This window comes from Calidris pugnax, unplaced genomic scaffold, assembly GCF_001431845.1.
Source record: "Calidris pugnax isolate Ruff unplaced genomic scaffold, ASM143184v1 scaffold103, whole genome shotgun sequence".
Classification (NCBI taxonomy): Eukaryota; Metazoa; Chordata; class Aves; order Charadriiformes; family Scolopacidae; genus Calidris; species Calidris pugnax.
This window is the reverse complement of record NW_015090990.1, coordinates 7,654,216-7,798,394: the sequence shown is the minus strand read 5'-3', so window position 1 is coordinate 7,798,394 and position 144,179 is coordinate 7,654,216. Positions and strand designations below refer to the sequence as shown.

The following is a 144,179-nucleotide window of genomic DNA, read 5'->3' as shown; positions in this document are numbered from 1 at the left end:
ACCTGTTTTTACACAAGCGTATTTTTTTTGTGTAAACTAAATGTAAATACATGAACCTTTGATTCATTCTTTTTTCTACAGTCATCAGATGGGACCAAGGAGAAAGAAATGTCACAAAACCTCAAAGGTGATATCAGTAAAAACAAAGACATTCTTATACATACATACACCAGAAACAATTAAAGAGAGACAAAACAAAACCCATGAAATAAGATAATGTTACTAAATATTTGCTAATGAAAGAATTCTGTGATGCTTAGGAAATGCCCTGTAATATCAGCACATAGGCCACAACTCAGAACAGTACATAAGCACTGAATCTTTCCTTGTTTCTGCTCAGACTGTGACTATTAGAAAATTTAAGCTCTTACATGCATTTTCCTTTTTTTTCGCATTTTGATAAAAAGGACATTATCTTATTTATGACCTTCTTCAAATTTATACAAAAGAACACCAAGATGAATTTCAGTAGTGGTAGATGACGGAAACATACTTTTTTCGTAGATATTTTAGCCCAACTGCCATGATCAAACTCCAGCTTGATTCAACCTGAGCCGCTGCCAATTAAATCTTCCATTGAAAACTAGGGCCTTGGTTCTCAAGGGAAGGCAGGCATTTAATACCACTAAAACTGGAGCTGGCACAGAACTACCTCTGAGAATTTGGGCTGTGCTCTTCTGCCGTTTTTATCTTAACTATTGCCTTGCAGTAATCCACTTTGGTAAGTACCCACTTATAAATGATAACTACAAAATATCCTAAAGTTCACAGTACTTCTGTGATGGGAAAAGTAACTCTTTTGGGGAGTACACAGAATAAATTAAGAACATTAACAGCATTCTGTATTTTCTCTGATATAGCAGGCCCCTATGAGGAATGCCTCTGTGCCTTCTTTTCATTTGCATGATCCAAGCACAGATATCTAAATTTGTACCAGAAGAATTATATAAACCTAAAAAAGAAACTAGGCAAATGCTGTCTTAAAATAACATACAAGATGATGAAATTATAAATTGCAGCTTTCAGGTTCTGGTACCAAACTCCTTCTGTAAAATTGTTCCCTTCAGCAGGACACTTTCAGTATCTCACACATTTGATTTACATTTCGACTCTGAGAATTCTTTTAAATGAACAATGAAGATACAGTTTAATATTTTTTACTTACACTGATAGGATCCAGAATCTTTACTGCCGCCAGGCTCCCATCTTTCTTATTGGCAACCTTATAGACTTTACCATAAGTGCCTTTCCCAATAGTCTCTATAATTTCCCAGGTATCTGAGGGATCAGCTAATGATTCTAGTCCAATCATACTGGAATTATATTGAAACAATCCATACAATGGCTTCCTGGAAAACAAAGCAGACACACGTGCAGTGAGAAGCCCTAAGTAACTCTGGACTAAAGAAAGTGTCTTATGATAAGGAAATCAAATATTGTCCTAATTGGAGAAGAAATACAGATAGAATCACAAGTGAAAACCAAACAGAAAGATAAGATCATGAAATGAAGGAATGGAAAGAAAACACTGGGGAAGGCTTCTCTTTACTTTGCTGTATGTATTATTTGCTTCAAACATTGCCCCCCACACACTCCATCATTCTGAACACGTTAAAAAGTTCTGACAATGTCTGATCTGTCCTTCTACTGCACGCTTCTTTAATGGACATTTTACACAATCAGTTTTACACGGGTCATGAAATGAGGCCCTACTTTTTGTGCATTAAAAAGCCATAGCATGCTTTTAACATATTTTTATTTAATGCTCCCTGGATAATTGCCAGGCAGGCATTTATAGGTATAACACCTCATCATGATATATCTACAACAGGGACATGTATAACTAGTTTAATAAATGTTAAGACTGGGCTGTTTGGTATAATAAGATACAAACCAACTTAGTAACAGGCAACGGGGGTGACATTATTCATTACTGGAGATGTTTCTCAGCAATTGCACTTGTTTCTATCTCTGTACTTCAGTCAGAGTGGGTTATGGTGAGCTACACTGGCTCACTGTACCTCCACCTTCAGATCTCCTGTCAGGGGAGTCACTTCCCCAGACACTCCTGAGTGATGTACGGATCACTGCAGGCCATGCAAAGGGCTCCTTCCCACCCTTGGAATTACACAGATGGCAAGTTCTGGTGATGAGAAAAATTACAATACTGTTTTAGGATTTCCTTTCAAGTAGTGAGAACCCAGATCTTGCCCCTGAACTGGACTTAGAGAAAGATGAAGTTTAAGATGAGATTAACTTAACCTTCTTACATAACTCTGATTGGTTTGTTGTTTCTCTAAGAAAGAGTATTATTTGCCCATGTGGTGGCTGTCAGTAGGTAGACCACTTCAGCTGTCTGTACACTTAACTGGGAGATGTAAAGACTGAAATCCATGAACGAACAGAAGGAGAAAAATAAGACAGTGGCCTTGACAAAAGGAATTGAAGCCAACACTATAGCTGACTGCAAAAGCTCTCAATTTTTGGAAATGGATCAACTAGAACCTCAAACATATACTCAAATTTTAAGGTTTGAGCCATTTCTCTCTAAGGATGTCTGATATCTGCAAACCTGCTTCAAATACTTTTAAAAACCTGCTGTCTTATTTACCTCTTCGCTATTTCCAGCATCAATGACAACTATCTGGCGTGCGAAATCTAGTCAGAAAGAAATGTGAGCCTGGCTGGGGAAACTGGTAAGTTAATATGGAATGAAGCAGCAGCTCTTCAATCTAATTAAAGAAATAATTGTGCTTTCATGATAGAGAGGAAAATAACCTGTGTGCAAATTCACATGCAGCACAGATCTGTATAGCAATATTCAAAATGGAAGCACGTGTAGAAACTCAATTACATGCTTTGTTTTTCTCCAGAAGAATTTTTTAAATTCCTTTAGACCCTAAGACAAAATGTTTACATGTTGTTTAAGTAATTTACCATATAGCAGGCACAAAATGTCACTGTTATCAAAGTCAGGTTAGAAGAAGTATGATCTTTTTTAAACAATGTCAGGCACGTTTAGAGAAAACGTCTATTTCCCTCCTTGGTTAAAACTGTATTTGCACCAAAGATAGTGCCAATTAATATATCAAATTGCTTTGGTCTCTTGATCAAAAAGGGAAAGAAAATAAGGGAAAAGAAAAAGAGAAGGAAAAGAAAAGCTAGAGTCGACGTCATGTATCTGTTGTGGGTCAATAATGTAAGTTATTAGGACAGTTTCTCACTACATGGATCCAATATAGCATGCCACAAATAACAGTATTCTGAACACATACGGTTAGCAGCTCAACAGAGAAGCAGGTCAGGTGAAAGACTTCTCTGAAATCAGTGAACAGACTGTACTACATGAACTGAAGACAGCAGCCACAGACATGTAGCTCCTGATAAGCCAACCTTAAGAGCAAGGTTTGCTTGCAGGGTGGGAGGTGGTGATGAATACAAACATAAATTGGAACAGTTGCACCTCAGGTTAAAAAAAAAAACAAACATATTGAACATGTTTATTTTAATGCTTTAGGAGAAATGCTACAGACATCTATGTGCAAAGAAACAGAGAAGTACAGACAGCAAACAGATTTAATGCACCCTTACAAACACAAAAAAAAGAAAAAGGAAAAGAGTAATTTTTATTTCTCTGTCACTATAACAACTACCCTATCACACGGATTGTCCAGAAAAGGATGCATGGCACTCTCTGTACCAATGTAATATTTATTATGATGCCTCCCTGCAAGCAGAAGTTGTGGATAAATATGTTCTTCCTTAAAACATAACAAAACAATCTAGTGTCATTGCCTGCTTTTGTTCTGATTAATAACCATTGAAATGTTATCTTCGAATTTCAAAACACATGAACATCTCTTTATATCAGAAACCCATGTTCACAAAATAAAGTCTAATGCAAAATTACAGGTGGAATCCTGGTGGAGTACTGAGGAAAAATTTTAGTGAGTAAGCACTTATCTTCTATGTGCATTGTGATAACAAGGCAGAATTTACAGGTAGTATGTTTATGCATTATGGAATTAGATTTGCCAAATATGTACCATAAACATCTTCTACTTAAACTGTGACTGCTTCCCCATGAACTCAAGCAATATGTATCTAAAAGAGTCTCCCATCAGTGGAAGCACCCATTGCACGCAACAGAGTAACACTTATGACATTCCTACGATAGATGTGAATGTTTTCCAGTATAAAAAAGCAGAAGTACCTGCTATTATCTTCAATATTGTAAAATCTGATTTTTTTTTATTAAATACCCAATGTAAAGGAAAAAGCTGTATAGTGAATTTGTGCTTTTCTTTTTCTGTTTACTGATTTACCAAGCCTCAGAAAATAAAATTAGCTTGTTTTAGCAAGATCTGCCATTTACTCTTTATTTCTATAGTGAGAAGTTAACGTATGAACAACTCCATATCCAGAAGACCTTAACACTAAAAAGATGAAATTTCTTTAGGAAGAACTTTCTCCTTTCACTCCCCCACCATTAGGCTTCACACTGCTCTGGACTTTGAAATGATGTAGAGAGAGTGGCTTCTAGCTGTGCAAAACTTAGCAATGCCCTCCCCAGAGGGAGCCTCAAACTATTAGAGACCTACGGATTACAAGTATTGCATGATTTCTGCTACCAGCTGGAGAAAACTTCTCAGTGGTTAAATCTGTTCCATGCAGGCAAGCAAAATAGCCCACACCAGATGCCGAAAAATTACATTTTGGCAATTAACTCTACTGGATGGGGAACATCTTACACAAAGCTATTTGGGACTGCACACACTTGGGTTATTTGAGGAATGACTACAAGCTATCAATGAGCCCACAGCACTCTACCAAGCCCTATTTTGCATACTTGGGAAAAGACAGAATGCAAAGCAAAAGTAAGGACAACTTGATGGAGTTTAGTCAAACTGCTCTCAGGCTGAAATGGGGGCAAATAGCATGATTTTTTTTAAAAGCAGAGATAATATACTAACTTAAATCTTGTAAAAGCTGACCAACCAAGACAAATACTAGGGTAAGACAAAAAAATTATTAATAGGCTTCAGCCATTTACAGGTTTTCTTTCATTTATCCATGAAAAGATATATTCTCCATCAATAAAGTAAATTTCATGGGTTTCTTCATAACACCTGGATTTTTCTATTTTGAAAACCTCTAGCAGTCAGAATGAATTAAGTCAAAACAGGCATGACAGACTAACTTAGATGGCAGTCAGGCAAATGTGCAAATAACATTTATCTAAATTTAAAAAAAATATTGCTCTGTAAGATCGACATTAGAATCAATGATTGCATATTATCACCCCTTAGCTGTATCCCTAAGACAAACAGACTACAAGTACTGTTTGATATAAAACATAATGTAAAAGAAACATGGGTTCCAAACAGTGCACAAGTTAATTTTTTCCCCTGTGAGCTAGTCTTCCAATTGTATTCAATGGCTCTAAACATCCCAAAATAGCCATCTGGAAAATTATGGGGTGTCCTAGAACTTCCACCGTGATCTTCATCTATGTTGTGAAAACAAAACAAACCCCCTAAACCCTACATGAAGGTTTGTGGGGTGTTTTTTTAATGCTATAACTACTTCTGTAATAAAATCAACAACTTTTTTCTTATAGATCTTTTACCACAGCTATCTTTCTCAGAAATTATAGGGACAAGAGGGACTTATAAGCAAGGAAAACAGCGCCAGAAATAAATAGTTTTACGATTACTGTTCTATTTTCAGTACTGCCTTACTCAACTTCTACGCAACACTGATTTGCCTGCTGCCTTCCAATATGTATCCTTTTCTGGCTCACAGTAACATGGGACATGCGTAGAGGTGTCCCAGCCTGGTGCTTTCTAACAGCCATGGCATACAGTACTAGTCAGTTTTGAATAATAGCAATACCAGTCAATACTACTGAAACAAAATTGAACATACTGATTCTGTATGAACAATACATACACAGGGCTAATTTTTGCAATTCTGTTTGTCTAACCCCTCTTTTCTCTCTTGCAAAATAGCTCATACTCTTCTGGCATCTACACATAATACGGAAGAATAAGAATGTCATATTCAAAATGAGGACATTCAACTATTTGCAGGGAGCTCAATGTTGCTTCTATTCTAAATGAATAACCTGTAGATACAAGAATTCAGAAGGCAAAGTTCACATTATCAGCTATGGCTTCATCCAGCCATGACAGCCCCTGTTCTGCTGGCTAGTGATGGTCACACCCAGCCAGCTAAATAAGAAGCAATTGTTAGAGGAATTAATGAACCTCTGAAAGGCACAAGAAAATCAATAGTCAGAATAGCTTCCTCTGCTAGTCTTCTCCTGCTGTTTCTCACTGGCTAGGTTAAAACAAAGAGGATGTCAATATCTTGAAATGAAGCATACAAAAGAATCCATCAACACACCATCCCATAACTGTTCTCAATTGGTTTCAGAAAAAGAGACCGCAGAATGTGATGTGCATAGTTCTTTCTGGGATAAAGGTCACTGATGGAAGGAGATGAAGGAGAAGGACAGAAGTATATTCAAAAGCTGTTACTGATGCTATACAACTCACAAACAAAAAGAACCAACTGTACTTTAACTGATCACATTGTTTCACTAGGCCAACATAAGAGAAAAATAGGACAATCGAGAATAGAATTGCTATTACCCACAGATGAAAACATGAAAACTGCTAAATTCAGTTCACAGAACAAGTCTTTGTTGAATACACAAAATATGAAACTGACTCTGTGGATGTTCAAAATGGAGATGGAGATGATGTAACTGGGAAACATGTTCTTCCTTTCCACATATTCCAACTTAAACTTCTAAAATTTTTTACTAATTGTGCTCCCATACACTCTCTTTCTCCGCATAAAGTCCTTTAAACTCAGGAATATCTTTGTTACTGTCTTTCCTTCTGCTTCCTTTATATGGATGGACTAGATAATCTAAGCTTTTAGACTTGTATCAGCCACAGGACCAGAACAGAGTGATAACCAGCAGGAATGGACTGTGTTTGGACACTAGTTCTGAGGAAGGCACTGTGAATATTTGCTCTCTTGTCTTGTCTGTGCTTCCAGCTCATCGCTGCATGAAACAACCCCATTTCTAGGATCAACTATAATAAATTGGTCACAAATCAGCTACAGACATCTTGACAGAGAAATCTAAATGTCACCTCCTTCTCTAGAAATAAAGAGAAAAAACAACTTGATTTTTGAATACTTTAGTCAAATGGTGAAATCTCATACCACCACTCCTAAACGAGTTCTGAACCACAAGCATTCTGTAAGATTATAATCTTAATACCAAATCTTGGATGAAATGTTTGAGCATAAAGCAGAAAACTTTTCATTAATATCCTGGAAAATGCATGGTAGGAAAGATGTGCCTAGTCCAGCCAATCCAGTTGCATGTTTTCATTTAGATTCATTGCATCATAATCCGTTGCATTACAAATTTTTATAAGTAAACTCTTATTGCACCCTTATATTTATAAGTAAAGCATTAACCTTTGTCCAATAATGACTGATGATTTCTGTGTTGTTCACATAAATCAAACAGAAAAGAAGACTATGCTGGGTGGGCAAATACATTCTTGCAATCAGCCAGTTTCATAAACAAAGAGACCTAGGATGCACGTAGGCAAAGGTAAAGTACAGCTTGGCCTGTGAGCAGATCCCCTGCAAATCCAATGCTCTTCTTACTGGGCTGCATTTTCAGTCTTTCCTGAAGGCCTGTGTCAGATCAGGAGGCACTGATTACTCTTGTTGATGAGTCACAAAGAAGTTATTTTACTCCAAAACTATTTAGCACCTCATCCTAGGACTCCCAAGCAAGTGCCACAACACTTTTGATAGACTTCCATCTTCCATGGGGTCCAGGTAACGCTACTGGCATCTCAGGTCCTTCATAATTGCATCTCCCTCAAAAATCAGGTTTCTTCTGCTTCCCAGAATTCATTCTGAAGTTGCTTCTCTCTTACCACAGACCCATGGCTTCGTGTCATTTGCTGTCTACAACAGTCATACAAGTTTGCTTCACCTCAAGCCATTTTCTAGTTGCATGGGACTTATAAAGAGTGTCCATTCACTCTTTATAAGTGAATGGACATATTAAGATAGCCTTAAAGAGATGTGCTTAGTATGCACAAAATGGGGTCATGCACTTTAAGTTTAATTAAACACTGCCTCAACCTACTGCATAATCAAGAACAGAACAAGCAACCACTGGGGTTTTCTACAGTAGGAAGGTCTTAAGGGTGAGGGTGAACTCAAGTGTCTCTATCATTTTTAATAAAAATGAACACTAGTACTTCCAAAAGTTTCTTGGTGCTTTGATCCTTCTATCTAATCTTCATTGATGTCAATGGTATTATACTAATAATCAAATTTCCTTCTGTCAGAATCATTCAATCTCACTCATTTCCATAGGATTTCATAGATATAACATACTTTATTCCAGTCTACCATAGCTGAACTTCTCTAATTGAATATGCACAAAAGCTGAAATGCAGCTAGAGTGAAAAGATTTGTAAACAGTAATTCACAAAATTTAGAAAGCCACAAAGCAAGTTGTTTCATGAGCAGTGAAACTACTGAATTTCATAAAACTGCATCTTTTTAATTTCCTATCATCATCATCATCATTATTTCTTTCCTCTGACACCCCCAAAAGACAATATCTGCTATAGCTAAACTGGAATTGTTAGCACATGGGTGGATCAACCAAAGCAGAATGTATCAAGGACAAAATTCAACCTGTATCCCCCTCAGAGGGGACACTGCTTATGGTTCTTTCCTCTAGCCTGACACAGATTTTTATGAAAACTGTAGGAACTTACTTATTTGGGGGATTTCTACTTCTCTGTCAAATCTGGATGCAACTTCTCACAAAAGATTTTCTCACAAAACATCAAAAGACTGTTTCCCTAAGGTTCAACATAAATATCCTAAGAACAGTGTTGACATTGGAAGTTAAGCAAAAAAATGGGCAAGCCAAGGCATATAAAGATTGCATAATTCTCAGAGACAACCAGTAAAGCAAACCTGCACTTCTCACTAGCATGCAAGAAATATATTTTTCTTTTCACAAAATTAGCAAAATGTATTATTAATGAAAAAATGACACTTCCAAGGTTTCTGGGAGATGGTGTGTATTTAACAAAACCTGTAATGTAAGCTGGGACCAACAGAGAAAATTGTATTCAGTGATGAAAAGACTAAATGCTTTGCTGAGATTCAAATTATTGCAAAAAATCACTTCCTTCACAAGGTAAATCTTATATTTTTGCTGAGCTGTCTTATCCTGTGAGGTAAAGGGTACCTTGCTACTTACATAGAAATCAATAGAAACTGCTAGTGAAATTTCGAGTACCACTGAAAAATAAAGCCCCTGATCATTCATGAGGAACTACAAGATCTTTCATTTGTTTGACTGCTAATTAATCAGGTCCACATCTACAACTCTGAGTACCAGGACCAAATGCTGAATAAAATTATGTGCCTAGTCAGTTACCATGATATAGTTCATAATTATTACATTATAAACGTAACAATGAAAACCAGAAAGACCTAAAAAATGTTAAGCAGAAATTATTATCCAAAATAAGACCTAAATACTTGAAAGCCAGTTAAGATCAACAACTGAAACAGGAAGTTCTGGTCCGTGGCACTTCTATTGCTAAAGTGCTGTTTATATTAGCCATATAAATAGAATTCCAATGAGCAAAATACATTAAAGCAGTTACAAATGACTAACAGCTACCACATCAATTTCACCTCAGGCTGGGAACTCAGCGCTAAAATGAAGTTTATAATCCCATGAGCCCATTCAGTTATAAACTGCAGGTGGCAAATCAAGTGACTACAAGCTACAGTCCCCATGTGTGAAAAATCAATACCTGAGAAGGTTTTCTCGGCCTCCTTTGGCAGCAATTTAACAGGGCAAACAAAATGCATGTGTTAGTGTTAAAATGAAAGGATAAAGGGCTATAACTGAATTATGACCCTTAGACCAAAACCAGGCTCTTCACTGCAGTCAAATAAAAAAAAAACCTCGATATGCTTTGTGTACAGATCAGGAAAAAGAAATCTAAGACAGACATAGGATAAACCCGGGAAGAAAATAACTGCAAACTTACATTAGCGACCTATTTTCTGAAACCAGCTTATCTTATATTGGATTTTTGTCCCGCTAAGGATATCGGAATTCTTCAGGACTAAGAGAGCTGCCTCACAGGGAGCGCCTGTATGGGCCAGTGCTGCACAGAGCTGTGTGTTCTGTGTACTTATTCCCATGCTCGGTACTAGACAGACAACGCAGTGCGTGTTAGCTTAAGATGCTGTAACGAAGGGTACAGATAAACTGGTTCAATCCTAGCAGCTTCGCTTCATTAATACCAGAGATCATTGTGACACTAATTGATCCTGAGCCTGATCTATTTATCAAGTCTTTTACATGCAGGAGCTGAAGAATTAAAGCCACTTAGTCATTCTCAGAGAGTGAGCAACAACTGCTTAATTTTTTTGAAGGGATTTTCCTATTGTTTCTCAATATACCTTAATAGCATAATGCAATCAATCATAATTCATCACTATAGTTCTCCAGTATTACTTTTACAGCAGTTTTATTCTAATGAGGATTTTTAATAAGAACAGACACTCTCCTTTATCCATCAGAAAAATAATAATAAACTGTTAACCATGCCACAAAGAACATCTCTTAGTGCTGACAATGACTCTTGCTTAAGATGAAGTATTTTCATCAGTGAGCTAGTTGTTATGCATTACCAGCATGTGTGCAGTAGCCTAGCGTGACACCAATTTGCATAATTTCTCTTCTCTAACAGGCTTCAAAAATAATAATAGGCATACAAGATAGAATCCATTAATTTGAAAGTTCCTTCAGCAGCTATCTTCATGGAGCAGTTATCAAAAGAACCTTTAAAGAATTAAGTTTAATAAATTATAAATGCATTATTCGGGTTATGCTATCTGAGCCTATAACCATCTAAGTTGAGTTCAGTAACAAAGACCAAGGCAAATCCACAAGCAATTGCCTTGACATCTTCCCAGCCAAAAAGACTGATAAAAAGCAGCAGGACAACGCCAATGTCTACTGCTGCTCACAGTTAATTATTGAACTTGAAAATCAGTTAGGGATTTCAGGGTACAGATAGGTGAAAGAAATGGAGAGACAGTGATACACATAGAAGGTACTCAGAGCTGTTAATACTTGTATATGTTATTTAATAATGCCTTAATCTACAGAGAGGAACAAAACCAACTTTGTTTTTTGATGATCTGAACCCAAAAAAGACCTTACCATTTGTTAATATTTAAGCCAAGCAGAAAGATTAATATGTTAGCAAACTCTGATGGGAAGCTAGTTCCAGGAAAAAAAAAAAAAAAAAAAAAAAAAAAGGGTTAGGAAAGAGTCTGTGATTCTCTGAGAGCCTGCCTGTGGAAGGTCTCTTTCAGGGAGAAAAGCAGGAAATTAATTAGTGGCTCTGTATTGTCATTATAGCTACATCTTGCTTAAGAACAACTATGCCTGAGAATGGTGAATTCAGTACCACGAGCTTTAACTTTGGCATTGCCTTTTATGCGAGGATCTATTCATCACACACTGTTCCACAATTCAGTATCATTGAATTTAAAAAAGAAAAACAAAACTAGACTCTCTTGGCATAATTTTGCAGAGAGGAGGCATTTAATCTGCTTTTGTTCTTTCTAATGTTTGCCTTTAGCCTGCTGTTCTCAGAGCTAACATACTACGACCTTTTTGATAGCATCATTTAATTTTCATCGGGTTTAGTTACTTTATTACTTTGGAAGGTACAGACTGAAACTTGTTGATTTTTAATTTTTTTTTTTTTCTCTCTTACTGGCTTTTGACTGCCACTGACTGTGGATACTTGTTTTTTCAAAACACAGAAAAGTTTTAGCAGCTTCCTTTTTAGTGTCTGAAGGGAAAATAATTCCAAGAAAAAAAAAAAAAAAAAAAAGAAAATAGCTTTCCACAGTACAATATAATAACTGATGGACCTTATCTTCATGACTTATGCATTTGTATATTCTGACTTGCATAGCAAACAACATTGCTGCAGTACTCTGATTCTCTCAGATATTTATCCGCTAAAAAGTCCGGCTTTGCAACTTCAAAGAGTAATTTAGACCTTGGTACACTTAACTATACATTCTGATACATGGTCATCAATAAGAAAGACTTGATTTGTCTTTATTGTACAGGGGAAGATGCCTGAAAGTCTACATAATTTACATACATCCCTAATATCCACTAATAAAAAAAACACATTACCAAAGTGCTCAGCTCTTCCATTGAAGGAAAAGGTACAAGCACCCCAGGAGAAACAACAGATGCCAATATGGACACAAGCAAAAATTCTCAGAGCTTGCTCCTGTCAGGTATTTCACACTGAGAAACATTAATCAATTTCAATTCCTACTGATCAGGGGATTTGAGGGAGATTAATGCCTCCAAGAGCTGTGATCTCGAAGAGAAAACAATTTAATAATAACAACAACAAAAAATTGTCCACAAACTTTCAGAGTAGAATTTAAACACAGAATAAAGCAACAAATTGATCTCTTTAACAAGATTAACTCTTTGGCTGCTGTAGATGCTCCTGAAGAAAGTTAAGAGAGTGCCTGAACTTAATTTACAAAGAGAAAGCAGGACAGGTAAGGATGCTGTACCACACACTGCACTGGATAGAGTAACTAGGACCAACCTCGAATAACCAGCCCTTACCAGTTCATTAGCAGCTTCCTGACATCTCAAACTCTTTCAGCTTCTAACTCACCAGAACCATGAGTCCTCAATCTCTTCTTTCAAGCTTGTGCCATTTACTCCAAAACACAGTTGCTCTTTTCTTAGTCATTCCTCCTGATCGCTGGAGCAAGCACCTTTTTTGTGGAAAGAGAGGCTGATTTTCCTTTAAAAGGACTCTAATCTTCCAGCCTTCCTTGTTAGATGCTCTTCAGACTCACTATGTGACCAAAATCTCCCACTGAAGTCTAGCCTCCCAGTTTAAGTTTAAAGCTTGGTAACTGGCTTGTCACACAGAGTATTCAATCCTTTATTTAATGCCATTCACTCATCAAAATTTAATTTTTCCTCTTTGTTAGCTTTCGGCAGGTGCAAAGTTTATTTCAAACAACCTACATAAGCAGAAGTACAACAGACAAGGCAAATACACCCTCATTCAAAATGATGTTTCCAGTCGGATAGACGTACACACAGAAACTTCCCAATGTCAAACAGAAATCATACATTGTGTATAGAATCCCTAAATTGTCCCAACTGTCAATATATTTGTATTATATGCACATTTCTGCAAATAGACTTTCTCACATCACTACTACACATGCAGTGGAAGGTTTGTTACCCAGCTTAGAAGAGCAATGGTTGCACCAGAAAGATACTAATTTCAGAGTGTTGAAGCAAAAATAATATATTGTGCTGCTATTCTGGAAATTGCCATATCTGATTTATATCCTTGTGGTATCAATTGTACAAAGGTAATTTTCTATAATGAATTATTTATTTCCTGTTGTAATCAGACATCTGAGATAGTCATAAATATTTATGTGTCCAGTTAATTCACTAATGAAAACTGAACTAATTCTAAAAATGGGATGTTATCTCAGAGGCATGCTGACCTAACAGTCTGTTCAACCTTTACATTAGTGAAGGCAACCAGCATATGGGAAGCAACCAACGGGAGCTGGAAGAAACCTGATCTTGAAAACATGGTATAGGAACAGGCTAAGGTATCAGGACAGAAGAATTTTGTGCCCTAGCATATTATCTCACTTTTTTCTATCTCTAATTTCCCAACTTGTAAAATTTCTATTAACATCCTCTACACTTAGACTCCTTTGCAGTCCTTGAGCTTCTCACTTGCATTCCAAAGAGGCATCCTCTTCAGCAATGGAAATATCTCTTCTTAGGTACTGAGTTACTGGCTTGTGCATTGGCCTGTGTAACTCCACTGTCCTTTACAGCCCCTTAGATATGTTTTAGGCTGCTGCTAATGAAAGGATTAATTTACTACATTGACAATAGACAATGCAGTTAACTAAGGTTTATAAAGTCACAAGAGAATGGAAATTAAAAGAAACAAGTCTACATCTATCTAGAGTCAGATCAGCCTTGAAGGGTTTTCCCCACAGTTCGTTTTCAGCTCATATTCCCCTCACAGAAAGGAATCCTACTTTGGCAGCAATTTTTGCTTTTCAATCCATCCCCATCTCTGGGACAATTCACTTTTGTCTGCTCCCCTAAAACACAAACTACTAATAATTCATCTAAGAAGAGAGTAACCTATTCCTCCATCAAACTATTGCTTGCTACCGTCTGGAGCAGCTGATGGCTTTAGCTTGATGTGAAGAGTCTCACTAGCCCTGTAACGCACTTTAATAATCACTGATTATTCACAATTGGCTCAACTTTTCACGATCTGTTAGTCCACTGTGAGGCATAACACTGGCTGGAAAATGCTCAAACCTCAGAGACAAAGCTTCTCTGTATGTTAATATTTAGAATTTTATGTATTTGCTATGTTGCAAATTAACAAACATACTTTAAGCAGACACATAAAGGGGATCAAGGCATGAGTCTCATTTAACTGAGTCTTTTAATTTTTAACCAAGGCTGCATGTGATAATAATGAATTTTGCTGGAATTAGAAACTGGTTTAGCATGCAATCCTATTTTTGATAGATGCTGTAACAAAGCATTTCCAGATCCCTTGTCTAGTTCAGTCCAGAACACAGGGGAAAAACTGCTCTCAGGAGTCTGGAAGCAGAGGTACCACTGCAAACACTGGGAAATAACGTTACAGACTATGAACACTGATTTCCTCTCATCACTACTGAGAAAGGTCAGCCAGCAAAAGGCCACAAAGTACAAAGACTGGTGATTTTGAAACTGCAAATTCATATACCTTGGCTTCAAGGGCAAAAAAAAAAATATCTGACAGAGATAGGTTAGAGAAAGTCATGTTCTGCTGGACTTATTCTCTGAACAATAACTCTCTCTTTCAAGGACCTCAGACCTATAGTGATTTCAGAGATGATTCACTGGCCTCCTGGGCTCCAGGAATAAAAAAGGTGGAGGAAAAATGAGGAGTTGTAAACTACAGTTCTTTCTGTATCTTCAACTACTGCACATCAGTGAAAATGGAAGAAAAACTGTCAGATGATAGACAGATTCTGAAGCAGTTGAAGTATTTGCTAATTCAGATGTCGAAAGGAAGTAATGAAATCCATTAGGGGTTTGGTTTTCTCTATGTGTGCAAAGAAAACATTTTAAAGATGTGGGTGTCAAAAGATGAACAGACAATTGTGCAAATTTACAAGTTAAATAAGTCCCTGATAAAAGATCTTATCACAATCACTCAAAAGGAAACTACCTGCAAAATCCAGAATTAGTCCTTGACAAGGCAATTAGGTTGTGTCAGGAACTGAAGTCATCCATGCCAGAATGATTTTTATCTTGAGTGGGCTGTACTCTGACATAACAAAGGTGTTCAGGAATCCAAAATATTAGAAGAAAACAGACCTGCTGCAGACAGACACGTGAGCTCTGACTGAAGCAAGATCAGCACGTAAAACTGCTTATCAACTGCAACAGCCAGCACATGCAAAGAGACACCAGCAGGACAACATTCACAATTTTGCAGAAGTTTGCAATGTCAGGGCATCTGCTTCTCAGGGCATCTAGCTGCATTTAAACTGAGGCAGAGGTTAAACAGAGAGGACCATCACCCGTGGTCCCTGCCAGAGACATCCTACAGACATGTCTCTGCCTGAGCATGTACTCCATTCATCCAGACCCAAACCTTAACCCATGGACTTGATCTCCTGGCCAGACTTAGAGTGTTGCAGATATCCAACAGTCCAACTAACAAATCAGCCAGGTACATTTTTCTCATGGTCACTATTTTCACCTGCTTAAAGGAAAACAGATGAAGGAAAACATGCTACAGTATGCCTGGTGATAACAGTAAGGGTTCACAGACTCTTAAACTAAACTTTAAATCCGTATCTTACACTAGATACTGTTTACATAGAAAACTTTCATTGAAATCAAAAGAGGTATTGTGTGGAATTTGTAAGGCAAATATTTTTGTCTGTTTTTTTTTTCTTTTTCTTTTCTTCCTTCACACAGACTAAGCAAGCATTTTGAGGCCATAAGGACATAGTGTTCTTAATTAACTGAGTAATTATTAAGAAAACCAATATTTAATTACACAACACCCCCATACTGTAAAGCAGCATTTCAAGACCTGCTTTAAAAAAATCCTCTCTTGCAAAACCTATTTTCAAACTTAATTATTTTCTTCCTTCTATTAAATAAACAGCTCTTATAAAATTCTGGCAATCTAGTATATGTTATTCAAAAAAATCAGTCTTTGTCACAGATTATAAAATTATTCTGATTCTTAAGTCTCTGGAGTTCATGAAAGCATAAGTCCAAGTTTGAACAGTAACAAAGTATTATTCTGGCTGATGAAATATTCATACCCATTTGTCATCAAGACTTTACTATGGAAGAATAAAGCCTTTTCACTTTTGTTCAGTAGAGAACTGGCAAAGATCCTTCCTTCATTTAATTTTGAATGTTAGAGTAAGAAGCCTCCTGAAACACTCCTAATCATTTCCCTTTCCTGTACAACACAGTACAGGAGATATTTAAAATTAACTTAGAAAGATGACTCCATATTTCAGGTAGACAAATAAGGTTTATATATTTGCACCATCCAAAGTTTACAGAAGTTTTCATCATTTGAAGTTCCCAAAACTACTATGTTTCCTGCATCTCTCCAGACGTACCATTGTTAAGACTCAGAAAAGTCAGATTAAATAAAGACAGAAATCTACAACATAAGTCACCTTACAACTATTGAAACCAGACTATAATAAGTGTCTCACAGTGCTAGTACAACGTTCATGACATTGCTTACAAGAAATAGTCCCAGCAGCAGCAATTCTTGCCTCTTCTTTTTACAAAGATATTGGTGTAACTTTCCGGCAGCACTCCATGCACTTTTTACTGATATATAGACAGAAGCATAACTGACTGCAGTTTTTCCATTAATTTTCTCATCTTTACTTAATTATTTGGTTTAGGAAACGCAAAGTATGTATCTGTAACTGATCACATTCAGCACAGACAAGAAAATAATGACCAAAACCAATGAGTTCTCGGAGGAAAAGACAAAACTTGTTATCCAACTCAGAAGTACACTGAGCATGTAGGTAAGGGGTGGGGGGTGCAGACAACACCACACCAATGAACATGGTCCTTTGATGAAAGGTTACTGGAGACAGTAACCAACTGGATGATGAGAAGAAAGAGAAAGGTGAAAACCCCAGGAATGGTATGTTACTGTAAGAGCTTGCTAAGGGGAAAGGAGGAGAGGAGGGTGGAGACAGATACATCTTTTTCAGAAGAAAAGTATAGCGTGACTTTTTACAGATCTAGAAATAGACTTGTGTGCAGTGAATTCTTTCTCTCTGTGCCTCTGAGGGACTACAGTAATTAAGGCAAACACCTCCTTTAGATCCCAACCAAGTAACAAAATCATTTATTGAGCCCTCACAGCACTGTGGTGCTGAGTCCTGCCTCCCTCTCCAGCTGCTTCAGCAGGTCCCGCTCTACCGCCAGCTTCCTCACTTTCAAACACCCCATTTGCAGCCCTCTGTCGCTTCACCGTGCGGTGCTGATTGCTGGTGCTCAGCAATCTGGGGGTTTCCAGTTTCACTTTGGTTTAAGATTATACTACCAGTTTCCTGCCTCATGTGCTTCTTACCAGAGCTTCTACCAACTGCTCCCTGAGGAGCTGTCTGTAGTCCTTCCTTCCCAAGTGGGTAACATTCCCTTTATTCGCTTTCAGTCAACTCACCGTGAAATGCAAAGAAAAGTTGAACAAGAACTCAGCTGCAATACCTGTGTTTATGCATGTGTTATCAGCTGTACGGACAGGTTAATCAGACATCAGAGAGAGCCAACACTGCCAACAAAAGAGAAACTCAGATCAACTTTCTACAAAGAACTCTGAAAACTGGAACCTACCAGTATTTGGCAGCTACAGTCAACCTGTGACTTCCCACTTCATGAACACCTTGCCAGAAATCAGGAGGAATGACTGCAGTGTGCAAAGGCAAATATGAGGAGACCTTAAGACAGCTGTACCAAAACCCATACCTTGAGGAAGTGGCAACATTGCAGCTTCCTTGTCCACAGCGTAGCCCTGAAGGCTGAAACACTGTTTTTCCCATTTTGATTCTCATGGAGCTAATCAGTTTGCAAAGGATGTGACTCTCGACACACAGACTTTTACATGTGGAAAGATCACCCAGATTTACGCAGGTGGGGAGTGGTGTGTACTCTTCACCACACCTGTTTACAGCTGAAAGGACATCATCTGATTTAACACGTAGTCTAAATTGCATTCTTAGCTGTTCCTCGTACATGTTGCATCCTCAGCCTTTCAGCCTGTCACAAAGATCACTCACCTCCCAGCTCAGAGAGCAGATGAATTTTCTGTTCCAAATGCCTTTTCACAGATTGTTCAAAAGAAGGTGTTCATTTCACAGCAGCCAGTTCGCTGCTATGAGGGAGTGCGAAACGAAGCACATTTCTCAGCAGTGCTGCTGAACTCTGTGAAGCTCTCAAATGAGCAACCTTATGCCATCGCAAATCACCGTGCCACTACCTTTTGTCCAGCTATTAAGCCATCTAGTTTCTCTGTGTTATGACATATACATGATTAGCCAGTTGTGACAGTCCTTTGCTCTTGAAAGTGGAAAGAGGCCAAACTACCACTAGTGAGAAGCAACTGACCCTACTTACATGAGTCACTGACACAGTCCTTTACTTTATCGTTAGCTGACTTCTGCAGAGCCTCCACACCTTCTGCCAGAATATAAATTGCTCCTACTCCCCGGACCTATGAAAGGACCACCAGCAAGGGAGCAGCACTAACATCACCTTCCCACTTATTATCAGTTGCTCAACTCGTCACTTTCTTTGACTAACACTGGTCCTTCTTCTACCTTTCATTTTCAACACAGCACTCAGTTTAGTTTCATAATTGTTTTTCACTGAGACAGTGATCTTGCCACAAAACATGAGGCATCACATCAGATACATTCTATAAGCATATTCCCTACTTTTCAGCATATTCAAAATATTTTTTAAAAACGAATGCTAAGACCCACAGCTGAAAAAATATCCTTTTAATTAAATTAATGGGAGATTTTCCCTAAGAACATAATTACAAATTATTTTTAACATTTTTCCAAAAGTACAAGTAGGAGATTTTTTAAATACGCTGTAAGCTTTTGAATATATACTCTTCTTTCTTGAACTAATTTTTAATCACAGGAAATTTTTTATCATGTACCTTATCTACCATATTTATTTCATTTCATAATCTTTCCTGGCTTGCCTCTCAGACCCATTAATTCAATGCCCCATCTGCCACAGCTGCTCATATCACAGGTGACATTTATGTTTGGTTTGTTTGCTCAGAAGAAAACGTATTAGAAAAGGTAGTCTGACAGGTCTTTATATCCATTTCACAGGCTACACACAGAGTATAAAGATCATCCATGTAACTATTGACAGAAACGACGACAGAACAAGTGAAGACAACAAGATGTGCACCAAACATGCCCTCTTCTTACAAGTGAGATGGAATTAATCACATCTATCATTCAGCCCTCCAGTAAGTTTAAAATATAGTGTGAAAAACATACAAGGAGACATGAAAGCTGCCATCCCACTCTACACTTCTTACTACTCCTCCTGCTTAATGCACTCAGTCTGAGCTTATTCCCCACACATCCAGGCAAACTGCTAGCAACAGAGATATTACATACTTTTAATATCAGAAATTGAGCTTCTGGTATTTTTTCTTCTTTTCCTTTTAGAACAGATTTTGTACATATTCTTAGACCAAATGCAACCATGTAACAAATAGCTCTGTGACAGGTTGTTTGGACATGCTATAAAAGGACAGGATTGTCCCATGGCAGAGGTGAAGTAACTGGATACTGGTTACACAGGTGATGTCTGTACTGCCTAGCTGACATATTTAGATATCAGGAACCTGAAGGACAGCTTCTGCTCTTCCTATACCTCCACATTTTGCTGGCTTTAATTTAATTTAATTAATAAATTTAATTAATTTGCTGGCTCAGTTAATGTATTAAAAAGTATGCAATAACCAGCACAGGGAACTTTCCAGTAATTTCTCCTTTTTCTAAATCAAAGGGCAACTATACTGGAGAACAACAGTTAAAAAGTTGTTTTTAAAACAAATACCTCAATAAGTTGATAGATCCTGCAAAATCTGTGGTGAGCTGCTGAGCATTTGAAAGCAATCCACTTTCTGCCAGCCAACGTCTTGGTGTGTTCAGTGGACTGACCCTCAGGCCTTCCTAACCCTGCAGGGCAACCCTTTCTCTGGCCATCATTGCACCACACTAAGCTATTTCTCCATTTCCATTTTCTCTTTGTGTATGGTAATTCATGCTTTATGTTAAAATTTACTGCCAATTAGATAATTTCGGGTACATTTACTCGGGGAAAAAAGAAAGGAGAGCTCTTGAAGAAAGAAGTGTTTCTGAAACCTCTAGCCCTGCCTGTCTTTCAGGCCCAAATTAACTACAGCTCCCTTCTACCCATCAGTTCATGCTAGGCTGGATACCAGAGAAGAGTAGAAGCGGGGAGACCATATAAGAGACAAGAACTGGCAACACTACTGGTGATCAAAGAATAGTAGAACAAAGTATTCTTACAGATGAACTATCATAAACCATTTCTCTCTTTCCCTGACATTTGTTCAATGCCTAAGCTGAGGGTAGAAGCAGCAGAGAACACTGAATCGGGAAACTCTCCACCTGACAGAGTTTAGTAAAATTCTGCTTGCACAGGGAAATATTTATGAAACAATGGATGGGATTTTTCTTTTTCCAAGTAGTAGTCAAATGTAAAGACAAGATCCCCCTTAGGATCAGCATCACTCTTCTAGTTCTATGCCTACTTAACTAAAAATTAAAAAGAGCAGAGACAGCACTCTTTCAAACAGTTTTAAGCAGCACTTTCTGTTGTTTCAGATTGCAATGCCAGGAAGAAAATTTTCCCTAGATATTCCTATCTTTTCTTTTATTATATATATATTAAAAAAAAAAAAAAGCCAGAGGTGCCTCTACCTTCTTATATCTTAATAAGAGCACAGTCTATTTTTGCATACAACACACCATTTCCATATGAATCTCAAATCTACATTTAGGGTCAGCCTTGCAGCTGGACTCAAGCAGCTCAAGTGCCCTCCCTCCCTGCAGGATATTATAAAGTCTTTACTGAAGCATTGACAGTGTGCTGCTCATTAGAGACACAGAATCCTCCTAAAGAATTGTTCTGTGGAAAACTTCTATCTCCTGAAAGCCCTATGTAGAAAATGGCAGACATGGAAGAAGGAGATGCAGGACTGCAGTTAGCAAGCTCTATTTGAGACTCACACACCTGGGTCCAAGTGCAAGAAAGAAAAAGGGCTGGGAAAGCAGCAAAACCAAGGCGCAGCTGCATGCCTACAAGTTCAGTACGGTCTCCGTGGTACAGCTGGAACTGTGTCAAGGACAGAGTAGAGGGTTTGGCAATCTGATACACCTGGGCCTTAGGGCAGCCTTACCAGAGTAGGTATGATTGCAACACCCTAAGATCCTCCTCCTAGTCCCCAAAACTTTTATATGTTTGCAAGTCACAAAGCATTTTAGAGAGGAAACCGTGGCATATAGTACAGATCACTGTGCATCCTATGGATATATTTATCTTGCAAAGACAGCTTCGTCAAGGACACAGGCATCTGCTGGCTAATAGGAGTCAAATCTTTTATACACATGGATAACTGCGTATCTCTGCAAAAATGTGCTAATCTAACTATATTTTGTCTTGCAAGAGTGAAGATCACCTTAGCGCGACAGTGCCAACTGTCTTGTCATTAGCTCCATTATCACAATGACTTAAAAACAGCTACTCCTGTTACTATACACATACATAAGAACCCCATGGACGAACTGTTTTTTTTTAAAAAAGCTAACACTTAGATATGTAAATCCTTAGTTGGAAACTGTGTTACCCACAGCATTAATATTCTTAGCGAACTGCTTTTTCTTTTTACAGTTTTTGATAATGAAATCTCTGGGTTTTGTTTCACAATAGGCTGACACTGATGGGGCCATGAATCCTGATGAGAAAGAGAGCTACCATTTTATCTTTTTGGCGAAGAACCCAAACAGGAAAAAGTATACCATGAGTCAATTCTTCAGACAGGAGTTATAATGAAAGCAGTACAGGCTGCACTCTTCACAATCCATTCTTTCGTATAGTATCAAGGTTGTAAAAGCTTATTTCTCTTCCAATACTGTAGGCACTGCCCATCATCAAAACCATCAAAACTTCAACACTACAAACTCATAACTCAAGACTAGCTGCTTTTAAGGGACGATTTATAATAATCGCTCTTTTGGAGGAAGCTAACAGGTAAGGCCTGTAGAAACTAAGCACTGCATTTTCTTTCAGAGATGAGGCTGAAGAGTTCCCTAACAAATATAACTAAGAATTTTACCAGTCACAGAGATCTGTATTTCATCATGCCATGCACCAATCACTTCAAAAGTCTCTCTCCAGCAAGTAGTTTCTGAATGGCAGCAGAAAGAGAAGTGGCTGAACAAGCCCACAATCGCAAGGGCAGTTCTACCCTTAGGGAATGTTCGTGAATGGAATTAACACTTCCAGTGCAACCCGAGTCAAATACAACTGCACTGCTGCAAGTGTATGAAGGCCACCTTGAGAAGCAACAAGAGTCTGTAACTTCAATTTTTAATTACATGTTCTCAGTGAGCAACTTTCTTTCACAATGTTCTCAGTGTTACGATGAAATCAGGAGTCAGCTATTTTGCCTAGCTTGATAGCTTTAATTTCATTATTTGAGAGAGAAAAAAAGAAAAAGGTTAAGAAATACAGCTGCAAGCCGAGCAACACTTCACAGCTACTTGTAATATAATTACGACAAGTTAGTAGAATGAAACAAGGACTTCCCCATTTTGAGGGGAGTCAGAGCAAAACATTTGTTTTTTCTCCAGGCTGCCATAGAAGATGACATTTAAAAATCCTTTCTTACCTAATCCAGTTTGCTTCAGGACTTGCTGTGTTCTCAGCTGCTGCAAACAACAAACATAAAAAGCAAAAGCTTGACAGCCTTCAAGACACTTGAGATCTTTGGCATTTCTCCAGCTGTTTCAAAGTAACAGACTACCCAAGGTAACAGTTGTTGACATACACGAACCCAACTGCATGCATTATAGTTCTGTTCCAAAGCTGATTAACGACAAAAGAGAATAAGGTGAAAAATTAAAGGTTGCATTCCTCACCTGACATAGCTCCTGTTGGCCATATGCTGGACTCAGCCAAAGGTACCGTCTCTCTGAGCAATAAACCTAGAATAGGTTAAGGCTGAATTATTAACAAGAACATGAGGAGGTCTCAAAAGCACATGATGAATGAAACAGAAATTCAAAACTTACAGTCTGATTTACCTTGTAAAGGGAACTTAGAGAGTTTCCCGAACTCTTGTTCAATTGATCTATTTCAAACACTAAGTGGCATATGGGAAGAAGAAGGATGATGCTTCATTGCGATGAAGGGGAATGACAAACACAGTCCCTTAAACTGCCTTCATACCAGTCTGTTACAAAGTAGAACTTGACTAAAATAGAAATATCTGGCTTTTATGGTATGGTAGTTGCATACACGCCAGTGCATTCCACTGGTCACCTCTCTTTTCAGCCATTAACTGCTAATATGCTTCCAACACTCTGTTTTGGCCTCCAGCTTTTTGTACCTAAGACCGTAAATGTGCTCTTCAAGCAACTTATAATTGCACTGATACAGTCTCTAAGTTCATACAGTATTTCAGGTTTAAAATTGGGTCATCCAATTAACTTTGAATACGGAACAGCACAGCAGGAATGAAATCTATGGATTTCTGGGCAAAGGCTGGAACTTCTTTTACATAACTTTGTGTCTTTTGATACTGCTGATAGCAATTAGAAAGTACCAACCAACATAAGAAACCTTGCCAGGATGAAAGGAAAAATTGACATCAATTTCTCCTCTCAAGAGAGAATTTTCTAGTTCTTCTGTATTCTGTTCTGCAGAATTATTATTATTACTTGCAATGCCATACAGCAGACACTAATGATTAGGACAGCATTCAGAAAATGACATTATCTATTCGGACACTTCACCCATAAAGCTAGGTTCCTAGTTCTAAGGATGGGAGACACAGGACTCATATTAAGTATTCAAATGTGAATATCCACATGGAAGTCGGACATTTAAACTGACATTCACAACAATGAGAAAGTAGGACCAGCATGTGCAGCTGGGAGGGGGGCATCAGTCAGGAAAAGGACATACCCGAAACTCTCTTTGTCTGCATGGTGCCTCTGCAAAGCTGGGACTGAGAGCCCTAACTGGCTTACTCCACTTAAGTACCTCCCCCCACTTGGAATTCACCTTTCTTTCTTATACCTTGCTCTGAACTCCCTCCAGTTTTCAACCTCAGGCAGCCAAGGAAGACACAAAGGAAGATGGACAGTTAGTTCCTGCCTTCCATGAATAAAACACAGCTAAATACAAGGCAGGATGTATATATTTATTAACAGAGGTGCTGTCTGCTTCAGAGTCGACCTTGCTATTGAATACATAATTTTCAGTCATTGCACACAATGTGGGAGTAGTAATTCAACACAGATTAAATACCAACATCTTTTTTTTTCACCAAAATGCCCAGCTTAATATATTGTTGAAGCTTTCAGCCATGAACACTGGCCCCTTGGAAATTACATCCCATTTAAGTGTTTCAGGTAGCTTACCACAGAAATCTCTGGGGGTTAGGGCCAGCTTTGCTCTGTGAATCAGAGGGGTAAATGATCCCCTGTTGTTTCTACTGCAGTAGTGGCGTGCCCAGGAGACTGAAGGAGAGGGTATTTTCTTGTGAATCATGGAAACTGTGCGTAAGGTGAGAAAGGTCCATGCAAACCCCAAAAATATAGTGTCCATGCAGAACGTTAGACAAACAGCTGCCTGAGTAGAGTGATTGCAGTCATTATGCCATTATCTCAGGTGGGCTGAACACATTCACCAGTGCTCTGAACGTACCTCTCTCCACAGTCAATATGCCACCATCAGCACAGGAAGAAGACAAGAAAATTGACTCTAGCTACTTTAATTGTCATCAACCATAACACTGTTAGGATAAGCAGGCAAACAAATATCCACTTTCCACAGCCTTACACTTTTTCTTGATATTCTGACCGAGAAAGTAGGGGCTACAAAGGCAAAGGAATAATGAAAGACACAAAAGGACATGTGCTAGCTTTAACTCTTCCCTTTTTCTGAGATATTTATAGCTTATATGTACTTTACTACTAAAAGGTACTCCTTTCATTAATTCATATCATGCTATGTCAAGAGATGCATTCGTTTTCCTGAATTTTCATCCATTTCATAACAAACATTGTAAAACTAACTCAGTCCAGTGTTTTTAGATATGTAGTCCTAAGAATATCTCCTTTTTCCACATGCAGTATCAGCACTCTCTCTCCACACAGTGGGGTACAGTCAGTGCCTGAGGAAGGAACAACTGGATGAGGGGTGGAGAAAAAGAGGATGAGCCAGCAAGAGACTACTCACATGCCTAGTTCCGTACAAAGCAGCAGCAAAGAATGAAAAATCTCATGCTTCCTCCCCCCTCCTCATATGCCATTACCACAGGCCAATTCTCAGCTGTGTTCAGCAGAGCTTCTTGCCTGCTGGGCACCATTCAGATGGGAAACCTCAGCCTTACACTGTCAGACATTTATCTCAGAGTAGTGCCATTCAGCTTTCCAGGTTTGACACAAGGCAAGTATGTATGGCCTTACACAATGCATTATTCAGAGAACTTCTCCAGAGAAGGGAAAATTCCTTGCAGAAATTTTGCACAATTAAACAACAGCAGTTTTTTTTTTAATTATTTTTCAGGTTTCTGGTGTGGCGCATCAATCCCAAGGCCTTGCTTTGTTAATGCTGCATCAGGTTCATTGCGGGGTTTCCTTCTGCTGAAGCACCACACAAATCAGTCACATCTCATCACTCCTGACAAGCTACACTTCCCCCACTATTTATGTCATTTGTCTAACTCCCAAAACAAGAGCTGTGCAGAGACATGAAAGATGCGTGAAAGGCAGGACAAGCTAGGAGGGAACTAGTAGGAGACTGATTTCATGCATTAAATAGTTTTTTCGTCTCCATTTCTAGCTGCAGAGCATTCCCCCTACTTTCCACAAGCAGCGGAACAGGTGCTTGCCTCAGCTGCACACTATAACTCTTTGGGTGACCACCACCTTCATTATGCACTCTTCTGAACTTAAGATTCTCCTGCTGCAGCTCCCTTACCTTCTTCCTATCACCCCTCCCCATCTTAGGAGCTACAGGGCTTTATCAAACAGCACAGTGATAATCCACCACAGCAAACGAGTTTACATATTTGATTCCTCCTGTTAGCACTATGAGGACCATGGCTCCATATTTTAGTCTGTAACGCAGGAGTCTTTACTAAAAAGGTTCATTCTGAACTTGTGTCCTGGATGATTGCCGGCTACATTTCAGCTTGCTTATACTGCTGCAGTACAGCTTAGTTGAATCTCATGAAAAGGAATTAAACAACAACCACAACCACAAAATTCCTACTGAATGAAGTGCTGATTGTTCCTGCAGGTGCAGAGCTTTCCCACCTTCCCTGAAACAATCAAGCCAAAGGTGCCATTCTGTTCTCTGGCTCTCCATTACTGAAGTTCAGCTGCAGAATAGATTGGTAAAAAGTTGAGTGCTCACCTGGCCAGTCATACTGAGGGTTTGTACGAGGCTTTTTTCCCCCTTCTCCTTTTCTCTTGCTGATCCGTAGTCTCTCCTTGCATCTCATTTTCTCCTCTCTTGTATTTCTTGGGATTAGGTCACTAGAATTCACTTCTAAGGAAGGGAAGTTTGTAATGAAACAGAGAACAAAGCAGAACAAAACCAAACCAATACCATAATTTTCAGTACTTCAAAACACCTTCCTGAACACGAATGTTCTTTGATTACCCTCATAGCACTGCAGTGTGTATCAGCACTTGGTCCATTATTCCCTTTTCCTCAGCTTCCTCTGCAACAAAAGGCTGATAAACAGTAACTTCTGGGTTTGTGACACAAAATGTTTCTCTTCCTCAGACAAGCCTGCACTCAGGAGCCCTTTGTTAGTGGGCATCACCAGACATTAGCACAGCAAGAATCATTGTTTTTGTCCAGTGAACTTTTTATGCTGAATGCGTTTGGCAAAAGCACTGCAAAACTGGTCCTGGTAGCTTTTTAAGCAACAAACCAGCCACTGCACTGCTTACTAAATCTCTCTTCCCTGTAGTTAAAAAGTCAATAATACAGGTACAATATCTCTCTTCCCTGTAGTTAAAAAGTCAATAAAACAGGTTTTTTTTCTTCTAATCAAGGATTTTGGATGGTACTAGACAAATCACTTTCTCTGCACATATATCAACAGGGCAGCACCATAATTCTAAGGAAGGAAACACACTGTGTCCCTCACTCTCCAACACACACAAAGGTATTGCTGCAGCTAATGTCCCCAAAGGTTCTTAAGTGTGGAACACCACGGAGCAGCGAGTACCAGCACAGGAAAGTGAACAAGTTTATCCGTGTTTCCAAACCAATCTATTTGCACTTAAACTGACCTTCCATTTTAGAAGGGTCCAAAATGGCTTTTAGAAATCTATATCCACCTTCTCTTCTAGCCAGAATATCATATGAAAATCTTAGCCCAGGAGAAAAATACCTCTGCTTGATTCAAGTCATATTATTATTTTTGGAATGAAAATTGGGCGAACTTTCTATTTTTACTTTACGTAGTACAATGTCAATAATTTACACCAACTTGGATAAACACTAGAGGATTAAAGCATATAATGCTAAAAAACCAAATGCATTACAGTTTGAAATCGCACATTAAGAACTTAGCTGGACTTCACTTTGGAGCACAAAAAAGGGATTCCACAAATTTTCAGAATATATTCCACAAGACTGCAACAGGTTAAGCTATAACCAACTCACTGCTTTTGCCAGAAAAAAATTCAATAACTACATCTAGTTTCCTGACACCAAACCAGTATTATCACACATCTCCATACTAACAGAAATTTATGTACAAGAACATAGTTTCCCAGTTAGTTAATTTCAAAATACCTCAGAAAAAAACACCAATCCTTGGTTTTCACAGTGCAATGAAACTGCAATACTGGAGTGCAGACTTTGGAGGGGAGAATGAAGTGAAAAAGTGTAGCTTTTAAATATGAAAATTAAAAAACATTTTGCGTTTACATAGAACTGAACGCACTGCTTCAGAGAAATAACTAGAAAGACTTTTTAAGTTAATCTCTTCCTCTGGATTTGTGTGCAGCATTGTCTACAGACAACCGTACCCTTTCCTTTCCTTTGTTAATTGCTGCATACTTGCATGTACCAGGGAAAAAAGGGCATATATTTATCAAATACTACAGTATTTGCAATGTATATTATGGTGCACTAACTACTAGTAGGTCACTTATATAAGTATTATGTACTAGACGCAGGTCTATTTGGGTATTTAAGAACCTTACATATATTTTTCTTCAGTTATTCATGGCTTTTTCTGTGTCACACCTATTTACTTCTTCCCTTGTACCACCTTCTGCCTTTTTGCATCATTTAACCACGTTGGTTTTCTTTATTTTTGAGTATTGCTTCCCTATAGGTTTCGGTACACCAGGCACAGCAGGCCGCCCCCCGCTGAGGCAGGGTCCCCGCCGGGCAGGGCCTCAGCGGCAGCCCCATCCCGCCGCTGCACGAGCGCGGCCCAGGCCGCCCCGGGCCTTTCACCTCAGCATCGCGGCCTGTCCGGGGCCAGCGGTCGCCATCCCTCCCCTCCTCCGCGGCCGAGATCAGACTTCTCTGCCTCTCGGGGAAAAGACGAGTTCCCGGCGGCAGTGACGAGCCGTGCCAGCGCCGAACCCCTCAGAGAGGTAACAGCCCCGCTCCACTCTGAGCGCCAGCCATGAAGGCAAATGGCGGCCGCCATTTCGAAGCCCCTCTCGGCTGAGGCGCGACCTCCACCACACACAGCAGCGGCTCGACCCCGCAGGGCCGGAGATCTCGACGGGAACGGATGCTGGGCGGGACGGGACGGTGTGGACGAGGCACAGCAGAGGAGCGGGGGCGGTGCGGAGCCCTCTCAGGCGGCGCTGCCTCGTCCCTGTGGCGCGGCCCGGCTGCTCCAGCTCCCGGCGGGAAAGCCCGCGGTCTCTTGGAAAAGGTCGGTTAAACGCCGTAAAAGAAGAGTAATGTTTAGTGAACTTTTAAATGAATAAAATTAATGAGTATATATGCATAGTTAGTATTAAATAGCTTTCGCTGAGACTTACTAAACGCCTCGCTTGTCTCTGCAAATTCAGTTCATTGTCCAGAGCAATGAATTGTGAGCGCAGCTCCACCTGTGCTCTGAGAAGTGGGCCCTGGGGAAAGAAATTATTTTACAAAGCACATCTATCCCGTTGGGAGTGGGTGTGGAGGAGTCTCACTATCTTTGGCCTTCTCCTTTTGTATGTGTTAGTCTTACATTTGAGCTCAGGCATAACTCTTTTTCAGGTTGTTTCTGGTTCCCCGATGAGAAATTCAGGTAGGTATTTCTCCGATACACTGTTCTTTGTTTACAGAAAATCTCAGAGAAACAAGTGTGAGGCTGTTCAAGTGAGCAAGGGCTTTTTCAAGTGAGCACTGTCACACAGGAATCCTTCCCACTCGGCTTCCTGCAGCAATCTCTCTATAAGCCTTTTGCCAGCTCACCGTGACTACCCTTGGCTTCTTCCACAGAGTTTCCACTTGTATCTGTCTCATGCAATGAGACATGCTGATCTGTAAGATAAGCAGACCTCTATTTTGGTAGGCAGAAACATGCCGCTGTTGGGCTCTGATCAGCCTTGCCCCGGGGGCTGTGTTTTAGATGACAATTCATATAATTCTAATTTAAACTCTTACAAATAAAGAGCAACTGCTGTATTCATCAGCTTCAGTGAGGTCTGACTCACTCCACAGCACCCAGTACCACTGCAAATATGAAAGCACTAGATCAGTTCTTATCTATATTTAAGTAACAAGTAGTCTGTAAGTAAACTTCATAACAAAAAAAAATTGAGAAGAGCATTATATTCATATATCTTTTCATAAGTATTTAAGATGCAAACTTTGAGGAGCAGTGGCATTTCTCCACAAAACTCTTCCAGCATCACATTTATCCATGGCTGTACCAGTTTTCTTTTAACAAGGCAGTAGTTTGTAACAGTGAATTCTCATCATCCTGACCAGAGTACAGGAATTTGAGCTTTCTCTTGATCAGTGGACTCAGTGTTTTTAATCCTATAGATACACATTTTTTTCAAGCATCCCCATTCTAGTAATTATTTAAATTCAAGGTAATTCTTTATCAAAACTGGAAGTAACTCTTAGAGGCACACCCCTTCATTTCTTTGAGGTATTGCACTGGTGTGAAATGAATAAACACACATGTGGTCAAGCTGACTCGGTTGGACAGTCAATGAGCTTGTCCAAGGGGGTTCCAAATGTTTACAGAAGTTATAACATACTTTAAAATATCCCTGTCAGTTGCAGTTCTAAAATGTCATTGTTCTTTAGATTCAAGCAAAATAACATCTACATGCACTATTCTGCACAATTTCCTTCAGTATTTTCAATAATTCTTTGATAAGCAAAATGTAGAAGCTGAATTTTTCCCAGATTCATATGTTGGTTTTTGAACCACAGAAATTTCCTCAGTTATCATTAAATAATTTCAGCTCATACAATCTGTACCATTGTGAGGTCTGTTACAAAAGCCCATTTATATCTTAACTTTCTTTATTTAAATTTATTGAGTTTATATTTCCCTGTACCTGCTTGCTTTGTTCTAATGCTGGTGTGTTTTTTCACTTGTTTTTCACTAGATCCTTACAGTACAGCTAGAACGGCTTTTCCAAACACTGCCAGCCTGTTCAACGTACCTGTTCCCAGTCAGGGTACAGTCACGGCGGGTGACTGCGTTGCACTGAAGCTACATGAGTGGTATGCGTGGCTTAAGGACCTCCTATCCCACGGTGGTTTTCCAAACAGACAGTTGTCTTGCAGTGGCTTTGTAAGTATAACTGGAATTCACAACTTGCCAATACAGTCATTCATGAATCAGAGAAATACCATAATACAGAAAAGGCAGGTAAGGATTTAAAACTACAAAAATAAGAAACAACTAAGAAACTGCCTTATCTTAATTTGAACTCGACTATTTAGGCTGGAATCAGTTTTAGATCACATAACCCTTCCTTTTTTGTAATGTTATACAGGTTAAAGTAATAGGTTTATTTTTAGTCATATTCTTTACTGGCATCTGCACTTCAAAGGTTTGCCTTTGTTAGCAGTCAGACTCTTTACGTTACTGTTTTCAGTAACAGGAAGAGTTGTCAATCCTAAACTACAATTTACAGCCAAACCAAAACAAGCCAAATTTAAGTGCAGCCATTATTTTTTGTTGTTGCTTGCAAATCTCAGGTAGAAAAGAAGAACTCATAATTGTAATATTTCTGATTACGTGTGCAGTGATGATTGTATAATGGGTCAATGACTCCACTAATGCAAGCTTCGTGGGAGATCAAGCCATTCCTAGCCTTTCTTTAAACTATATTTGAAAATTACATAATTTGTCGTTTGTATGAAAATGGCTATACACCAAAAGGTGAAAAGCTGTTATTAAATGAAATGTTATAAAATGCTACAGCCTCAAGAATTGAATGAGAATGGAATATTTCTTAGGCACTAAATAGTCTACAGTATTTAACTGACGAGCTTTTCCAGTGTGTTCTATGGAAGCATTCAGTTGCTGAACATTAAGTAGGTTCTTTTTTTTGGGTGAGTCTTTTAACGTTTAAACTTAAATACAGTACTGACTTACTTACAGTGAAACATGTAACCAACAAATTACAAATTGAAGTATTTCAATTGTAAAACATATCATTATAGTGGAACTTACTCTTTCCATAATTAAAAAGTTGAGATGCACTGTTTTATCCAATTTATAATCTTAAAATCTCCTTATTTAAATGGTTATGCACAAACATTATTTACTACATTATTTCCCTTTGAAAGTCAGGAGGACTTCATCCTTTTTAAATACCTCTTCATCTCTGTGTGCATTTTTCTTTGCCCGGAGATGGACTTGTGATTACAAACAGAATGCATGATTGCATTAACCTACACACATCATAAACACTGGAGAATCAGAAGTTAATGTAATAATACTAAACAGGTTTGCTGGAAGGGAAAAAACAGTTGCTGAAGACTTTAAGGACAGTGCCAAAATGCATATTACTTTTGTGAAAATCTTGAGGCAGTTTTAAATTCTGGCTGTGCAAATATGGATACAGCGCTCTGAACTGTAAGCATCCGAGTTCATATTGTCTTGTCCTACCAGGTGACATGGGTGCTGCTTGTGCTTTCCCTTCTTAGCTTTTAAATAAATGCAAATTTGAACACCTTGTTCAAAAGGATTGCTGCCATCTTGGAGAAAACAAACATAAAAAACTCTGTGGTTCAACCAGTTCTTTACACGTCCCTTTCTTACCTCTGGAGTTCATCAGCCTTCTGCTTCGTTAATAGGGAGAACTTGCATTAAGACTTTCCTCCATCAGTGCTTGCCTCCTTTTCCAAATCGTGTTGTATTTTATTCAAATGGAAACTTCCCCCATTCTGCCTGCTACTTTCCCCCTCTGCATCTCTGCCTAAGAGTCGGGTTGCTGTATTTCTGAGAGCAAAAGAATAATGTAAAGGGAAGGGTAAGGTGTGCAGCGCCCGTGGTGTGCTGACAGCTCCCCAGGAGAGTCCCAGAGCCCATCCCCAGAGCAAGAAAAATGTTTCAGTTCAGAGTTCTTGTCTCTACATCATAATTTCATCCCATCCTAGAGTGTCCCTCATTCCATTTGCTGCCAAAGAGGAAAAGCAGGAAGTTTGCAGGTATACAGACACAGTAAGCTGTGTCCAAGGGGTCTGCTAGCCAAGGTCTTATTGCACTTGGGCTTTCATTTAGATGGCCATCTGAAACAACAGCTCCTAGCTTTAATACATCTGTGCATGTTTGCATGCAAAGATGGTTGCTTTAGCTGCGACATCTACTTTTGTTCTCATTTGCACTGGTAAAAGAAAAACCCTGAATACAAAACTACTGCATTACCTGAACACAGAGGACAGCAAGGGCAAAGCAACTAAGGAGTTTCACAACATGGATTCAAAGCAAAAAAAAGAAACCAAAGGGGACTGAAAAGGAGAGAGAATTAAAAAATTCTTCAGCAACGAAGGAAATGAAATACCAGCAATGTTAATATAAGAGCAGATTGCACTGCCTCTGAAATCAGTGGAAGTAGTGAGAAGAATATTGGAGCTTTACAGATATATTCCAAGATGATTTAAACCAGAAGCCAGCAGCTGCAGAATACCCAGATAAGGGCTACAGAAGTGCAGCAAAACTCTGTAGGTAGCAGCACAGCATTAAAGAGTAATTACACGTGCATTGGGAAAGAGCAGGAGAAGCAGTTCAACAATAGGACAATTCCAGCCAAGACCGAAGTGCAAGGTACATACCCATAGTCCAGCCCTTACAAATCATAAGCACAAACTGCAGACCTCAGGCAGACACTTAAGAACAGAAGGGGGGAGATAGAATGCCTGATGTAGAGGTAGCACTGAAATGTAAATGGCATCGCTGAACTATGGTGAGTTAGAATTATATTGGATTCATTCCCAGCTCCAAACTCCAGAGGAAAGGTGACTCAGAGGACTTAAAAGCCAACAACAAACAATACACATAGATGACACTACATGCTGCAAATTCTAGATACCAATTGCCAAGAGAAGGATCCCCACAGATTCTCACAAGTGATGCGTACCCCAGTTAGCAACACCTAGTGCGTAGTTCTACAACATGAGTCAGGTTACCCAAACACCATAAAATTATCCTTAATTTTGTCTGCAGAGCTGGAGCGTGATGCTCCCAAGAGTAATCCTTAGTCTTTTTTGTACAGCTTTCTTCACAACGGCAGCAGTAATGTGACTGGGAGTGCCGTCACAACCTCTCAGGGCTACATTAAGAATTATTGTTGGGCAGACTGGCGTAATTATTATGTTTAAATGTCTGAATTTACCCCTAGTGGATGAACATCTGAACTGGAGTGACCTATGTCACTCAAATGCTAGGCCTGAGTAGGTATGCAGGACATTATTAATGAGTTTGGAAGGCGAACTTAGGAAAATGGTTATTTGGATTTCTCAAAAGATCTTTCTCCTTTCCTGTTCCCACATACAGCTTTATTTTTTTTTAATTCCATAGTACAGAAAATTAAAAGCTGCAGAAGGAAAAAGTAAAATGAGATGATATTCTGTGTTAAGAGTGTCCTATGCAAATTCCCAATAATTGTTCTGTATACAATTCTAACAAATAGCAATGCTGGGTAGCAGAAATCTACAGTTCTTCATTTGCTGCTTTTCTTACAGCTAATGAGTTCCCTTAGTGTTCAAAATCCATCTTTGCTGCCACACACTTACAAAGGTAAATCACTTGAATGGGCTGAGCTTTCTTCTATTTATTGTTGCCAGGGGAACCACCTTGTTGGTATTCACCAACAGAACATGTCTTTTGACATGTGTTTCTGAGGACCAGATGACGCAGCTGTGCAGTATTCAGTGAAAAAATGTATCGCAGCAACCTTGGAAATGCACTTGCACAGAAGAGCAGCGTTACTGTAATACCTTAGCTTGAGATTGTTTTGGATTTTTTACTTATTTCTTTAGACGGGTAAAAATTGGTAAAAATTGTAAAATTATATGTAAAATATATGTAAAATAATAACCCTAATTCTGCCCACAATTTAAACACAAAGAATCCTACTCTGGTCAAATAAGTGTCACTAAAATAGCACCCTTTTTTTTTTTTTAATACTCTTGTATAAGGAAAATTTTCCCTATGAAATCTTGTTATTATCAGTTATGTGACTAGAAAAAAAAATTAAAATCCAATCCAAGCTGGGATAAAGTATGAGCCATTTCTGAATAGCCAGGCATCTGAAGGTTATTTGAATGGCATCAGTCACCTGCTGGAAAGTATCAATTGTACGAATAAAGCACCGGACTCATGAAGGGCAATAAGCATCTTTGACTCCCAGAATATATTTGTTTCTTGAGATAGCACTTCTGGCAGGAAAAAAAAAATAGAGATATAGGAAAAAAAAAAAAAAAAGAGATATTATGTCCAGAATCACGGCTGACTATGGGAAACAAACTAATTTTAATTTCCTGGCGATATTGATTACTGCCAAAATACCTGTGTGGGAAGGAGTGATGGTTGAGGTTGGAGGCAGCAAAGCATGAAGACAAGCAGAAAGCATGAAAGTGAAGCATCTCACTTAAGTCCTGTGGGCACATTTATGTTTCTTTGATCGTGGCAGATCCTCCTTCTTGGATTGCTGTAACACCAGCTGATCTGCCATTCTGGAGCAGCGCTTACTTGATTTACTTACTGAACCAAACAGGAGGGGTTCCCCACCTCAGAGGAGCTTACAAGCCAAGTGTGAGATGGAACCAACAGCTCAAGTAAACAGCTAGAGAACCTACATCAAACAACACTTAACAGTCCCTTCAGCTGCCATGAAAATCTTAGTCTATCAAAACCTGCCAGTCTATGTGATGCTTAACTTCGCACCTTGTTACAGAGCTCTCCCAGATTAAAACCAGCTCTGTTACTGGGCTCTCAAGAGTGACAGGAAGTTGTCCTGGAATACAGGCAGTATCTTTTAGGGCCTGCAGAAGATACCTTGAAAAAAAACAAACTGAGTTTTAAGTTTTCAAAGCCGATGTGTAATAAATCTAAAATGACCAGCACTACAGAGCAAGAAACAGCCACAACAACCACAAACTAGTTTTTCAGCTGTAACCCCCCAGTCATTCCTGCATAAAGCGCTCTGAGAGAACCTAATCTTATTTGCAAAGTATCATTATACAGTTGTGGGGAGCTTTTCAGCTGTTTTAGGGTTCTTTTGTTGTGGACTACTACACTGACAAGGTAGTTGCAGATACAGTATGGAGACAACAAAGGCATGAAAAAAGCGCCTGCATTAGAGAGAGCCACAGCTTTTCAACAAAACAACAGGAAAACACTTGTCACAGCAAAACGTATCAGTGGCTTCAAGGGCCAGGTGCAAAGGATATTCCTTGACACCTGAAACCAGACAAAGGCTCATTATCTGCTTTAGGTATTTGCCGGTGCTTACCTCTAATCCCCGGGAGCATGTTGTTCTGATTCAGTAAGTGCTTGCGTATGCGCTTCCATGCTACTTCAATATGGGACCCACACACGTTTGGTCACCACATCTAAGGCCGAAGCATAGAAACAGTAGATACACCCAACACTTAGAGAAATTATTGTTAAAATGAAGGAAGATAAATTATTGTTAAAATAATACAAAATGATACACTTGGGGTTTTGGGTTTTTTTCTGTTTTAATCTCTGAAAGATATCTTGCTTTTTGGGTTGAAACACTGAAAGAAAAAAAATCCAACCCTGAGGAATAAGCCCAGCATAATTGTTTTCAGTCAAAATTATTAAAAAGTTTAGTAGTCATGAGCTGAAAGCAGTCCTACCATGGGAAGTGTATTAGGCAACAAGATATAAGCAATTCCAGTAGCTAAAATAACACAGACATTATGGGCAGCCTAAATTGACTGAGGGAGTTTGATTTTACAGCAGAGTTTCCTCCCTGAAAATTCCTGCTCTATGACAGAAGGTAATGGAAGAAGAAGAAAAAAAAATAAATCTATTTTAGCTTGTCCTTAAAACATTTGTTTCCATACTCAGTGGAAATGGAAAGGCTTACCATCCATGTGGTACATAAAAGGCAGAAGGAATAGTATGTTGTTTATTGGGCAGTAAATCATTCAATGATGTGAGGGGTTTCCATGGAACCAGCTCCCCTTTTCAGGAAGAGACCAGCCTGCTCTACATCAAGTGACAGAATTAGAGGAAATGGCTTTTACAAATAATGGTACTTTCATGAAAACTCATTTTGAGACATTTTAACTGGGACTCAAAGCTAAATTTAAAATGCTTTTCAAATGAGTGAGGTTTTTTTTCCACATCTTCCTGTACCAAACCCATACATTGCAAAAATCATATTTCAGGGTAGTAAAATTAGCTTTTTCAAAACTACCATTTATTTAACAAGATTTAATTTTGCTTTCTTGGTGGTAGTTCAAAGAAATACAACACTGAAGCATGTGGCATTAAATACCCTGAATAGTATTAGTGGTAAGAAGGTACCAATGATACAGTAAATAAAAAATTATAACCCTATGAATTAAAGGATTTTTTAAGAATGACTATAACACTCTGGCCATTTGCACAGCTAAAAATCCGTTGTTTGACTTGACTAAGGATATGCTTTTCCTACCTAAGGACATCCATTTCCCAGCATTCACGGGCTGTAGACCTGCAGTGAGGGGACGTGGCAGTGGCGGCAGAGGCAGGGTCAGTCTTGCAGCACTGGGAGGCAGCCCACCACCCCGGGAGAGAAGGTGAGAGGAGGTGCTCGGGGTGCCCTCCCAAAGGCAGGCACTGGTGTAAGCCAGTGATCCCCCCCGAGAAGCTGTCAGGTAGTGCTGCCTCCTGGTGTGACACACACCCCCTCACATCCCACCGTGGTAAACGAACCGTGGAGCTCCACGCACCAGGTCAGCTCGTGGTTACGTGGTTGTGCTACCTTGCAAACGGCATTTCATTCTTAGGGAGGCTCATGCTCAGGTGGGCTCCATTCATCATTACCCCCACCTCTCAGAAAAGAACGTGAAGGGCAGGTTACCCCCACCTCTCAGAAAAGAACGTGAAGAAGAACTGCAGGATCTGGGCAATATGAAATTGGATCTAAATCCTATCAAGATGAGCACAAAACTCTTTGTGTCGTCTGGCAGCCATACATGCAGCACAAACTGACCTCATGGGATTCTAAAGTAAAGAATAACATTCATTGGATACTGTAGCAACAGACTCTTTGTCAAGGAAAAATGTCACTGTGAAATGCTGAGAGTTATGCAAGATTCCTGTTGCAGAGGTGATGAAAATATTCATTGAAAATTTCAAGCCATCACTCAAAAAAAAAAAAAAGATTATATTATCCAAAGGTCAAGGTCAAAGCAAGACTGTTTCACCAAATTTCTCAAAGGTCAAAAGAAGAGGAAAAATTTAATACATAAATATATACATTCGTTGAGTTGAAGTAATAGTTATTCCAGAAACAGAACTGACAGAAGATCAAGTGCAATTTTCCCAGAAGTACAGTTTCTCAACTCAGCATTTTAATTTCAGCAGTTTGCAGCAGCAGCACTGTAAGAGCTGGCATAAAATTAAGCACAACTTTATGTGGCATAGTTAGGAGTAAAATAGTTCGAATTAATAATACAAAATGCATGACTGTAAGTAACAAAAAAAAACCCAACATACCAGATTTACTCTTTCTGCAATGCATGCCTAAGTTTCTGACACCTAAACAACTGGCTGGCTGTTGGGTAGAATTCAATAATAAATACATTTTGGATGACTGGGGGGCGGGGGAGAGAAAAAATGTCACGAACACACAGGTTGACAGTAGACTTTTATTAACATATCTTACAATGTCGATTACTGTATTCCTAGTTGTATACTCTTCTGATGTGTTATAAAGATTTAGATTCTACAGTAATGTACTGTACTTAAATGATCATTCATACAGGATATCACACCAGAACATTTGAGTAATACACGCACACACCACTCTAGTTGGACCTGTTATTTTTCAAGGTTAGCTTAATAAAGTAGGATTAAAAAAGTTATGGGGGAAATCAAAATTCTTGTTTAGCAGCATGCAAGGATATTCAAGTACAATTTTTCAACCAAGTGATTTTTGTTGTTGTTGTTGTTGTTTTTAAATTGACTGGTGACTAATTCACCAGTACTAAAATAAACACTATGAAATACCCAAATGTTAAAGTTAAGGCTAATAGTTTTACTTCACATCCATATGCACAACCAGAGAACATTCCATTTTAAATAAAACACAGTAATCAAATTCTGGATACATTGTCTCTTGTAAATATAGCACTGGAGCCTCAAACTACAGATTACTCAAGTTCATGAGCCCTGTAATAACGTTATGCTGGAGATGTAAAGAATCTTTTTGCTCTTTAACCACACTTACAAAATGGCCTGATATTCCTAATGAGCAATGCAAAAATATTACAGGCAGAACTTATAATACAGTATCAAAAAAGTAATATTTTGGAAAAGACATAGCCATTTGGTTGGTGAAACAGAGTAATTCTAATCTTACAGGAAGTACTGTAATACTTTTGAAATTTATATACATTTATATGTATGTATAAAAACCAGCATCCTTTATTGGGAGGGACGGGGGTTTGAATTGCAGGTATCCAGAGAGACTCATTGTATTAATTTACTTTTCCTTCTGTCTGTTCTCCTTGATTGCTATACAGTCATTTTATTTCCCCTATACACTTTTCACTAGATAATGACTTCCGCTGGGGAACTGTTTGCCTTGTATATGGGGTTTTATCATAAGATGTTTTTTATTTTACACATATAAATTTTATTTTACACTCAAGCTATGAAAGTCAAAACTACCAGGAACTGCTTGGTAGTACTGTATGAAATAGCCAACAAATGTCCAACACTTGCGAAAAACATTAGTAGCAATATATTACATACCAGTATTTTAACTATAATCTTTCCTCCTTACTTACACCATGGGGTTTAGCCCAGTCATGCCTGTTCTCATGAATTTTTTAGCCCTCTAAGTAAGCATAAACCGTTTCATTCAGCGAGGCTGCACGTGCATCGGTTGTTCATGTAGGCTATCTCTCTGTTGATACTTTTTTTTTCCCTTTTTAGGAAACCAAGCAGAAAGAACAGTGATTACTCTAAACAAATACAATATAGAGGAACCTCCTGAAATGACAGGAAAGATACAAAATTATGTTTCATTTGCAGAACAGCCTGCACGTTTCCAATCCAATCATTCTGAGACATACAGCTGGTTTGAAATGACAGGCAGGCTTACGGTTGTTATGCTTGTAACTGGGATCTGCTATGTTGGTGCCATACAAATTCTCTATATACAGCAATTTCTGTATCTGTTATCACTAACAGTTTATTCAATTGATATGGAAAAAAAGAATCTCCTTTATGGAAAAAAAAAAGAAAAAAGAAGAGTATGTGTTCTGGATTACATTAAGAACAATAAGATACCTAATTTACAGCTATTTCACTTATGGAGAAAAAAACCCATGGAATTCCTGAGAATGCGTAAGTTTTCAGTAATGCCTGAAATATTTCAATAGACCTCTCATGATAAGTGAAATACTCTTTAAAATTCAACTTTCAGACCAATTGTTACCATGCAGACTCACAGTCGTTTTACAAATACTGTCTAATTACAAATGCATGTATCAAGCAAAAACCTCAAAACCAACACAAAAAAGGCAAAGAAATTTTATCCAACATACTTAGTAGATGTAGTAGACATATACATTGTTTCAGCAAAAATTGCTAAAAACTCAACTCCACACAGAGAAAAATGAAAACCTAACAGCTATCCCTGGAGCCTCTAAACAACTGAAAGTAAAATTTGTGCTTCTTAACAATAACGGGCTTCATAAAACGAAAGAAAAATGGACTACTGAGTGCAATCAGATTGCTCACACCATTTTAAGGATTTAATTGCAAATTACTGTATCATTGTTTAGTAGCAACAGCAGATAATTTTGCAAAAAATTTCACATGTTGACAAAGTTCCATTTCCCTTTTATACCCATACCCCACTCCACCCCGAGCCAAAGAGCTGAACTCCCGTACAATTAAAGCTATTGTCAGTCAAGATGCAATCATTCATGGTAACAGCAACGATACGGTGTGTAGATGATGATGATGATGATTTACAAGCCATTATAATGTGGCCCCCATCTTTTATTGATATGATCGAAAGTATGAGACACCCACTGCTGCTCAAGCACTTTGTATCTTTCCTTGCATATGTAGAGAGGTTTACCACGCCTGTAGGGAAAAAAGGAAAAAAAAAAATGGTTAATATGCCAAATAAATGGAAAACTGCTTCATTATATAATCAACACGTGATAGTCATACAGCTGTTTTCCCAGAGGAAGCGTGTATTTTTATTGGTGTGGGGCTTCTGGTTTTGCTTTTATTAAGATTAATAAGAGGGAGGAAGGGAAATCCCTCTTGGACAGCAAAACCCAGAAAACATCTCGTTCTCTCAGGTTTGTGCAGCTTGGAAGCTACACTCCTTTCCTACGCTGGAATCCAACTGCCTCATTTGATTAAAAGCCAGACTTTAGGAGAGAAGTGTTTCCCAGTGTAACACTCAGAATTGACCATCAGTGGAAATGGCAACAAAGGAATCTGCCCGTTGGATGACTGGTGTGGATAACTCAATGGGCATGGTTATACCACCCTTCAGAAGGGGAAAAGAAAAAAAAACAACTCAGTCCAACTTGCAGTAAATGGGGATTTTCCACTCAAGGCAGGTAGAGATGTATTTATTATTACCGGTTATTGCATGCATAACAGAGTCATCTACACAGAGCAGCAACAATGAGACACTTGTAATGAAAACATTACCTAAGATCTCTGTCCTCTTCACCATGTGCATCTAGATAAACAGAACCCCAAAGGCAGAAACGATGGCCTCGGATGATGATGATTACAGATGCATTAATCAAAAGAAATATTCCTGTCCCAGCTCCACAGTTTTGAGAATGCTGTAATATTATGGATGTAGAAAGGGAAGAATGCAATGATTCTGTTAGTGTCTGTCAACTATCTAATAAAAAAGATTTGAAAAATAGTAATTAGTTTTGCTTGAAATAACATACACACATGATTTCCTAAGAAAGAGTTTGACAAAGGACAGCCTGCCCCAAAATTCTCCAAGCAAACTAGAGCTCCATGTCTTCTGCTGCCATAACACTTGCATACAAAAATGGTTCCCTAACTCAGAAAAGAGCTATCATGTAAAAACAGAACTACCTAACAAAAATGCGCAAAAATATTTCAAATTTGTTGTTGTAGAGCAAACTGTACTGTACGACCAAACACTTTTCATAGATGGCAAGAGAAAGTATTCAGTAAAACTTAACATTACCTCTTTTATAACAGTCTCTACTGCTAACATTTGCCTTCTCTTTCCATGCTCACAGAGTTAGTCTATGCCTATCTAGTCTACAAATCTAATAAAAAATAATTTTTGATATTTCTTGCTTGCTTGAATATGCCATTCATCTCTAAAATGGCATGATCTATATTAATCGATTACTTATAACAGTTAAAAAACTTGCTCTTGCTATGCAGTTTTATTACAATTACAGACTATAATCTCATCAACTATAATAAAATATAGTAAATTTAGAGTTTTAATTACTTTTTTTTAGAACTTTCTGTTTTCATTAAGCTTGACACCTTAAATATTAACTGTTAATTCTATTTTTAATTTTTCCCACCCGTCCTTCTCCCACAATACTAGCAGTATGAGAGAGAAAGGTGAGTTCAAACAATTTCAAAAAGGTCCAAGATCCCTCTGAAAATTCTTTGGGTTTGATTTTATGTCCCATTTGTAAATATCTCCCCAACAAATTCTCCTCATAGTTTTGTAAAGCCCGTGCAGTTTGAGCCTCCTACTAAGTGTTCTATGGTAGGAAACGGAACAGGTGTCCAAGGCAGCCTTTATCATGGAGAGGAAACCAATACCAGATGCTGTCCAACTCGGGGTCCTGAAAGAACTTACATATAAGCTGACCAGAAAACTTTGCTGCTCAAGTACAGTCAAAGGCCTTAAAATGATGCTTATCTAGCTATAGTCTGTAGATTACTAGTAGACGGTCGGGTATATCAGAAAGTATTCTACAAAAGGAAAACCACCCACCCCATACATTGATGCTGTTATGTACGCAGAGAGCAAGGAAACAAAGCAGAGGGAAATTAAAATAATATACAAACAATCAGAATGTAGACAAATTTCAGTTCCTTATGAATCAAAACCACGTGTCAACATTAGACACAATGGCTTTGTAAGAGGTTCTCAAACCTCATTCAAAGATGAAATAGGCTCTGGGCTTAGAAAGGTGAATAAAATTGCTTCTCTAGAATCCAGTAAGTTCCAACTGTCAGAAATGAGCACTAAACATTATTAGTGGGGGTTGGACTACGTGACCTTTAAAGGTCCCTTCCAATCCAAACTAGTCTCTGTATGATTATATAAACACGTTTTGGAAAGAAAGTCACCCAAACTGAGCAATGGAGTTCAAAACTATGCATGAGCATGAGAATTAATTACAGAATTTGAATTAACTCTCTCTTACCAGTACACATTCACAGTAACTCTGTTGTTTGCAGCATAGTCCTTTCAAGCATACAAAAGTACCACAAACGAGACAAACAGCAGGATCTTTAGGAACCTTGGTACAAACAGTACAAGTCTTTCTGTGATAATACTGAAAAATGGTGTTGTAATTGTCAGGCAGCTGAAGGAGGCGTGGCAAGTCCCACTTAGGCTCCTGGATAAGCAAAGCCTACAAATAAGATAAGAACAATACATCAGTTCTCCACATTCATTTATGCACTTATATTTTCTAAGAAAAGAGACTACCAAAGAAAGGAAGCATGCAGTTTAAAAATCTCTCACTTCTGCATTTCACAAATTGAGAAGTCAAGTCACTTTGCAAGTCACCTGCCTCTGGGTGAACACCCTCCCCAACTGTGGTCACGTTTCATCTTCTGAAATGGGTGCAAAATAGGCATGAGCCTTTACCCAAGGACATTTTCTAAATCTGACACTTTTTAAGCACAAAAGTCTTCATAGCTAAAACAAGAGGATTAAGACTGATCTAAAGGGAGGACTCCCACTCACCACGCTGAGTTCTTCTGGCAACATCACCACACTGCTGCCAAACCCTGGCACTGACTACAAAAGCCATCTTCTAGCTGAAATTTAGACTAAAACTTTCAAAACCAGAGCTGAAGTTAGGCTCTGTAAATTATATTCGAAGACATCTGCCTGACGTCCAAAACTGTTGCACACATGAATTTTGAGGCCATTAGGAACTTGGCAGTACCCACAAATTGTTGCTCTTAAAAACACTGTCCAAGTCTATGTTTTGGGGTTTTTTGTTGTGCTTTATTTTTTTTTAGATGGTAATGTTTTCCTTCAACCTACTCATTTTTACTGGCTTTATAATTGATAGGCATACGAGTCAGATGAGATCTTTCTTGCAAGGTGTAGGATTTTTTGAGGAGTGCATGGCCTCAAAACCTAACTTGCAAAAAAAAAAAAAAATTAAAATTGCACTTGTAACCTGTTCCTTTTCAATCATGGAAAGAACGCTACCGGTTTCACTGCACTCTCTCTCAAATGCCTATCAGATTGGCAGCAACTCTACTTTGAGATTAATTGAGTACTCAAGTTTTCACTCACAATAGCCTAATTCATGCCTGCAAACATGCAAAGGCAGGTGCAGATCACATTGCAGAGTGGAGAACGCATCCAGCTTGCCTTTTTGACACCATAAACTTAGGAGAGGGGGGACTTGAATTGCTGAGATGCAGCTGCTTCATTAAATGATGCAATAATGCTGAAACATTTCCATTTCATAAATGATATTCCAATTACACTGATTCAAGTCTTGGTATTGTTTCTTTAACCTTCAGAGAAGATGTACCATCTTTTATCAGTCAATGATTAAACAGCTTTTATTCTTTTGATCTTTTTCAGTATTGCAACCAAAGATGCTGAAATATATCGATGTCTAACAGGCAAGAAAAAATTCCGGTAAGTATTTCTTTAAAACACAAAGTTTCTGTTCCATGCCCTTGACAGGCCTCAGGTGCAGAAGATACGGGTACACTTAGTATCATCTAAGGACAGTGTTTCTATTTTCTGTCTCCGGCAATCATAGAAAAAAAAAAAAGAAAAAAGGATAGGTTTTCTTACTCCTTTTTTTAGCCAATCCAACCTGCATCCACTAACTAATATTTCCGATTACAATTTCCCTGTCATTTACAAGTCAGGTTCTCAGATCCTTATCCAAAGCAACACTGTATGTGCACAGCAAATCAAGTAATAAATAGCTGCTTCCACATCAGCACTATATTTTTGGCAGAAGTAATTTTGCTACCTACCTTTACTTTATCTGGATGTCTGTCTGCAAACGAAGCCAACTCTGAGCACCACTGGGATATCATGTCAAATGCTGGCACTGGCCAATCGAGACAAGAGGCACTGGTGAACTGATGAGCCGATTGAAAAGGTGGGAGCAGACCCAGGCAGCTGGCAAGAACTGTGAATTCTTCAGCTTCCTTTTAGGTGTGAAACCAGAGAGGTTCAGATTAATACCTACACTCTCGATTTTTAAATACTTTATTAAAAACATATCTATTCCAACAGAAAAAGATGCTCTAGTACAACGATGCTAATAGTCATGTTCAGAGACACAGAAAAGCTCCCATTTTTTCCATATTACCTCAAAGTGGTTTCCCAAAATACAAAAAAAAAAAGGTCAGAAAAAACCCAAACAAAAACCCCAAAACCCCCACAAAACCCCATATTCAAAAAACACAAGCAAAAAAATAAAACCCCAAACTCCCCAGTAATCTTCTTCCTGTTTAGCACCCCAAACTGGCCTGTGGTTGTTTAGAGACGAGATGGTTTTGAGACAAAGAAACCAGGGAGCTGATCTGCAGCAAACTCTACTTAAATCAGCCATGGAACTTAAACGTAATTGTCCGCTGATGCAACACCTCTGAGAAGGAATTTTAAGGATTAACAGGTATTAAGCAAAATCAGGACTGAATTCCAGTCTGTGTGGAAATTACTCCATGTCTGCAAATCCCAGACAAGTTTTAAAAGTATGCTGGTATTTTATAAAACAGGCATCTATGACCTGATAAAATAAGTATCTATTTGCTGAATTTTAAGACTATAGTACCATTTTTTCAAGGAAACAATGCTGCAGAGCAATGCTATAAAATATGATTAAAAAATCCGATCTTAGGATAGAAAACGCATATCATGAAAAAGACACCTGAAAAGTCTAATTTTTGATCTCTAGCTTTTAAATGGAAACATTTGAGCATGCCGCTCTCAATCTGTACCTGGCAACTTGGTAAATCCCCTCCAAAAAGATGGTGTTGCAGAAGGCTTGTGATCCTGAGGAAAGGCAGGCAGAACTGCTGCAGATAGCGCTCGACAGAATCAGGATTTACCTGCCGGGGAAGGAAGCAATTACTCAGTTCTGCCCCAGATAAGCTGTCACCCAGGTAAGAAACTCCAACGTGAACCAAATGTTTTTCAAGCATGTTGTATAAAGCACTGCATCAATCACACTTTCCTAAGACCAGCATTTCACAAATAATCTGAAAAAATCCTGTGCGTTTTCTTCCCCCCTTGACAAATGCTTTTTCTACTTAAACCTTCAGTTTTCCAAATTTCTGAAAGGTCTTTCACACATATGAATAAACCCCACAATTGTAAGAAGTATTTGTCAATAACTTTCTCAACAAAGCACTGGCCATGTATGATATTAGTGAAAGAAAGATTTGCACAGGCAAACTGTCCCAAAGGGATGTGCTTTGATCTAGAAAATAGAGTTGTACTGCAGTCTTTAGCAAGATCAGAGAAAAATCATTACGGCAACGAGGCTGAAACGCTTGAATAAGAGACAGAAAGGGGACATGCTGGATAAATCCTCAAGAGCTTTGCCAATACCACTGTTAATTCTTCAGTCTCTCCTTCTTCATAGATCTTCCCCTTAGACAGCTCGGTGATCACGTGACCCAGCAAGACTTCCCAAGATTTTTCTCCACTGGGTGTATTCTGCAAATAAGAACGAAAGAAAACCAAAATGTACCGGTCATGAAAAGGAAAAAAAAGTTTCTGTAGAAGTAACAGCATGAAGTACATTTCTTTTTGATCAACACACAAATTTTGACCTAAAAAGGTACACATTGCTTTAAAAAAAAATATATGTAATTCTATGGAAAAGGAATGCATTTAGCTCATTGAATGAAATGTAAATTGCTACTTCAATTACATATGTTCTAAACTGAGTGTTATATGAAAACACTTCTATAATGTTGCAATTCCCATCTTTTTTCTGTAAGCATAAAAATGCTTGCTTTACAATTAGGAAGAATGACTTCATGGATATGTCGTGTTTTGACAGAATTTGAATTCTAATACAACTAATTTAAAAAAATTAGTAATGTTCTAATATGTACCAATCAGAATGAGTTACAAAATGCTTGCTATGTATTTTAATTTGAAATCAGTCTATCAGAAAGTGGAAAGTTGTGCTTGGGATGAACAATATCTACTACAGATGAGAAAAAATATTTAGTGGAAAGAATAAAGGGCTGCTTAGCTTCGTGCCATGGCATTTACACGTGAAGGCAGTGATTATAGAAAGCCATCAGAAATAGAAAGCAGTATTCCCATAAATATTTTTCTTCTAAGGCACAATAAATTCTATTCAGGAAAAATGACTGGATGTGAATTTTGAGATCTGTCAGTAAATCATCAGCATAACAATGAGGAAGTAGAACATTACTGGGGTTCTTGAAAAAAATGCCAAAGCATAGGTGAGATTAAATATATAAAGATTTCAGTACATAACAATGTATGCAATTCATCAGTTGGTTTCTTCAGTGCCTTTGGACATCCATTGTAATTGTTAGTTTGAGATGGGGTCTTCACCTCCCAGCATCAGGAAGGCAGACTTGCTGTCTGTGCTCATAGTCTAAGAGCCAGAAGGCAACACATATTTCAATCAGCAGTTACGACAAACCTTGTATCTACATTATTCCTGGAACTTTACTCCACAGGCACTTAAAGTGTGCTGCTTACAACAACATAAGACACCTTGCAAAGATAATGAGAGTGAAGGTGGGAATCAAAAGTAGAATATCCACCTCAGCCCTGCTGAGAAATTCAACTCTTAATGTTGTTTGATGATTCGGCATGAACACAGAGGAAAGATTTCAGCCCGTGTTTAACGTCTGGAATACTAAACTGAAATAGATTCACTTGGCATTACACAAAGACAAAAGTTAAGTAAGGTGTGATCTGTGCAGTAATCCCGGGATAAAAATGTCCATATTATCAGCACATAAGAAAAATCCAGCCTGAACCACACATTTTAAACCATTTGGACCTCAAGAAACTTTAAAGAAAGAACTCGGATTCCTAAACTTCCCTTGTGATGGGCAAAGAGAAAGAAGTCATCTCAGGACTGTGGCCAGGTTCAAGAAGAGAAGGGCTGCCAAAGGGCTGGGAGAAAGGAACAAGGAGCTGGGCAATGACCACTGGCAGATCCTCAGTGCTCAGAGGTCTCTTGCACACACACGGTGTCCAGGCAGCAACGTTATGCAGGAGAAACAGCAGGAAACTGGAAGGGCATCTGGGGAAGGGCAAACTTGCATGTGGGACTTTTGCAAAGCATGTGTAGTTGGGGTGGATTGTCACTGGGGAGGGATGGAAGCCAAGAAGGAACTAAGCGTAGGAGTCCCTGAGGATCCCACAGAGCTCACCCTGAGCGTGTACTGCCAGGCTGCTGTCAGAAGCTGGACCTCTGCACACAGCTGATCTACACGAGACAGGAGGAGGATGTTTTCAAGGGAGAGCGATACTGTCAGCACAGCACATAGGCAGTGTTCATATCTACCCTTCTACTTCTTTTGTTCTCCCACTTGGAAAACTGTCGGCTTGCAATGGGCTCCTCACAGAAGAAAAGTCAAAACTCTCAAATTGACAGAAGTTAATCCATTGTGTTATTTGAATTCTACTAAATCACAACATCCATTCACAGTAACATACTGTTTAATGTATTACTATTTCCCACTTGGCCTTATAATCCATCAAAGACAAGCACACTAGTGAGAATTCCACTAAAATGGACTGTCCTTAATATCAAGAGAGAGATGGCTACTTCATAAATCCATCATCTGAGCCATTATCATAATTTGCAAGCCCCAGGTACAAAGTGCTTTATGCGAAGCAAATGCTTTCACATGCTTCTGTAAGAAAACACCTTAGTATTAATAGGTAGCAAGCCCACCTACAACGTGCTCTAAGTCTGCCTTCATACAATAAAATCTCTCACTGCAGACGGAAAATGAAGCATTGTAAATATATGCTCAGGTAAACTCCAACCTCTGCTATCAAGAGAAAGGCAGTATAGAAAGAATATAAGGTGGTAACACTTCAATCTATTTATATGCTTTCTACCGCAACCTTTAAACTGCAAAATTATCTATCACTTGGGAATTACGTCAGTAAAGAGAAAAATGGAAAAAAACCCCTCACCAGCAACACTCTTGAAATTCTAAGAAAATGACAATAAATTGGAAGAAGTGGGTGGAGAGAGAACTAACAAAATGCAGTAGGGCCCAGTGATCTCAGATGCTTAATCCAAGTCCAGGGAAAAAAAAATAAGTCCTGCATAGTACAGCTTGGCCAGTAGATAATTTGTCCTTAATACCTTGGAGCTGCGACTGACCACTATGACGAATGGAAATTAGATGTGAAAAGCAGGCCATGCTTCTCAGCGTGCACGCCGTTCTACAGCCAACGCACTCTGAGGCCCAGCTGTAGCATAAAGGGGGATTCCTACTCCCTCTTCCTCCCCTGGCCCCAACACTCCCGTCCTTTCCCGTGGTCTGGCACCGGCACTCCTCCGACCTTCGGGGGAATCAAATCAAACACAAAGTGAGCTGAAGGATTAAGTGGATGGCAGTGAAGGGAACTGCATCTTGTGGTGGGAACTGCCTTTCAATCAGCTGAACTCAAACAGCAAGATGCACCTTCGCTTTACTTGTAAATACTTTCAAAAAGCAAGGAAACGACAGTGAATTATCTACCTGCCTGGTCTACAAATTTCCTTCTCTGCCTCTTCATCACATGAGCACTCTAGGCCACATTTTGAGAGAAATTTATATGGCCAGCCACGAATAGCATGAACAAATAAGAGAAAGACAGTGGTGGTTTTTTTCCCTCACCACCAAGTTTTCCTGCTTTTCCTGTAAAGGAAGGAAAGCTGCATTTACTCAATCTCACTGCAACAAATTCAAGACTGAAACTACAGAGATACAGCCTCAAATCTGGAGCTCAGTTTTGGAACTAGATATTAACTGTGAAGCTTCTAAGTCTCATCACATACCAAACCCTGTAAAAATTGCACATGCAGAAACAAAATGCAGGATTTTTGTGAAGCAGAAGCAAACCATTATACGCAAAGTAGAAGCATCTTTTATATTTCCACCAGAAACACATAAGCAAAAATTCATAAATGTTTTAATAAATTAACCAACCTTTTTGAGAGCTTCTGACTCTTTCCATGCCATCCGATCTTCAGCGCTGCACTTAACAGAAAGTGCTGCCAAGGCTTGAGTATACAATAAAGTGAACAGCACTTTTACAATGCAGGTGAAGTGCTCTGTAAAACAAAGAAAGTAATTTTTAAACACTTGGTATTTTTAGCAAATACACTCATTACAGAGTCTCTAGTTACGGAAATGATGCTTCTCAAATGAAAAGCAAGTGCTATACAAAAGTACAAACTCCCAGAACATACAAAACAACATAAATATATTTGCTGGCTTTCAAAAATGGCTTGGCAGCCATAGTGAATAGAACAACTACAGGGCAAGTAGTTTTCCACTACTCCTTATGTTCCTCTTAATCCTGATCAGCAGTGACTCCCTCCACGGGACCTGGCAATATTACAAAATTCTATTTCATCCAAACATACCATTAAGTTAAGCTACTGATTACTGATAGCTACAACTAATTCTGTGCTGTAGATGTAAGCAAATGCATATCCTACCAGCTCTTCTGGCAATAATTAAATGATCTGAGGTAAGTGACATTCATACAAATACTGGAAAAGTTAAGTTCCAAAAGAAGGACATTTTGCATATGTTTGTTTCTATTCCTTCGCTTCCAGCTATGGATCCAGCCACACAAGACTTGCTGCAGATCACTCTTTAGTGAGTACCTATTTACTGGACCTCACGTGAATACAGGAGGAGGACAAAAGACAGACCACCATTTTAGATCTTACCTTCTGCTGAAAGACCTTGATGTGTTTACAATTTTTTGGTAATATTTAAAGGACTATTATCTCCTACATACAGGCTGCAGGAGAAAGGCTTTGAAATCTTTCTGGGGAAGGTAGCAACAGAGGCAAAATAAGACTTCTTAAAATTGGAACAGGAAAAAAGGTGAATGTGACCGTTCTCTGAAATGAAGATATTGCAGCAGTCCTTTTTTCTCTTTTTACTTTAGGTTGCATTTCCCATTCAAATAATCTGATTATTTTTTTTAAATCTAGGCAGATCAAAGAATTTTCTATCATTGCTTACACCACTCCTGAAACACCACATAATGATAATATATATCTAAAACAATGTATACAAAAATGAGGGGCTTAAAAATCCTCTCAGGCTTTGAAGTCAAGCAAAACAATTTTATTTACATAAGCACCTCATAAAAATTGGGTTAAATTCATTCTTTCTTCCCCAAGGATTTAAACAAGCTTTGTATGTGAAAATGAAAAGGAGGTGAGGGAGAGGAAACTCCTTGCTTCCCCTCTCTTGTATCTAATATCAAAACCACTACTGGGTTCTAAAACAAGCCCAGCCAGGACTTGAGTACATAATTAAATTTGTGAAATAACAATTCTTTTTTTATGTAACAAATGTTTACAAATCAACGCAGACATGGATTTTGAAACTTTTAAAGTTCACTAAGTATATACAATAGGTGCCAATGTAAGCACCCAAATTATCATTTGTATTTGTAACTATGTAATTAAAAGTGTACTTTTTTCTGTATTATCTTCCTATGGAGCTTATGTTAAACATGACAATGAACGTTGCCAAACTTCATCGGCTCCATTCCACAGCAGGGAGCATTATAATGGTTTTTCCTCTCCACACTTCCTCTCAAGGAGAATTCACCAGATCCCTCTAGGCCTACTTTTTTCCTCTGCTGAAATCTCAATTTTCTTAGCAATCCTCCTCCTGAGGAATAATAGCTGGCAAGCTTTCAGTAATTTTCTGGGACTGAGATCTACAAGATTAAACCACATGCACTCACAGAACTGTAGAAGATGCCTCTTTGGCCTGAGCTACAGTCTATAATTGCAGCTAGAACTGAACTCGAGTCGCGAGCTCTATCTCCATCAATAGCAGGTACAAGCAATAGAGATCAATTCTACACTGTGAAAGCATGAATGAAAAACACTGCACTTCCAGCAGCAAAACTTGACCACTGGTCACCATCCACCCATCTGCCACAGCCCACGCCACCTTCTAGCTGTCACTCTGTTCTGCTGAGGGGATCACATGGTGCTCATCACTGGGTGTCTTAGCACCCTCTAGAATGATTACATTTTTTAAAACCTGGTTTTTGTTAAATATAATTACTCCTTGTCCCTATCCCCACCTTAATACTAATTGGTCAATTCACTAGAAATATTATATATAGTGTACATTACATTTTTTAAAATAAATTTATGTTCTTGTATTTATTTACATGTATGTGACTCAAATCACAATAAATTATGTTTCTGGAGAATCCAGAATTGGACAAAAACCACACTTTCCCACATCTGGGTCACTCTTAAGAAGTCCTGACTCCTGCACAAACTGCGGATTATTTTATATTTGCTTTAAATCAAGATACCAGAAAGAACATTTGAAACAGTAATTCCTCAGCTATGCAGATAGACGTGAGACCTAGTGGACTGAGGACATGGAAAGGCCTGATGTAACTGCAGCTTGGAGTAGTTTGTGGCCAGGTTGATGCCCTGTTGGTGTATCACTGTAAAACTTCATTTTTTTTTTTTTTTTTTTTTTTTTTTTTTTTTTTTTAAGGAAACTATCACAGGAGCAGCTCAGAGGCAGCATGCTGTGTAATGAGCACCAAGGCTTTGAAAACAAGTATTTTATAGTCACAAAAGCATCCCATGGGAGACATACTAAAAACACCAGTCAGAGGATCAATTATCATTTCATTACTATGTGTTATTTTGCATTTTACAAATAAAAGATATTTGACAGCTGTAGGTATCCATAATGTTAGAGCAGTTACGTTCTTATCTACTGCAAAAAGCGATTTTATTTGTCTTTCTGCAACACGCGTGTCGGGGCTGCCTGCTGCTTTCCTGGTGGAGCCTGTGGTTTTGCTACATCACCTTTTTGATTTAATAATTCTAAAGATTGCTAGTATATTTGTATGCTGTGGAGTAAACTATGTAAATGCTGTCAGTCCCTTCTGCTGCAGATGACATACTGCGCAACACGTTCTGCAACTCAAATGCAGTTAGAACTTCTGTGTTTGTACATAAACAACCTAATCTGATATTCTGACAGACTGTTATGTTATTATGGCTAAGCCATTATAATCAAAACAGAGGTTAATGCAGAATTTTTGTACTTATTTTTGAATAATATTCAGAAATAATTTTATGATCCTATTTTAAAAACTTTTTTAAACAACACGTTTTTTGAACCAAATTAATTCACATCATCCCATCCCATTGTATGCATTAGACAAACCCCCTTAAAAACAATGTTTATAGAGTTCTAGAAGTGTTTCCTCTAATTTTAACATTAATGCAAGAAATGTGCAGGTGAGTAAGTGTATTACTAACAGTACGCATCTTTTAATTTCAGTATCAAATTAGATGATATCTGCTGGCAGGCAATGACTACAGAAAGAATCCACAAAGCAAACCAAATGCAAAATTAAGGACCTAGGACCTTTTTGGTGAATTCAGAAGGGCATCTTTTTATAAATAACCTTTGAAAATATTCTTCTTGATCTAAAGCTTGAAAAAAATATTTGAAAAAATAATTTCAGAACAAAGGGAGACAGCACTGAACATCAGATAATCCATGAAAGGTATATTGAAAGTCCCAGGACACAGATAAATATTTCAGTTTCCGCATTGAAATTGGACACTATTTAAGTTGATTACATTCATTCTATATTTAGTCAGATCTTTATTCACTCATTAAAGAAAAGTGCTAGTGTTTGCCTGAGTGCTGCTTGCTGTGTTTTTGTTGCATGTCATTGAAATTTTATGGAAAAAGAATGTGTGAGAGCATCTGGGCGTTGTCAGAAGTACAAAAAAAAGGGGCTGAATTTAGGTGTTACACACCAGAGCAGAAAACCTTCCCCAGAAGCCCACAGAGGTTCGGCTGAACTCTCCAAACCAAGCTGGAGGAAATCCACAGCTCTCACAAAAGCCGCCCTGTGGGCTGTGCCAGAGCGGTGCTGGGCTGTGGGAGCTCAGGCTGGCAAACCCCGCGCTCTGCACGACCCTCCTGGCACGTGTGGCATCAAACACAGCACCGGGCCACTGCTGGCCAGCTGACCACCACGTCCATGCTCCTACTGGCCTCAGGCTCACCCCTGCTCACCCAGACCTCAGTTTTTAAATCCTTTGCAGCAGTATGGTATTTCTTACATTCAGAGCAAAGCAGAACCTGCAATCACTGGAAGCTCCAAGCCCTTTGTGCTCCTAGGGAGTCCCAAGTCAGGTACTGGAAAAACACATTTTTTTACAACTGACGATGTCCAATTTGAATTAAATTACTTGCTCAACATATAGAAATTGTATTGCAGAAAGGGGTAGTGGGGGTTGTTGATTTCATTTTACAAGGACAGACTTCAGTTTTGTGAACCACCAAGACACGGTCTCCATTTCTGTACTACCTTTCTTCATATGAAGCACCATTTCCTACCTTTGTAAGAAAGGAGCTAGAGGTTCTAGAAACAAAATCCTGCGTCAGTTCACAACATGGTGAACACTGTCCATCCTCTGTACAACTGCCACAGAATTAAACCAGAAGCACCTATATGGATTATTATGTATTTAGTCTTGTACAATTTCGAAATGCTGAGCAGATGAAGGCTATAAAAGCTCTGCCCATGTGCTAGTGTTAAACAAAACCAAAATTTCACAAATGGTTTTAGTATCTTGAACACTGTGTTTAGTTTGCTGGTTACAATACACAGGAGGTACACACTATCATCTTCATTCCCTTCTTTGTAAATTGGTAAGTGCTTGTAAATGCTCTGACCTCCAACACAAAGTTTCTTCCGTAAAAAAAAAAAAAAAAAGATTTAATTTGTAGTGCTCTTTCTTTGCGATGTGTTCAGATCAATTTTCCTTTCTGAATGAAGAGGCTGAACAGTAATGACATTTTTATGGCTTTAATTGATGTTGGATTGAAAAAGATACCAACACCCATCCAATTATTAATAGGGTAGTTAATGGGATTGCTAGTGCTATATCTGAAGGGCAAGAGATGAAGTTTGGGTCTTCCTTACAGAGCATTCAGTGTTTGTAAAAAACACTGTGTAAACAGAAAGGATTTTCAGTACGAACATCAAAATTTAATACTTGATGAACAGTTCTAATTTTCTGTAAAGATAGAAATATGATTTCTCTGAAAACGGGAGCACAGGCAGCTCAGGAAGCAGCAGGGTCAAATGCAGATTTTGTTCACCCCCACCACTGACCCCCCGTGTGACCCTGACGAGCTCTCTACCAAGAATTAACGATACCCAATTCAACTCTGCCACCTACACACCCATTAAAAAAGTTCTAAACAAATCTGTTATTACCTATTTTTCTGAACTGCATTCTATACTTCAGAACAAAGAAATCATGAAAGACTTTATTCTGCTTAACCATTTTGATGAAACAAAAATTAAAAAGATAAATGGCAATTTATTTCCAATTTAATGCTTCATAGATTTGAAGTGGTTACATTCATCTTCCTGCCACTTCCCGTTTCCCTTTCAACTGCAACACACACTAAACCCAGGAGCAAAGGCAAAACGTGCTGCTGATACGTGGTATTTTACAGAATTCTCCACAGGATGCCTCACTACTAATTGAACGTTGTCTTTGCTAGGATCAGGTATACTTTCAGTGGTGTTTTTCAATTCTTGAATACAAACTACAAAAAGGCCAGTGTTTGTACTTTGGCTTTACCACTCCCTTCCCTGAATTTCAGAAGACATGAGTCTCTTAACTTTTTACTGCTCTTTCCTTCCAGAAGTAGTTAATTGAAGCTAAACTGTAGTAAAAAAAAAAAAAAAAAAAGTATATTTTTGACAATGGGTTTCCTATTAAAAATATTTTATTCTCCTGGTATTTTCATTCAAATTCTAGTAATTTATTGGACATACTTAATCTATAAATATGTACATTGAATCAAATGAACACAACCCACATTGTTAACAGATGCACGCAGAGTGCCTTGAGCTGAATTTGGACAATCAATAGTGAGGACTGAACACCTCTTAAGTGGAAACCATTTCTACTATACATCGGAAGTTGGGCATATGCATCAAGAGCAGCACAGCCCCTGTATTTACCTATTCACAAATTACCAACACTCAGTAGGTATCAAAATTGCCCCACAGGTCTCACAGCAGATGCTCTGTTCATTGTCAGTGAAATAGTAAAAAGATACTTGTTTGTTTGTTCTCGTTTTAAAATAAAGGTGTAGCTACAAATAATCAAGCCAGAGACCCCAGGGCCTGAACTACCCCATCTTCTGGAGCACGCAGTACCTATTAGCAAGATGGAGGACCTTCAGCTGTTCCTTTTATACAGAAAAAGAAATTTAGTTTTTAAAGCAATTCTGATTTTAGTAATAGAAAATTTAGTTCTAAAATATCTATTTAGTATTTATTCCAAATTATACTATATGCTGTCTCTATTGAAGTTGCTGCATTACAGCAATTATCGTCTTCATAATTGACCTCCTATTATGTAAGACTGCTGCAATTTAAACCCTGAAATTCAAACTAAATTACAGTCTTTCACCCTTAGGCACCCAGATCAACTTGAAGTATTGAGCTGCTCCTCTAAGCAAAGAGATGAAGGTCAAACAAAGGACACTTTTCCTTCAGTAGAAGTACTTAATGGTTTTTGCTCAGCTCTTGTATCTTTCCTGAATAGGCTGACTGATAAGGTGAGAAGACAGGGGACACAGATAAGCCTGTCAACCCACAACGAAAATTTCTGTTCAATGCCACCTTCTGTAGATAAGGCAGAAGCATTATTTTAGCATACACAGTAGACAAGCTATGATATGCCATCCTGAAAATCACCATGAATGCAGCCTCATATGCATAATCATCTAAATAGACGCATTTTTGTAACATACCTTTGTGCAATGGTTGAGGCATGGTTAAAATCTGGATAAGCAAAAGGGATGAGACATCTCTATAAAGCACAGGAACTTCTGGCAGTTCTTCACTTATCAGCCTGCAAAGGGAACCCAAAGAAAATCACTTCTGATACTATAAACCCGTTTTCCTTTTCATATTTTATTTTGCATTTTATTTTAAATAGTATTACATTTGATATCAAGCTGACAGAAGCCAAGTACCTGACAACTCAACTAAATGATCTTGATTTTAAAACCTAATGGAATGTAATGTTACCTAATGTTAATAAAGGATTGCAATAACTCACAGAAAGTTACCATTTGGGTACCTGATTCTTGTTAAAGTATTTTAAAACCTTCCCAAACTGCCTGAACCATTTATTTCTATGTACGGACTGAAGGAACATTCAGTATTTTACTTTTAGAACTTATGTTCTAAAATAAGAAAATGTACTGCATGGTAACATAAAAATTAAATTGGTGTTCAAAGCACAGCATTTCACAAGTATACATATATCCATTCTGTAATAGCAATGAATCCTCAAATTACATGAATGTTACAGAGATTGCCCCTATTGGAAAACAGTGAGACCTTAGAAAAGGTACCCTGTTCCTTTATGTAAGGAAATCAAGACTCAAGCAGCCACCACAGGTGGGATTATGCAATCTTAATCACAGTCTTTATTAGGCTTAGGCTAGAAGGACAGCAAATAAGCACATAGACACTGCAAACTTCTGATTCACTGAATGACATAACATCACCTTGCAGTCTCATACTTCAAAGCAGAAAATGCTTGCAGACAGGAGGTAGTCTTTTCTAGCTTGGTGTAGCAATATCCAACAATATTCCAACCACCAATATTCTATAGGTTCAAGAGCTGAGTCAAAATAGCGAAAAATCAAAATGTCAGAAAGTCATTCACTCCTCTTTAATTGACATGGAGTGTGAAGGAGACCTCCAGCAGGTGCAGCTGGTACAATGGGATACGCAGCCTCCATTGTCACCTTTCCCCTTCCCAACACGCACAGTACAAAGTGCTGTTTGGGTTCTTATTCCCATTCCTGAACAGCGGTGGTGCTACCTGGTTGGCTGTTGAATGCCAATGGAGTAACCAAGGAGGAGATGTTTGTTTGAGATACCACCACAAGAGCTGTACTGAGGCCCTTGTATAACTGACCCCGAGTCTCCCATAGGAAACAGAGCCCTCAGCAGCTTCCTACAAAGGGATGCAAATGCAAATGTTGCAAAGGAAAACACCCCCTGCTACTGAGTTCCCTTCAGTCGCCATGTGACTGAGATGCTGTCCTATCAGGGCGTTTTTGTTTTATCGCTCCTTAGGCTTTTTCATCTTCTTTTCCTCCTCTTTAGTCATTCTCACTCAGCTGGCACTGGCTACTCCATGGGCTTAGTTGATGCCTCTCTTTATGCAGGCCCCAAGTCCCCTTGGTACCATCTATCACACACAGGGGAGACCATGTACTGGAAGAGGTTGTCCACATGCGGTGGGATTTGTATGCACGCATAAGATCCTTTGTGCCTTCTAATAGCATTGGGGATTTATCAGCAGTTTATCATCTCTGAGGCACATAAACATGATGCTGCTTCTGGAAGAAGACCCCCACATAGTTACATGGATTTCACAAAAACGCAGACCTCTCTACAAAAGTTGCTGCTAGTAGTCATCTCTGATACTAATTTTAACATGCTGAAGCAGTCATGCAAGAGGAGGATTAAAAGAACACTTTGGTCATATTAAGTTTGTTATGCAACTATACATGTTTTTAAATACTCTCCTCCCCTCTCTCCCAGCTCAATAAGGCACATTCTGAAGCAATAATTTTATTAAATGGCTAAAGTTTTCAGCCATTTTATGCAATGGTCTCAATTGTGAGAATGAGCACAAATGGCTTGGTTGATTGCTCTTATAAAATGAAGTCACAGAAAACACAGTCTAACTGGTTCTTTTGAATTAATGAATGCAAACAGCTACAGAATAAACCCTATCTATAACACCTTTTGTTAAAACCAATCTTTTAATAAAATGATTGTTTTAGAACACTGAGCCTCTAAAACAAAACCCAAATATTCTAAAAACCAGTAAATTGAGATCTAAAGACAAGGGAGCAAAAATTTGTATCACACTACCAAGTCTCATTTTCAAAATTATACAGGCAATGAAGATGCGAATCTCACTAAGACTCTCTAATTCTACTTTTACCTCCAGCTAGTTCTATTTTATGATCTATGACACTAAGTTTTAAAATAACCGTCATTACATAATGATTTTTTAATCCATGGACATCTCTTAAATTACCTCTCACCTTTAATTTTTAATTTATATATAAATTAGGGAAAAAATGAATTTGGAATAACATTCAGACAAAAAAAAACACATCCCTCTAGTCACATTTAGTTGAACACCTCTTTCCGATGGGGGTGTCAACATCACTGCAATTTAACAGTCATGTAACAATTAGGTCAAATACCAGTTCTGACAAAATTAGGACATTTTCTTATATAGAGAAAATACCGTGATTGAGTGGCAACACCACAAATAAATGAATTCATTTTCATATGTAGGTCCAAACTGAACTCTTTGTCTAATTTATTCATTTCATATAAGGAAAGCTACATTAAATGTCAGGGTTTTAGATAAGCAGCTTCCGTTTACGTCAAGTGCTGCAGCATATGAAGCACTTAAAAACTGCTCTGTCATTTGTTAAGAGCCTAACGAACTTCTTCATTATGACACAAACTGAATTTATAATATGTGCTTAGGAATGTGTTTTATGGAAATTGCCCATCCTATTAATCCCCAATGCATATGTGAAAGCTTGAGAAATCTGACTTTATAAAAAATTGTGCCACAGAAGCACTGAAAAAAATGAAACCAAGTACAATTTCAGATGGGACCAAAGTAATATAAAATGATTCAAAAGTATTATAGCTGTAGGCTGTATCCATTAAAAAAAAACGAGGTGGGGAGGGGCAGGTGAAGATAAACTGCACAGTGCAACATAAACATGGACCAAACTGAAAAGTGAAACATGCTTTGCTCCATTTTCTCTATGGAAGTGACCTCTCCTCCAGCCCAAGGTAATTGGGCTGCACCTCTCCCTGTGCCAATACCAGAGCTGCCTATGAGCTGACATTGAGCAACCCTGGCTCTGTGCTCTGCATCCTCCTCTGACAGAGCTTATATGGGAATCACTTATTTGGCAATGGATACTGTTCCACTTTGAAACAAGCAGTATTTGCTTATGGCCTTTCCTTACGTATATGCCCCCGCATCTTCTCTCAGCTAGAGACACTTAAAATTTTTGTTTAATGCTAACTCCAACTGATTATAAAGTCAATAATTAAAGTGGAAGTTTTGAGCCTCACACCTCTTCGAACTGTTAGACACAGAAAACTTGAGATACAGGGATATGGGTACAGCTAAACAAAGGCTTAATCAACTAGGGCAAATTTATATTCTCTACAGTATTTGCAGGATGAGAAAGAAATACAGCCCACAAATACCAGCCTGCAGAAAGGTCAGAGTAATACACAGCCTCTGATGTTCATGATAAGAAAGTAGAATTCTCCTATTTATTCTGGCCACACTCTAGGATATAATCACAATTTCATATTTGCTCTTCATTGTGTCAGAGCAGATTTTACAGCGGGTCAGTTTGTCTCATTATACAACAGCGGATTTCTCTGGCAGTACTGACATGAGGCATCTCCTGTTCTCCCTCTCACCACTGTGCCCTCAGCACTCCTTTGCCACCTGCTCCCAAATTATTCAAATTAATCTTTTTAAAAACATGGATTAGTTTCTTAACTTTGGTCATGATGCAGCCTGCCCAGGTTGCATCAGCCCAGCTGGAGGAGATGGTGAGCTACAGTCCAGGGGAAGCAAGAAACAGCCAAGTTCTCCTGAAGCTGGCATCACTGCCGAAGCCTCCGTACCATGACGTGTCCTAAGAGACCGGTGTTTCAGGCAGGATTTGTGTGTTCATTGAATAGATCATGTAAGTCCTGTTGCAGCACGTGAATATATATACCACCTCTTGCACAAACCTTAATTAAACCCCACTGTCCCATCATCCTACTCTCTGTCTGTCTGGACTATCTCATAAAAACTGTTTCATTTTTCCCATTTCACAGCAGTTTCTGTAATGGAGATGTGACCTGAGAGGTTCCCACGTGCAGTTGCTTATTCCCATCCCTGTGCTGTGGTTTGCTGCCCCAGTATGACACCATAAACAATCAATGAAGTGATCTAGCTCAGAACAAAACAACAGCTAAACACTTCAGTAAAAATAACCCAGTGTATTTCAGCATTTCAGTTTATCATGCATTTCCCCACGGACAAGTACTCTACTGCAAAGATCCTTAATGCTTTACCAAACCATTCTTTGCTGACATTTTTTGTCTGTCAAGACAGACACAAAATTGTCAGCTTTCATAGAGATGTAAATTTAAAAAAAAAAAAAAAAAAGCATATCCTTTTATTTCAGGTTTGGCCTCCCTGAAACTCTGGCTATTTGGACTAGTCCATTAAATTCACATGTGGGTTTAGTAATTATTGCCTCCAGCTGCTCCTTCTCTGCCCCCTGCCAGAAGCTATTATTCCCCGCTTACACCACAATAATTGTTTATTTGATCACCCTTGAAACCAGATCTGACCCAAGTAGAACAATTTGCTTATGCACAGCCTGTGGGACCAAGTGTATATTAAATTTGACAATATGAACTGCGTAAGAGAAAAAAATCCACTGAAATGGATTCCCAAGTTTATCAGACTTCGCTTTATCTTTTTTCCTCCCTCTTCCTTCAAACAGTTCACATTATTTTAGCCCTTTCTGATAGGTTACCTTCTTGCTCAAAATTTCCTAATTTCTACTCTACCTTGGCGTGGCTGCATGAGCTCCTTCTGATTCTTCCTCTCAGCTGCCATTTTCAACTACAGAGCAATCTAGGTACAGTCGTAGAAGATGACACCGGGCAAAACCAGGAGCTTTGGGAAGTGCAGTGGAGCAACTCTGGAGAGTCTTTACAAATTACTTTGATCAGTTCTCCCAGGCACATGACATCTAAGGCATGATTTATGAATAACAATAGCTATGTTGTGGAAAATCAAGCTAAAAATTATGGGCTCTATACCTGGGTCTTTTTAATTGTAAATATTTATGTATTTAAATAAAGTAACTACAATTAAATAAGGGTGAAAAGATAATGCAATGGCACTTGTATCCCATTGATTAATATGCTTCTTCAGATTTGGAAATTATTTTTTTAAATAAAGATGCAACTAACTTCTCTGGAAAACTGTTTTCAACTGAAATAATAATTTACAGTAAAAGTTAAATAGAAAAAGATAGCATGGTAGTTTAAAGTTGTTTTTCTCTCATGTACAGGAGAAACAGTCTCACAGTAATACAGTCAGATAATATAGATCTTTTCCTCTCATTGTCTTTTTTTTTTTCCTACAAGTTTTTACTTCAAGTCTCATGTACAGGTCAGGCTGACGATTCCGATTACTTGGTTAGCTTCAAAATGGCAGAGTGCTATGCACATTTTAAATCTGCAGTGGTATTTCTCCACCACCCTCTTAATCTTCAATTTACAGCAGTGCATCACCTTCTAATTGCTCTGAGCACTCTTTTCTGTACCTGAAAAAGATTTCTATTCTGGATTTCTCAAAAGGCTGTGTGACTCCAAGAAGTGTGCAATTAGATCATATGCACCAATCTTGAATGCCATCTTCAAGTAAAGCTACTACTTCAAATTTCCAAAACGTAATTACGCATATCCATCTTATACTCTAATTTACACATTAAAAACATGTCCCCAAGTTGCCTCCCCTGCAGCTTTGTGGGGCCTGGAGACTAAGGTAGGAAAAACGGTCCAAGGAGTGAGCAAAGAAATTGCAGCTTGATTATATTAGCACATCTCAACAGTAAACGAGTTCATGGCAAAATGGATGATCTTTCAGTTACAGCTTCCTAAACCATTTAGGACTTAGTGCCAAATCAACATCAGTAAGTCGACATCTTGAAAACCCATGCAGGAAACAAGAGAACTGCTCAAATGCATTCCCAACATGCAACACCTCCTGCAAAGCAAGCCACGATGGTCTACGGTACCATTCATTTCTAAGTGATTTGGAATATTGCCTAATGAAATCTAACTTGGAGCAATCTAACCTTGACCAACGTGTGGTGAATTCCATCAAGTCTGTAAGGGCAAGAAAAAGCTGTGTATGCAGAAAAAGCAGCCCCTCTGTAAATAGCTGCTTCTAAAGCCAGCAAGCTCTTCAGATACCAAACTGAGAAGTGCAGGATCAGTCCCACAGCCGTTCAGCCTGTCAACAGCCTATCAAACGTGATCTTAATTTTGCCAGGTATAACTCAGTCAACCATACACCTAATTTATTAACCTCGTTCCACTGCTCAGTCTAGGTCAGGGCAGAATCACACAAAAGCACACTCTCGAAGCAGTCTGAATGCATGCTGAATAACACAGCTTTTCAGGTTATAAAATTCTTGATGCTTTGTTCTGCTAATGGTTTATAAACTAATCTGTTAATCTAGTCTATTTACTGCAGCAATCTAATGTTGATTGCAAAAACCCAAACTTGAGAACAAGAGAACAAAGAGTAAAATCTCAAACTAGAAGCAAGCACAAACATTTTAATAATTTCCTAATTTGCAGATTAGGATTGTGGTATTGCTATCGCAGATCAATTTTTGAAATCCTGTGAAGTTTTCCACCTCAGGCTCCTAGAAACACGCTGACAAATACACAGCTGGATAGGCACTAAAAAGACAGTCTCTTCAAGATTATTGCAAGCTGCAAAGTGGAGACCTTAGCTATGAAGATACTCTTGGCACAAGAGAAAAAACAAAATTTACTGCTTTCCTCTTATGAGGAAAAATAATCATCTGGTTTTAGGCAGGAAATCTTTCTTCTCACCATTAAGTTAGAATCTGAAAGGTGAAGGGTCTTAAATCAAGTAGAGAGATGAGTCCTTGTAGAACACAGATACATGGCTTCATTTATTATGTTGCTAATCCTTGTACAGCTATGCATAAGGTTACCATTTTAAAAGCAAACTCAGGGAAATAACTTATTTAAAATAATATGAAAATTTTTAGCTTCAAATAGATTTACCTCTTACATGTATTAGGCCTACTTATGTTATTCCTGTAACATATTAGCTAATAGCTAATTACCTATTATTTGTTGCCCAACTTTTGAAAAACTGTTTATGAACTTAATCTCTATGTAAATTTTGTCTAGCATCTGTAGTAAGAATGGCAGTATTCACTGACTCAGTACTATTAAATTTGCATGTGCTTAAGCTTGCAAGTGGTGTATTTAAACTTTATCTCAAAACTGGAATGTGTCAGATTTTATGTAAAAGAAATCTGAAATTTTTTTTACAAACGTGTATACGCAATTTTTAGATGTTAAGTTCATCAGCCTACCTCACAGAGAATTTAAATTAAGACACAAAGTTACCCAAAGTCCCTGCATAAGGATGTTTGTTTCACAAGATAAAACTGATATCCGGTAAATTAAAATACTTGCTCTGAATTTTTATCCTGGATTGGCTGTGTTAGTTTTCTCCAGGGATTGTATGCCGAGTCTATGCTGTAGAGGCGCATGTGCATGGCCAGCACATGGAACAGTTGATCTGAAAGGAGAAGAAGATAGATTGCTGATTATTATGTAAATAATATGAAGTATTTTACACTAAGTTGCCATCATTTATTTTACAAGATTCTGAAAAGTCTGTCATTGCATTCCAAATAATCTGGTACCCAGCAAGCATACATTTTTTTTTTTATTTATATTTTTTAAAAGGTTTTGAAAAGAAGTAGGATTTCAATAGAAGGTAGTTAACTTATACATGTATGCGACAAAATTATTTTGATTTCTCTTCCGAAATTCTGCAATAGAGAAAGGCTGTTTGGAAAGCTTTGATCTGATCTCAGTTGGTTTAGCGCTCATAAAAAAAAACAGTTCCACATAATTTAATGACAGGTCTTTTTAAAAATCCTGTTTAATATGCTGTTATGCTGCTAAGGTTCCACGCTCCCTTCACTACCCTCTCCAGTTTATGCCAAAAGCTGTGATTTCCTAAACGTCTTTTCTAAACAGAGACTTTTAACACACAGCTTTTATTCCTCTCTCTCACAGGTAAGTTCTATGCACAACATACTTGAAACTAAGTTGACAGAAGTTCTGGCCTATAGCAGGATCACTGCAGCTCTTTATCCGTAAAAGGTTCTTATTCTTTCTGCCTTCATAAGGTTATTTTGTAGGTAACTTTTGGAGGAGAAAAAACCCCAACCTTCTGACCGCACCACAATGACACTAAAGTAGCAACGGTCTTTATAACTGCAGAGATTTGTCTATACAACCTGCAGGCAGAGTTTGCTGATATTCACCAACTGAAACCCTCTGTACCTCCCCACTGTGTTAAAAATATAATTCGCAAAACACTTCTGGGATCTTCTGAACAAAGAATGCTTAGTTCATTATTCATGCATATTACTGCGGTATCATATATTAAGATGTACACGTTTCATTTCTCTATGAATCATATGATCAACACAAAGAAAGATAACATCTAATCCTTCTCCCCTTAAGCAAGCCAAGAAGGCAGGCACTACCTATATGTTGACAGCATTTTCAGAAAGGTATGTACAATAACACTCAGACTTCACTTCTATCTCCGCTTTTATAATACAGTTAAGAGTTTGGAAAAAAAAAATGCATCTTTTTTTATCTTCATAGGTTTATACTGAAATCATATTTTAAAATACTATTTCCCATGATTTTGCTCATTTTTTTCCTCCTGTCACACTGTATCTTGCTATTTGCTGCCATGTTTGCTCCTCCTCTTCAGTTTTCTGTGATTATGCTTCCTTCCTCCCTTTCATTTTAACTTTTTCCGTTAGTATCTTGCCATCTCCTTCCTTCCCCCCTCCCCCTTTTATTCTTTCAATCGATCCCTTTGCCTCCTACTCTGTTAATCTCTCTCCCTTCTCTCCACAACCCACTTGCTCAACCTACACACTCACTCACGGGTCCTCTTTTTTAAGTAGAAATAGCAGCTATTAATTTATTTTCCATAAATAGACAATTACTCAGAGGTACGCAATGGCCAAAAAAGTCGCATGATGAAGTCAGCTGACTGCCAGAGCCTGAGGCTGTAATTAGCTCCTGGGGTTTGTAAAATAATTGGAGATGTAGATGGCATTGGAATTGATTGCTGTCACCTGCTTTCTGAATAAAAACAGTCAATGAGGACAAAATAAGTTATCTTTTCTCCTGGCAAGAGATTCTAGCAAAAAAATTGCTTTGGTGACAAACTTCAAAACCCTGAAAATATACTGATATTTCATCAAAATAACAAAAGAACCAGTATGGTTTTGTTTGGAATGAAACCCATGAAAGTATCCATTCCTTCCCTCTTGCCTCTCCACTGCTAAAAGGAAATTAATTTTTTTTTTTCTGAACTGCTCCTTGCCTCAAACAGAAATGGATATGCAAAAAAGATAAATGCTTAGCATAATTAATTAACCTTCTGTTCCTTTAATAGCTATTTTCCTGAGCTTTCACTAATATGAAATTAAGCAGGCAAGCATCACGCTCTACCACTGGAGAATTTACTTGTCATCTCCAAGCGTGTAACATTTATGGAATCAAGATACATTCTGGCATCGACTGAATCTGTTCAGAAACATGCAGTGTAGCAGTCCTATAAGACAGTATTTTTTGGTTTTGATTAAGGCAGCTGTTGCTCCTTTACAAGAAAGCGTCTTCAGCACATAAATGTAAAAGAAGGAAGTAGGTAATAAGATATGGTTACAATGACCTTTTTTTATGAATTGACTTAAAAATATGAAGACACCTCTAGGGCAACGCAGCAGTGCCCTGCTGGTCTCCAGCCCCAGGGCAGCCGAGGACTAACAACGACCCCTAAGGGAACACCACCACAGGCATGGCCCGATGGCACACACCTTCCCTACGGGCAAAAGTGTCTACTGTCTGTCTACTGTGTCCATATTCACATTTCTGAGAAGATTTCTAACAATTAGCAAAAGCTAAGGCCTAGCCAAAGGAAGGTACAAAGGTTTATTTCTTCACAAACATTTTTCTGTTTGTGACTCCAACTGCTTAGCTCCAATTTACTATGATTACAGAGTACTGGAGAAAGACAAGGAAAACAGCAAGATCTAGAACTTCTTTGTGCACAAAGTGCTTGGTGTTTTACCACATCCTTATGCTCGATGGACTGGGAGAAATCTGCCTTGTGCCAAATGAATATGAGGTTATTTTTGTTACATTTTCTGCCAGAGGTTCTCTCCCCTCTATATTCCTGTGACTGCATCATTCCGAAAAGGAAAGGTAAAACTACAGAATAACTTTCCACTTTTTAATACACTATTTAGAAGCTTTAAAATACACCTATTTTTTTTCTTAGTAGCAAAACATTAATATAACACAACAACCACCTTGCCTACTTTTGTGAAGAAAGGCCATAAACGCACTGGGTATTCACTGCTCACAGTGGATCCTATGGCCACTTCTCTCCCACCTTTTTAAGTGGGAAAGACAGGATCTGGGTGTAGCTCAGAGTCTCCAAAATAACATTCTTAACAAATTTTCGTAGAAGAATATTAATTTTAGAAAGCATAGCAGCAACAAAATTAGGGAATGATAATTACGAAGTCACAATGAAATACGAGGTTTATAGATAACAAATCATGAGAAGTAAGGAGTGAAAAGAACTTGAATGTGGCCCTTTTTCCTAATAACTCCTTAATATTTGAGAGAGGCTGCATCCAGTTAAATCGAATAAATATAAAAATCACAAAATTTGAATGTACAATATAATTTATTGCTGCAAGTCATCAGTGGCTTGGCAGTATTCCAAGATGTAGACATTTTAGTGGGCAAGATTATAACTGGGTTCAAAACCCATTTGTACGATTCAAATATTACCTACATTGAAGCAGCGCTGTCTCAATTCTCCCACCTTATTTAGACGGTCTTTGTTTTCACAGAATACATGTAAAGCTTATATAAAGCACTTAATAAAATCATCTATATTAGCAGTTACACATTAGCTTTAACTTTGATTCACATTAGCCTTCTTAATTCTATTTCTAAAAATTACAAAAATAAACCTATTGTTCCATACACTGCTGTTCTTGGTACATTCTTTTCAACTCTTCCTATACCAGCTCTGCTTCTCAGGGTTATTCTGTTGTGAGAGGAGCAATAAACTCAGCTGGAATCGGTACTTCCAGAAGAGCAGCTCAAAGGATAAGACCCCGTCTTCGCAATGAGACTGGAGCTATTAGAGCAAGCGCTCTAATGCTGCTCCTCAGAAAAAACAAAGATAATGAGTATTTTGTCCACATAACCACGCTGCCTGCACTAGCACCTGTAGTTGCATTCTTTTATTATTTTTAGTATTAAAGCATACTGACTTTACAGATGTTGACAAAGCTCTTAAAAATATTCTGCTGTGCCAAAATGCATCGAGCAGGAGCCTATGAAGGTGATTTCAAAGCTCTTTTCACATCTACTGTGGTAGGCACAGCACAAAAGAAGACTAAACTCAGACAGATGATCAGATAGGGATTTGATAGATGAACGGTAGAACTTAGAAAAATGCTGTGCTGAACTGACAAAAATGAGTGACTCAGGAAGTTACATGCAGATGTAAGTTTTGCTCCCACTAATAATCTTGGTTTGGTCTTTGCCAAAGTGATCCCAAATTTCTACACAAGTTTTGCTGCCTTTTTTACTTCTTTCTTTTTTTGGTCTATTGACTGTAAAGTGAACTCTCAAATTACCAAAGTTGAGAGGATTTTTTCTGTTTTAAATTCCACTTCCACAGCACATAGCAATGCACTGTAATAATAATGACAAAGACAACTGAGGAATTAGGTGCCTTTTATTGCTTGAAAAGTCTAGATCATGCATTTATTCCCCAGTCTCTCTCATATTTATGTTTTAGAAGGCCGTAAATAACACATACTGCTGTCATGAAAACCTCTACTTTGCTGTTTTGATCCAGTCTTCCCTTCATTCTTTAAATTTGTATTCATATTTACAATGTCAAAAGATCACAGAACACAGTGACACAGCAGTTCACCACCAAGTGGAACTGAAAACATCCTTGCTTCAGCTGCTGTGTGAAAATCTTACCAGACTAGAGACATTATGCCCTTCTTCTCCCAAAGTTTGCTGGGACTATGAAGAAGAATGTAGATTATAACTAAAACCACTTGATACAACCAGATGGGACTTGATTGTTAATAAGGAGATTGAAGTATTTTTTCTCCTTGCAAAGATTTATATAGTCCACTTAGCAACAGCAGCTGTAAAGACCTGCTGACAGCATCTTCCCATCCATCACTGATCCAGGAGATTTGAATCAGTGAAGAAAAAAAAATGTGAAGGTCAGGAAAAGCCTATTAAGGCATTAAGTCATGACCAGTCTTTAAAAATCTTAAGCTTTAATTGCTGATGAAACAGTTAATTATCCTCAACACCAAACCTGCCAGTGTATGAAATCAACTTTAACAATAGAATTCTAATGGTATCTATCTTTGCCTCTCCCATGCTAAGTATGAATGGCATACCAAGCTTTTTAGGAAATAGTTAGGATGATCTGTTGGTGAGAAAAACTGCTTTTTCAAAGTTAGCATGAATGGATAGGCACCAAAACAAAACACCACAAAGCCAGACCAAAAAGCCCAAACCAAACCTATCAACCATAGAAACCCATTGTACCAAAGCAGAAAGCATTTCAGAAAACTACTTTCATTCCTTTTATTTTTAGTGGCTGCAGAGAGGTGAGTAGGAATCTTTGCAACCATATACACATTGACAGATTACAGGAAAAAGATAGTTGAAATTCAGCAATTCATAAAAAACCTGTTTTCCTTCCTACAGGAATGAACCATACTTGGTGGTTCCAAGCATCACTGTCTATAATTGATAAAATGGAGATGTGGTTGAAAAATTTGATAATGAAGAACAAGAGCTTCAAAAGTGCTTCATGTCAAGATGACTTTCCATCCACAAAACCACTAAAAGCACTGATTAAACTGATACTAACATCATAATCAAGACAGAAGACACCAAGACATCTACAAATGCAAGACACAGGCTTTAAATGAACTTTAAAAAAAACCCCAAAAAACACAATGGTGGAACAATACAGTTTCTCAATGGTTAGAACCATCACAGAAGTTATGAAGATGCTGGATATTTCATTTAAGGGTAGCTTACACAAGTTTAAAATAGTTTTTTATTGTCCACTTGTAAACTAATATTCTTTCCAATTAATGCAGTTGATGCTGAAATGCCACACTCTGCTATCTGCGAGAAGCATATGGATAAAGAGCTCCTACGCAGGGAAACTGAAGCCAGAGGACAAGGTGATGGAATATTTAATCCTTCCCCCAAAAAAACCCTTAATCCTGTCCTTATTACAAAGGCAAAAAAGGGAAGAAAGCAGCTAGAAAGAACAACTTTTAAAAAGTTAAAGGGAAGAAAGGACAAGACTATAAATTCATTTATAGATAACTTAAACTTTATGGAATTGTTCACCCACTATTGCACTATGTTCACCCATGTATACTCAAGTTAGAGATACAGAAGTCAAACTCTTCAGCGTTGTGTTGTGAAGCTGTTCTATAAATTTAAAATAATGAAAACAAAAAGCAACACACAGATCTCAAACTATAAAACAGGGAAATAAGACCTGTACAATTGTTATATACCATAATTATGCCCTAAACTGAAATTTCAATGCCATAGACTCTAAAACTGTAACAGGGCCCTTCAAATAGGCCTTGATTTTTAAGTAGTAAGTAAATAAGACTCTATTTGCATTTTTTGGTTGCATACTCTTTAGTAACACACACTCACGCAAACACACACACAAAACTTCCAACTTTAAAATGGCAATTTTACAGCCAGACTTTCTTCCTCATTCTTCTCGCATAGACTCAATCACTGACACTAACAGCTACATTAATCATTCTTAATTTTACTTCCCAAGAGCAGCTGCCCTCATGATGCAATCTACTAAAGCAGCTCTTGACCTATTTGTTCCCACCATCTTCCCTGACGCTGGCTGCTGTAACAGCTCACCTGGGACAACATAGTCTGCTTTCTGCAATGTCTAATCACCAAACTTTACAGTTGTTACAAGAGTAATAGAGAGTGGTATGCTTAATCACAAGAGAGACACCTCATTATCTCACACATAAGAAGAACAAACCCGGGTTACATTTTAGATTACTTCTGCTGGACCTGACATGAATGACGTTTGAAAAACAAGGGCAGTCTCAATACTGTAGAAGCAAGACTGTAACAAAACAGTACTCAAGTTCCAGATAGGGCATGGATTTTTAAAAATCTTTCTTTCCTCACTGCATAAGACAACGAAGAAGTTGAAGGTATATTTAAAATGAAGTTTTAAAAACAGGATTACCTCTTGGAAAAATGAGTATGGAAAAATAATAAAATATATTATGGAATGGGTACCTAAAGAACTGCAATTTTTTATCTCTAAATGTGCCAATATGGAACAGGGAATGAAGAAAACTCATATAATTCTGTAACGGTTTAGTGAAAACAAACCCTGCTATATATGGAAAAGTGATTCTGCTCCTACTAGTCATATTTAGCCTAATGTCCAATATAATAATACTAAATGTAAGTAGCATACAGGTCTGTTCCAGGAGAACCCCATTACCTTATATTAAAAATGAGTCTATTTTAATGCAAGATTAAATATAAGTGGTTTGCTACGTAACAATTTTACAAAATAAGTACCAACACAGAACATAAAGGGCATGTGAATGTTTCAACCAATGAATTGATGACATTTATGTCTCCATCCTGTTCAAAGTAACAACACGTTCATATTTATAGCACCTTTCACCTGAAAGCTTTCAAGGCCACCTTCTATTTTTCTGAAGTGCAAGACAGATACTAAAAATACCAACACGACTGATTTAGTAAGAAAATTTACCATTCTCCCAAAAGTGTGGAAAAAGCAGGTGCATTGTGTCTAAATGCTGTCCCTACCCCTTCAGAAATATGCACTTGAATCCTTAAAATCATGCAACTGCTAAAGGAAAAAGCACTATTTCCATGTGCATCCCACTCAAGCAAAATTACGCAGCAGTTTAAGGAAGAACAGAAAAATACTACAGTAAACAAACAAAATGTGACGTATTAAGTAGAAAAGAAAAAATATTAAGAAATGTTACCACATTTAAAAAAAAAAAAACATCATCAACACATTTTTCAATTATAGGAAATACTCTAATAATTTCAGATTAAGCCCTTGTGTGCAAGTAAATAAAAACAGCCAAATCACACCATGAGGAAAAAAAATTCTTCTCACTAAATATAAATGCAATTTTGAGGACAAGGCTTTAAAACAGAGTTTTCCTTACTGGGCAATTTTATTTTTTATATAGAGAACAAATACACAGTTTAACAGAGGATTTGCTGCTACCAAAAAGTGATGTGTTTCTTAAACATTTTAAATTTTGTAAACTAATACTTATTTTTAAAAGCAATAGTTGTAAACTAACACGTATTTTTAAAAGCAATAGTTTGATTGAATAGTTGATTGAAACTTTCTATGAGTTTAGTTTGTTCCAGTAATCTATTCTGATGAACAGACAACATTCGTTGTTCATTTTCTGAGATATACAGAGTTAATGGCAAAATAGTAGAAGTGCTGGAAAAATAGTTAAGTATGATATATGAATTTAAACAGGACTCAAGTTTGTCTTGTCCCGCTGAAGTAAAAATCTAGTAGAAGACAATTCTCCAGTGGAGATACTCCCCACGTATGACTTCCAATTTTGTAGTTCTCAAATGTTCTTCAATGATTACAGTATTATCTATGCATTTCAAGATTTGACAAATACATATTTGAAATCCTGACTGGCCTTCTCCCTGGCTGTCAACAAAAGCTGTGCTACCTTTTAAATCAGGTCCTAAGTACGGAAGAGCCCTTATTTGTGCAAGATGAGGTTGAAGGGATGGTGTGGTAAGTACAAGAAAAAAATTAAATACTGTATTATGCAAACCACTTAGTGTCAGCTACCAGGCCTCAGCTTGGTGGAGTATTTTCCTTTTTTCTTTAAAAAATCCAAACTAATAAAATCAACTTTAAGGTAGTTCTTCCCTTGGTGTCAACTGACAAAGTTCAAATAGAAACAATGGAGCTATAGAGATGTACATGGAGGAAGCTGCTCAGCATCCTGGTGGTTCAACCATTCTCTGAAAATCATAATCTTCCAGCACTTACTGACATCAGCTGGTGATAAAGCTCCATGAGAAAAACCATTACCCTTTTTATATATATGTTAGGCTTTTAAACAGGTACATGCAGCATGAATTTGATACTGATATGACATCAAATATTTCACAGTGTTTTAAGATGTAATGAGTGTATTTCACTCCTCTCTTATCTTTAAAAAGTCATATAGAGAAGCTGAAATCCCCTGACTTTGAAAAACTATCAATAAGATAAACATATGACCTTACAGAAAGGCCACTTTCCCCATGTACATTCTTCTAAAATTTAAAATGTCAAGACTTATAAAGATCTCATATGACTAGTAAAACCATGTGAAAACAGGGGTACACTCACATTATGTTTAACATCATTATAAATTTTTTCACTTTAAATATTTCAAAAGCTTTTCAATTTTAAGCTGAAATCTCTGCCCTAAGCTGCTCATCGCGGTCTTCCAAATAACACGCCTGTGAAATAGGTAACACATCCAGCAACTTGCTAAAATTCAGAGAGAAAGCGTTCATCTTACTAGGCGGGTATACAGTTAAAAATATGTTGTAATCCAAGAAGACATTATCTGTAGAGCCTTGACTCTATTAAATGCCTCAAATTTTAAAACAGTGGTCTATCAATGTTCTTGTAACACTTGCATTTTTGATTACTTTGCCCTGCTGGGAAAGGGAGGTAATGATGGTGGGAGGAGACAATGTGCAGTAGGGTTTAAAACTGCTTTTCACAAACCAAAACACGTGAATGAAATCAATTAAATTCCATTTCCTGGCAGTAATAGGAAGCTCTTATCCTAGAGAGGACATGGACAGCATGGCATGTGATGGGATTTCTTTGGTGGCTCATCATCTCAAATGATGAGGAAAGCATCACCCACAAATCATGTACCAAAAGGCAGAAGTGGGCCCAAGTTTTCTGACATTTTTGCTACCAAATTTGCTCCTACTGCTGCATAAGCTTGATTTAAACAAGCATTAGTAGCATTCTGGAAGGCTTTTCAATTTTTGCTGACAAAAAAATAAAAAAGTCCATTCTTAACAGTTTATATTCCAGTAGATATTAAAACATTAAGATGTTAAGAAAAAAATCACTTCTGTCAACCAGAAGTGCTTTATTTGCCAAATAACAAAGGTTTAAGAACAATGAAGATCGAGTTTCTACCAAATAAAATTTGAAAAACTCTATCAGAGGAAGAACTAGGGAAATGGTAGTTGCAGATTTCTAAGTATAAGACCTAGTCATGAGCTACATTAGCACTCAGAGAAACAAATTTCTTTACTATTACGAGTAACAGCCAGGGTGAAACAAAGCTTTCCTGCTTTACCTTAAAAATACTTCTAGTTCTACCCATAAAAATGGGAAATATTACATGGACAATTGATTCCTAAATAGATTATACTCACGACACATTAACAGCTCTAATGAATAATTTGTGCAAATTAGATTTCAGATTTCTCAAAATGCAACAAAACACAAAAGACTCATTAGGACAGGGAAAAAAAAGATTTTTAAAAGAAAAGAAGTTGACAAAATCTAGAAAGTGTTAGACAGCTTTATTCAATATTCTAGTAATTTATATTGCACTTCATTACATAAAACTTACTTAAACACGATCTTTTCCCAGCTGTGCTTGCACCTCCTGAACATAAGTTACCTCCTCGATGGACCAGCTCAAGTTCCAAGTTTGTTCTGCAAGAAAAACAAAATAGTGTTGAATGAAACAGTATTATTCAAGCTTCTAAGGGCACAAAAGAGTCACCACAAACTCCCAGAGTACACTAAATAAAAGAGTACTAATCTTTAGTGTGAAATACTGCCAAAATATGACTCAGAATAAAGCAAACTTTATCAAGATATTGCCATATGTGATTTTAAGTGGTTTGATTAGCAAGTACTATATTAAAACAGCTGCTATAGTTGTGAATGAAGAATAAATAAATTTTAATTCTGAGGCTTTTTTCTGTATGCACACACAACTCCTTGATAATAAAGGACTTTATGTGCAAATCTAAAAAGAAAATATACAGATTGGCTAAATTTCAATCCATCAGATATGTCTATTAAAGGCAGGGTTTTTGTTTTGCTTTAAACAAACAGTCAGTACAATGGATATGCCGTCAAGTAACTAAGTATGAAAACAGTCTAAATTATAATGTAAGCACTGACCTTTTTAGATAAGTTAGTTAATAAAAGCCTTGGAGGTTAATTCTGAATGAAACATTGTTATTCGCTGTAGCTCATTAGTATGAAACAGGAGTCATGTCACCAAATCTCTGCATGTCACATTGAAGCTTTCTTTCTTAGTATTATTGTAGTCTGATACTTGGGCACCAATTTAAGCCAAATTCGATAGCTTTGTTTAATTTTGGAATTGGATGTTTCAGTACTGCATTATCTTTTACCCCCAAGACTTGGTGCAAACAATTTACATTACATTCTCTAAGAGTTTGTTTTAATAAGTCAACATACATTCCTTTAATTAAAATAAAGGAATATAATTCTATTACTCTGAAACGTTATTTTGCTAATTTAATCTAAATTGCAAAGCTCAGTCTAAACACTGAGCTAGTTGACCTTTAACTAAAAATCAAACAATTTTAGGTTCCATATAATGCAACTAAATAGATAATAAAATCTATTCTAGAATTTTAGGCACATCATATATCTAAGCTAAAACACACACCCACACACACTTAAGAAAAAGTTACAGGATGACCATTTTATTCAAAACAAATTATTTTTTAAGAGTTTCAGCTCCATCAGCTTGAAAGAATAATACATTTTTGATAAGCAGTGTTTGTTAAGATACTTTCATATGTTTTTAAAATAGTAACATTTCAGAATATTACTATCCCTAAGTTTGCAGCTTATGCCACCCGTTTCTGAAGGAATGCTTTAATCCTCTCTACTCAGAAAAGGCAATTTAACATTGATAATGTGCCTGCTCAGAGCTCCATCTGGTTGCTGCTGATAAGGGCATCTGTGTGACAGGGGAATTTTCCACTCTTCAGGCGATTTGCAGTGCTCACTGAACTTCTAAAATCCACCAGCAAGGAAGCGGGGACAGGGATTTCATAGGGACATTTCAAGCAGGGACAAAATAGCAACTGTAGATTAGCATGTGCTAGTTCATCATGGGAATATAAAGGAAACCAGTGTGTTTTATTTCTACGAATCTCCTGATAACCAATTTGTAGAACAAAGTTAATGGCAGCCTTTCATTAAAACCAAGACAATTAAGATTTAAATCAAAACCACTACCTGAATATCTAAGAAAAACTTTCTAGATTTAGAATTTTAAATTTCCCTTTCACCCAGAAATACATACTAGTTTACAAAACAAACCTCAAAGACGATTCTGAAAAAAATTCTTCTTGATATGTATGAGGTGTTATATAGTACTTTTTGCTATATGGAATGTAAGGAGGGAGATCTCGGGAAACATACGCTCCATCAAACATATCATAGTAACTCTCACCTCCCATGCTTTTTCATTGCCCCCAGCTCCTCAAAGGGCTTACAGTTCAGCCTTCTTGGAAATGTAAATATTAGCCTTCTCCTCTAAGACATCTCTTTCAAGACATACCTAAACTTTGGCATTGACGTGCACAGTAGAGAAAGCATCTTCTGTGAAACTGAACACTTCTCCTTTATAGGATGTTCTACAACACGCATGGCCTCAAATCATTTTTGAAAGAGACTAGTGTATCTCCTCACTTATTCAATCTCCCTTCTACCTTGAGGATCTGAGAACCTTCTGCCCTCTACTGAAGAAACGCAGAGCTCTCTGTGCCTATTTTCTCATCAGTGAAGAAAAACCTGGGGAATCCAATACAAGAGTGAAACACAGAGTGGTCTCTGAAAGCATCCTTTGCTATCTCAGCACCCTCAACATGCAGCAAAGAGACGAAGAAAGAAAATCGATACGAGTGACTGCTTTTTCTATCTAGAAATCTTTGTGTCATTCATTGGAGCAACACATTTTGTAGAACACTGGCTTTATCTTCGTCACTCACAGAAAAAAAGACTGAGAAGATGGATTTTGCTCAGCTGTACAGACTCCTGATTAAAAAACGGCCCTACTGCCCCCCTTCTTGTGGGCTTTCACTAAAGGAACATATTGGGGGTGGGCAGGGTGACTGCATATTTCTCAGAATTCCTGTCAGATCAGAGCAGGTGGAAGTAAAAATACAATGCCCTTTCCAGAAAGTGAACACATTTGGACAGATCTCCTCTTTCTATTGGGACAAAGGAATTAAAGTTAATCATCACAATTTTTTCTACTTCACTTTACAAAAACAACACGTATATGAAAAAACCCAGATACTGCGACACAAATTGGAAGGAAAGAACACAAGGTTCTTATATCAGTCTATACATAGTGGACAGCAAAACCAAAAGCTTTGTTTACACAGCCAAAGAAGCTAGGAGAACTATTGCTACCCAATGCAGAAACAGTCCTCCAAGATACTGCCACAAATGAGAGTCATCAATGCTATGAATGTGGAGCCATTAGAATTAAAGGGAAGCACACATGAGTTGTGATTGACACACTATACTAATTTCATACACGTCAGCAAAGACAAGGAGGGATGCATATGAGAAGGGCATAAATTTAACAAGGTAAGACTGTAGGGAAATAGGGAGGTAGCCATGGAGCTGGTCTTCCAGCTGTGCGTGCAAATCAGGACAGACCCTGAGCGCCTCTCTTGCTAGGAAAAGAGGCAGGGGTTAGCTCTCCCACTAAGTGCTAGAGAACTTGCTTGTAATTTCTTTTCTCTGCTACCAGTGACATCTGATTTTCTTGGAGATGGTGTCTGTGACAAGCTGGAATCAAAAGCTGGAATCAAAAGCTGGAATCAAACAGCACAGAGAAAATGCTGGTAGTTCTGACACTTTTTTACAAGCCCTATTCACATTCCTGGTTGCCGATGTAGACGAGGCTCCTTCTGCGATCCCAATTTAAGTAAATAAAACTGATGTCTGATGGAGAAATTAAAACCACCCTGTGATTTAAAAAACACCAGTATAGCAGTGATATAGAAATACTCTAATTCTGCTACATAGTAGTAGAGAAGATTCGACAGTTTGGGAAAATAAAGTAGAAAAAGAAATTAAACAAAATTTTGATATATGGAAAGCAAAACCTTGAATAAAGAAGAAAACTATACAAGTAGAAGACAAAATGTTCTCCGGGTTTTCCACCACTGCTGCACACAGTAAAAATGAACTGAGAGGCGCATCCTTCCACCTTGCACATGAAAATCCGCCTGCACATGAAAAATCAGAAAATGTAACCCTGACATACTAACTACTCAAAGAGTACATTTTGAAAAGGAAGGAATATTTTTAATTTTTTTTTTAAAGAAGAAAACTCTCTGAAGAGTAATACCATTAGTGAGAAACACAAAAGGAAAACATACCCACCTGGCTACCGAATACATGAATAGAAAATCATTGTCAGGTGATCCAGGACTCTTACTATAATCTGTATACTTCTTCTGTGTGGTACTTTTTATATCCTTCATTACAGATTCCATTTCTTTACTGAGATTGGTTTCAGACTATGAACAAAGACACAAAAGAAGATTAATTTTACCTGAAGAAATGCAATAGCTGATTGCAAAGTGTAGCACTTTCATATTTATAAAAACAAATTTGCAGGTTATAAAAAAATATGCACTAAAAGCCATATTCTGTCTCACAGAAGCGTTATAATATTCTGAAAGTTGTTCTGAATATGTAAACATCACTGTTTTGTCTCCTGAATTGAAGAATCTCACTGCATTATTTTAAAGTATATTTGCATTGCACAAGTATATGAAAACAACAAAGTATCTCCATCAAGACTCAAAGGCTACCAGATTGTAATAGAATTAACTCTACCATTCAGAAAGACCTCATGAAGCTTTGTAATACATGAGCATCTGCAAACCGTTCTTTCTGTAGAACAAATAATCCATACCTTAAAATGTTCTTAATAGACATTCTCTAAATAGCTTCCAGTTACAAAGATATTGGTGCTTTTACATTGTAAAGAAGTGATAAATGAATTTCACATTACATGACTCAATTCTATACAAATTACTAGGGAGAGAAGTGAAAATCTACCCCATAAAAAAGGTACTAATTACATTTTTTCATAGCTTTTTAATTGTTTTAGTAGGCAATGCAGTAAGTGCTGTAAATATTTACAATTTCTTGATTTAAAAAAAAAAAAAAGTATGCTATCTTCCATATCAGAAGAAAATGAAGTTTCCCAGGTTGTCGAGTTTTTAACAGGCCACAAATGCAACATAATGTAAAAACTGAAAGGTAGAGGCAAATTAACAAGGATCTTTCTGCCTTACACTGATGCTTACTGGGAAAGTTCCCAGCTGTTCTTGAAGATCTTCCACCTCTTGTACAAGGTCTTGCATACACTTGTTACTATGACTTTGCCAAAGGCTTCTTTCCACGTTGTTTCCAGGATAACAAGGAAGAACACTGTTAGCAAACTGCCTACAGAGGGGACAGGTAAATTCTCCTTTGTCCACCGAAAACCCCTGGAGGACCTGGTCATTCTAAAAGAAAATAAAGAAGATGTAGCTGAAAAGATTGTAGTTTTTAGTTTGATGTTTCAGGTGTATAGCTAAAGAACTAAGGCTAAAACCAAACAACTGTAAAGAAAGAATAATTGGAATGGCTTCTCATTTTAGTGAAAAAGGTCTTAACTACTACAGACTGTCTTACAACCCTCCAGTTCAACTAGTTTTCCTAATTTTTAAGTACTCTTCACTGTCAACAGTATCCCCATAATAAACTAGAAATGCTTCAATGGAGTATTTTGAACATTTCACATGTTGTCTCTTTCTAGGATTTCCCATAAAGCTTGAGACTTTTTTGATAAGATCTTTTAATTTATAGAAAGGCAATTTTGTTTTCAGTAATGAAAAACATTTGAAGATATTTCACTGAAATAGTACAGGCTGAAAGACCTAATCAGGTAGCCATTGGAGGACATCATAAAAACCCTGATTATTTCTTCTTTATCATGAAGGATCAAAAAATGGACACAGAAGTACGTGTTTGGGAAGCGGGGACATCTCCCAAGCACTCCTGTTCTTGGCAAGCAACCTTGCTTCGGCTTTGTGAATTGCCTCAATGGTTTCTCACTCCCGAGAGAAGAGAACTGCAAAGTTAATAGTGACTATAATTTAAACTTCAAGCAACCAGCCCAGAACTCTGAGGCATTCTGGTGAGCCTACTTTTACACACCTTTCTGGATGTTGATCTCTGATTGTATTATGTAAAAATAAATGTTTTCTCCAGATGAATACAAGTCTGTATAAATTATTTCAATATTAAGAATGCTAGGAATAATCAAAATTATTATGTACTCATTTAGGTAGTAGTAATACATGCTAAGATCAAAAGTTCGCTTAAATAATCTAGAGATCTTCAGGAATACAATGAGATGGAATTACAGTTTATTTTGAGTTTCAGTGAGAATCCACCAGAAAAGGGACTTCAGTGTCTATATGATGCAAAAGATTACTTGTTCAAAAACCTGCAAAATGAGAGTCTACCATGAAAGCCCAGATTTTAATTCATTATCTTGATGACACAATTATCCCGAAAGCATCTTTACAGGTATATGGAAAAGAACAATTCCATGATGGAATCCAATAAAGGTGGCACAGCTTCCCATTTCTCTAGAAGTAAGTTTCACAGTATGACCAATGCAGTTATTAAAAGTACAAAGCGTTGAGCACAGTTTTTCTCAAAATGGAAACAAGTCAACAGAACTGATGAAAAACTATAACTGAAGAAATACCACAAAGAAATCTTGAATAAAAAAAAATCCTTTTCATATGCAACAAGAAGTCATCATTTAGTCTTTATTTTGTTACACTAAATAATCCAGAAGTAAATGATTGCTCAAAATCTGATGACTTCTACCACTGCTGAGCTTGTGGTAACACTCTTCAGAAGATCTGCAATTGGGCTTCAATAGGTTGAGAGGGGTAGAGGAGGCCAGACACGTCAATGGAATACTGCCCTGTTTTACTGAAACCATGTGAAAATAAATGAATGTCTTTTCTAGCCAACAATTTCTGAGGGCTGACTAATGAACTGCATTTTAAAACCATATATAGCAGTAATTTCCCAATAGTCTTTTCCAAGGTGAAAAAAAAAGGCCATAATTCACAAGAGTTAAATTGTTTTAATTCATTTCTCTAAACTGCATGTAAATACATAACATATACCATAACTAGAATAACTAGAGATAAAAATCTGTTTATATCTGAATTTTCATATTAAGAATTAACCAAAAGCAAGAGTTTATATTAGTAAAATTCCCTTCTCATTTTTTCTTCTATTCCTCTGTAATTTCTAACACATGTTAAACAGCAAACAGAAATGAAACGCATAAAAAATGCTTTACATGAAACAGGCAACACCAGAAAAGAAAAGCCAAAACACAGTCATTTAATTTTTTAACAACACGGTTAATTTAGTCAAGTATTTTTTCTGATATATCAGAATAACTGGAAACAAAATACTTTTGTTAATAATGTCAAGGTGTAATTAAGAGATTTGCTATCTACAGTTCTTGAAACATGATAAAAACATCTTGTCCATTCACGTAAACCAAATCTTTCTCTGAATGGAACAGCACAAAGCCAATTGATTTTACTAAGAATAGCTCAGATACACATGAAAAAGACTATCTCTAGTTTTACTTACCCGTAAAGATTCCATGTAAGATTTGTGACAATCTATGTGTAAAGTGTGACCACAAGTTTGTACATAAACGCCTCCTTCCCAGCCTATTGACACTGCCTGCAGGCAGGAACTCTAAAACAAAGCAAAAACAACAGGAAAAAAAGAACAACAATATATGTAGTTATAAAGGTATTTACCACAACATATTTTAGGATATTTTTTTATTTGTATGCTATCTAATTAAAAGACACATGCTGTAAAAATAAAGACAAGTTTTATTTTACAAAATCACAGAATCATTTAGGTGGGAAAAGAGCTTTAAGATCATCAAGTCCAACCATTAACACTGCCGAGTCCAGCACCACAGTATTTACTTATGATAACTTAAGTGGCTGCCATTAGGTTACTCTTTCCAACAAAAAGCCAGGCACTTAAGTTAAACCTCTGCAGTTCTTGTCACTTCAGATAATGACTTCTTTAAAGAACCTCCTTATTACAGCATGAAGACAGCTCTAACGCTACCATCTGTTCCAACAGCGCAAGTTACCCCATGTACAAGGGCAGTATAGTGCTCCAAAACATTTAATCCAGTTTTGTACATAACCAAAATAACAAGATCACAGTTATATAATTAAACCCCAATCTGTTATTAAAATTCAGTGCAGCACTTAGGGTTTTTAATGAGTTGTTGAACAGTATTGTATATAACATACCATAAAAGAAAGAGAGAGCAAATCATTGCTTAGTGAATTGAGTTTTACACTATGATTTTTTGAAAACATTGGCCATATTCAAAGACTGCACTTGGAGCCCACATGTCAACAATAAATCTACCTCACCACTAGTTCTCAGAAAATAACAAACTGAAAAAAGTGTCACCACTGGCAAACTTATGATGAGGAATTCTAGAAAATTCTCTTGCAGAACACCTAGCTATAGTAATTCTAATTATTAAATCTCCATTTCTCAAAGAAATAATTTCATACATAGATTGAAATGTACATTCTGGTTACACATTTAAAGAACAGAATAAGATTTATGGCTACCAATTGGAAAACAATTTTTAGTGCAGACACACCCTAAAATGGTCTTAATGTATGATGCAAAATTAGAGTACTATGCATAACCAACTCTGAGCGATGCATTCCCTAAGGAATTCCCCCCCGCTCCTGCATCTGAGCAGGAAATCAAAACAAAAATCCAAATTCTAGCTACAAGACATGCTCCTATTTACTTTGCCTCAACCTGACATTCAAAATGTGCTATGGCCCTCTCAGGCCATAGAACTAGAGTAACTTTCTTGCCTGCTGGCTCCCAAATGATTTAGCAGACTGTACTATTACTAAGGTCATATGATACACCTGGATAAGTCCTACAGGACAGATACTTCATTCAGGAAAAGTAATATTTATTCCACGTATTTAAATGAGGCTACTCGGTAGCAGTTGCAAAAGAAGAAAAACAAACCTCAAAGTCTTTGCAGAAAGGCTTTACTCTATTACTCTTGAGTTCCAAGCTTCCAAAGCAAGCCACAGGCTTGGGATGGAGCACACCTATATAAAGTTACTGGTTACAGAGTACTATGTGATTCTGAAAATAGTCCTATCAATCTAATATGTGAAATTTTATATCCTAATCCTTAGTCCTACCTCTCCATATTAAAAATAATCACTTTTAGTGATTTTTCCTTTAACAGGCAAGAACTCCCTGACTGACAAGCACCAAATTTCAGCTAAGAAAGCACTAAAGGCATCTCTATGGAAAGAATTGGCTTGTTTTGCCCAATCTGTGTATAGGACGCAGTTTTTGAATATTATTTTTTTCTTCTAGTAGAATAAGCTAGATAATGTTTTATAACTTAAAATTTTCACATCTAAGTGAAATTATTCTCTTGCCTCCTGAAATCTATTGTTAGGGGAGGACACTTTCTGGGAAGGACACAGTTGACAAACAAAAGGACTTCTTATTGCTTAGCTCAGCTGAACAAGATGCGCAAAACACTAACAGATGTTTCCATTTTTATGCCAAAAGAAATTTAAGGATTAGTTCTTTCATGCAGAGATATTTTTTTAGCACAGTAGTGACCTGGAAACTTGAAAGCAAAAATAGCTAAATCAACTAATGCTTGAGTCAGGATTGGAATTTTTGAGGATGCAATTGTTCATAGCATTTCAGACTAATCTGTTGGTAGTGTTAATGTACAGGAAGGGAAAGATACACTTCAGTGAGATCAAGTTTTTGAGTAACATTTTGCTTGGAACCCCTTCCATTTATAGTTTGCAAACATGTAAAAATAAAGCTACAGTATTGATTCAATGTTCTTTATCATTTCAGTAGGAAAAAATATTTATTAAGTATTTGAAATACTAAGCAAACATCATCAACATCAAAAAAGAAGAAAAGCTTGTCCACAGATTCTCTGTGAACTAAGAAACCCTTTAGTTCAGAAATAATTTCCTGTTTACACCTTTAAAAGGTTTACTTTCTATCAATAAAGTGTGTAATATTTACCTCAGTAGAAGGCGCTTTTATGAAAACATCACCTAATTTTTAAAACTGTACCAAAACAAGTATGAAATTTACTCTAAATTAATCTACTCTACAAAAGCTTGGTTGCAGTTGGCATATTTCAATTATCTATGGATACATTCTGAGAAAGCTAACCATCGTGTCAGAGTAAGAATTGCTGCAGTTTTTCCTCTTTAAAGCAAATACTTAAGCTTCTAAATGCTGGTTTTATGTTAGACCTGTCTAAGAGCTGGTATGTCACTTGAGACTAGTCTATAGGAGCTAATTTAGCTTCACAGACCACATATTCTTCCATGAAATGGTTCTTGGGGAGAACAGTTACGTATTATCTCACACAGCTGTTTTATACACTAGCAAAGAAAGCCACAGGCAGCACCTCACTTCCACAGAGGTCCACAACTGAACACGTTCTGTTAAGCAACAAGAACTGCCTCTCAAAATTAAATATGAAAAGCTTTAACGTGGTTTTGTGAAGCAATGCAAAAGTCTGTTTGGAACAGCTACCAGAACTGCAAAACAGGTAATAACATAACAATTACTATAAAACTGAACTTCAGTATTGTTGTGCAGAGTTCAGCATTCAGCAGAAGAGGGTGAAGTCTTCTGCTGGTCCCTCCTTCCCATTCATTCATCCTCCCCTTCTCTGTCATGGCTCAGAAAACTGTTACAGGTTGAAACAACTCTTTCAACTTCCTCTACATTGCCAAAAATACTTTTAACTGATTAAGAGTAATTCCTTGATCAGGTTCTTTGAATGGCTGCAAGAGAACTGGTGTTTTGAAAGTAATACTTAAGACAGCAAAACCACATCTCAGTTGTGTAGTCACACTTGTGAAATATCTTCTTCTAGAGACCATCTGCACAGATATTATAGACCATACAGCCTATAGGTATACTGGACGCTATGCTAAAAATGTAATTAGGGGAAAGCCAGATGATATTTGAAAATAAGGACCCTGTCAAATGTACACACTTCCTAACTACTGCAATGTGTTCACTAAATGTAGAAATTAAACTGGGAGGACTCTAAGTTGTAATATTATTTACCTTTTTACACAATTTTTTGTTAAGTAGTAGTACTGTTCGTATGAAATACTTACATCTTTAAAGTATCTCTGTAAAGTTGAAAGCCTCACGTCATGCAGTGCTGCACAGGTATCCCAAGGGTATATTTGCTCCTCTTCAGTAGTTGGTAGTTTCTTTGGCTCAGTGCTATTGCGGCATTGTCCCAACACTGTATGAAGAAAATCAGCAATAAAGAATGCAATGGATAACAATATACTAAAGAATCAAAAGAACAAATCAGGAAATTCTGTTTTGTAACTACAATGTGCTTTGTTGATGTTAAACATAAAATATTAAAGAAACCGAACACTGAAAGTTGTGCTTTTGCACTTTATGTATATATACATACATGAACATACATACATACATATAGACACACTGATGACTATTTTTTTATTCTTTTTCTTTCAATATCTACTTTCCTTCAGGTCTATTATATATTACTGGGAACTAGGAGACAATGAAACTCTTCGTTCTTTTGCCAAACATTTAAAAGTTTTCTTAGTACCGTTAGACGTACACACATGCCTCATGGAGGATCATCCACGCACACACACAAAAAGAGGTTATTCTTGTCTTTCCAGGCTCCATGAGACACAACAGTATTTAAGCACACATACTAAAAGCTGCAGAAACACTGCTTGTCCAAGAAGTCACACGTTCATACCTGAGGATGCTTGTAATAATACAACTAGCCCTGTAGGTCTGTCTTCAGTAGAAGGACCACTTTGTCCACAAATAACACAATCATATATTGCCTCAGAAACATGCTGTTCTGATGTAGCTACCTCCATGGCGATATCAGCATCTGGTGATTCTAAAAAAGGATAAGAAAATTGATATTAAACAGAGGGAAAGAAATCCAATAGCATCTGTGCTGAGGCAGTAATTTAAAAAAAAAAATCCAAAATATTTTCTTTAGTTTATCTACATCTGAAACATTGACAGCTACTTTGAACTAACCTTGCTGCTTCACACAAAAAGACCCCTACGCACTGAAGTATGATTTTTCACATATTAAGCGCAATAAAATGTTTAGTTAAAGTTTCGTATTAAGCTTGATCTCTTTAAAACATCCACAAAACAAATCTAAGTTCTATTTCATTAGATACTATATTGAAAACTCTGAATATAGAAAGATGAAGAGCAATGAATATGAACCTCTACTAAAACCATATGTGCTTGGAACTGACTCTGACAACAATTAGAAGGAAAAAGTTAATCTGGAGACCTTAGTAATAATTTTAAGATGCTTAATAAAGGCAAACGAAACATGCAACTAAAACCAAAAGTTTCTTTTTAATATGAAGCTTGAACAATATTTAAATATACAGGGTGCATTAAGAAAGTAATCTGCTGCTATGCAACAGATGTTTAAACATTTACTGGATACAAGAGATATCAGAGACCTCATTTTCTAATGCTTGACATTATTACTTCCTAGGTGCACTAACAGAAACATTCAAGGCTAAGGACCAGCTTCAAAGTACTGAAGCAACTGCACTTGATGAAGCTTTGTTCATGTGATGGTGGTGGTTTCAGGGCAGGGAGCAAACCAAAATGCAAGCAATTTTATGTTATGTTACAATCAAAGGCAAGAATTCTTTATTGACTTGAAAGAAAAGCACCTTAAGACTAAATGATCCTCTCTTGACTGATCAGAACACGTACAGTGAGCCACTTGACCTAGACTATAAGGGTGCTTTGTTTCTTTCCTAGAAGATAATTTTTCCAAAGGAAAACACTTCCTCCCTACCTTCAACCAGGCCCTTTATCTCCTTGATTAAATAAGCCAAGGTGCTGGATACAGAACCCAAAAACCTTGAGGGCAGCAACAGTCCTCACACAGAACTGCTTTAAGGAGAGCTGCTCTCTTCTGAAAACCCACTAAAAGTTCTGCAGGGGAGGCCTGTTCCTATAAGAAGACGTGTGTTGGATGCCAGGCAGTATCTTTCTTTGCTATGAAAAGCTCCATGCAATGCTCTCACTCAAGGAGAAGAATCAAAATTATATCGTTTTAGTAACTATTGATTTTCCAGTCAGTTATTGAGGGTCATATGAAAATGAACTCAAATCTTCATTGACATACAGCTCTTAATATTGTACACACGTCTATCACCATCTAGTGGCAGTCAGATGTACAATAAAAGAAAAAGCAGAATGCATCAACTGCAAATGTTCTTAAGTCGAAACATCCAGAAAACCTGTAAGGAATTATAACACAGAAGGGAGGAAATAAACACTAGAGCTATTTTTTATATTTAATATGCCTTCATAATTGTGTAACACACTCTCATGTATACCTGTATATTAGGAGCACGTGACAGGAGAATCACTAGAGTTCCAGCCTTCTTATTTATCTTTTTCCAAAATATTGTCAATAAAACATAAAATGTGAATCCATTCAATATTTTTTAAGATGTATAGGAAAAGAATATAATGTGTCAATCTGATTTTGAACAACTGAATGGAAGTCCTCAAAATCAGTAACTTAATTTACAAAACAGCATTCATCATGAATTGCATATTTTAAACCTGAAGGAAAAAACCCACAGATCTTAGTATTTAAAAGGTGTTTCAAACAATTCAATATATGCAAATCTATACATCCATTGCCTATGTACAACAGGCACATAAAAGTCAGGCTAATTTAATTTTAGAACTCAATGATGAAACGCATGTTTCCTTCACAACTACTTAGATCTAGTGCTAGGCGACTTCAGCAAGCAATAAATTTTCAAGTGAACTAAACTTCTAGCATGAAGGAAGACTTCCTAATAAAATAATTTCCCCCAGAGCTAGTGAAAGAAAACAAGCTTACACAAAATCCATTGGTATGGGATTTAAAATCTCAAATAATTAAGCAGACCAAAAAACCCCAAACAAACTAAAAAAGCCACCCCAATTCTTTTTGCATGGACTATGATAAACCTTGATTACTGGCTTAAAATAGTTGTTAGCTTCTTTGGAAGGTAACACTTGGGCTATGGTTTGTTTGAAAAGGTACATTTTGGCAGCATAACTCCTGGGGTGAAAATGTATCAGTGGCAGTTTGGAAAAAAGAAAGCAAGCTGTGCATGTAGCAATGATCTCAACCTTGTCCTTCTTGTCTTCCTGAGTTCTGCTTCTGGAGCTCCTGCAGAAGCCACAGACCCTGCCTCACCAGCTACATGATCTACCTACGCTGTCAAGGACCAGGACAAACATGTTTCGACTCAAAATATTGTTGAAAATGAAACAGCCTCTTTACTGCAAACCTCATTCTAAAATATTAAATTAATGCACTGATACTTCTGAATACAAAGTAACTGGCATGTCTCCATTCTATTTCACTTTCCATTATATATTTCCTATTTCACATCAAGAAAAATAAAACTAAACTGCATTGTACTGCAATATGGAAGCTTAAGATGTCCAGAAACTTGTAGCTTCACATCTTTTTTCATTTGGTCTTCCCCCCGCCCTCCCCCTTTTTTCTCCATTTCATATAAACCGAAGTACAGAATTGCTGTGTGTTTTCCATGGCAACTTGTGAAGTATTTCTTTAAAATGACTGGAGTTGCAATGCTATTTTATTAATTTGATTTAGAAAATACAGGTTCTTTCCTATTTTTAAAGCATGAGCTAACATTTCCTAGCTCCTAGAACGCAATTATTAAAATGACAGCTAAATAAAAATTGTTAAATGAAAAATCTTCATAGTTAAATGTTGATTGTAATATAACACAAAATTCCTTCTATTCTTGCTAAAAATCCCACCCAAATCACCACCAAGATCCATCACATGAATGAAGCCACATCTGTTGCAAGTAAAGGAGATTTAGATTATTCTTCACCTTATTTTGGTTCCACTGGTGCACAAACCTCCAACATTTTTTTTCCAACACTAGGAAGATATTTCCACGTAAACAGCACTAGCACGTTATGTCCCAGAACAACGTTGCCTTATTGAGTGCCAAAGAAATCCAGCCATTTGCTAAGATACAAATCTTGAGGCATATCACTCCTCCATCTTAAAAACAGGTTTTGTGGGAGCCTGCAGTTTTATTTTGTGTGAAAACCACCCAAAAGAAGACATCTCGTCACTTCACTGCAGATTCAGAAAATAGGCAGTGACAACAGGAGACCAAGGAGGCTTCAGTTGTTAGGCTGAAGCATGGCTTTACTAGCCAGGCAGCAGTCAGACAAGATAGCAACTGTATTTTATGTCAAGCTTTCTTTGGAATACAAATGCTAAGTTTAAAATTCTGAATCTCCAAAGATTTTACCTAATTGATTTCACAGAGACTTGTCCTGATGATGTCAGCTTGTGTGAAGGAGGAGCAAATGGGAAATACAAGGTAAGACACGTGGTACTGGCATCAATTCACCAAGTTTGTCACATGAGGTTTGTCTCATGTTGTAACACATGCCACCCCTTTACAGCGAGTTCTGGGACTTAATACTTGTGAATTATTTCAGTAACCTGGATAAATACGAACCTCATTAAAAACAAAGATAAAAACACTGACGGAGAATGAAAACACAAACTGTGACAGAAACCTAGCACAGTGCCAAACTATCATTCCCATGGGTTTTTTAAAATGTTTAGGTATCTTTGTTTGGTTTGTACCAATAGAAGCGAGAGACCCAAAGTTACAAAATCCTAGCATTTCCTACCTCATAGCAAATACTGATCAGCCTGCTAAAGTTTAGCACATTTTTATCACAGAATCCACTGCTGCCTAAATTTTACTCCATTTGTAGTCTTCAGGGTTACAGATTCAGTCCCCTTCTTTCCCCTACCCAGCAAAACCCCAGATCCAAAAGGGCTCTGTAAACACAGTAAATATAGTTTACAATCTGTTGACTGTAGTCAACATTTTTCCTGCTGTATACATTGTGTGTCAAAGTGGCCCCTCAGCATCAAAGCAACCATTAGCATGCTAATGTTCTTTGCCCTGACCCAGCATATATATTCTCAAGAGATCAGTACCTAATTTATTTTTCTATCTGGGTTCAGAAGATCAAGCGTTAGGAAATGTATGTCACCTTGCATTAAAACTCTGCACTTCTTTTTAACTCTAGCTAAGGAACATTCACTTGAAGGACAAAATGACATCCTACTGAGACTCACAACACCAGAAATAAACACAAAAATAATACTGCATACTTTTCACAAGGCATTAAAAAAAAAAAAAATCATACTGGGCAGTTCAGAGTCAGCAAAACTATTGAAGGAATGCAAGATACCTTAATATTTATAATTCACAAATAAACCAATTTGCAAATTTTTTCTGAGATACTTTTGATTAATTAGTTCAGCAGTTTGCCTCAAATGGGTCATATTATTTCATGTTTATAAAACTTAGATAGACAAACCTGTAGAAATTTCACTGTAATTTGTTGAAGACTACTATTAACCTGGAACAGGAGGATTTATTTTTGTTCTTATCAAGTCCAGCCTGAAAGGCAGTGACGTTTCAAAAATCTCTTGCACAGGGTTCCATATCCTGCCAGATAAACTGTAGCCTCACACTGTGGGAAGTGCTCTCAAAACAAAGATGAAGAAGCAGCTATTACTAGAAGACTAGAAGGCCTATGGAGCTGACCCTGTATGTGACTACGTGACAACATATTTTTGACTCATTCTCCTGAGGTATTTCAAAAGCTCTGGCTGCTGTCTTAGAATGTTGTTTCTTGGCTTATTTTTCTATTTTTTACACTTGACCTGCAGTCAAATAGCTAAAGACTGGATTCTGCTCCATCCTAGTTCATTAACATAACTGTTTCTAAATTTCACTTAATTACTTCCAGGCAGGCTTGAACAGCAATGCATTTCTGCAGATGTCACAGAATATAAATAGAAAGTAACAGGGGGCACAAATGGAAAGGGCTAAATAGTCAGGTTTTTTTCTACAGTGATTATATGCAAGAAAATGCCAACCTTTACTTTCAGATTCTCAGATGATTTTGTGAATTCCAGTTGCCATGTTTCATAGCAGTATCCCAATTTTTTATGCTGAGGGTGGTGAGACACTGGCACAGGTTGCCCAGAGAGGTGGTAGACGCCCCATCCCTCCTGGAAGTGTTCAAGGCCAGGCTGGATGGGGCTTTGAGCAACCTGGTCTAGTGGGAGTGGCTCATGGCAGGGGGGTTGGAACAAGATGATCTTTAATGTCCTTTCCAACCCAAACCATTCTATGATTCTGTGAAAGCTATCATGAAATTTTGGAAGTGCTACACTCACAATTACACCAGTTGTCATATTTTACCTGGTCATACATAGAGAAGTTTTAAAAATTGATGATGATGATGATTTGCCCAAATCACACCGTCTGAATCAGTGACAAAGCCAGGGAGCTGAGGCCTTACCATCCCTGTGTTCTGAGAGTGTTATTACTGTTACAACAATCAATCAAAATTATGACATAAACTAACTGCTGAATTTCAACCTATAATAAAAGTAACAAGTAACAGAGTTTGAATGTCTGAGAAGGGAACAAATTTTAACTGGCTGATTTTAGCATTAAAGGATTTTTTTGCTTTTCAAATGTAGCTACGATACAATTCCTGAATAAATAAGACTTATTAAATAGTATTATTACAGGGTAAGACTAGAATATATTTATAGTAGTAGTTTTAAATTTAATCTCTCCAGAAAGACTAGTTTCGGAATTCTTCCCATGTCTTGTGTTTTAAAACTAGAGTAACAATAGTTTTTGCAACTTTTTCAATAATTTGCTGTAAAATATAGAGACTGCAGTCATAGCTGAGCAAATGACTTCAATTTAAAAAAATAAAATAAAATTGGAGCAAAGTGAAGAAAATATTCCTTGCAAACAATTTTTGGGCAAACAAAATCTAGGTTTTTAAATAAATTCTACATACTGTAACAGAAGACATACTTCCTTTCTGCGAGCAATTTTAATGCCATCAGAACATAAAAGCTGGTTAATACTGGGCTATGATACAAATGCAGTGAACTTTCATTACAAATTACATTTTTAACAAGTAGAACTGCTTGTTTCCTCTTCCTGACTTAACAAACAAGCTACCCACTCAGTAAGCATGACTTAAACTCATTTTCATCTGTGAATTTTGTGTTGTATTGCACACTCTCCAAACATAATGCCATATATAGTCTTTAATTTGCTAAATGAATTCAAATGATTGCTGTATCCAAGACCTTCGTAAGTATGAAGGAATAAATCTTTTCAGCAACCTATGAAGGGAATTTAGCAATTTCAAAAAACAGACTTTTTCAGCAAAAACAGTTGTCAAAATATTTCTAACCAGTGCTTAAACTCAAATCAAAACTACTAGCAGATGATATTTGACTGAAAGAGGGGAAAAAAAAGAAAAAAGTTTCCTGCTTTGTCTTATCTTTCAAAAGTGCTAATTTTCAATGAAGTAATCCAAATGATGAAAATATTTTCCATTCCTCAGTTAAACACAAGCAAACTAATCAAGATTATGTGCTTATACACAGCAGAACCTGAAAGAACTTATCCACAAGAAAAAAAGCTGATTCTGCTGTAAAGCCTGTACTTGAAATAGAATACAATGTTATCAGTTTTAGCAACTGAGATGACCAAAAAGTTATGTTCTCTTTAATTCTATACATAAATTTAAAATGCAAAAATTTTACCTTATCAAAATTTGAAGCTCTATAAAGAAATAATCCTAGATTTTATTACTATAGATTAAAGAAACTGCAATCTTTAAAAAACAAATAACTTTAGGACATTTTATATTAAAATGTAAATACTTTAAAACACATTACACACATTTAATCATTTCATTCACTTCATATTAAGAAAAATAAGAATAAAATTCTCCTACTGATAATGTGTTCTGTTTTAAATATTTTCAAGATAATTTAATCTACTCTTAAGCAATTATGTATTCAGTATTATCTGTCCTAGAAAAACACAACCATAAGCCTCTTAAGAAGTACTTGGTGAACAAGTGGATACAGTAATAGAATCTGTGGGGTTTTTGTTTGAGGTTTGTTCTTTTTTTAAGCTATTTGAGTAAAAACCTTAATACTAACATGGAAATAAAATTTTAAAAATAATTAAAAAAAGCAAACAGTCACTCACACAAAAACTTACCAACATCCATGGCAGTTTCCATGAAGCTTTTCTGCCTTGAGGCGAATTCAGCCAACAATTTCTGCTGCCTTTCTCTGGCCTTCTGTCGTCTGAGTGAAAGGGGGAGAAAAAAAAAAAGAGCACATCTAATGGAGGAAAAATTATAGTCTCATTACAGTCACTACTTTCAACAATATAATTCAAAATTCAAGTTTTCTCTAAATAAAGGATTAACTTTCAAGCCTAAAAAATTAATTGCTCACTTTAGAAGTAGAGAGTTTTTTAATAAATGAGTTATTTTCTTTTGATTCTGAAATAAAGAAATAAATTCCTGTCCTAAATAGCCCTTCAGAAAACCAAAGGATACTTTAACAGATTAGGACATGGCATCATAAGAAAAAGAACCTGAGATCTTATTCTTTAAAGTTATTTTTCTGGTACGTAAGGAGACATTAACAGAGTGAGAAGTCAACCATTGTACAAAAGCAAGTACTCTTGTGAGCAACCAATGCTTACAAGTTAATAATAAAAATAATAAGCCTACCTCACGCACTTTTGATATCAAGCTTGATGCCAAGGCAAACAATTATGAATAATTTATTTTGCAGCTAAGGCTCCTCATACTGGTTCCTTCTCCCCCACCTCCACCCTAGATACTGGTCACCCAGAGCTTTTATACCTAGACTTAAAGAAGCTGGGGGTTGCTTCCAGACTGAAGGCCTTTATCTCCCTGGAGCCAAGCTGACTGCACTAACTTTTTCCTCTTAATGTAACACCACTCTGGATTTACAAATGGAAGACATTAGAAACTCATTCTTGTCTATCCTTCTATTTAAACTGTATTAGTGATGTAGAAGGCTATTTGACCAGCTACTCTATATCTCCTTTTATATATATACTGCAATGGGTAGAGGAATACTGATGGATGTAAAAATATCAAGAAAAACATTGATTTTCTTCTTCCTGAGGTACCAAGGAAGGATCTTTACTTAGACAAGAGTTTACAAATAGAGGAAATGGGAGAGTTCAAGTAGGAAAACCAAGTAAAACTCGCACCACAGCTGCTGGTGGCATGGCAGGTGCCCCAAGGATGAGGGCTTGCAGCAGCACCTCCCCAGTGCAGACAGGGAAGCTCCACCCGAGCTACAAACTCTGTGCACCAGCATTTACAATGAATTTTTTCCTCCACTCAGAGATGATTCAGATAACTAACAAGGGACTTAAAAACATCCCTTGGCATCTGATATGCTGATGGGTTGCTCTTTAGTCTCCAGCACTGTCTGATGATCGCTGTCCTGGCACAGGCCCAAAGCAGCTAATCTACTGTAACCTGCTATCCTGAGGTGATCTGTTTGTAAGTCAATGCTTCTAACTTGTTTTCTTAAAGGCATCTTAAAACCCCAAGTATCTCTGCACGTTTATCTGTCGCATTGCACAGCCACCATTTCTCTAAATAATTTCTATTTACAACAATCCTAAGATTCATTATTCTGAGGATCATACCAGGACATTCATTAAACCTGTTTTTATTTATTTCTGCCTGTGAATTTCTCAGTATACGCCTTGACTAAAAGCAGAGTGACTGTAAATAGAGGCCTTTAATAAGAAGACATAAACAAACTCTGACAGATTCAGTACAGCTCAGTAATTTTCCATGATGGCCCATGGGAGTATGACACTGCAATTGAAAAAATACTGCAAGCAGCTCAAGCTCTCTTCTAGCTCTGTATTTCAGTTTCTATGGCAACAACCCATTGCCTAAGTGATGCCAAGTTTGTCATTGTATGTAACCAAAGTAACCAAAAAGGGGGATCACTAAACGCTCACAGTCTGCTTGATCTTCACTAATACAAAGCTGAACTGGGGGAAGAAAGAAAAACAAAACAATCAAAAAAGAAAGTAAAAATTGCAGCCTGAACATATGAGCCCTATCAGTCTATAAGATTAGTCATTTCAGTCATCACATTGTTCATTAATAAACCTCATGGGTCCTCAATGGATTTGAGGACAAGAAAACAGTCACTCAGAACAACTAAGAACCGGAAACATTTGTTTTCATTATTATGTTTCAGTTTTAACTGAAAACTTATAGTGCCCACAATAGATCCTTGAAAATATCACATTCTTTGTAGGGGGAAAGGAATGACTTTACCCTTTTCTATGTGAAAAGTTACTTGATTTATTGATTCTCATGCTTCTCCTGTACATAAATCTAGCACTAAGTACCAAAATAAAAAGTAGGTGTCCAAGCTGTAGCTCTGTTTTATTTAAAGCACTCAATCACTCTGTCATTTTCTGAAAGACCATTTTACATGCTAACTCTTGACTGTTTCCCTCATTTACTGAGCTATTACAAGAGATGTTGAAAATCAAACCATTAACTGACTGCTCGTAATAAAAAATTAATTTTACTTTGTAAACTATGTAACATAAACAAAGTATTAAATCTACTTGTATTTTTTTATGTTTAATTTTCTAGTACAGTGTAGGTCTGAGACATATCAGAGAGAATTTAGTAAAAAAATTCTTTTCAAATACATTAAAACTGTAAGATAAATAAAGGTAATCCATCTGATTCAGATAGTTGCATGTTTTTACCCAAATATCCACAACCATAATAAAAAACCCTGGTTACATAAACCATAAATACATCAAAATAACACATGGACAAGCACTCAAGAGTATTTTTGTCCATTCCAGCCTGTGCCCTGCCTCTACTTCAGTGAATGTGGTAAGTTCTCTGACCTGACCACCCCACTCTCTATGCCCCAACCTTCTAACCCCATCCACCGTTCCCTCCCTTCAAATGCCATGTTTCAGTCTTTTGCAGTTACCAATCTCTTCCCACTGTCCCACTCCAGACAACTCATCTTTCTGGCTGGCTCTATTACATCTCCCAAATGCCAACCTCTGTCTCACTCATGCCCTCCTGGCATTTGCATTCCTATTCCATGTTCTTCTATCAGCTCCCAAGACCCTGTACTCCCCTACTGAGATTTTCACTAAAAATTGGTTCTTTCATGTGCTACTCTTCACCGAGTATTTCCGTCCTGACAATCCAGTTCTTCCCCAACATCCCCAAATTGCCAGCTTGTTTTTCCACATCACCTATTTACATCACCTGGCATCTTCCCTTTGCTCACTAGTACATCAACCTCAAGGCTTCTCCTTCCAGATCCTGTCCTCAACTCTTTGTGCCCCTGCCAGTCTGTTTTCACCTCTATTTCTCAGCTCTGGAAGATTCCTCCATAGGACTCGCATGCCAACAGAGCAGTTGATGAAAGCAGAAGAGCAGCAGGCTCTCTGCATTGGGTTTCACTAGTGCTGGTAGTCTGGGGACTCTCAGGACTCATTATGCCCCAACCTCAATCTCAAAACTGTCTGAGCTTTCTCCCAAAAAAAGAGCCCAAGACAGACATCTGGCAGGCAGGTTTTCAGGCCATGTTATAAGAAAATATGAATATACCTTTTAAAAAATTAAAAGCTATAAAAAATTAAACCCAGAATTTTAAAATTGAACGTAAAAAAGGCAGCATTACTAACCCACATATAGTAACCAAACAAAAATAATCATGGTGTGATGTGTGCATGTGAATGGACAATACAAACCAAAAAAAAAGTATAACTCATCCTGAGGTTGCACAGTTAAGCCTTAAAAGTTAATACAACCTTAATTCTGCACCTTTGTATATATGAGTGTAATACTTGGCAACATGAAGGATGAAAGTGTATATCACAATTACTATGAAAGTTTTCTAATTTAAATATATAAATTAGCAAGATGCAGGGTTTTTTTCAGTACCAATGTAAATCACATATATACAGAATGGATAAAGAACAGAGCTGTAGACCTATTCTTTGAATAAGTAATCCACGCAAAGACTTACACACAGATCAATCAATAGATGCACAACACACACTGCCTTTTCACCACCCCTTTACTTTGTTATTAAAGTTACCTTTCTTCTTTATCCAAAGTTTTCTTCTCTGCAGAACTGATCTTTTTTGGCGGGACAGGTGGTGTCACCTTTCTGCATATCTCTTCAATTATGCGTTTATTTAATCTGCTCTGTACGGCAGCTTTCAATAAAATTCTTTCTACAGCTGTCATTCCATCACCATGAGAGTATCTTGGAATTTCTGGGTGGATTAAAACATCCACATCATCCAACCATGGAGGATAGTAAGAGTTTTGTTTTCCTGAGAGTTTGTGATGCAGTTTAATCAGCAAGGACAGTATACTTTCCTTGACTTCTAGAATGGCTGTGGTTAGCTGTGGAGTTGCACCAGGTGCTGACCATTTCATTGACGTTTTGGGCCGAACCACTTGATTTGCCTCACTGGTGTTCCGATTGATGATCTCCTGAAATTTCTTCCTACGTTCTGCCACCAAGCTGAACACTTGAGCTGTCCCCGAGTTCTTGGGAAAAAAAAATACAATGTTTAACTTAAAAAAACACAGCTATAAAAAACCATATATTTATAAAAGTATAGAAAGTATTTTAAACTAGGAGGAAAACCATGAAATATTTGAAGTTGCCTCTTCACTTCCAACACGTATTGAAATTTGGTATAGCAAAATACTTAACCCTGTGTATCATATTTTCATATAAACCTGTTATACACAGCTGCATAAGAAGCCAAGTACAAAATGAAAATATCACCCACATCAAAACAACCAATGCTTGTGCTGCTCTAGTCAAAATTCTGTTCCCGAAGTAATATTTCCTTACTTTTTCTGGACTGTTCATAATTTCAGTACCTTTTTGTCATTTAAATGTCTTTATTACAGTCTATTGAGTACTGCTGTACAGTGTAACTCAATCTCACAACACAGGTGAGCCCACACATCCCATGGGCATTGTCCATTTTGCGTGGAGATCCAGAAGCCACATACCCATATTTGCAAGCAGAGCTTCAGGACGTGAGCACAGGAGTGCAGTTACTACATTAATGACACAGCCCACTCAGATGTTTCTATTCTATGCTACCCTTGATTTCTGTCCCAAACTAAAGATACATGGAAACAACTCACATATACCGATTCCATAGCAGAGAGACATTTCCTGAATATTTTGAACATGAAATTCAGTTCAGAAATTCTTACCCTCTCCTTCTCAGAAGGATGGGCAACCAAGAGATATCAAATACTTCAGAGATCAAATATAAAAGGGATTCTGACAATCATCTCACCTACCTTATGTTTTGAACTATTTCATCTACCTACCTTAAATTTTGATGTGTTTTTCTAACATTAACATGCAAAATATCAACTGTATTTCACTACATCTGGCATACAATAATCTGAAGTGCTGTATACAAAAGCAATCCTGATGCAGAGATTATATTATCTACCTGCTATAAATCTTTCAGGATCCAACCATTTACATATTCATTCTGTTTTCACAAAAAATGCAAATAAACTTGCCATTAATAATTTCAAATACATTTTCAATATAAGGTTAAACCTACCTAGATTCAAGAAAGCTAGGCCTACTCTACGTTATTAAATGTTAGTAATACCTTGGCAAGACAAACCAGGCCTAAACAAAAAGCTCAAGCAGTAAGCTATCAATGACATTTTGTATTTGATAGAAAGCTTTTATTTCAAAATACGTATTAAAAATGTAAGGCATTTCTTCACTTAAAAGTCTACTACTTAAGATTACAGTCAAGAATATGAAAAAAGCATGAGTCTTTGCAATACAAATTAAAAGAAAATTCAGGAAAATTAGAGGATTTCACTGAATGTTAAGGTGAGCACAATTAAAGCCATGTTGCTAGTTAATTGCTTAGGAGAACAAACTGCACACAGATCTACCTCTCTCTGGAGGCTCTTCCGCCTTGAACTCTGGTAGATTGAGGACAAAAAAAAGTCATTTAATACATCATTTGGATGGAGATACCATTTGAAATAACTTTTATTTCTGTTATCTTTCCTAAGATTACTGGAGGAAAAAAAAGAAGTATCCTAAGAAATTAATAAAAATAGTTTAAAAAAAAAATCCTAACAAAGAAAGGCAAACCAGGCAATAACTTAAACTAATCTAGGAAAAGCAGCAGTATTTGTATATACTTACTTGTGATGAAGCTAAACCATCAGAACTCGTACTTGCAGGTGGTTCCCTCTTCACCTCTGGAGCAGTTTCTGGTACTCTTACTCGGACATAGTTAATGAAGTGACGCATGTTAGAAACCAAGTTACTTCCTGGAAACCAACTATCATGGCAACGCTCTTGTCCACCTGCAGATTCCTAAAATAATAACAAAAAATTAGTATACTTTGTTTTATATGTTACAATAATTTGTGTTGATTTTACAACTGTATTAGAGAGGCCATGGTCTCTCCATGAGACAGAAACAATGTGTTGAATGGTATGTACCTCACTAAAGCTGATATACCTCTTCAAATTATGATACAACAATGCCTACCATGAGGATAACACGTCTGATAGATACATAAATCCATACATTTGATTTCTATATAATCAAATACATACTGTCTAGCAGAAGTACAAGGAACTACTTCAAGTAATCCAAAGTTGCACGAACTAAGATTAATACATAAAAATCCAAACTATACAGAAGTAAATCTCTGGGAAAAAAACAAAACAAAACCATGGCAGACCCTTAGTCATATAAGCAATGCTGAACAGTAGGAAAAATTATGAAAGGCACATACCATAAGGGGATGTGGAATCATGAAAATAATGGCCCTTTTAACATTCAAATTCTCATCAAAAGCATAACTAATAGTTTTGGCTAATTCACATACTTTAAAAGATAGAATGCTTTAGCAATAAAATGCTCAGTGATAAAGGTTTCAGTTGAAAATCTAGGAATTTAAGTGACTTTTAGACTCAATAATTTAAAATTTTTTTGCACCCAATGTCAAGTACTAATTTACAGACTGGTAAAGATCTAAGCACTGTGTTGTCAGGTTATATATACAGAAACTATTGAAAAAAATACCAAGATATCATATTCCTCTTTGCAACAGTATGCAATTTCCTTTTTTTTTTTGTTTAGTTGATCCCTGCTTAAGTAAATAGATAGATGTTTTAGTCTCATTCCTATGGTAAATATAATTTTAATAAACATTTTTAAATAATATTGAATCATTAGACAATACTTTTGTACTTTCATGAAAAAGACTGGATTTATTCTTACCTCTTCCTCTGATTCTTGTTCTGGAGAATTTTCCAACCCCAGCTCAATCAAGTACAAAACCATGCAAAGCACATGTTCTGATAAATTCTGATGATCCATTAATATCTAGGCAGAAGAACAGATAGCTTAGAAGGTTGTACCTTTGATACTGTCACAATGCCTATTACAAAAACTAAAAACGGCCAAAATCCCAATAGATATCTCTAACCTAAACTGGAAGGTAAAGAAAGTAGCCAGGAGCCATCTCATATGAAGATCAAGATACTACCTACAAATTTTATCTCTGAGCATGACCTTCCAGGTTCACCACACTAGGAAAGGTAGATGATCTTTGAGATGCATATGTGATTTTTGCCTGTTTTTTTTTGTTTCCTAAATTAATCACTGTGCTTGCAAGAGATGTATCATGAGATGCAAGTATCAGTTTAAAAAAAAAATTTAAAAAATATAAAAAAAAGAAGTCTAGACAGGCAGAGCACCATAACAAGACTTGCTACCCTAATGTATTTTTGGTAGACACTAAGCATGAGTTTTAGCATGTAAAATAGTTTTATTTTTGTTGCACATTAACACTTTCAAAATCCTATCATATGCATAAAAATACAGTTAGGAAGAACTATTTTCAAGAGTAGTGAATTGCCTATTCCATTTACATTATAGGAATTTAATAGTTCCTGTAATTAATAATGTAATAGTTTTCTACCCTGAAACACTAGTAAGATATTTTAAACTTCACTCTTGTTACGACTGAATGCTCCAACAAAATACCTGATTATTGATTATACTATTGGATTAAAAAAAAAAATGTTCCAAGTAGGCCAAGAATAGTAAGAGTAATAACATTAATATAGACTCCAATAACAGTAATGGAACACTACTACAAAATAAGACGTGTAATTTTGGATATGATGGATCAATAAAAATGTTGTATTAAAAAGACAGGAAATCATTATTCTACTCAAGCCTATTAAATGTTCAAAAACAGTGTTCTGGATAATACACTTGGACCCTTCAGTTTTTATTTAAATTTTAAATTTTTAAATATGATTAAAAACTATTTTGATGTTTAGAAACAACTAACTTTAGAGCATCACCACAAAAGAAAAATTTGATGTTTCTTTCCAGTCAAACTCACTCGTACCTTAAAATTGTTTCTAGTTTAAGCTGCCATTTACTTTAAAACAAAAGCATCAGATAAAGCTGCACAGACACCACTGCTGCCAGCTACAAGCAAAGATCTGCACGCAGCCTTCCCTCCCTTTTTCTCATCATCAGTCCCTGTAAGGTTTCATGAGGTCCTAGACCTATAAGCAATGCCTGGATAACTGGGAATGCCAGAAGGGTTAACATGAATTTAGTTCACAACCATCTTCACATAATCTTTTTAAATTACAAATAATAAATAACCTTATTTTTAAATTAATAAACGCCCATGTTTTTCTTCTAACACAGCTTTCAGTGCACTGAGAGGAAGGACCAGTGCTGCTGAAACTAAAAACCAGGACAACTTTCCTCCTGAGAATGTTCTCATTTAAATGAAAGAAAATGGCAAGAATCTGCAAGTTACCAAAATGTAGATGAGAAAAGATGTTTAGAATTTCATTGCAGACATGCTACTATAGAAATTATAGAAATTTCAGGGCATGCCCTAGTGCCCAAGATTATTGGTTTGTGGTGGGGTGTTGTGTGTGGGGTTTAGTTGGTGGGTGGTGGTTTTGGGTTTGTTGTGTGTGGGGTTTTTTTGTTTGTTTGTTTGTTTTTAATGTGGTTGGACTCGATCTCGGAGGTCCCTTCCAACCACTAAGATTCTGTGATTCTCTGAAATTAATATTTTTAGAGTGTAGCCTAGTAAAGTTTTAAATACACCTTGGTTTTGAAGGGGCCAAATTTTTTAAGTAAAGACACCCATTACAAACATCAGAGAGATGAAGTTTTTAAAACAAGTATCATTTTTACAATGGCTTTTCTAAATTACATTTGAGCTGCTGATTTAATCAAACACAATCAAATCTGAGATTATAGAGATTATTTGATTAAAAAGGGCACTCAGTATTACATTAATATGAAAACTATGTGCAGTTGTGCCAGTCAGAATCAAAAGTCATGTTAACCAACGCTTCTGAAAAGTCAAATCACCAAATGTAGTTTACTGTTCTGTAGCCAGTCCCAGAAGTCAAGAGACATAAAAGCTGTTATAAATTGGCAAAATCTCACAAATAGACAAATCATCATTTAAGGCAGCCCATGGAATAAACCACTATGTAATTTCTACCAACCATAAATCTGGTAGAAATTCATTTGACATTCCAGCTAAAACAGCAACCCATAAATTATAAGATTCTCAAGATTTAAGTCCTTGAAGCTTCTTAATGGCCAAAAAAAATATATATATATGAGCAAGACAGTAAAAGATGATGCATTCCCTCCCTACATTCTCCATTTTTGTTCCATGCCAAAATACAATTTCATCTTTGACATAATCCCAAGCTCTCCTTTTGCTCAGCCTTCCTCTAAGTCTCCTGTCTAGTATTTTCCCCAGGTATGCTCCTTCCCTGTCTCCGCTACATCCTACTGCATTTCAGCCTCGTTCTTCACCCCGGAGGAGTCAGGCAGCCCTGGTGCTGCAGCTGGAGGGGGCTTAGCAGGGTCAAACACGCTGCACACAGCAGCTGCTCTGGCCAAAATTATGGAATTCCCCGGGCAACAAGGCAAAGTTCTAGTTAGCTCTGGTGTGGCATGCCTGACTGGGGCAGTTAGCCAAACAAATAGCCAGCCACTGAACACGCACACAGTGTAACTTTGCAGTATCTACAGTTTGGCTTAATTCAGATCCAGAATTTTGATAAAAGAATGTTTAAAACATGGGAAAAGGGGACATTTTCTGTTCTCACTTCAGCCTTGGAAACTCATGCAAGAACAGGCAATCAGCATGAAAAATGTCAGCCATTCGTTAAATTTATCAAGATGAGGAGCTAGATGTCTGACAATGGAAAACCTTGACCAACCATTAGACGTTGTACCACTGGGCTTCTAAAAGGTATAGCTTCATTTGATAGTCTCTGCACACAAAATTCAGTCTTGCCCATAATAGGATGAGACAAGTTATGGAGAAGGAAGATACTGTAGTCAAATAGTCATTTTTTTTTTATTTTATATTTTTAAAGTAGATTTTTGAAATTGCAGTAATTATACAGCAAAACCTACAGTCTACTGAAATCATTAATTTGTAAGCAATATGAAGCTTTTGGGAAAAAGTTCTTTTCTGTCATAAAGGTGAAATCTATTGAATGAATTCCAGTAAAGTCTTGTCTTCTTTCACCTTAATGATACACCAACAACTTACATGATACTTCATTACAGAAAGAATTCAGCTGAAACAACTCCATGGGAATAAGCACGACTCTTTGTGAATACCACACAGTTATTACTATAGTTAACAACAGATATTTTCTATTCAACAGAATTTTAACAGTGTAACAAAACAAGAGCATTAGGGGAGCTGGGAGCACTTAAAGGAGCACAAAAGGAGAGTCTGCCCAGGAAAGCGCTACTCAATCAAACCACTTCTTACAGTCCCTCATCTGCCTCTGCAGCACTGCTTTGAAAGCACTTTGGATTTGTCTTTGTACATGTGTGCAAAGTCCCATTTTCTGATGAATGTGCTCTTCAAAAGGGATGCAATTCTCTTAAAGAGGGCAGCCAACAATCAAAGACAAAACCAAACACAATTTAAAGACATCAGTTAGTCCTGAAAAACAAGTGATGTAACATTATCTGGGAAGGCAAAACATATCTGGGGAGTAATGTTAGTAATGCTGAAATCACCGTGCTCCCCAAAACCATCACCGAACAACTGAAATGGCAACTCTGATGGTTAAGATGGTGTTCCTAAAATTACATTAGGAGTGCTCATCCACTTGGGTACCTGACTTAGTGTACGTATGTATGAAATAATTATTCATGAAATAATGAAAATGATAGAGAAATATCATCATACTAGACTTAGAAAATAAAACAAAAATAAAAAATATTATATAAATGTGAACCTATATAACCTATTTAGGTAAATACGTTATATACCTATTTACCTAAATACCGTAAATAACCTATTTAAAAAATTATAATTCTTATATAAGAACTCCTGTTCTAAAAAAGTAGAAGAAAAATACTGGACTTAATAAGAATTATGGCTGTACCTTGTAAAGAAGCGTGAACAGCACGATGTGCAGGGTTTTACAGTGTAAAAGCTTTATGAGACCTTTGTAACTTGGATGCAGTGGCGTTCTCTTCTTGTAAGGAGGCCACGGGTTCCCAGGGAATTTACCACTTTGCTTTAAACTGTTGAAACAAATGAGACTTATGTTAAATACTGCAATAATGTAGACAACTGCCACTGTTACAGGTAACTATCCTGCATTCTTTTTGTTTAGACTGACTTCAGAATTCATGAGTATTTCTAAGCCATTTAAACAGCATTCAAAAAAATTCGAATGTATACACAAACCAAATCCAGTCCTATTTTTCCATGGATTACCACTGATTTAAATGACCTTTATTTATAAAGTTAAATGAATTCTTAATTACTGCTGTGAATTTAAGCTATGGATTTAAGACTTCCATTTTCATTCTAAGAGGCACATAGAGATGGAAAGCTTTTCACTTCACACAAATCCACATTAGTCAGGCATCCAACACAAATCTCACATCCGTAGGAACGGATTACAGGCAACACTAGGAAACACTAGACTTAATTAGCTATAGCCGACAGTACCAGTGATATCATCCTTAAGAACTTAAAAATGAAGTGTTATGTTCAACATGGACCCACATTTCTACTAATGAACTGGAATCCAGTGCAGTAGACAACGCAATTATTTAACAGACTACTAGCTTGCTCAAATTCCCTTACAATATATGTTTATGACGACTCAAGTGCCACAAGTGTTTTCTCCTGTATTTAAATCAGAATTTAATTCACCCGTGGTTTCTGTCATGGGTGAATACATAAGAAAAAAACACATTGTCTTCAATATAATTTCAAAACACAGAACACTGTAATACTGTGCTTCATGTACCTAAATGTAAAATAAATAAAAATAGATAAGGCTGCTCTCTTTAAGTATTTTGTAACTGATTATTAAACATTAGCTTTTGGTTAAGTATTTTATCTATGATGATATTCACTAGTTTGTCTGTGGCACTTCAGATGTACTTTTAAACATTTATGGAACAGTAACAGACTAAGCTAACCAAAACCCTGATAGTGCCTGAATTTATAAACTATTTACTCAAGGGCAAATCTGGAGCCTGAAAACATTGATAACAATTAGCATTACCAGTCAGTGAAAACAAAAAAAATTTATCATACAATGAGCAACAATATGATGTTACATTTCTAAAAATAATCCAACTTACAATGCTGTGTATCTGTCCATTGCAGACTGCACATCTCTACGGTAAACTGTTCGAAGTATTACCATGACAGGGTCAAATTCCTTATCCCAAACTTCAGCTGTTGTTTAAAAGAAGTCACATGTTCAAATTCTCTTTACAGAACTTATAACTTATTCTAGATTGTCCTCTTCGCTAGCTTTAATTACATCATTTTCTGTTATGTAATTTTTTTTTGCAGCAAATACAGTAATTTTTACTAATTCTTAGTAATATTAACTATACTAATAATTACTACTACTTATCAAGATATCAAAATTTCACCAAAAATATTTTTTAGTTCCAAAACAAGAAATTAACAATGTACCAAGACAACAGATCTTTTGGATTTACACACTTTACTTTAGTGTCTTCTAGCTTTCTTTTGTTATGTAATAATTTACAATGTGGGATAAAAGATAACAAGAAAAATCACGTATTTCTAATACCAGTTGTAACACATGCTGAGGAAAGGTTTTAAAAAATAAATTCCAAATTAATTTTAAAATTTAAGTAAATTTATTAATGCAGTTGTAAGAATACAAAGGCAACCCCAAACCCACCTTTTCTGTACGCATCTTGTTTTGCTCATTTTAATTTCTGAGTACATGTAACAAAAGCGTTTAAGTCTTAAGTGTAAGAGTGAGAGTTGGTACTTCATAAGCACAAGCCCTCTTGAAAATAGAAAGTAATGACTGCAGAGCAGTTAGCAGGTAGGTGATATTTAACTATTAAGTGCAGTGAGCTAAATGACTACCCCACCACAATTTTTCATCCAGTCTTGAAAATGGCCAAGTTTCTTATTAAATAAGATTTGTGACCAATCCTTTACGAACATGTCTTTGTTTAGTAACTAATATCTACACATTATTTTGACACTAAAACCTTAGTTATCTCCATTTAATTTGGTAGCTTTAAAATAACACCCAGAGTGGCTTTTCAGAGCAATCACAAACAGAAAATTCTGAACAGCCTATAAAGGAAGATACTCCATTTAACCGCTACTTTTTTTTTTCCTATTTACAAGTTATCAAAAAACAAAACTAAGTTTCCAACGGAAAGCCAACTGAAGATGTTAATTTTATTCATTGTTTGTAAGTGTTTAGCTCTGTAACACAACAGTACAAAGGCAAGGTTCAATGATCCCATCAAAGGAAGAAGAAAACCAGCGGATACAGAATTTTAGCTCCACCAGCAGGCGTAACACAATGCAAGGGCTTACAACACTCTTTCAAGTTTTCACAGGCAAAACTAGCCAGCTTTATCACGTTTTTTGGATTAATTTCCTCCAGGCAGGAAGATAAGTGGTCTATACTCCTATTAACCCCTGCTAATATTACCAGTTCTACAGATACCCTCATACACTGCTACGAGAGAACACTTTGCAGTTTCAACTGTGTATGAAAAATGACCAAATCCATTTTTTTTCTGGACAGAGTTTACTACTGCAGTCTGAAACACAGACCAAGCTTGTCTAGGCTGCTAATGCACAATGACCAACAACGATTAAGTGAAGGAGCCACACGGGGAATAGTAGAGATGCACACATAGCTCATCTTCAGCGCACAAATCCACAGAGAACAGAAAGAACTGTGTCTTTTTTTTGGAAGTTGGTTTGTTGTTTTTTTAAAACCTATGGCTAATGGAAGCAAAAGCTGGGGCTTCTGTGATCATAAAGTAGATTTTTTTCCCCTAAATTTAGGGAAATGAGGGATTAGGAGGAATGGATCCCAACAGGATTTGCTTAAACTGCGACAGGCCACAAACTACAATTCTTAAAAGCAACTGGAATACCATCATTCATTTTGAGAACCTATATAGTCTTATAAAGATTGTAAGTGTTTAAAAGACTATAGTACATAAGAAAACCATGCCGACTTTTATTCATGCAGAAGCTCTTTCAGTTTATCATTAAGAAAAAGGCATTCTGCATAGTGTTACAAATTACTATTCATTGCTATAGATACTTAAAAAAACTTTAAGACAAACAACCTTTAAGAAAAACAAAAATTCCAGAGGTAAACTATTCAAAAAAAAAACAAAAAAAAACCACCACACCAAAAAGTCCCAAACCACTACATTTTATCATCACATCCCCTAAAGGTCATCTTGAATTAAAAATACCATAATCCATCTTTTTTTTTTTAAACTTTGCACTGCATTATGAAAAAGACCAGCATGTCACAAGCTCCAGAAACCAGACATGACATAAGGAAATGCAGTTTACAGAACATTAAAACAAAGTAATTTTAAATACATAGGTGTTAAGCTGCCTAATTACACATCAAAGAACCAGAACGAATCAATTCCCTAAACTTTGGTTTCACAAAATTACTTCACTGGTTGTTCATCTATATAAAAGTAAGAGCTTCAGTGACTCATCAATCTCTGGGTACAAAAGCTGGCAAACAAGTTAGTACAGTATTAGTTCCTACATTAACAAAAAAATCCACAAAAGAACACAGCCTACAAACCAAATGGTTTCAAAACTGTCAGACCCCAAGAGTGCCAGTTCTCAAGGGAGGTACCCAGGGGAGGAAGGAGTTAATCCCTCTTCAGCTTTGCCAGGAGCTGAAGCACAACCAGAACACATGGAGCATTTCAGATTCCTACAGGCTTATCTGCTCAGTGACAGGAAACAGTAATGGAACACTGAGTTCTTGAATTCTTGCTCTCCTTTGATATACTAACACTATGTTGAGTCCAATCCAGATGACAAGCTCATCAGGGGAAGAAACTCATCATTTTTGCACTGTATGCACTGTAAAAGTCTATAACAACATTCTATAATTAGTCTTGTCTGAACTTCGTTCTAGACCCTCACTATTGACTGGGGAAAACGTTACAGGCTACTAAGATAGTTAAGCAATACAAAAGAAAGAATTATGTATCGTGATATCTTTAATAATCAAAATGTGGAGAAGTTTCAAGAAAATATCTTTCCAACTGACACCTCACTAGTGCAAATAGTTCTAAACTCCACTGAACACACACCATATTTTTTAAAATCACATAAATTATTACATATGCAGATCAGTGAAATACAAATAACATTATTTTTCAGTTCTCCATCCTTCCCTTGCTTTCTAAGGATACCTGATTAATACAAGCAGCTCATTTTCACTCTAGATCAAAATGAATTAACAACTACTAACAGTCCTTAGAAATGTTCTTAAATATAAGCAATAGACAATAATTAAGAAGTCAAACAAGTTTTGTGAGGTTTTGGTGGTGGTGGGTTTGGGTTTTTCATGGGTTTTTATCATTTGGTGGATTTTTTTTATTGGGTTTGGTGGTTGTTGTTTTTTTTTTGTTTAAGAAACAAACCCTCTGGTTAAGCATCTTACTGCTCAGTATGTTGTAAGAGGACACCGATTACTGTACCTTTAGGTGTATACATTCCTTGCTGCATGGAACCTCCAGGTTCAAAAACAGGAGCTTTAAAATCAGCAACTGCTGACAAGACTGACTCAAAGCTTAAGCTTCCTGGAACAATACCACTTTTAGGATTGGGGTTTTCTGGAATGTAATGTTTGTGTTAAGGAAAACAAAGTAAATTTAGTTGCACACACAGCATTTTACTTCCCTCTTGACATTTTCAGTCACTGATTTCAGAGGCTCCGTTTTGGCAGTGCCCTGTGTCTACCACAAGAGGTCTGTATGCTCCAGCTGCTATGGGACAATAACTATGACAGAAGTGAACCAAAGCCTCCTACCTAGGACATTAACCTCTTTAAAGCAAGCCAATTGCTATATGCTTGGCTCAAGACGTAAGTATTCAATGAGAAATAAAACCTACTATCTGTTAGCATATATAAGGTTTTTGTACTTGCTTTTATTTACTAACGCTTTGGCTCTCTTCATAGCTTATTTTGCATTTACAGCTAAATACAGAAAAAGCAGTAAAGACCTTGGGATCCATAAACAGTAATTCTTCATCTTAGATGGCTATTTCTCTTTTTTGGTAGCAATACTTAATTGACCTACCAACAGTGCCCCAGATCCCAAGTAGCAATTACAAATAATGAAATTTCTGCTTAGTGTTAAGTAAATTGCTTGCATAAACGATTCACTTATTTTACACAGTTAAGTGATTCACTTAAGTGAATCGCTGGAAGTGAGTTGCTTACTTTACAAACATAAGTGATTGAGTTACTAGGTTTTATCATAATAATTAATAATTCTTATTACATATTTGTAACTCTCAGTCACCTTCTTTCCTGTCTTTATAAATTCCTAATATTTTTGCTCAATATCTATCACTGGATTGCAAGGTCTTTTAGGCCACCACTTATTTATTTAATATATTTACACAGCTTAATACACTGATAGCAGTAAAACCTGTGTATTTATTCAACTGTTCACGGGGACATGAACCATGTCACTGCACAGAAAAACTTCCTAGAATTTACTATTTTTCAGGTAAACCATTTCCCCCCATAACACATGCATTTCACTCTAATTTCAAAGCAGCGCCTAGAATTGCTATTATTTGCATTTTCAGCTATTGCTAACAAAAGCCAATATAGCATAGAGTGCCTTCTTTCTATACTGACATAAAATTAGCAATAATCAAAGGCTCAAATCCAGATAAAGGTGATGCTTGGCTCAATCTTCTACAATGTTACTGGAAAACAGACTTTTCACCTCACACCTAAAAGACTTTTGTATTGTTTAAAAAAAAAAAAAAAAAAAAAAAAAAAACCCCACACCTTTCAATTCAGAATACCATTTCATTAGCTAGAAATGACCTAACTAATCCCAGTGTTCCAAATTGACAGCAGTCCATAAGAAAAAGCCAGACCAGATCTCTATGCAAGAAAAAAGTGCAATATTCACAAGAAGCCAGTGTAAAATGTCAAATAGACCGATTGCAAAAAAATTTTCAGTCTCATTACTCTTAAATTGTTTTACAATGAAGCCAAGTAAGGAGGAACATACAATATATTGTAATTTGTCCCTAAAAAAAGCAACATGTTTATTAATGTGATATAAAGTTATAAATAAAATAGTAGTTTCACTTGCACGTTAGGTGAAAAAAAAAAAAAAAAAAAAAAAAAAGGCAGTTAAGCATTTTGTATCTAAACTGATTTAAAACTATTACAAAGTATTGCATGTTTGGTAGGACAGACCAGAGCTGGAGCAAACGTTTTTACCTATGATAAGTATATGCAATCACACCTTTACATAATTTGTTACAGCTATGTAAGCTGAAAACACATTCAAGCTCCGAAATCCAACTACTATTCAGGTACCTGTCATTCTCATTCATGCACATTAGTTAATATATTCCAAGGATATGAGATCCAGTAATGAACTGTGTGTCCTGTCATTCATACAGAGTTGAGCTACCATCTCTGCTCTGAGGATCTCATCATCTGTCATTCCTAGAACAATAAAATTTAAAAAGCCATTAAAATATCATGATTTTAAAACACACATTCAGCATACATTTGTCATTAAATTTAAGTTAAACATGATACAAACATTAAATAATGATACAGCTCTATAAAAGCACAAAAAAAAAAAAGGGGGAGCAGGGGGGCACAAATGCTACAGAGACAACAACAGGCAAAAAAGACAGGTACAAACTGGAACCTCTGTCTTTCTGAAAAAGACACAGAATCTCCATGGGATCACATACACAAATCAGCCACTTCCATGAAAGCTAGTTTTCTCCATTTCTGTGTATTTTGTCTACTTCTGATTTGTAAGGGATTAAAAATTCAGTAACTGGCAAAAATGAAACCAAGTGTTAAAACACTTTAAGTTACTATATGGCTAATCAGCTTTATGGTAGCTATTTAATGTTGAGTACAAATGAACAGACATGTTATTTACATACAAGTATCCTAAAGTAGCGATTCTTACCTAAATGTAAACGAAGACTTAACAGAAGGACCAAAAACGTTAAGGCTCCTTCCAACATGGACCTTTCATGTTCTGAATCTAGAACTGTATTTTGATGCTGTGATGCCATCGTTAACAGATCTACCACCTTAAATCTACATAGCAAAGAGTAAAGTCAGAAACATAGTTCTCCAACATCAAAGCACCAATACGAAATACACTGATAAACTCAGGATATCACTCACCAAAACCCAAAATGAATACACAATTCAATGCATATAACACAATAATATGCAAACGTACATGAAAACCCTCTTATTTTTAAATTTGGATTTTTATTTAACTACTTGTGGAACTTCCTCCAGTGATATTTACTCCACATGAAAACACCTTGCATTTATGAACATAAAAAAGCTAATGCAAATTAATCTGTTTTCAAACCCTGACTTTATTCTGTCCAGAAAAGTAGACTTCTTTTCTACATCTCTTAATACTGCAGCTCTATTTATCTACTTTTTCAGGCTAGCATATCCTGAAAGCTTGCATACGAAGATGTGCAAAACTTTAAAAAAAACTAAAGATGCTCAGAAAACAAATGTCTGAAGCTTCACTGCTGCACTGTAAATCAAAAGCCAACTCTGTGTAAAATAAAGCGTATACCTTGAGATACCTGAAGAGCTCTACTGTAAGTAAGTAGTAATTTTGGCGCGGCTGAGCTATACCACTGCAGATGTGTATCAGATATGCACCTTTTCTCTCACATGGCAAAAATTAGTCAACAGCTAGCACAACACTGAACAAAAGCATTCATCTTTTAACCCTACCTTTCAAAAACGGATGAAATAAAGTAATCTGGGTCCAGCCTGGAGGCACAGACCTGTGGAAAGAGAATAAATTCATTTTATTCAGTAGTTTCTTTGTAAACAAGCATTGGCTTGGCTTCTAAGAAAATGTAACTTACTTGTAGTAGGTAAATGTCAGGATCAATCATTGAATTGCAGAAATGAGACTGCACATAAGTCATGGCCTGTCCTTTAATTTGTAGACCATTTCTAACCCACATGTTGCTGTGAATTTCAGAAAGACTTGCCTGTTCAGGGAAAATGAAGTAAAATAAAAATTTACAAACATTTCAGGGATATTCAGCTATTCAGTTCAATATTACCAGATCATCAATATATTATCACACATATACATACATACACACTACACTTTTCGTTAAAAGCATAATTTTTTTATACCGATTTACTTCTCCTGGTGAGTGAGGGATGAAAAGGAACCACTGCAAACTTATGAAAGAGATAGCATACTTTCATAGGAGTGCTTATTTCTGACAATGAAAGCAATCAAAGCCAATTAAGTGAGTTATTTACGTATTTATTTATTAAAATCTTTAAAAGTACTCCAAAGATGAAGGCACCATGGTTAAAAAGAAGTTAGGTATAAAAGCAGTGATTACAAATACTGCTCACTATCACTTACATAAAAATAAATAAAAATTTATAAATACAAGAAAACGTTGCAGGGTGTATCTGTTCTTGAATTCATTTTCTATTTAGAATACCAAAGTTTCAGATTGAGGTTTCTTCTCAGCTTGCGCTCCATAGGTAACTATTTCATGAACATGCAATTCCATGTTTTCAAAGGGTAGGTTCCTCCTGCCCTTTTTGGAAGTGCTATAGTGAATATCACCATGCTTCTCAGATTACAATAACTAATGCCACATATTTAATTTTGGAAATGGAAAGAAAAAAAGGTTTATCCTAACTACTCAGTATATTCTAGTTATTAATGTCACATATTGCTTATTTTTATGTTCCACAATTAAGACATACTCCCCCTTGTTAAATACTTCTAAATATATTGAAATGACTAGGGTTAAAACAATCAGACAGCATCTTTTTTGTTGTATATCTACATCTGCAGCAAAGTCAGAAGTCTGCCCATACCTGAATCTGAAGTGGGTGAATCATTAGTTTCATCAGCATCTCCTGATCTGGCAAGATGGTATCCAGATCTAGCTCTTGGCATTTGACCGCCTAGAAACAAAAGCAAGCACGCACTGTACTGAACAATCACACTCAACAGGGAATTTCCATCTTTTGTGTGACTAAAACATGTGCTTACCTTACTTAAAAACATGGCAAAGTAACGGTGCAGTGGCAAATGAAAAGTAACTTGGTTAGGAGCTGGCTGAAAGTAAAATAAAAATATTTTAATATCATGTATTAAAAAATCCAAACCTACAAATGTCTTTGTCACAACCACCAAGAATAGTATCTTACATGCCTTCATTTGATGGACTTACTTTCCACTAACCCGGTGTTACTTCATTCCCTTGCACTTTCCGATGATTCAGAAATTTCCCTTCTTCAGCCTGCTGTAGCTAATTTCTTACTAAGCTAATGACACTCAGAACTGATTGAGAGTATTGCTTGCTAAGTTAGCAAAGCTGCTCCTCGCTACCATATCAGAGGAGGACTTATGTCATGCCATTGCTTCAGCTCTTCATTCAGCAGAACAGTAGTGCATCAATGGCACGGCTTTTAAGACCCCCACAGCTTAAGTTTGCACCAGGAAATCTAAATCATTAAGACTCTCCAATTAAAGGATCCTAGGACATAACATTGCAACTATTAACCACTAACTTTAATTTCAGCAAGGCAATCCTTTTTCAATCAGTACCTAGAACTATAATTTAATTTAAAGGGAGGAGGCAAGAGTATCACCTTTGAAGTTTAACCAGATTTTCACAGTACTTTGAATTCATTAAGGATACTTACCTCATCTACAAAGTTGATAGCATCAAACCAGTCCTGAAGTGCTTCAAGGCAGTATCTGACAACATTTCGTGTGTATTCCTGTGTTTCCTGCAAAAAGAGAAACCAGTGTACTATACAAGCCTGAACATTTTTTAAAGTGTCACTGCTTTCCTACTACAAATAAATATGATTATTTCGAGAATGTATTTACAGTGCATAATTTATGCCCTCATCATATGGAAAACAAAAGTATTAGGATGGTTTCACTGTCACTTTAAAAGATTACCATTTTAATGGTGAAAACTAAGGCACCTTCAGAACACATCAGAAAACCAGCACCGGGATTCTGTGAACAGTCAGCTGGTCCTAGTGCTTACTGTTGTTTAATTTATCCATTTATTTTTAACAAAAATTTACAGATGTAAGCATAAAAAAAGTCCTTCCATGCACTCAAAAGGAATGGCTAACGTTCTGTTAAGTTTTATCTACTGAAAGGTCCTTATAGTGCACACAATGCACTTGAAATGCAATGATAATACAGTAGTGCAGAGATGTTAATAATAAGCAAATCTTCTTATGATTGTATGATATAACTCTGTAACAATGCCCTCAAACTAAAATATATTTCAGATTAAATCATGTATTTCAAGACTAGATCTGTACATTGCCCTCCAGGAGAGAAGCAGTGATGTGCAAGAAGGGAAGGCAGGAGGGGAGCTAAATCAAACTGCTCTCTGATCAGCAGAGCTTACAGAGCCTCGTTTCTTAAGGACTTTTCCTTTAATCTTCCCTTCCCCTGAACACAGACTCCAGACCTGCCTCAGACTCTTAGGATATGTATGACACACTTCTCATGCAAAAGGCAGCAATGCTTTGCCCAGCCAGAAGCCCTGCAAGTCCTGACTGGCTCAGTCAGACACCTTTTCTCATCAGGACTACAAGAGCCACGCTCCCATCCTGCTGCTCCACCTTCTATGGTGGGGAGGCTCCGCTGGCTTTCCCTCTCCTGTAGGATGTGAGCTGGAATCTCTTCCCACCCATCAGGTTTCACTAAACAAGTACAACAATTAAGGTCTGAAATTCCTAAAACTCTTTCAGATCTATTGGGAATGACCAAAAGGCTAAAACAGGGGGTGAAGACATGACTGACACGTGCAGCAAGGAACCATAAAGGCCTTAAAGAAAAGGCAGACCCTCCCACCCCTAAACTAAAATGAAAGGAATGCTTCAAAAAGCCAGAAGTTGTAATTCAGTTTTCAAAAGATAATTTAGACTCATAAATTGATATATTCATAATGTATCAGTGTAACTAACATCATGCAAAGGCTTTTGCAAAGGCCTGGTTTAAACTGTTTTAAGATTGCAATGGTATCTCACACACATTTTCAGTGCACAGTTCAATTCAGGTATTACTGTCTCGTGGATGCTATTATGTATCTTAATAAGCTAATTTCTAATCTAAGTATTTATTTCATAAAAAATAACCACAAACACACAATAAAACGTTTTTTTTTATATATTCAGTATTCCCATACACTGATAGATTCCATTTTTATTATAACATAATTTAATTTACAGTGTAGCACATAATAACATGCTCTAGTTAGGAGACCACGAGATGTCAGAACTTAAGAGGCTTTCACCTGAGGTTGTTAGTTAAACAACACAAAAACATAAATTACTCCATCCCCCATCATAATGAAGTGTCTATTTGCAGACACAACCAACATTAGGGACAACTTCTGCATCTCCTCTCACAGTGAACCGAGGCAGAATGACTCAGAGACATTTATCAAGTTCTTCATCAGATTACAAGTTATTCCATATGTGCAGTCATATGGAATGACTGTACACATCCTGAACTTGTAGTCCCAGTTTTGGAGACAATAATTAAGTACAGGCATGAATTCTCTACTCACTATACACAGAATCCAAGTTGATCATGGTTTTGTATATTAGGTAAACAGTGGCCACAAAACCCAAGTCTTTTCAAACACAAAACAGACAGAACTTTCAGATTTGAGAGCTCTACAATAAATCATGAATAAAACTAAGAATAATGTCAGAGAATTGTTAGTCTTACCCTAACTTTGCAGTGTGACAGAAGACCCCACATTGGCTGGGCACAGGCTTCCAGCTCAGCAGCAAAGGCAGCGTAGTAAGTCTGCGATTCAAACTCCACATGCTCATTTAATTCTCGTTTATTTAAATTCATACCTTCAAAGATTTAAGCAGAGTTATACAATCAAATATTTAACTAAGTGGAATGCAGTATTTTTAGTGTTATGGATTCACACATCTATTAAAAACTACAAACTGTAATATTCTATCTTATGTAGCAGCAGAATAATAGATAAAATATGAGAACAACCCTCAAAGTTTGAACAGAAACAGACCAGAAAAAAAACACTAGCTCTAGATTGGCTACTAACCACAGTCCTTGCTGTTCAAGTGACATTAACACAGACAGGAGCCTTTTTACTTTGAACCTCTCTTAGTCAATGAGAACATTTGGATGGAAAATATCTGGTCCTCTTTCTACGTAGAACGTCTATCAGGATTGAAAAGTTCACCATTTAAAAATATTTTTTTTAAATAATAAAAAAGTTTCTTACAGCAACACTTAGAAAAAGATTTAGATTTATCAGATTAATTTAGCTAATATTTAAATTTATAACTTCACCAGTGAAACATTTCTAGCACACATTATGATTTGTACTTTAAGTACAACCTGAGAATTCTGGCACCATGGATCTCAGCCAAGTGTGACGTAATTGCTCTTTAACTAGTCCACACAAGACAAAGATCCATTAGATCATTTTCAAATCTACCTGTTTTCTAGAATATACTGTTTCCTTCCAGGAATAGAGACTTGTGGGAATACTAATGAATTAAATATTTTACATACAGTAGTATAAGGATTTTGCTACTGTGAACAGTAAGCTGCCTTAACATCCTTGTATTAGTACCGATCATAAAAATCACATACCTTGAAAGAATGATACAAAATTCATCCATGTAACCAAAAGACCATGATCTTCCAAAAATTTCTTTGCCACACTTTGGTGTGAAAGTATGTTTATAAAATCACTAACCAGGGGCCAGTAAGTATTATTCTTCAGTAGTGCTTCCCCACAATTCACCACAACGTGTAAACTATTTTCTTCATCTAGATTTAAAAAAGAAAAAAGAAAAAACTTTTTTTCCTTCTTGTTGTAGTTTTTAAATAAAGTTACAAGATAATGCAAAAATACTAATTTGGATTTACTGTAACATTGCAATCACATATAAAAAACTGCAGAAAAGAAGAATGGTTATTTTGTGGTACCTGAGGCAGTTTCCGCATCATGGATTCATCAACACAGATCCCACTCCAGTAGGAAAAACACATACTTTAAACAATATCACAACCTTTGAAAAGCACTGCATTAGTAAAACCATCACAGCTATGCCTTTTTTGAATATTCTCAAGGAGTACAAAAAGACTAAACAATACAATTCCTATTATGAACATGTGAGATCTACTTTGAACTTGACACACCTCCAGCGCACAAGCTACCTCACAGCACGCAAACAGGAATCGGGTGATCAAAACCTACACTGGCATGTTCAGGCTGAGAAGGACAGCAGAGTATTTCCACTCTGAAACTGGGACAGAGAGAGGGGTTAGGCAGCCTTCCTCAGGTTAGGGCAGAAGGTGGTTTCCAGTAGTAGTGGAGAAGAAATCAGGGGGTGGGAGGTGAGGGTGGGGTGTGTAGAAGTCTCCTCCCTGAATCACAGAAGTACATCCTCTTCATCTGTCAAATAAACATCTTTATTAGATTTTCATAAGAGGGACCCCTGGAAAGACCAGAAGGGAAACAGGATTGGTCCCAGATTCACAATCCAAGGGAAATAACTTCCAGTACCCATCTGTCAGCTGCTATTCTATTTCAAGCAAACAGAAGAAAGAAAATCTTGCATCTGATGATCAGCCTTGGGGATGGCTCTTGTCCAGTTCAAATGCACTGAAGGACCTTCGTAGTTGCCCTTTAGACAGTGAAAGGGTCACAAGCAGTATGACACAGCCACAGCTAAAAGGACACTTATTAAGAGACTTCAGTCTCTGGCTGATGAATCACATCTGTATCTGGAGTGGTACTCTTTATATATAAGCTTTTTTCCTTCCCTTTGTTGAAACTACTGAAGAAAATACTTTTTTTCTTTTTGCTCTGAGGTTGTTTATTTTGTTGGTTTATTGGTACCGGGGAAAAAAATTACTCTCTTTCCCGCTATGTGAACAGGTTTTCTAACTTGAAGTCATACAATATTTTAATCTTGACAAGTTTTACTTCCCAAAACCACAGTACAGTCAGAAAAATGAATCAGATTTCATCCTGAAAAATACGCAGAGTTGCACACAACTATGAGCAGATACCTTATTGTTACCATAAGGCAATGCAGATCTCCGTTTCTTGAAACTGACTCCTATCTATTACACTGGAAGGAACAGGAAGCCAGAAGCACCCTGTGCAGCTTCTCAAACTTCTCTGCCACAGTTGATCAAATACTTTTTAACCTCTCTCTTGTTATCTGGGACATCTGCAAAGAAAGGAAACTGGGTCTTGTTGCACAGCTGCCTGGTTCCCATGTGCTCACACAGCCCAAACAGGGCAACATCTCAGTTGGCTCTCCCTGAACCCACTGAAGGACTTCACAAAGAGACAACAGTTACGTGTTGCTGATTCTCTGCCCCAGCAGAGATTAGACAAATCCAGGGTTACTTCAAATTGGCAGGGGCTTTGCCTCTTACTCAGAGTGCTCTACAAGCCAGGGTTAATGTAAGGTCAGTCAAAGGAAAAGAATTGTTTAGTTGTTTTTTTTAAAGGATGAACCACTACCAAAACTTTTTCCTTGGGGTATAATTTCTTCTCCCGTTAGAAGTTCAGTAGAAGGGAAGTGCTGAAAGAAAGGATAAAAGTCTCTAAAAGCATAGGGACATATATCTTCCTAGGGAGCCAGTTTTATCATCTGCACCCATATTTCACCTCTTCAGCCTCTCACACCAAGTGTGAGAGAGGTAAGCTGAACCAGTAACACTTTCAAAGCTGGTATCAACACAGCTCCTAGGTCAACTCTGTTTCAGGAACACAGTTTGCCACTTGGCATCCACAAACACACTTAATGAACTGTAAACTTTTAACAGGTGCCAGTTGTCCAAAGAAGAGTTAGGATCTGCGAGCAGTACAAACTAAACATGCCTTAGCAGACAGACATCCTGCTCCACGTTCTCCTGCTCCTCTCCAACTTATTTTCTCTATCTATCCATTGGCTGGATTTGTAAGTGTTGACTCGTTTGGATACTAAACAACCCACTTGTTTGCACTAGCTGCACAAACAGAATTCTTCTCAATTTATTTCTCCAGCAGAGACTTCTAACAGACTTCTCTCTACTTCCAGCATCGTAAGATATACCTTGAACTAAACACAAGATACGAGCCCACAGAACAGCAAAAGGCGGCTCACAAGAACGTGAGAGGGGAAAACACCCAAAGTATTTCATTAAAATTCTTCTGTCAGTTTACAGTACACGCAAGCCCTCATATATAAGTAGTGAGGCAGAAATGTTGTGAAAACACTGAAAAGCACCAGACAGATTCCATAATGGAGTCTTAGCTGAGACAAATCACTGGTGCTGGGGAAAAGAAACAGGTCCCATCAAGTCTTGGGATGGATCTGTGAGAAAAGACTTACCCCTGGAGAAGCTATCACAAATACATCTGACATTACTCAACTTATCAGTTCCAGCTTAGTTAATTACCAGGAAGTTTCTTCAGATAATGTCCAATCACAGTCACAGCCTTTTTGTTTGGCTGCAAATTCTGATCCACTACAGCAGTTTAGCACCGTGCTAGCAATGCTCCATACTGACCAACAAGTTAAATTCAGAAGGAGCTTAAAAGTAGTTTTAAATTACATTCCACCATTATGGCATTAGTTTAGCAAAAGCCACTCGATATAAAAAACTCTTAAAGATCCAACATTTTTCATTGAATACTAAAAAGCAATCTATGCAGGGCAACAGGAAAATTTCTCATGTTGAAGTGCAGCTGATTGAGGGCACTCTTTATAGCAATATGACTGAGGATTTCCCGTTCCAGTACAGTCATTCTGTATTAGGCTATACATAGAGTGGACTCCGAGACAAAGGATACTTCAGACAAGAAAAATTGCAATTTTATGCAGAAGTTGATGGTACTTATTTAGCAGCAGCAGCCAGCCTATCTAGAGAGTATTTGCAAATTCAAAGCAGGATAAAGAGGGCTGAGAACTCTGCGGTCTGTTAGGTACATAAAAGCCTGAAAAACAGAAGTCGTCGGCAAGATTCTTTGTGCCACCTTTTCAGATAAGGACAGGTAAAACAAGGAGGGTAGAAACAGGAGAGCTGTTTTCACTAGAAAAGTTACACACTGTACACCAGTTCCAATTGCCACTGTCAAACAAAAGCTTGATCAAATGATTATATTTACAAAGTATTAAATCATTCTGTTCTAATTATACCAAGTTTTACTAAGGTAATCAGAGGTGAGAAAAAATTAAAACAATTTTAAATACTTCAAATAGCTTGTGAAATACTTTGAAAATATTTTTTAAATTAAAGGTCTCAATTTGCATATATAATTTGTCATTCAAATGAGCTGCACAAACGGTGTTTATGCGCTTTACCCAACAAATGAAGCACCTGCAAGATAATGCTCTGTATTCTAAAGTATATAACATTCCTACAAAGGAAAACCCTACAAACCAGAAGACAGAAAATCAGTATCACTCTTGGTAACTATATTTACATTTCTAGGAAATTTTGAGACTCAGCCTCTACCTTATATTGCTAGAGCCTGTGCATTTTTGGGAAGAGGTTGGGGGGTGGACTGACTACTAAAGAAAGACATTAAGTTTCCTCTATAATCAATTTATTATCCACAGAAACAAGCAAACAAACGAACCTACCTTGCAATTCACTTTTAATAAGGCAACTTTCCATCATATATAACAGCACAGTGACCATAATATCCAGCAGCTGACATTCTTCTGTTACTTGGCGTGCTAGTTCTTCATTGCTGAACAACTGAACGCTGATATGCACAATTCTATTAGACATTGTGTCTGATTCATGGCTTTTCTTCAGTGTTTTCATAATAAAAGCATAATGCTGAACAAAAGTTTTGGTAAAAGCAATCTGCAAATTATAAAGAAATTTTGACATTAACAAACACCATACAAAAAGTATAGCTTTCTTTCATTGTAAAATATTCTCTTACAAAAGTACAACCAACATATCCTAAGAAACAAAGACCAGTTGCCATGACAAACCAAAACTGATGGTCTAACTATCCCATGTCTAGTTTCTAGAGACAGTCCACCTGAAAAGACCTATCTATAGACTAGTAACATAAACCTCCAATTTTATTATCTTACACCAAAAATATTATCTTCTCATTCTATACTTCCCACACTAAAAAAAAAACCAAGCCCAGAAATGCTGAAACAAGGAATATAAGATCTCAGCATACGCGGGAAAGCAGTGAAGTTATAATAATAAATTTATCCTAAATTTTTTACATCCTAAAGCAGGGAACAGTGTCCCAAAACGATACGCTATGAACAATATGATCCATGGTGCCCAGTGAAGCTGCCTTATCACCTACATTTGTCTACCCATGGAGTAAAGTTTTAATTCATCTGTCAAGGATGACACTTCAACACATAATTTCATCTGCTATCATAATATCCTACATGTTATTAATAAATCTTTAGTGCTTTCTGCTAAATAATTAAAGTCATTAGCAACTCTTGTTGTTCTTCACATAACTGTTAGAGTTTTTTTAAACCAGACCAATATTTAAAAGTATTGATATATATGCATATAAATCTTCATACAATTTCTTGTCCCACTCCATTAGCCTCAAATTGCATTGTAAACCAACCTTCTGCACTGCATATACATGTGTGCATATTTGCCAGTTTTGAAATCACTTCTCACTTAGTACTTCAAGTTCTGAATTAATGCCATCTGGACTTCCTTGACTTAAGGAGAGATAATACAAGCTGTGTAGCGATTAAAATTTGCAGCTCAAAGTCTAAAATCCCCAGTCTATTTCTTCTGGAAGTATTAATCTTTCATAAGCATAAAATTAGAAATTTTAAAACCACCCTCAGGCAGCTGTGTTTTCACCAGACTGTATACAAATCACTACTTCATTTTACCTGCCTCAGACTCTGTACTGCCATATTTTTATTATAGCACTACCATGTTATTCTCATTTAGAGAATATTTCCAAAAATATCATGATGCCATAAAGCTGCTGTTGGGACAAAGACTGCTTCTTCCAGCAAATATCCTCAAAAATAAAGTTGCTCGTGCAAAAAAAATGGACCAAAGTGGGGGTGAGGAAGTCACTGCAGGAAACACTACAACGCTGCTTAATTTGCTCTCCCTTTAGCTGGTTCACATTGATGGAAACCTGTATAATAATTGAAAGTGTCTTCTATATGTAGCACCCAGCACAATGGTAATTGTTTTCACCTAAAGACTTTTCACAGCAACGTATTTGCAATACTTGTACAGAGTTAATACAGTATCATTCTGGTATTCCAAGGCAGAATAACCTATCATATAATTTCCTTTAAATTAAAGCTTGATGCAACTGTAATCACTGTCAGTGACACTTATAACAAACATCAAGATGTTTACGCTATTAATATTAAGCCTTAAACACAAATGACACACCTGATATTTTAAGAAGTTAGTATAATAATGCTAAAAGTATACTTTATTTATATATTACTTCTTCACATTGTATTACAGAAAATTATAGACTGGAGCAAGAATGAAGATATTGACAGAACACATCTTTTCAAATACTTACTCAGCTTCCAACTATTTGCAAGTAGTGGCTTCCTAAGACACACACGTTTTCTCTATATTTAATTACCTTCACTGACTTACACTCTATGATTGTGTGCAGCTTCTAAATTTCTAGCCTATGCAAAAACAAAGTTCATTTCTTCATCTGGCCTTTCCTTTTTGGTGGTCACTCAGAAATCCCAGAATTTTTAGGAGCCCAACATCAACCCCATGTTTCATTTAGAACTTGCACTTTCCACGTTTATGTTTTCAATGCAAAGAAAAACATAGTTCTGCCAGGTGAAAGCTTTGCTAAAATTACATTTCCAGTAGAAAAAACATTCTACAGAATTTGTAGAATAGCATATCCAGGGGTGAGTGAATTCTTATTGCTGTAATAACTGCTTCAACGTGCACTACAGGAGGTGCCTGACAAGGCATAGCATAATAATGAGTGAAGATAATTATGTTTGTTGATTCATTATCTTTACCAGATGCTTTTGCATTTCTTTACTTCCTGTACTTCAGATTTCAGCAAGGCTCTGCTCTTGGATGATTTACACTCTTCCAAAAGCTTCATCTTTATTGCCTTCATCTTGGTCACATGAAGGTTAGTCCTATTTCTCTGACCCTTTGTTTCTACTCTTGCAGAAACCTTGTCCACACCATAACACCTCTAATTGCTTGGAAGCTCTAGTAAATTTCTCTCCTGTCTTCTTCACTTGTAAGTCTTCCAAGCTTCAAATATCAGAGAGTGCTGGAAGAGATGCCTCAGGCACAAATGCTGTAAGGCAAAGACAACACACTGTTTGTCATGCTGTCCCTGTCATATGCAAAAGGAGGGAGGGGGAGAAGAGCTAGTTAACCCAGGGCTTTAGCACACCGCTTTCAACACCTCTTTTCAATACTGCAAATTCTGAAAAAGTTTGTTTTCCTACTTAAAAATAAACCTGTGCAACAGAGATTGCTGGTGGCTCACTGATTGCTGCATAGGTCATGGTGGATGGATTCAGTCAGCTCTACTACATTTATGCTAGAAATCAGAGATTTCAACAACTTCTGAGCATGCACAGATAGCCAGCTCTGTGCTATGTCTGGCCAGCTTGCTCAGTTTATCAGAAAACCAACCTAGCAAAATTCTACTGATTTAACAAGCTAAATCAGGTCATGAAGAATCAGACAAATTGCTCAACAGCAGAGACAGAAAAAATTAAGGCAGTATATGTGGTGTAGATGGGATGGGAGAAAGTAGCAGAAAGCTGAGAGATCATTTGGAACAGTTCATATCCCTACAGGTGTTCCTACTGTTTGAGAATGCAACGTGATTAAACAGCAAACAAGCTTCATAAAAGCTAAACAAAAGCCTGAAAGATAAAACATTCTTCTGTATATAAGGAATTCTAGCTTCATGGCAATGATCATCAGCGAAGAAGTCCTCAAGTATTAGTTGAATCCAAGACCAAGATGAATCTATGCTGGTATCCCAGATCAAAATGCTGTCTTGACGTGGACCGAGTATTGCTGAAAGCCTGTATTTATTTTTTTTGTTCTTCTTTGCAAGTTATCTTCATATCCTTTGCTTTGACATAGGAAGGTTTTAAGGGGGTACGAATACAGGGCTGTCCCATTATAAACTGATATTTTTGAAGAAATCTGTATGCCTGGACTTCAGGATTTCTTGATCTTTGCCTCCCAGCAGGGATTGAGAAAGTCCAAAATATTTTCATGGCTCAAAGGTATGACATGATCAGAGCAAAATGTTAAGCCTGACTGCTATGTATACTTGGTCTTGGAACACATAGAGCAAACAACCAAACCTGGCTGCACACCAAGATTTAAAACAGGAAGATGACATCCAGTCTCCATTACTCCAGGCAAGGAGATGTCTGGTATGGACAACTGCAAAACTCTTTAAGGAAGTGGCTGGAAGGCTGCCACAATCACCTAGGGCATCGCTGCAGCAAGAATATTCACACTGTAATGGCCTACATGGAGAAACCACTGCCTACTAGAACAGTTGCAACAGAAATGAAGTCACTGTAGGTATTTAGCAGTCATACCATGCTACAGAATCACTTAGTGCTCATCCACATCTTTTAATTGATAAATATCCAATTTACAAAATAAAACAAAACAAAATTCACACACGTAAATACACATTAACAGCCAAAAAGGAAAAAAGCAAACCACACGAACAAAATTAATACTGCTTAGTTATTCATCTTGGTTTGTCCACATTTCTCTTCAAGTACTCAAAACAATATAAAAGACCTGCATTTTTGTACTGCTTATTATTGAAATATAAACATATGTGATCTCATGCAAGGCATAATACACACTAAGTATGTGAATAAGAAAAGACATTTAAGTTTGAATGAAGTAATGTAAGTACCTTATAATCTTGATCTGGCAGCATGTTGAGTAAGAAAGTCACCATCTTCTGTGGAAACTCATATTTTATTGTCCAAAATAATAATTCTTCTAGAAAACATTTATGCTTCAAAACATCCATGATAGATTGATCTGCATAAGAGGTTGAGGAGGGGATGTGTAATGTAATAATTATTAAAACTAAAAATAATGATAGTGCAGTTGCACCGTCATATAAAATTTAGTAAGAAAAATTTAAGAACATCTTAGTGCACTCTCTAAGTAATTTTTTTTTCAAAAACACTGGGAAAACAAACATGGTCAGCACTGCAACGTGTCAGAGTCTGTAACAATAAAAAGGACCTCACAGAGAAGTCAATGGAAATTTTCAGTATAGTTATACCACAGAGTCCAGTCTTCATTGATTGCATTTAATCATATGACCTTATTGTAATAGCTCCATTAATTATAATGAATCACAGCAATTTGCACAATGTTTACACAGCCACTTAATCGAGGAAAACTGTTAATGTAGACTACTAGTTAGCTGAAGCTATTATAGCAAAACAACAACATACAACTTATGATTAAGTGATGAGTTCTATCACCTATGAACACTTATGTTCTATTTCAAAGTTTTAAACAAGCTAAGTAGAAGCAACAATCTATCAGTTATCTTATTGTTAAAGCAATACATGTACTGATTGACCAACAACAAAGTTTTTGTTTGCTTGGTTGTTTGGGGTTTTTTTCCAATATACAAATCACCATAATCAGATAATCAGGCACTGGAGAGACAGTCTCATCTTTCCCCTTTCAACTCCTGGCCATTGACTCTGCCCCCTTACTCATATTGACAGTAGGTCCCCATGGAACACCTATGTAGGAATCAAGTCATCTTTCCATTCTGTCATCTGCATTTTCAAGCTTCGTGATTGCAAAGCCGCACAAACTGATCTCTGCTGGAATAAACTGTTCAAGAAGCTATGGCTTGACAGAGGATAAATCATATTAACCCAATTTAAAAAAATTACTACAGACTCTCTACCATCATTCTTCAAAGAGGCTGGTTATTTACAACAGTTTCTCTCACTCCTGTAACAAGCTAAAGAAAATATAACAATGCTCCTTTGTACCTAGAAATCAACTAGACCTGAAGATACACCCCATGCACAAAATCCCATATTCCAATGGGACTGTATGAAATGCTCCCATCAGCACAGATTCAACAACACTTAAGCTGTCTATCTTCTGGCCTTGAAGACTCGCCTCCCTACCGAAGTACGACAGCTTTAGGGACTGCACTGGATAGCTTTTTGCCTATCCTAAGCAGGATAGCCATTTCTGCTTTTCCTAAGCAGGAATTATCTCCGTTTTTCATTACCTAAGATCAGAGCTCCCCAGCCAAGTGACCAATCAGCCCAAAACATCAAGAATTGCAAAAGATCACAAGAAATAATGAATAATTTAAATTTTAGGGATCTCCTCAAGACTTTAGCAAGCCACACAAAGACAAGAATATGTTTTATTCAATAGATCCTACAAGTGTGAAATAAAAAGTTACCTTCACAGTCATGAAAGATATTTTAATATTAAAATATTTTGAAAAGCATTACACATCACCTACTGCAGCAAACATATGATGATCATTTACGTTCTCTTCCTCGTCTCTTGTTAAGAAATTGCATATGTGATTTTACTGCCCATGAACGCGTGGTAGCCATGCAGACTGAAGTCCTCTGTCCACAGAACAGACAGCACAGGTTTAGGTACATGCCAAATGCCCTGAGTGAGAACACTGGGCACAACTGTATGTTTTGTCACACACAAGTGACACAACAGCTTATCTGTTACTGATGTGCAGCTTTCTCATGACACATATGACAATTGAACAGTGCATATCAAACTCTTTACACAGCAGTTTCAGGCAGGGATGGAAGAATACATATCCATTTATACCTGCTACAGAATTTAAGTAGGCAGAATGCTCTTACCCAACTTGGAAAATTTGTCAAGAACACTGGGACTAACGTTCCCACTCTTGTGAAAAGCAACACATGATTTTAAATTTCTTTCAACAAATAAATAAAAAAATATATATAGTGCCTGTGGGTTTAAAATTGTCTTAAACACCAGGTATTTCAGACGGATGCAGGATGCAGGTTTTAAAACAGAGTAAAAACAAAAATTCTCTCAATGCTCAGTCCCATACCTGTATCAGTGAGCTTCAGCATAAAACCTGTATTTTCTTTAAAGAAACCTTTTATTCTTTCCTAGTGCCACAAAAGACCCCATAGACTGTTGCAAACATCTCTCTGAAATATGAGTCTTAGCATTCCAGGATATCCCCAGTATATAAATAACCCTCTATGAAGAATGCCACTAAAGACCTGGGATGGGTCAGGGAGTCTGCTTATATGGAAAAGGTAAATCTGTTTTTATTTAATACTCAGTTTTCTAAAATTTTCTTTTCATACTCTTATTTTATACCCTATTGGACATAAAATATGAATACTGAAAACTTCAGAAAACTATTTAATATTTAATAAAAACAGATACTTACCTTTCCCCCATTGGCAGACTCCCTCCTCTGGGGCTGTTATTAGGAGCTATCAACATCATGAGCACAGTCCATGTTGGGATGCCTCAGAGGGGGAAGACTACAATCCTGGGGGGAAATGAAATGTTGAATTCAAGTACCACTTTTCCTGAAATGCCACTGCTGATACTGGTTTTCAGATCTGGCAGCTTCTCAAACTGAGCTTCATCCCTGCTGATTTCCCATAATCAGTACATCAGGAAAACAGCATTTTTTCTTGCATTACTGCACTAACTTGTCTTTTAGACAAGTTAACAGCCTCTAAAATTCAAGTAAGGAAGTTTTGCTTGGATGTCTGTTAAGTTTCCTGCATTTCTTCAAAACTACCACCTCTTCCGTATTATTATTCTCTGCCACAATCCTGCACACACAATTTCTAACTTCCTAACACCACCATTGCCAAAATATTGTTCTCTGCTTTTCCAGCTTCCCAACAATCTGAAACCACTAGAAACAACCAGTCTTTCTTTACCCATACTCCTCACAACACCTTCATACCTTTTACTGACTTCATGAACCCTCGCACCTCAAATTCAAGTTCCAAACCTTCACTCCAAAGCCTTTCCAGAAATTTTATTCCAACTTTCACCACAGTTTTTCACCCAAATGTTCTTTTCTCAGGGCTTGTAATTTCTTGGTGCTTCCTATGTCAGTCTCCTCACAGTTAAAAAAACAACAACAAAAAAAGTGTTCTTTATTTAATAATAAGAGTTTAAATATTTTTCTTTAAACACTTTTTAAGCACAAAAACATGCCAAGGACAAGCACAGCAGAGGACTATCTTGTCTCTAGCCTATGGTCATTCTTGAATTAAAACTTGGACTGATCTCAATGTGAGTGCTGCTCATTTAGACCAGAAATTGCACAGAGGAGTAATTTCAATCTGGGAAAATAATGAAGTGATTTCAAAGGAGACTTCATTCGAGTATATTTTCTTAAACATTACTAGAACAATACAGAAAGATCAACCAGAACGGGGGAGAATCATTCTCGCCTGGCTGAGAACACAACCCTACCGTAGAGTGGAATAATAAAAAATTTTTTAAAAAAAAGACTGTTAAGACCAAATACATCAAAGACTTCTTTGCCAAGCTGCACTGCAACCTTGCCAGCCACACAGTGGAAATGGAACGAATTTTCAGAAGTCATCTTATGACATGAAGGTGACAAAATGACCAGTGAAACAGAGTCCCAGACAGTAGTACTCGCTCAAGGGAAACCGAAGTTACCAATTACCACAATATCACTTGCTATTCTTTTTTAGAGTTTGCTGCGTTTAATACCTGTCATGTGCAGCACTACAGTGCTTGGGAAGCGAATTAATCTCTCTAAATAATTTTTTAGATAGACATAAAGCAAATATGATAAACTGAGATCAGTACTTTATAAATACCTTTGGTGGTGCTGCTTAGTTTCACCCTCTTGCGCTTGCCCACACCTTGGCTACCATCCTGGTCCTCCTAGGTTAGGGGAAGAGTTTAAAAAATTGATAATCTATATTTAGAATTTTATTGCTAAGAGACAGTATGCTCTCAAAATTCTAGTTTAACTATCAAGCTAAAACAAAAAAGCCCTGAACATACTGTCTTACCAGAAAAATTCTTTTTGCAGTTTACAGGAGCCATGGACTCTGTGCAACTCATTAAAAAAACAACACCACACAATTTTTTAAATTGCCTTTTTTCCCCTCCTTCAGGCAACATTTTCATCTGCAAGTTCAGACATATTCATCTATTTAATTTATTTTGTAAGGTTATCCGCCTTGATTTCTGAAACTGATTGCTACAAAAATGTTTAACACTACACAATTTTTAACTGTTGCACATCCAAGGTTTCGCCATAATCTTCTGTAGGGTTTGGGTTTTTTTGTTTCCTAAAAAAAAATATCAGCCAACATATTGGCTATTAAATTTGGCGACTCGGACAAGTAGCTAGACATTTTCTAATCAATATGAAGTTCTGATCCAAGAATAAAGTATTTTTGACACCTTTAAGAGGACAACTCTAATTCCTTGTTCCCTACAGAATAATGGAAACAGTTCATGCAGGCACTTGTCATTTGAAGCTTTCAAGACACCCTGCAAACAGAACAGCAGAGGTTCCAAAATGCAATGCAAGTTAAAAACATCATCACCACCACTTTACAAAATCTAACAATGGATGTTAAAAAAGAATGTGACATTAAGGGACTCAATTAAATGCTGCATGGATCTTTACTAACAATGGTAGTCCTAATGAAACTGTGGAAATAAAGACTCCTTCTGGATCTAATAAAATAAGGGATAATGAATGCAGACATCTACTGTTAAAAATAAGTAATCAATATTCTTCTTCTCTAAGCAAATGCCATATTTTACTTCCAAGCTTCACTGGAATGATAAAGAACCTGGTACTCAAGAACTGACCATCCTCCATTGGGGACAAAGATTATTCATATTTTATATCGAAGGACTGGCCAAAAGCATCTTGCCAATGAAAGGTCTGAATTTTCCTATCCTTTCAGTTCCTCCACCTGAAAATTCATTTCAGATGGACACATATTTGAATTCTTGGGTGTCCTGCCCAGTCTTTGTCAATACACACTGCTTTTGTACTTCAGTTGGAAGCCACTCAGTTCCTAGCCACTGCTCACTCCCCCATCAGAGGGGCCAAGTATTCTAAAAATGAGACCTGCTGAGATATTACTACAAACTGCAGGACTCTGCAGTTTAAATCTTTTGCCCTGACGAAAAGGAATCCAAATTCCTGTAGCTAGAAAGTTGATAGCTGGAGGTCCCATGAGCTCTTCAGCAGTCTCAGTTAATCCAGAGAGTTGCTAGAGGGGCCTTACCCAGAAAAAAAACGCATTTGGGTATACAAATTGTGAGCGATGTGTTGGATTCTAGCCTCCAACACCACTGCTCTGGCAAACAAAATGTATTTCCCCTTCTACAGTAGGAGAAAAAATTTAAAATTAACAGACTTCATTGCAACTTTTAAAATTATTTCACTAAAAAGAAGAAAAACTGAGTGACTTATGAGAAATGCTTTCTTGAGAAGTTTTTTTTCCCCTCAATAATGTTAGACAGTTGATATCCACTGCAGGATTAAATCTTAATGTCAAGTGCAGGAGTTTTAAGAGCCTTGAGATAGTGAGTGCTGGAAGTCACACGGTGTCTGCCAAGCCCAGGGATAAAGAGTAAGAGAATGAGTAAGCAAACGTAGAACACCTTATTTTTACTCATTGGATAATGCTGTGTAAATATACCTGGATAACAGCAAAGATCTATGTAGATTTACTTCATATAATAGAATATTTAGCAATATGCCTAAGGTGTTGCCACATCTGTTGTAAATTCAGATAATAAACATTATGTAATATTAGATACCATACATAGATTTTTTACTATTGTGTTAAGTGGCAACTGGAGTCAGTAACTATATAACTGAGTAATAAGGCATTCAGTGCTCAATAAACTACAAGGGCAGCCAAACAGAGAGATCCAATGCAAAAAGGTTTATTCGTCAGTGTGGTAAAGTATCCATGGACTGGGTTTTATTTGATTCCTTGGAACACAAAAATTCATTAAATAGGAGGATAGGTTTAGATAGGGCTTTTTTTTTTTTTTTTTTTTCTTTTGCACAAAGGAAAACACGAGGAAGAAAAGCTAATAAAGGAAACTACTGGTGAATTCTCTCCAAAATACCACAGGATGGAACACAACCCATTTGAGAAGTAAAGCAGAAGTGAGCCTATACAGTTTCGGGGCCAGAGAGGGTCCAGACAAAACAAAACAACCCACAACACATCTCTCAGGATACATCCATCCTTCAATTCATTTTTAGCTTAGAACCATCTACTGTTGTAGAAGTGAAACCAAATACTGAACCATGCAAAACTTTTCAAGCTATTTAGCTCCCCACAGAAGCACTGCTCTGATCTGTAGCCTTTGAAAATTTTGCAGTCCAGCCTTTCATCTGTGAAACTACACTACCTTTAAGACTTACTTTGTAAGTAAGAACATTAACCTTTCCAGATTCATCTTAAATACCAGAGGAAGAAAATCCAGTTAAAAGTGTATTCTTGCCACATTACTTAATTAGGACCTAGTTTTACTCTGCTATAAGACAGTATAATAAGGTATAAAAAAATTTGTAAATGTCCTTGATAAATTACATGGGAGGGGAGAGGAAGAGAAGTCATAAAACAAGACAACTTTTTCCTCATTTCTCAAGGAAGCATTTCTCTAGTAACATCATTTTTCTAATAAGCATTTCAGCCTTCCACCTGCACAGTTCTGTTTTGGCTTTTGGAGGAAAGGACTTTCCTTTCAGCAATTCATGTTTGTCAAGCAGACTATGATTAAGAAAAAGATTATAAAATAAAAAATTAACTTTCTTCAGAGATACCACTAACAAAAGGGTATTTTTAGTTTAAAAAAAAAAATCAAGAAAATTTTACATTATTTTTAATTGAATCCCATACTGTATCAATGTGATTTTATTAAAGATATGAAAGTTGAAAGTGAAAAATATATACCATAAAACATTTCCATTTTGAGTGCTTAGTCTTTTATCTGCATGTTACTTCCTCATTCTTTTTTAAAATCTTGTAAATACAGATTTCAAAAAAGGGTCTTGTGCCTTTTTACAATATAACTTAATAATATAGTTGGCATCTTAAAATTGATTCCAAGTATGTGAAAATATGCAGAATTTCAATTCAGAAAAATCACATTTGTGTTAACATAATAAAATACCTACACGTATATTTACAGCCTGGAGATCGGAAACAGAAATCTCTCTAGAAAACAGGTATCTTTAACTAACAAGCTATAATGCAGTTGCTGTAATTGCTCAGTTTTTTATTCATAATATATCTTTTTCTTGAAAAAAAAAATAATCTTTTCCTGATAAAAAAATACCTTCTTCCTAAAATACCTCTCTGTCTCTACCTCCCTCTTGGACTTTATTCCCTCTTTAGAAACGTCAGCAATACACAATGTCTCTTCAGAGTCTTAACAACTTCAGTTTACTCCCTTCTCCTCATCACTTACAGAGATAAAACAAAAAGAAGAATGCTGAGCCATTTTAAGTTTATTTAAAAATATTACTTGAAGTTATTAAGATTAATGTGAATTGCCTTCTTCTTTCATGGGCCTTAAAAGTGACACTGTCAGCAGTCTTTCATGGTTTGGGTTGGAGTTTTTTTGTCTATTTGTTTGTCAAGTGATGGTGAAACAACAACAAGCAACACTTTGAAAAATGCCAAATTATAAATAGCACTGCTGAAAGAGTAACAGATGCTGTTGTGCTCATGACAGAGGCAAACATGTCATACAACTGTTTTAGACATACATGAACAATTGTTTTTACTTCAATACTTGTTGACATAGAATTCAATATAAGAAAAACTTTAAATAATACAAAGTATATTTTGTTATACTACCCTACCAGAATGGCTGCTAAGACTTACTAGTTGAAGTTAGGTTTTAAAAAGTGGGGAAAAAAAAAAAAAAAAAAAATTGACAAAGTAACTCTACCAGAATTTAACTTTCCTCATTAAATTCCACTTATTTATTACAGCTCAATCTATAAGGAGATTCCCTCCTTTTTACTCCCACTCAATATGTTTGGTAAGTAAGGTCAGGTTTACACATGGGAATTTATCTACAGAGAAATTCTCACTGCTGCTATCACTAGTTCAGCTGGATTCTCAAGTGCCAAAGACTGCTAACACCATTCACAGCATCACATGCTTTAAGTTTGTTTTAATCAAGCCAAATTTACTTGATAGGGATTTTGAACTACCTACACAAGTTTCTTCTTCATTACATACATAAATAAACTGAAATAGTACTAGCAAAAATAAAGATTTTTCAAGATATCCTTAGAAAATCAAAGGCATGAGATCTATTCCTTCATACCTCCATTATTTCAATTATTAAAATGGAGAGAGTATGTGGTAGATAGAAGTGTTAAGGTTTGTGGGATGTGGCTGCCAGCATTCTCTCCATTTAATATTCTGTTGCAGTTCATTATAGTCTTTAAAAACAGTCTCACCTCATCTGAAGAATCCCCTTGTCCTGATGTTGCTGTAGCACCTGCTAAACCTTTTGAAATAAAAAATTCAGAGATTCCTTTCATAAGTCTTATACTGAAATGACAGTATTTTACGATATTTAATGAGCCAGTATGAAATGAAACACTACATTAGCTTTCTTTAAAAGATACACAGCAGTGGACTGAGAAGTTGGAGGAAGATTTCCAAGCAGTACAAAATTAAGGATTTGCAAGTACGTTCCATTGCAGAACTTCAAAATACTGAGTTAATGGAGACATGTTCTTTCAGAAATTGCAAAAAACTCTGATGGCCTTCAGTGATTAAAAAAAAAAAATATCCACAGCACTTTTGTAAGAATAGGTGGCTTAACTTAGTTGCAGTGACAAAATTCCACTACGAGCAATTTCATCTTGCCTACTCAAATTCCACTAATGCTATGACTGGAAAATGCTGGTTAGTATATTAGCAACAAAAAGTTAATATGTTTAGCATATTGATAGAATTAAAATGAGTCCTGTGATTTGGTGGTGCACTAAATAACAGGTAAGTCTTTAAGTTTCATTAACATTTGTGGTTTGTTTTTTTTTTTAAATAAACTAAAATAACAGTTTATATAAAAACAGCAATAATCAAGTCTTCTCTTAAAATATTTTTCTACACAAACCTTGAACTGCTAATGTGCTAGTTCCAGCTCCTTGTTCCTGCATACCACATGCAATTTTATCCTCAGGAAATGCCAGTCCAGAGCCTTTCAAAGCAATGAGGTACTTTTCATGACTTTTCTTTGCACATGTATTCTCTCCAACACCTTGAATACACATGTAAAACAGCATTAAAGTACAACAACAGCTACTTGGTTCATATACTTCATATTCTATATAAGCCATCTAAAAAATGGTCCACAATGTTTGAATAAGCTATACAATTATGAGATGCAGAAGCTAAAAAGTGTTTCCAGCTGATGAACTAAAATCCAGAAGACATGAAGCTTGCTCAGTTTCTCCCTCTCTGACACAGTGTTTTCTTCTAAATGATGCACTTCATTTCCATTTTACCAGCACTGCCACCATTGCAGCAAAAAAAAGGACTAATAGGACAGGGACCTATGATTTCCAATGGGAAAAAAATAAAGCAACAAAAACCAGTAATGGCAATGTGCCATGTATAAATTTTAATATTTGGAATTATTTTTTTCAAAGTTCAAATTTTGACAGCTGCAATTAACAGATACTATTCATAAAGATATCATCATTTCAATCGTTTGATGAAGCAAAGTCTCACTGCATGCTCAGGATATAAAATTTTCCACAAAGAAATAGACTAAAAAAATACACAACATTTGTTACATAAGGAAAAAATAAACTTTAGAGGAGCAAATTCTGTCAAGTGCTTAAGGAAAAGAAAACATGAAAAAGATGACAGCATCTTTTAGCTGTGTACTTTTTACATTCAGTCAGAAGGGCAGGTTTTGCTCTAAAATCCCTTTCCTTGCTTTACCTACTCAGACACATATATTCTCCATTTCAAGAGTCCAGATAAGAATGCCTTACTTCCCACGCCCTCTCCATTTTTCTGTCTGAGGAGATCCATCACATATAGGAAAAGTCACTAAATTTCTCCCATTCCAATATTATTAAACAGGAGAGAAAGAGAGGAAGGAAACAGTATAAAGACAACTGTCCCTGAGGCAGCTTTCCTAAGTGTTTCTCCTTTCAAATAAAGATGTAGAGATTGCCTGTTCTTCAACTATCTGCTGCCCAAGCCAGTTACAGCAACTTAGATATACAGTAATTACTATTTGTTCCATACCTATGCAAAGGAAGTATGCAAAGGACTCAAAAAAGACACCTTCTAATCACAAGAAAGTAAGATGGTGTTAATTTATACTAGGTGGTGACTATCCAACATTTTCAGATTCATTCTGATTTGGTACCGGATGGAAGAAATAACTGGGGAGCAGCAGGGAGAGTTGTTTTTAAGAAAAACAAAAGCAAAAAGGCTTTGCACAAAAGTGCAGGACACACAATGGCCTTTTGCCATTCAGGTCTCCTCCAGTGACCTCTGTAAGAGCAGATCCCAAAATAAGTTAGAGATATTCCACTTTGAGTAAACTTGATATGCCTTATTTGGAAGTACTAAGCTGCCATGTTCACTTCATTTTAAAGAAAATGGATTTTCTATAAAAACCCTTTTGAAACGATGTGTCTTTATGCGATTTATGGGACACAGCAGATAAGACCTGTTCTCTTACAGGTCTTAGTAACAAATGTTACTAGTTGCTCCTGAAGCCCACCTCCCTACTATCAACAACAAAACATACCCTTAAAAACATGCATTTTTCTGGGTTTTGAGAAGTCAAATAAAAACATGCAGAAACTGAAGTGATAAACAGAACATACGCCCTTAAATTGTTCATAATTTGAAAATTTAATTATTAGAAAGAACACAAAACATACCAGAGCTAAGATCTTTGTAGAACTGTTGGCTAGTCAAAACCTGGGTAAGAACTGATCGCATTGCTCCTCCCATTTTGGTCAAGTCTTCTAGAAAGGAAACATGAGGTTCCAAAACCTGGAGGATTTTATGAAGGTCCTTCTCTGATGGTAGATCAAGAGCTGAAAACCACATAACAAAAGAACTTTGGTATAAAGGTAATGTAATTTGACCAAGACCTTCACAAGGCAGAACAGCTATGACTGCCGCAAGAGAAGCTGATTTATATATTCATAATGCTCTAAAATTCACATGTACAAGCTTCAAATTAATCCCAATTTCATTTTCTGGAAGAGCTCAACACAATGCTTGGTAACCCTTAAAACATACTTGAAAAGCTCTTCAGCAGAGAACAAAATCAAATCGCCTAGCCAGGCAGTAACTTGGATAGGAAAAGATGCACAAAATTCAGTGATATAAACTATAGATAGCATTCATGTATTCATGTACTCTGTCTTCACAGTCTGCAAAGCAAGAAATAGCAGCATGGTAAGATATGCTAGATACATGCAGATTTAAAACATACCAGGCTCATTATACCCCTCTCGTAAGTGCTGAATAAGACTAAAGATGAACTGTGGAAGAACTAATTCTGACATCATCAACAAGTCTTTTGGGACACATGGAACGTTTGAATTTGACTTAATCCGGTGCCTTTTACAAAACCTATAAAACAGATGAGAAAAATGTTAGCCAAGCACAGTTCAGCAGAGTTAACATATACTAAGAAAACCATTACTTTTTCCATTTTTCAAAGAGTACTTTTACATTCAAAGTGGTGCGGAAATGGTATTCTGAAATTCCAGTTACTATGGTCAAACCCATTTTGTTTCCGAGTCCTGAGAATTATAGAGTACCATTTTTTTTCCCTTCTCAAAGTTCACATACCTAACATCCCAGTTTCTTTCGACATTAGAAGCATTTTCCATTGAACAATTAGAAGAACTCAGAATTTTTCTTTATTAACACATACCTCTAAATTCCTGAACAGCCTAATTGAAAATATCTAACTAAACCAGTTCCTCTCCTTTCCATGAAGCAGTCAGAGTCTGGCCCGATTCTTCAAGTTCTCATTCAAGTGACTTTTTAAACATCTTTTGACATTAATAAAAACAACTTCCAAAAGCATAAATACTGGTCCTGCAAACTCTTATTTCAAATGTATAGCAACTAAAATTTACTTATCAAAGGATGACAGAAACATCCTGCAAAAATTGTGCAAATTGTTTCAATTAAAAAGAAAATAAAACATTTCTTCTTTGGAGAATTCCTGTATGGTAGTAGTTGAGGCTTGGCTAATGCACAATGACATGAGGTTGAGCCAAACCCCATTAGAGCAGACAGAATGATTTCCCACTGATTTAACATGAGCCTGACTCGAGAGCCACTGAACACTTTTCTGCTCCCAACCTGTTTTTAGAAAGAACATTTACCAACATCAAAGAGTTATCTACCCATGTCAAAAAAGAAGCTAACAAGGAATAGAGTCTAAACACACATCATAGAAGAGTAAACTACTGGAAATAGTCACAAGACTTTACCAGTAATTTTTCAAGATAAAGATTCAGAACTGGATTCAGCTTTGTTTGAATATGAAAATTGTTTCCTAAATTTATTCATGTTTTCACTATATTTGCTAAGCCATATTTTCCAGAAGAAGCCTGCTACTTTCTACAATGTAAGCCTTTCTCCTTTGAGGACCCTTAGAGTATCGTCTTCAAGAGAAGGAGGAAATAAAAGAAAGCCACAAAGCCAGTATCCAAATCTAGGACAGGAGGAAAAAAAAAAAAGAAAAAAAGAAAAAAGAAGAATACAAGTCCAGCAATTAAGATGGCATCTTCACAAGACTGGCTAGCACCTTCACAACACTAAAGACTCTTTTTGCTCCTATGCATTAGAGATACTTCTTATTAAGAACAGGTACACAAAGGACAGCACTAGCCAGATTATTTGCAGTTTGTATATTACAGCCTATCCATCCCCAAGGAGGGGGGTAAAAGCATCTGACAGAAAGAGCCTAGTGATGACTGATAACTTTCTGTTGGCTAATGCACAAATGGGTAGTTTTCACTTTTGCAAATGACATTCAGAGAATTTTCTATGAAAAGTCATTTGTTTTTTCACTTTCGTCATCTGCTTTTTCACTTCTGTCATTCCCTTTTGTCTCATCCACATACAGAAACTTGAACTGCCACAAATCACAAATCTGGCTTAATCTATGTTGCAACAGAGTACCTCATTTACTATCTTAAAGGTATTTGGTTTCCCTTTCACCACTATTATTATAAAGAGAGATCAAAAGTAAATAAAGACTTCAAAGACACACAAGGAAAGGATTACTATGCAGTGTGGTTTAAAAATCTTTTACTGGTCCCCTCCATATATTTTGCATTCAGCCAGAAGATGTTTTCACTGGTTATGATCACAACCTAAAGGAGCCACAGTAACAAAACTCACACATAAAGTAATTTTAAATCCCAGCTTCTGCTAAGCACAAGGCTTCCTTCCACAGAAAATAAAAAGCTCTGCTCCCCTAGAAGCCTATGCCAGCAGACCACTTGTGAATCAGCCTATGGATTAATTATCCGGTTTAACATATCCTGTAGCTGAAGGTTATGAATCATGTCTTCTCTTGAGATTCCCAAGAAAGCACTAATGACTTACAATATGTGTTATTATTGCTATATTAATATAGGTTCTGGAAAATCAAGGAAGAACCCAAATTCAATTCACTGTAAGAAAGTTCTTTCACTGTCACATGCACAAGTGACAGCAGTTCCAAGCAAGGAATGATTTCTAGACACCAGGCCCTAAACCTTAAAGTAGGAATGCCAATATCAATTTACAAGATGAGCCATATTCTACATGTATGATTCAAAGGCTCCATTATTAAAGTATTGCCCAAAATCAATATACTATTGCAGGTCTTCTTAACTAACAGTTAGAAATGTGTAAATGGTAAGGATCCAAGAACATGTTCTTACTGACATGACTTGCCATTGGAAAGCTATTGTGCATACTGAATTTCAAGAGCAAGAATTAATCTAAGCCACAATGATCCAGAAAGCCAATGCTCGGAATTTATTATTTACAAATCAGGCTAAAGAAATCTTACTGAGCTCAAGTTTATCATACTCACTCATGAGACTCTGTTTTATGCCGCATCACAGAAAACCAGTCCTGCCACTGTATTTCCACAATCCTGGAATACCGATACTCTGTTCTACTCAAAGCTCTATTGCCTTTACAGAGGGCTATATAATTCTTCTACAAATATTGACCAAAATACCAGACTGTGACTTGGAAGGTCTTCATAGTTAAAACAACCACTGTTTTAACTACAGAGGAGCCAGAACCCCGAGCTTTGCCAAGGAAGAAACAAGTTGAAACTCCCTATACAGGCAGACACCTGTGACAAATGGCTCCAATGGGTTACACAGTCACTGGACAAACAGCAGACAAAGCTATTCCATAATCAGTTCCCTATACTTCTAAAAGAGCTTCCTTACCACAGATCAGTTAGAGAACCATCCGTCTACATAAATGTACATTTCAAAAGGTTTCTGAGACTATCAAAATAGGGATTTAACAGGCAACAAAAAGCAGTGTTTTCCGAATCTCTCCTGGTAACATCAAGCCTCATATATTCACCATTTGGAGCAGGAAGAAGTGTCTAACAGGGTGCAGTGAAAGGTGGATATAATCCAGCAAAGAAATACATTTTTTTCTGAAGAAGCTAAAAAATAAAAATAACTATGGAGAGGAAGTCTGACTAGACAGCTGACAGATCACCTTGATCTAAACTTTATTACATGATTTCAATATTGCAAAATACTTTTTCCAACAAGCCTGTAGTTCCTATTTAATCTTCAGCACTTCATATAGTTTTTGCTAGACTGTCTGCCTTGTAAATAGTTTTACTATTTTACTATAATGAGCTTTAAGAATAGGAATATTTCAGTGAGAGTGCCAATTCATTAGCCAGAGACATTGAAGCCCTATTTTACTGAATGTCTACCATGGAAATACTAAAATACAGGTCTATGGGGAGACAAAAATCATCACCTTTTTTCCTTCCTCTTTTCTCCGATTCAAAACTATATTCTGGTTTTTGTTTTCTACGCAGTTTCCTATCTTTGAAAATGCTTTTTCACAAAATGACAAGACTAATTTTAGCAAAATAAGAGAGTAAGACAGTAAGTTGCAATTAAATAAAAAGAGAGCTTTAACAAGCAATCTTGTTCACATGACTTCGAACATAATTCTGGAAATTTCTTACGTTGCATTGATACCTTATTTGTCAGATGCAGAAGAACATTGTTGACATCTACGTGAGTAAGGAATACCATGTATTATTAACATGAACAACATTAACATCTTCTGAGCAAGCTTCACTTTATACTTTCCAGCTTCAATCCACTCTCTCCTGCTATTTCCATCTCTAATAATTCTACTGTGAGTTTCTAAAATGTATTTTAGAAGTGGCTTCAGGTAAAATAGCTCATTTCCTTTAGGCTACAGTTTCATAGCTGCTTAAGTTGAACTAGGTCAGTCCTGCCACAATTCTGTCTTCAGCCCTCTTACTTGTTCCAACACTGGCACTCGATTGATCCTGTGTTAAACCAGCTCAGAAGCTAAGCTAGCAGAAGTTACTTACTTCAATAAAAAAAATAATTCACTGGGACAGCTTAAATCCACCAACGCTCAGAGACCTGCCTCCATGGAAATCACACTGAAATCCCCAAATCATCCTGCCCACCATCCCTTTCCTCGTTCACCTGACAGGGAGCAAAATACAGAGAACAAAAACCAACAAACAGCAGGAGGATGCTGTCCTGGCCAACCAGCACATCAGGTCGCTGTGAAGCCAGTTCCTCCACTTCAAAGGAGAATTTTTAAACTTCCCCAGTGATTACAGCAGCTGATAAATGCCTTCAGTACCAGCCAGACCACACCTTTGCAGCTCTTGAACATTTGCTCAGCCCTCCTTCCACTACATCCCGCAGCGTCTCACGTTTCAGTCGCATTCCAGAAACTTGACATAAGTTCATGCATACACAGAGGGACTATTTTTACCCTCACTTTTCTCTTGCTATTTTGTCCCCTGACTCTCCATGTTTAAAAGTCATTTGTTTTAAACTGGATCATAAAGCCGTCCAAAAAGGCATCTCATTTTCACAAGCCTTACAGTACTACAATACTATGAGTGACTGACTCCGACAGAACTTTTAGGGACGAGAATCTGGCACCCAAGTGACAGGACACAAGTGAAAACTACTGGAAATCTATTCCTAAGCAAAGAAAATAAACCTCTGCTTGATTCTTCAATTCACTAATAAGTCATCTCTAAACGGGGCTTTTTAAAAGACATTACAAACATTTCATACTGTATACCACGACTGAAAAATGTCATGTAATGTTTCATAAAAGTATTAACAAATGAGTAAATTTTGTAAATAAGAATTCAACACACTTTACAAACAGCACGCGTTTTGTCCCCACTGTAAAACTAACATGCCAATACTACTCTTACATACACAGATTCTACAAAATAGATGCAAGATGCAAAGTACCTTTTGAGTGCTACAGTTGCCTCTCTGAGTTCTTGTGAACCATTTTTTTCAGTCTTTACATACCAGTAAAGACTGTTTAAATGTTTTTCCCAGTTTTGCAGGTCACATATTAAACCAAATCTTAATTCAGAACAAAATATAATTGGCATAATCAGGATTAGAAAATTATCTTGATGAAAAAGGACTTTGATATATTGTAGCCTTGCCTTATGTAAATTCACTGTCCCTAACCAAAAACACACACAACGGTAATTCTGAAGAAATGCAGAGAAATAAACTAACCGTTCCTCTGAAAATGAAGTTTTGCATATTTCCCCCCACACCCTAGTAATTAAATTTCAATAGTTAAATTCCTTTCACCTGCAAAACAGGCTTCCAAAAGTGAATCAATGCAATACTGACTTCAAGGCCTGAGGAATGACAGCTCTTCTGCTCTTTACAGAAGCTGTGAGCTACAGAGGAGTTCAAAAACAAAACTGAACACTTGCATTTCTGCTATTAGGGACTCTGATAAAGGAAAGCCAACTGGAAAGATGTCAGTCTAACCTTTCAACCAGGAAAGCTCCAAAGTACAGACACTTGAGTAAACGGTGGAGGATAATGAAATTAATGGCTTCCCAAGCCACTTTTAAAGGACATTTTTCCAGGCTATAAGCCTTCATGACAAAGCTGGTTGGCCAGGTTAGGAAGCTAGAAATCACAGAGTAGACTC

General features: G+C 36.9%; 2 protein-coding genes and 2 long non-coding RNA genes across 9 annotated transcripts in view; 1 reads left to right on the top strand and 3 right to left on the bottom strand.

Moving 5' to 3' along the window:
• MYO3B (myosin IIIB) overlaps positions 1-5,082 on the bottom strand; it is a 185,697-nt gene extending 180,615 nt beyond the window's left edge. Inside the window, exons 1-2 of the mRNA XM_014954229.1 lie at positions 5,054-5,082; positions 1,166-1,349 (exon numbers count right to left, since the gene is read on the bottom strand). Coding sequence (XP_014809715.1) covers positions 1,166-1,349; positions 5,054-5,067 — 198 coding nt within the window. The 5' untranslated portion in view covers positions 5,068-5,082. The remainder of the gene's footprint in view (positions 1-1,165; positions 1,350-5,053) is intronic.
• A 23,942-nt stretch (positions 5,083-29,024) lies between these two features.
• Positions 29,025-46,514, top strand: LOC106895086. The gene is made up of 4 exons (XR_001413356.1): positions 29,025-29,474; positions 31,159-31,346; positions 45,076-45,132; positions 46,412-46,514. It is a non-coding gene; the product is annotated as an uncharacterized LOC106895086 (long non-coding RNA).
• On the bottom strand, positions 38,876-138,555 carry UBR3 (ubiquitin protein ligase E3 component n-recognin 3 (putative)). 6 transcript variants are annotated; one of them, XM_014954167.1, is made up of 39 exons: positions 138,421-138,555; positions 137,858-138,016; positions 136,066-136,209; positions 135,401-135,450; positions 130,752-130,818; positions 126,782-126,912; positions 122,493-122,721; positions 118,495-118,674; positions 117,589-117,722; positions 115,527-115,613; positions 114,871-114,936; positions 114,693-114,782; positions 113,705-113,833; positions 113,568-113,620; positions 112,765-112,898; positions 112,195-112,280; positions 110,278-110,419; positions 106,879-106,975; positions 105,660-105,801; positions 101,464-101,568; positions 100,374-100,547; positions 100,115-100,144; positions 98,253-98,713; positions 94,315-94,403; positions 86,886-87,035; positions 86,254-86,387; positions 82,646-82,756; positions 80,266-80,478; positions 79,343-79,479; positions 75,519-75,604; positions 65,137-65,242; positions 57,552-57,652; positions 50,667-50,791; positions 47,068-47,175; positions 46,455-46,565; positions 45,483-45,659; positions 43,667-43,876; positions 41,931-42,070; positions 38,876-41,345 (listed from the first exon to the last, which is right to left on the bottom strand). In XM_014954167.1, the coding sequence occupies exons 1-39, from the start codon at positions 138,494-138,496 to the stop codon at positions 41,228-41,230; spliced, it is 5,082 nt and encodes a 1,693-aa protein (XP_014809653.1). In that variant the 5' UTR covers positions 138,497-138,555; the 3' UTR covers positions 38,876-41,227. The 6 variants fall into 6 exon arrangements, with proteins under 6 accessions (XP_014809653.1, XP_014809654.1, XP_014809655.1 ...); XM_014954168.1 differs by having other exon boundaries at positions 80,278-80,478; XM_014954169.1 differs by lacking the exon at positions 100,115-100,144.
• On the bottom strand, positions 128,032-130,103 carry LOC106895087. The gene is made up of 3 exons (XR_001413357.1): positions 129,857-130,103; positions 129,323-129,427; positions 128,032-128,498 (listed from the first exon to the last, which is right to left on the bottom strand). It is a non-coding gene; the product is annotated as an uncharacterized LOC106895087 (long non-coding RNA).
• Positions 138,556-144,179: the final 5,624 nt, after the last annotated feature.

Excerpts from the sequence above, each read along its gene's own strand:
- UBR3 (XM_014954167.1), bottom strand. The coding sequence starts at position 138,496 with ATGATGTCAGAATTAGTTCTTCCACAGTTCATCTTTAGTCTTATTCAG. Across the intron at positions 112,281-112,764 it reads AAGTCTTCGTTTACATTTAG|GAATGACAGATGATGAGATC; the intron begins GTAAGAATCGCT and ends TTATTGTTCTAG. Across the intron at positions 50,792-57,551 it reads GCCTCAACCATTGCACAAAG|AGCACTTCACCTGCATTGTA; the intron begins GTATGTTACAAA and ends TTTGTTTTACAG.